The following is a 143730-nucleotide window of genomic DNA, read 5'->3' as shown; positions in this document are numbered from 1 at the left end:
GTGGAGCCATGTGAGTTAAGAGATGAGCGCCTCTGAGCAGCTTAAAGCTAAACTGCCGCCTTAAAGCCCTCACACCTCGGGACACCTCGGGGCACCTGAGGTCTTAACACACACACGATAGGAAGTGCTCAATATCCACGCAGCCCAAGGGGTCCTCTTTTTTCTGGCCTTGTCACTCAAAATTGTGCAGGTGTACTGTGTACACAAACAAAGGTGTTTGAGGTCAACGACTAAAAGATCTCAGGGGATTTAGACACAAGCAGCATAGGCACAATATATTTTTAGTTATCGTTTTTGGCTTTCTGTTTATTCCTCCATGGAACCAGAAGTATTTCAAATCTTCCATTGATAAAAAACAAGTTTAAGGTGAAGTAAGCGATTTATTTATGTTAATATAAGAGTTAAATCGCTCTTTATCCATACAGTGATCACTTACATAATGTGCGCGTTTCATAAAGCGGATCTCTTAGTCAGCTGCTCTGCATGTAATCGGCAATTAAACTTTTCGGGGATCCCGAAATTAATATCCAATCACAAGAGAGAACAGTACAAACCGACACCCGTCTCACTCATGGTCTCACTGCCGCTGCACACCAGAGGACAGATAGGTGAATGTTTATGCGCCTACAATGGCGGAGCAGGTAAAATTCCTTCCCTATGTCTGTTTTGATGGTTTTTATCATGTTTTATCACAATTACTTATCTGAGATGGTGCTAGATAACTCGCTGTTTGAAAACCGCAGTGCATTAATGTGGTGACGTAGGGACGAGCGAGGGGACCGCTAACTGCAGTAACTGACAGGAAGTTAGCTAAAAGAACCATTCCGCTTACAGCACCATTAAAAGGTGCTATGAGGAACTTTTAAATATTTCTGAAACAGTCTTATTTTTCCAGAGATTATCATAAATTACGTAACAGCAAACGAGACCATCAGTGTAAAGAATTCTATTTTTATATAGTTTTTTTTAATGCCTTTGTACACTCACCCAGGAACTACAGCTGGTGTAGTAGAAACACGACCACATTTATCCAAAGGGGGTGCAAGATTGAACACAAACTGAAAGTTCCACGGAGCACGTTTAAGTGTAGTAAAACATAAAAAAAGAAAAATGTCTGGGCTTGAACAGCTGTATTTCTGCAGCTGTATGACTAGACTCTGGTCTCAGTTGTGGTGGTTCATTTTCTAATAAACACACTGGTCCAGTATATAAGCCTACACATATCGATTGTCGCCTTCTGAGCTCACGTTTATTCTTGATGGTCTGTATCTCCCTAAAGTACCTAAAAGCAGAGAGACAGACATACCTCAGAGCCAGCGTGTACGTGGCCCGCTGTCTCTGACTCTCCCTGATGAGGTAGCTGCCTTCCGCCTGGCTCATTAACTGGTCGGCCTCTTCTCTGGAGATCATTCCGTGGTACCTGGACATTGAAAGCAGCAAAATACTGAGTCAAGACATGATTTAGTGTAAGTATTCCTTATATGGATCACAGATAAAAAGGAAACCAACTTACTCTCTTCCATAGTATTTGGGTCGGTTGTCCACCTGCAAGGAAGAGAAAAATACAGTAAGTCTGAAAAACACAAAAAAGGCCACAGAGAGTAGCGGAATGACTCGTGTACAAGATTACAAGTTTACAACCACCTTAAGACGATAAAGTGCAGCTAAATAAAAAGCGTGTTCTTGCTGCTTGCTGAATGTTTTTCCCGGACTTTGGCCCATTTTCGGGACTTAAGTGTAAGCCCTGCCGGGTAAGTGTGCACCGGTTACCGGTGTTGTGGGCACAGAGATTATTGCACTACTGTGATAAAAAGCTGGACAAAACTGCTGTCGAGCCAATAAATCAGCAAGGACCTAACATCCAGCTCTGAATATTAATTAGAATTTTCTCTGCATGTGAGTGTGTATGAAAGACAGGAAAAGCAGGGCACCTATACATTCAGAAATAGAGGTACAACTGGGGAGGTACATCTTTTTGAATAATTAAGATTTATTTATGCATATTTTGCTTGTCTACATACACGTTTGTTTTATTAGGCCCATTTCAAATATTTTTAGATTTATACTACATTACATCACAATATCCGAATACAGGCCTATACAAAAAGGGATCAAGGTGAGATCTTCAAATTGCTATTACTAACTAACTGTCCAAAAACATTCAAGAAGAATAGAAAACAGAGAAAACGTTGAATAAGCCGCACAAAGCAGATGTTGGGCATTGTTGCTGTAAATCACATTCTTCCACTTGAAGGACAGTCTCCACTCGTGCAGCAGATTAAAAAGTACAAGCCATAGATAAGTGCTTATTGGTGCATCATTAAATCACATATGGCTGAAGTCCCAACAGACAACACAGGGCTGCTGGTGCTTGCAGATGGGGGCTCCTCCTCCACCCCCATCTGTCTGCCAGTCTGCTGCTTGTATTGCTAAGTGGGTCAGCACCGACTACCTGACCAGGCCAGAGCACCAACAGCTGTTCATTCAGCATAACAGACATGTCCTCCCATTCATCCACCAGACCCCATTTGAAGATTAAAACACATGCAAATGCCAGACGCACTTTAATCCCACTTGGATTCCCCCAAACCTTGCTGCCCCACACACACACACATACACACACACACATCTGGTTGCATCATGCCCCGTGGGCAGACGTGTCTGGTGCATGGCATTTAGTGGACATCAGCAATGTGTGGCACCACCTGGGAGCCCTCGGCTGCAACAGAGCATCTACTTATCCATATAAACTACATTTACAAAACATAAAGGCGCTTACACTGGTGTTGATTTTTTGGATTAAAAGGCAAACACTTCACTGGGTGCTCGGTTAAAGGTCTTATTACTATATAAATAACGGATCTTTCTCTCCTTGTAATGTACCATGTGCTCTAAAGCCTGTATCTCTCCCCATTATTTCCTGTTAATACCTGCTAAAGGGAATATAACAGGAAGTGATCAGCCCTAAAAATAAAAGTACAAAAACACTGATACACTGCATTGGCTTTCCTTAAATAATACTAAAGGATGCCTTCCCTGAAGACAATGGATTGGCAAACTACAGCAAAAACATTCAGCCGTGCTAAAAGCCAAGTCAGCGGATAAGGTCTCAGAGGAGATGGAAAACACACAAACACACACACACACTAGGAAATGATCATGTTTACCTGCTGAGCAAAAATCGTGTGTGATGTATGCCTAAGTGAAGATAAAGTTAATAGTCTATAATTTAAAAAAAGTCAGTGCTGACCTCCTTAGGATGCTTTGGCTCCAATTCAAATGAAACATCCATAACAAATCTAACCTACATAACTATGACTAAGTGCAGTTGTTTGAGGAATGAGGCCGTTTAAATTCTCATCAGGATATAATTGGAAGAGAGACAGGTTTTAGAGCACATGCTGTACTACACAGAGCGATAGAAAGACCTCCTTAAAAATGAGATGAGTTCATCTTAAGCTCTTATTCCCTATAAAGAAATGTCATTTAATTTCAGATACCTGATTTGAACAATGTTGATTTTTTAGCCTTTTCTGAGACATGACAGATTGATTAAACATTGGCCATCTGACAATAAGGAAGTGTGTTCTCACCTCACTGGTGCAGGTGAGTCTGCGTGGGTGAGGTGCCTCCTGTTGGAGCTGGTACACTTAGGGAGAAAAACACGTGACATCATCGACAAACAAATTGAATATAGAATCACATAATACATCGATTCAATTTCCATCAATACTTACAGTAAGACTTCCACACCGGTGGCCTGTATTCATCATGATCTGAGGACACAAAAAGGTACTACAACATCTTGACCGGCTGCAGAAGCACAAACTTAATTTGCTTTGGTGGAGCACCACCAAGTGGACAAACATGACTATATTCAGTGCTGATACATTTCAAAGTGAATCACCAATCGAAATGGATGAGCATTGTCTCATTTGACAGGCAATCAAACATGCTCAAATTCTGGTTTATTGGATGTGAGGGATTTTGGGGGCAATTAATTACTGGAAGTAATTTAGCAGTTTTACTAATGACATACTACTGTAGTCAAATAAGTAAGTGAAATAAACAGTTTGTCTAAAAAAAAGTTTCGCACACCAACGGCATAACATAAGAAGTTAAGGCTTTCAGCTATTTTAAATTTCTTCAGTTTAAATGTATTCACCTCGGGGTGTCTGATAGACAATGTTATATTCCACAAAAAAATCTATCTGAGTCAAATGTGACTAAAAGTGACTTAATTAATAAATAATCTCTGTGAAGAATATAAAAGCTGTGACGGATTCACTTCTATTGCTTTGAAGAGATGTGCTGTCGTGTAAATGAGCTCTCTCCCTGCGATGTTTATCTTTCTCACACTCAGACAAACTTCTGCTGTCAACCCCCACTCAGGCCGACGCGTGTAAAAGGGTATGAAAGTGATATCCGTGTTTCGGGCGACGCTCCCCTCGTCTGCTTATTCAGCTGTTGCAGACCATAAACAACGCAGACATCATTAATATTAGACTACGCGTGACTTGATGCAACATTAGACGCCAGGAAGAACAGGGAACACATTTCGGGGCCCAGAGCGCTCAGTTGGATTTTGGCTGAACTCTGCAGCAGTGTGATTACCGTGAAATCCTTTCAGGTTCAAATTCAGTGCGGTGTACATTTTACTCAGTAAGACTTATTGTGGCTCAGTGCAACTGTGCAAATGAACAGCAATGGTGCAGTAATCCCTTTGCAACCTGTAATAATCATTTATAAACTACTGACAGTTCTACTAGTAAAAACACTGTTATTATTTCTTCTTAAATATACAATACAAATGCAATGTTTCTTTCTTTCTTTAAAAAACAGAAAAGTGTTTTAATAAATTAAATGTAGATACTGAGTTTTTTTACAGAGTATTTTTTTAATACTCAGTAAAAAAAATAAGTCTGATCGTCTTAAGACTCTGCATCTTACAAAAAGAGCCATAGCTGTCGTCCATCCTCTCTTCATGGGTAAAACTAACAGTGTGTTTCCTGTCTCGGTGTACTCTGTGTTCACTCTACGAGCCTTATCTGTGCAGCACTCGTCGTCCCAGTATCCTGTCTTCAGAATAACTCCGAATCCTCCCTGGGCAATTGTCTCGCTCTCTTTTGTCAAGGCAAAGTACCCCTCACAGATAAAACACTCTCACAAGACATAACAAATCAACTTCAGACAACTCACAGTGTCCGTGGAAAGAAATACATTACAGAGGTCTGCTGCAACCCTCAGTTCTTTTAAATTGAGTCTGAAGACTTTTCTGTTTCCATTTTAACCTGTACTTTTTCATTGTAATGTGTTTTATGTATTTTAATCTTGCCCCTGTAAAGCACTTTGAATGGCCTTGTGTTTGAATTGTGCTATATAAATAAACTTGCCTTGCCTTGCCTTACAGTGCTTCTACTCAAGCGCTACAAGAGGAAACTGTAAGGCATCCATGCTGCAGTTTAGTTTTGAGGTTCTATTTTTTTAGGCTTTATATTTTTACCTCACTACTGAGGTCATAGCTGCAATTTCTAGTCTTTTTGCACATTAAGGTTTAACAGTGCTGCTTACCAAAATAAAAATGCCATGCTTTAGTAACATTTCCACAGGAATAAATGCCCCTATTGTTATACCTGCATTCGTAATGGTGCAAAGTAGTACAGAAAACTGTACTTTGTTTTAAAAGTATTTATTATGTAGAAGGAATAGCCCCGTCAGCTTTAATTTTATAATATGATGTAATGAATTATTATTGCTGATGCAATACAGTGTTAGCAGCCCTTTAATCTTGTAACCGGTCATGGAAAAGTTCAATTAACTTCAAACAGTGTAGCTGGATAGCTTTACTTAGAACCTTCGGATTTGTATGTAAAACATTAACCTGCAAAGTCACCAGCAGTGACTATAACAGTAAACTAAATCTAGTAGAATAAGAAATTCAATATTAGGCTCAGAAATCTAGTGGATAAGTGTAAGTACAGTAAGTTCAAAAGGGAATTTTCAGGTTGCCTCTCCTTATGTTACCAAAATACATCAATGCAGTAAAACACATTGGTCAGTAACACTATTACTCAGGGTTCTTAAAGCTTAAAGCAAAGCCAATCAAAAATAAATGAAAGACTTATTAAAAAAACGACATCTCTTACTTTGGTATGTCATTATTTTATTCCAGCTCATTTAAATGACAAAACTAAATGGCCAATAATGTTATGTCACTCATATCATATCATGCCATGCTGATCTGTGTGCCAGAGGCAACTTTAAATTAGGCTACTTAAAACATACATGCCTACCAATTATGTTTTTAAATTGCAACTACAGAAAAGATTGAAACTATCCTATTCCCCATGTCTCAGCATTTGAGTTCACAGATTGATTTAAAACATTTAAATAACAAATAAGTCCTTATTGTTTTAAAGCTTATTATAAGACGTTTTAGGGATATGGAGGAACCCTGATTAATGCACAAGCAACAATCAAGTATAATTAACAGCATAAATACACTCAGATCGAAGAAAAAAGGGACAGTATGAGACATGATGCTGCTTACCAAAGACATTTAGGGCCATCTTGATGTCGTGATATGATGATTAAGATGAACAATGTACTGGCAGATCCAACAATTTCCCAGCGAAAAGGCACCCACCTAGATCCTAAAGGAGAACAGATTAAAACAAATTACATAAAGGATAGGATTCCCTTATTAAGCTGCCCCTGGCTCAAATGAAGAACAGCTGCTGAGTAAAGATAAACGAAATAAATTATGAAGCAAAGATTGTAAAATAGGCTCACGAGAGCGGTTACTTTAGTCGGCGAGTTGAACCCAGGATAAGACACGAAGCTGACTCATGTTTTTCTTTTTTAAATTACAATGAAAAGAAAATCACGCGTTGTTTCATAGCTTAAGTGCACCAACGTTGGTTTGCATTACTGTAAAGTAAACACACAGTATATCTATTTTACGATTAGCTAATAACACAACCAAAATCCATTCTTACATTGTGGTCGCCATCTTGCTGCGTCACGTGACCAGTCCGTCTCTCTCTCCCTCTCTCCGGAGTAACTATGACAACGAGCATTGCCATTGCTGCTTCACGGCATGAAGTAGGCTTTCTCAGGGACGATCATCGAAAATTAAGAATAAAAAAATACATATATAATATATATAATAAAAACAAAAGATGTCTAAAAATTAAAATTATTATTATGTTTTTATTTTAAATTCGATCACAAAGAAATACTTGATCTGAAGTAGTTCACATGGGCAACGTACGCAAACACACACACACAGACACAATACACTTGGTTAAGACAATGTAATAAAAAAATATTTATTATTCTATTCTATTTAATTAATCTCTATGAAAAAATGATGAAGGAAAAATTAAAGATTATATTTATAAATTATATTATATTTATATTTGCCGGATGTTTAAGAACTGTTTATTGTCTATTTTCAGTGAGAGGAACTTGTTTCAATAAGACATAAATCTCTTGACGCATCTTTACTGCCTTAATGTGGCCACAATGAGGTACTACACCCATGGACATTTATGGAGCCAGTCCAACAGTCCTCAATCGTTCTCAAACAGTTAAATCCTATTCAGCGCGTGAGTGCAGGCGCCTTCCTGTGGCCATCACACTGGTCGCGAGCGAGGCATAATTACTTACAAGCAACATTTTTGGTTAAAAAAAATATTTGTGTTGCTGAACTCGCATTGTAAAAATGTATTTACAAATGTAAGAATAAGTAGACCCTACAATTTAATTTTATACATTTTTACATATGTTTTTTTTATCTTCATATTTCCTTAATGATCCTCCCTACAGTCAGAATGATCAAGGAATTTCGTGCACAATGTCCAAAGAGCACAAATTGCAGTAAATGCACGTTTACAAACTCTCTCTCTCACACACACACACACACACACACACACACACACACACACACACACACACACACACACACACACACACACACACACACACACACACACACACACACACACACACACACACACGTGTGTAGAGTCCCTAAAAGAGAAATTGGTTTAGTGTTTTTTTATTATTATTCTGAAAGGGCTACCTTGTGTTCAAAACTGTATTTATATCATAGATAGTATATAAAGATTGATATGTAAAACAGACAGTGACGTGCGGTGAGGTCAGTGAGTGGGTAGGCACTGAGTTCTGAGAGCCTCATTACTCTTTTAGATAGCATATAAAAGGTCAAGACATAAATCTCTTTATAATTACGCCTCAATATTGTCATCATGTGGTCACACTGAAGTACTGCAGCTAAAGGTAAACAGCAAAAGGGACGTTAAATCGGTTGAAGCCACGGACGGTGTCGCCCCCTGGTGACCACAATGAGGTACTACACCTGTACACAATGGCCTCATTACTCTAAACCCTATAATATTAATAATAACAATATTATAATCAATAATCAAAAACAATAATATTTAAAGCCTATTTAACACTCTGTGCTCTCTGAGGTGAATTTGAATAAGACCCCATGAGCTGAATCAGCTATTGTGTCACCATTCAAGACACACACACACACACACACACACACACACACACACACACACACACACACACACACACACACACACACACACACACACACACACACACACACACACACACACGAGTGGCAACAGCTGTTGGAGACACTACATTGAGAACTATAGATGTATCTTCGCGTTTTACTTAATTTTTTCTCTCTACCGGAACTAGTGCTTGTACGTAATGTGTCTAGCTTTATAGCGTTTTATTTTGAAAGGTTTAACCGGGAGTATTACTAGTATGTGATTGCGTCTGGCTTCTTACTGTCATAATGTATGGTTCAATGCGTACTGAAGTTTCGCTTGGGTGTTGTTTAAAGTAACTTTACTACAAGAGAGTAATCTTTCCTCATGTAGAAGTTTGTGGTAATAGTTCTTGCTTGACCTGATAAGCCAACTGCTTAACACAAACCGTTAGCTTAAGCGAGGGGAGCTAATAAATTGTAGCCTACCTTCCTCCTTCTAAAATTAAGTTCCTAACGTGTCCTTTGTTGAAATTAAGTTCTTCTTTTGTCCGTTTTAATTTACAGATATTAACTGGTTATATTAACTGGTTAGTATATTGAGACTTTCGAACGGCAAATACATTTTAAAAACGCGAATAAATGTTGCTTGTATGTAATTACGCCTAGCGGCCATTGCCATTGTAGTAACTACTTATGGCCACAGGAGGGCGCCAGGAGTCATGCCTTGGATTTACTAGGTGTAGTACCTCATTGTGGTCACCAGGGGGCGACACCGTCCGTGCCTTCAATACTACACCAATTTAACGTCCCTTTTGCATTTTACTTGTGTGTAGTACCTCAGTATGGCCACATGATGGCAGTATTGAGCAATACTTATAAAGAGATTTATGTCTTGACCTTTTATTTACTATCTATGGTCTTGACCATAGGTCTTGACACGTTCCCTTCACTGAAAATAGACAATAAATAGTTCTTGAACACCCGGCAAATATACGAAAATAAAAGTGCTTAGAATATGAAACAACCTTGAAGTGTTTGCGGTCAGTAATATATCGTATATATTATATAGATAAAGTCAGATGTTAAAGCTATACTGTACGATCTGAGAGAGCTAGCATGATTTGAAATTAGCTTGTCCTCGGAGTTCCGTTTAACTCCTCCCTCTCCCCTCGGGACTCCCTCCCCCACCCTTCGACACACAGCCGTGCACGAGCGCTGCTGGCTGCACTTCCCAATTGCACTGTTTACCAGTGATTGTTAACATTTAAAGGCATCATAGGAGATTATCTGCGATATGCACTTTTTAATATGTTGTGAAAAGTGCTTTTTACACCCCAACAGCAATAAATTACTTATGGGCAATGAAAAAGAAACGAAAAACCCCCAAATTCTGTACCTTCTATAAACCTGTTAAAATGCTGACCAATCGGAGACGATGGACCCGTATCTAAAGAACCAATCACAATCCTGCGCGTTCTCTCCCCTCTGTGTGCGAGCCTGAGCGCGTTCACGGAGGGCAGAGAAAGCGTTCGTGCCATATCGTAGTAGGCTACCTGGCAGTGGACTAGACCTAGTGGAAGTAGCATAACAAGCTTACACAATGGAACCTACACAGAAGTTACCAGAGGTGTGGACTCGAGTCACATGACTTGGACTCGAGTCAGACTCGAGTCATGAATTTGATGACTTGAGACTCGACTTGACAAAATGTAAAGAGACTTGCAACTTGACTTGGACTTTAACATCAATGACTCGTGACTTGAGCCTTTTGACTTGACAAGACTTGCTACTTTCCCCAAAACCCAAAGATTAAAAAGTAGGCTATATTTTTAAGTAGGCTACTGCTCTGTATCTTTCATCATGTAGCCTAGTGTAGCGGAGGAAACTGGTGGATGTCGCCTACCGGTACCGCGCTGATCTGCTTATCACTGGTTTCACTTCAGAGGTGTCGGCCAGAACACCACTTAAGGCCAAAAACGTCAGACTATAAGCATGAGAAGAGGAGTATGGTTTTTCCGTTCTTTATTTTCCTTCTTTCACAGGCACAGCAGCATAGATCGCAGGAAAAGAGACACAGGCTTACATTCCGCTCGTGAGGAGACGTTAGAACAGCTGTTGCGACCTGCGAATCGCGGCCGTCAATAACATCCATAAACTGTAACTTATAACAGCGATCGGGACTGCATGTACTTACTCACACACGGGTGATTCACATAAACACGTTTCAACTGTGTCGACTACTGCGGCAACATGCGCGCTCACACACCTGACCGAGAGAGAAGAGAAAAGGAAACTTACTAGACAGACCCTCCGGCCGACTGACGTCACGGCCACTAACTGACAGCTATACTGTCATCCACACTGAACAAAACTCATCTCAACACTCTATAAGAAATAACAACACTGTAACCTATAAACTTTGGGGCCTTTTCTGCATGTAGCCTATGTGTGAGTGTTTGTGTGTGTGAGTTAAAGCTATACTGTACGATCTGAGAGAGCTAGCATGATTTGAAATTAGCTTGTCCTCGGAGTTCCGTTTAACTCCTCCCTCTCCCCTCGGGACTCCCTCCCCCACCCTTCGACACACAGCCGTGCACGAGCGCTGCTGGCTGCACTTCCCAATTGCACTGTTTACCAGTGATTGTTAACATTTAACTCACACACACAAACACTCACACATAGGCTACATGCAGAAAAGGCCCCAAAGTTTATAGGTTACAGTGTTGTTATTTCTTATAGAGTGTTGAGATGAGTTTTGTTCAGTGTGGATGACAGTATAGCTGTCAGTTAGTGGCCGTGACGTCAGTCGGCCGGAGGGTCTGTCTAGTAAGTTTCCTTTTCTCTTCTCTCTCGGTCAGGTGTGTGAGCGCGCATGTTGCCGCAGTAGTCGACACAGTTGAAACGTGTTTATGTGAATCACCCGTGTGTGAGTAAGTACATGCAGTCCCGATCGCTGTTATAAGTTACAGTTTATGGATGTTATTGACGGCCGCGATTCGCAGGTCGCAACAGCTGTTCTAACGTCTCCTCACGAGCGGAATGTAAGCCTGTGTCTCTTTTCCTGCGATCTATGCTGCTGTGCCTGTGAAAGAAGGAAAATAAAGAGCGGAAAAACCATACTCCTCTTCTCATGCTTATAGTCTGACGTTTTTGGCCTTAAGTGGTGTTCTGGCCGACACCTCTGAAGTGAAACCAGTGATAAGCAGATCAGCGCGGTACCGGTAGGCGACATCCACCAGTTTCCTCCGCTACACTAGGCTACATGATGAAAGATACAGAGCAGTAGCCTACTTAAAAATATAGCCTACTTTTTAATCTTTGGGTTTTGGGGAAAGTAGCAAGTCTTGTCAAGTCAAAAGGCTCAAGTCACGAGTCATTGATGTTAAAGTCCAAGTCAAGTTGCAAGTCTCTTTACATTTTGTCAAGTCGAGTCTCAAGTCATCAAATTCATGACTCGAGTCTGACTCGAGTCCAAGTCATGTGACTCGAGTCCACACCTCTGGTAACTTCTGTGTAGGTTCCATTGTGTAAGCTTGTTATGCTACTTCCACTAGGTCTAGTCCACTGCCAGGTAGCCTACTACGATATGGCACGAACGCTTTCTCTGCCCTCCGTGAACGCGCTCAGGCTCGCACACAGAGGGGAGAGAACGCGCAGGATTGTGATTGGTTCTTTAGATACGGGTCCATCGTCTCCGATTGGTCAGCATTTTAACAGGTTTATAGAAGGTACAGAATTTGGGGGTTTTTCGTTTCTTTTTCATTGCCCATAAGTAATTTATTGCTGTTGGGGTGTAAAAAGCACTTTTCACAACATATTAAAAAGTGCATATCGCAGATAATCTCCTATGATGCCTTTAAGGAAATGGAAAGGAGGCTTCACTTCTGGACCTAAAAGACAATTGCTGTCAATATGGAACGCTGTTTATATTTCACAGTGAGACTGGCAGAGAGGTATTATTACCTAAGTATTACCTAGCCCTCTCAGGAACTTTTAAATATTTCTGAAACAGTCTAATTTTTCCATCCAGAGGAATGTTCTGTTTTGTCGACCGACCACAGCAAAGGTTTAATTTACCAGTTAACCCGCTGTTCGCTAATCGAACAGGGCTGAATACCTCATTGCTCTGATTTCTATGCAATATTATAATCAATAATCAAAAACAATACTATTTTTCATAACACACACACACACACACACACACACACACACACACACACACACACACACACACACACACACACACACACACACACACACACACACACGAGTGGCAACAGCTGTTTGAGACACTAAATTGAGAACTACAGATGTATCTTCGCGTTTTACTTAATTTTTTCTCTCTACCGGAACTAGTGCTTGTATGTAATGTGTCTAGCTTTATAGCGTTTTATTTTGAAAGGTTTAACCGGGAGTATTACTAGTATGTGATTGCGTCTGGCTTCTTACTGTCATAATGTATGGTTCAATGCGTACTGAAGTTTCGCTTGGGTGTTGTTTAAAGTAACTTTACTACAAGAGAGTAATCTTTGCTCATGTAGAAGTTTGTGGTAATAGTTCTTGTTTGACCTGATTAGCCAACTGCTTAACACAAACCGTTAGCTTAAGCGAGGGGAGCTAATAAATTGTAGCCTACCTTCCTCCTTCTAAAATTAAGTTTCTAACGTGTGCTTTGTTGAAATTAAGTTCTTCTTTTGTCCGTTTTAATTTACAGATATTAACTGGTTAGTATATTGAGACTTTCGAACGGCAAATACATTTTAAAAACGCGAATAAATGTTGCTTGTATGTAATTACGCCTAGCGGCCATTGCCATTGTAGTAACTACTTATGGCCACAGGAGGGCGCCAGGAGTCATGCCTTGGATTTACTAGGTGTAGTACCTCATTGTGGTCACCAGGGGGCGACTCCGTCCCTGCCTTCAATACTACACCAATTTAATGCCCTTTTGCATTTTACCTGTGTGTAGTACCTCAGTATGACCACATGATGGCAGTATTGAGCAATACTTATAAAGAGATTTATGTCTTGACCTTTTATTTACTATCTATGGTCTTGACCATAGGTCTTGACACGTTCCCTTCACTGAAAATAGACAAATAGTTCTTGAACACCCGGCAAATATACGAAAATAAAAGTGCTTAGAATATGAAACAACCTTGAAGTGTTTGCGGTCAGTAATATATCGTATATATTATATAGATAAAGTCAGATGTTAAGGAAATGGAAAGGAGGCTTCACTTCTGGACCTAAAAGACAACTGCTGTCAATATGGAACGCTGTTTATATTTCACAGTGAGACTGGCAGAGAGGTATTATTACCTAAGTATTACCTAGCCCTCTCAGGAACTTTTAAATATTTCTGAAACAGTCTAATTTTTCCATCCAGAGGAATGTTCCGTTTTGTCGACCGACCACAGCAAAGGTTTAATTTACCAGTTAACCCGCTGTTCGCTAATCGAACAGGGCTGAATACCTCATTGCTCTGATTGGTCATAGTCTCATAGTGCTTTCCAATTGCGTACAGTGGCATTTGCAATGCACACATAGTTGCCGCTCCATGAGATGGGAAGGTAATATTGAGCGTGGCCAGAACCTATATCGTTCTGGATGTGGGTCTGTATTTCCAGGCTAGTTTACTGGTCTTAATCAACATGAAGCAGAGAGGCAAAAGGAAATCTTTATTTCATCGTGTTTTATTGAAACTTTTTCACTCATTCAGTCCGTCATAGTAGCAAAAGTGTCAGGATGATGTGGAATGTAGTAACAGTAATTCAAAAACAAGTCACATATTGCAACAACAAACAAACAAACAGGTGCTACATTATGCTGTGAAATCTCCCAACAACTTCCAATTAAGTGATTTTCTGCCCACTGAAAATCCATCAAATCAAATGTAAAAGAAGTGTAAACATTAGTAAACAGAACATCAAAATATCTTAATTTATACAAAGTGCAAGAAGAAAAAAGTCCTTATTAGGTAGTTGAACAATTTTAAAGTGTTAATATGCGCAGTTGTGATGTCATGGTGAGACAATTTTGTAAACACATTCACACGTTTTCATTTTGGTCAAGATTCACATTTAAAATCATTAATATTGCATTAATATATATGTATATACGGACACTTAGTAGTTAGCTTTGTACACTAATACACACTTTAATGTCTTGCTTGTATATAAATTAGACCAAATGTGCCCAAACCAACAGGGACTGATTCAAGTTTAGCAGCATCATTGGCGCTTGTTGCCAGAGGGGGAAAACACCTGATTAGTCAAAATAAATATATATAGAAATAAATAAATAAATACAGTACCGTTAGGGTCATTTCATTTCATAAAACTGGCAACCCTCTTTTGCCGGTTAGTATCACTGTTAACCCAAAAGTGGGTGGTTTATTGCACAAGAGCAACAGTGAACATTGTCCCACTTGGCACGTACCAAACTCAACTTGTGAATGTCAAGCTAATCGGTAAAATGAGACCTTCCCCAAAGTGCATAGAATTGAAAGGATGTGTGTTATGCAGGTTGTCTGACTCAAAGTTACCTTAATCGAACCCATTCAAATGTCCCAAATAACATTTGTATATTGAGGTTTTAGTGAGTTACCCCAGCCAGCGGGGTGCCACTGAACTACAGCACCGGTTCAGTTATTCATCAGTAGCAGCCATCTCTCCAGTTGCTGTCACGAAGGGCACTGAGGGTGGACAAGCTCTTTGGAGGTGTCAGTAAACTGAGAAAAAAAGAGAAGTCAGATATAACGTCAGCTGGCACCCAGAGAGGACCAAACAAGCGTACCGAGACCTTGTTGAAGAGCTGGTCTCAGTTCACTTCAAAAACAAACCCTGGTCCGGTCCGTTTGTGGTGAGAACGTGACCGGACACGATCCGACCCAACGGCAGGAAACAAAGATTATTTTTGGACTAAACAAGCTCCCATGGCCAGCTACGCTTTGCATTATGGGATGAGGAAAACAACCTACTTGCTGTAGTTTTACAGAGTGGAAATTTTGACCAATTGCAAAGCAGTTTGGACACTATGTTATTGCTTCTTCTGACCCCGACACATCTGAGAAATTAGTAAAGAGACTGTTCTCACGTGGGTCATGCAGCTGCATTTTTGTTCACTTTGCCACTGATTGACAGGTTTAAAAGAACTGTACCTGGTATAAAAAAGGTACCAATGTAGCATTCACATCACCAAGGAAGCAGACCATCATGCTGATCAGCACAATTTTACTTTTTAGCACCAAAACAATAACCCCCAATTCCCTACATAGGGTACAAATCTGGAGAGTCCGATAACTATACGTTTTACCATACACCTTCTAGTGAAATCATACCTTACATTTCCATTTGAGTGTATTGGTTGAATGTTGAGCGTTACCTTCGTGCTGGTTGGGCCACCTTGCTGCGGGGGGTGGAGCTTGTGGTGCAGACAAAGGAGGCGGGGCGTGGCAGGCCGCTGCGGGGCGTGGACAGCAAGGTGGAAGTGGGCGACATTTTACTGAGCAGAGGGATCCCACTACTGCTGCTGCTGCTGCTGTTTAGACACTGGAGGCTGGCAGAGCTGGAGCCCTTTATGGTGGGACTGACGTAAGCGGTGGCCTTGAGCGGCTGGCGTGACAAAGAGGCAAAGTTCCCGACACTCTGGACCCTGTTCTGCAGCTGGCCTGGGGACGGGACTATTTTGGGGGAGCGTGGGGATTAACAAGAAAAGAAAAGATAGAACTAGTGAACTAATGTTTCTGCTGGTGTGAAGACAAGACACTGCAGGCAATTTTTTTTTAACCACTGGTCAATTTTGTGATTTTTGGCTGTTTTGCCCCCATGTCTTCTTTCACACTAGTATTAATAAAAAAGTAAAATTTTGAATGTAGGTTTTTTAAAATCTCAATTTCTTAAGCACTTACATCAACTAAACTTTCCACAATCATTCATAGCACTATTCCAAAGCTTATTACAGATTGTATGATCAGTGGTACCTTTCTTTTCTTTAAATGCAGAAAATAAATATATATTTTTAAAGGACCTGTGGATAGTAATTTATTTATTTATAAATTGACAAAAGGATGTAACCAAAATGTGTTTTGTAAAAACACTAATATGTTGTCAAAATTAAGTTAAGATTTTGACTTACATTTCTTAGGTTTTTAAAAGGAGATGCAAATGCACGCCTAATTAGTTACATATTGCCAAATATACATATTTCTTCAAACATTTCAGAAAAAAATGCATAACGGACAAATTGTTTTAATTTAAGTAATCAACTGGCAAAGCTAAATGATCATATCTATGAGTTAAAAACCTATTCACTTGCAGTGTCTAGTCATAAATTTGACTGTAATGATTGAATCTGTCTTACTGGAGGACTGCAGACGAGCCAGCCCACTGGACGAATCAAAACTCAAGCTGTTACGAAGCAAAGAAGGGAAAGCGCTAGGATTGGTTGGAATGGGCACACTGGGCATGCTGGGAGCTCGGACAAGGTTAGGCATACTCCTCCGCAGCTTATCTGAAAGAGATACAAAAAGTAAATATATCAAGCAGATCTGAACATAAAAATAGATCTTACTCTTACTGGCCTGAGTTGCATAAAAGAGTTATCATACAATAAATACCAGTGTGAACAGTAGGTCATGCCTGTTCTTTTATTACTACTCCAAACCTTAATAAAAAAAAAAGACACAGGAAGCTGGTTACCGTAACAGATCCCAGTTTCCCTCAATGGAGACATACACCTCTTACTCTAATCCCATCAAACTCTCTGGTCTCAGAACAGAAACACACGCCATGTCTAGAGCGCTTTAGGAGCAGCTGCACAGCAAGCTTAGGCAGAGTGATTAATAAGTGGTTAGCACATTAGTGTGAGTCAGTGTAGGGCTTTGACTCATAAGAAAGCTACAATTGGATGCATCTCAATATAAGAAAAAAAATAGTTGTTTTCATACTGTGTTTAAATACAGCAAAGTTGGATTCAAGCTAAATTAATAAGTTACATTTTTAAGTATTTAGTGGAAAACATTGTCGACTTACTCTCATATTCGGCTGGGCCCCGTTGTGAAGTTCCCCCAAAACAACATGTCCAACAGCAAAGACACATGTACAATACCCACAACAATATTTCACGTACACAAACATATACACAAAGGGATCAAATGATTAGTACTGTGGACAATTACTTAGCATAAGGCCGTTAAGTTTGTCCATTCTGTGCAACATGGCAGCGTGCCTCGGTCCTATGGGGTTAAAGACTCAAGGCTAAGGTAATTTTAAAAAACATTATTGTCAAGCATTTATACATTAATCAAAAACAAACTTTTGAATATGAAATTCCATTCATGTTCTTAATTTTTTTTCTTCAAAAGTACAGTGGAGGCTGTTTTCAAAGCCAGTTTGCCTTTCTAAAATTGGCAATAAAGGACCTCTTTGTGACACGAGGTCAGGTGGTGTATGGGAAATGTAGTCTTAATATTGTGACAAGTACAATCTGTTCTGCAGAATTCCAATTCAACACAATTCTACACATTGCAACTTTAAAGCACTTTTTGGGCGCATTGCAAGACCAGATTCCTTATTAATAGGAATAGGCAAAGAACCACATAAGAATCCTTTTTCTCTCACCTGATCCTGGTCTGAAGCACTGTTGGTCGGCCGCCTCGCAGAAGCTGCCCAGACCCAGGGCTTGGGACTGGGCTTGATAGGCGAACCCAGCGGAAGGGTAGTGCGGGGTGGAGGGAGTGGAAGGAGGGGTGGTGGATGTGCCCAGGAGTAGGGAACTGCTGCTGCTGCTGCTGTGTGTGCCTCTTGGCCAGTCGCGCGCGCTGCAGAAGGTGTGGGAGTGGGACAGGCGCGTGATGGGGGTGTGGGTGAGGCGTGGTTGAGGGGGGGGCAGGAGGCCGTAGTCTTCGTCTTCCTCCTCGTCTTCCTCCTCCAGGCCGCGAGAGCCGGACGCGCTGCTGTGGCGGCTGAGCTGGAAGCTGAAGCTCTGGCTGCGCCGGTTGGCCAGCGTCCCTGACCATGTGGACGTGCTGGCGTAGTCCTGCCTTAGACCTATATGGGGGGGGGGAGATATGAGGAGCAGCAAGCATAAAACACACACAGACACACACACACACACACACAGTCATCACCTCCTCGGGTTAATGAAGCTGAAGTAGCGGTGAGCTCTGAGATCTGTTGCCATGTGTTAAAATATTAAGAGAGCAAGGGGAACAATAGAGAAAGTGAATTGGCGCACAATGACAGATAACTGCAAAAAAAAAACTGGAACAACAAGCAAGAATATCAATTGTAGTCTTTAATAATGCACTCATTTTCAAAGTGAGAACTGTTCTGGGGAGAGTATACTGGAATTGTGCATGTGGGGACTTACTCTCCTCTTGCAGTCGGGCCATGACCTGGACATCAGTGAGGTCTTGCAGTTTGTATCCCAGCGCGATGGAGTCGTCCTCTGCCTCGCTGTCCACAGAGGACTGAGGACTTAAGCCCGAGCGCCGGAGACTGCGGCCTCAAAAACACAATTAAAAGTAGGTATAATTGGTTATTCATTCATAAATGTATTAGAGGATAAGCCCCTTGAGATGCAGCATCTCGTTTTAGAGGGGGGAAAATCCAGACCTGCTGCTGGCAAATAAAATTTGCTGCGCATGTTTGTCTGGACTCTCCATTGACGCTCATTAAATATCTCAGAATATTCTGAGCTACGTTTCAATTGGTTCTATCTGATATGGGCGGGCCAAGAGCCCTCTGTATGGTCCTCTGGGGTGGACGTAACCAGATGACGACAGTTCTGTGCTTACGCCGTCAAGGCCGTAATAGTAAACAAAACAGATGGATGCGGATATTTTGTTTGAGTTTGAGAAGACTTTGGCCTAGACACTTAAAGATCTCCCATTATACTACTTTTCTCTCCTATAGAGCAACCTGACATGAATCACAGCACAAAAAACCATGTAGATTTTCAGGAAACTCTTCCTCTCATCTGGGCGCGCTCAGCATTCTCTGTCCACACTTGGCTTTGTGCTTATCCGCCCCCCCGCCACCCTCCGGCAAACCCCACTCCGTTGTGATTGGTTACCTTCCTTCCGGAACACTTTCAGCGGCGCGCGGGCAGATTTGAGCAGGCAGGTGGGGGCATGGCCGGAGCACGTTGCAACATTACCATACATGGAAAAATCCAGATTCTCCACGTAACAAATCCCGGAAATTTTAACAAGTGAATCGAGACCGGCTGCCCTAGTGTTTAGCGCTCTGCACAGCCACCCCAGACTGTCAGCAGGGAATACGTCTAAATGCATACAAGTCATTACTTGACACTTTAGTATGGTTAAACATGACTATAAATTATTATAACAACGTTTATAGGTCATACAAGTTGAAAAAGTATAATAGGTCCTCTTTAACGATTTGGAAGACGACACTCAAATCTTTCATTAGCAAGTAAGAGGAATATTCTGTTTTGCTGACCGACCAGGGCAAAAGTTTAATTTACCAGTTAACCCCGCTGTTCACTAAACAAATGGGGCTTAATACTTCCCCTTGTTCATTGCTCTGATTGGTTGTAGTGCTATCCAATTGCGTGCAGTGGTATTTGAAATGCACGCGTAGGTGCCGCCCCTTGAGTTGGGAAGGTATATTGATCGTGGCCAGACCTATCGTTCTAGATATGGGTCTGGATTTCCAGGCTACAAAAAAAACGCAGCATAAATGCAAAAAGTCGCACAAACACAAAAAGATGCAAAAACTCAGCATAAATGCAGAGTCACATAAACATAAAAAAGCACTTTAACTTTTCCATGATATTCCAATTGTTTGAGAAGCACCTGTATAAACTGCCAGTGTAAGGAAGCCATCGACAAAGTATCTTATTGGTGAAACACAATTGGGTCAGAAAGATGAAAGTGAGTGTTATACAATTAAAACAAGAAAGGAAGTCTTGTCTTTTTGACGCCACATTGCCGTTTGGACTACAGCACCGACATGGAATTTAGCTTCGGGGGCCAAAAAACCAGTGAGGGCCCTGCGGCAGTCTACAGAAACATATCCCCCTTTTCCATCACGCATAATGCAGGAAAAGATTGTGACACAGTTCTATCTCATGCTACCGAATCTTGGCTTTGAAGCTGCAGTCAGAAATATATTCTCATACTCCTACGACGGTTTGAATAATGTGAAAGAAGTGCATAATAGTGTGTGGCTGACCCAGTTCTGTACCTGCATGTTAATGTTATGATGCCAGGAAAGAATGTTCTGATCTGTATAAAGCAGGAGAATGAGGAAGCAGGATGTGTTTGAAAGTCTTACTGCGTCTATGAGGGAAGAAGGTGGGAGTCCGCTCTGCTAAGGGGGAGAGATCCTTCCCTACAGGACTCGGGGTCCGATAGTGGAGTGGAGAGGAGAGGGATAGCGCTAAAAGGAAGGGAGAAATTCAGTTTAGAATATTTGCCAAAATAAGGGTTCAACCCTTCAAAAAGGGTTGAGAAAGATTCTATGCGGAGAAGTGTGCTTACGCACGATTCACCCGGGTTGATGCAAGGTTTTTGTGCGACGCAGCCTTTATAGACGAGGCCCCTGGAGTTAAAAAAAGGTGGAGTCAGCGTTTCTGGAGAATTATTGTGAATATCGCCTCACGATCCACTACCTGTCCTTACTGTGTGTGCACTGAATCCTGGCCGTCGCTGTGTATTATTTCACACACACACACACACGACAGGTAGCGGATCTAGGAGATATTCACAGATTTTGACAAAAAGGGATTTCGACAACAAGCATTCTCCAGAATTGCTGACTTGCACCACTTCAGGAACATGCGTGCTGTGTGGTTACCGTGTCGGTCAGAAGACTGGGGGGTGGAGCAGGGTTTGGACAAAGGGGATGAGGCACCAATGGGTGACAGTCCGGTCAGTCGACTTAGTGGGGGGCCGGGGGAGGACGAGGGAGAGGGACTGGAAAGGGAGCTACGCCACCTGGACACTGAGTAGGGCAAAAAAGAGAACAAAACATTTAATTTTTTTTTGTTCGTTTTGGGGTAACAACAAGTCAATGTAATCCTAAACAAACATAATACAAAAATTTAAAGGCCAACATGTTGCACCGCCATTTTTCTACAGTAGCACAGAATGAACAAACGTAACGGCCTTACTTGTTTTTATATATAGTGGGCATATATGGGGAAATGCACCTGTTGGAAGATGAAGAAGTACTATAGATTAAATAGCATTTTCATCTCATCACTTGATATTGTAGAAAGACTTGAGGCAGTGGGGGGTACTTAGGTACTAAACCATCTTTAGTACCTAAGTTCTTATCCTTGAAGGCCACTGTAGCTTCTGTCAAATCTCAGAACGGGAGGGGTTAGCAAGAGGATATTGCAATTTAAAATCTCACCACTAGATGTGTCAATACACAGATAGTACACACTGTATTTTAAGAGCAGAACAGCAGCCTCTTTGATCTTATTGATGAAGATTTCAAAGGGTGAAGTTGTAATTATGTTAGCATTCAACAATTGAAGCTTAAAACAGACCCTCTTAAACATAACGCATACATATTCACAGATGCAACTCATGTCTTAGAGGGCAGTGCTGTGCGATGGCGGTTACCTCACCAGCATTGTGACTGTCCCCCACTGCTCTGCTCGACAAGCTCCACAACAAAGCTGCATTCAACACAACAGAGATGCTCAAACACTGCAGCCGTACCTGGTGCCGAGTGTCTCTATAGCTCTCTCACACACAAACTGCTATTCATAGATTCAGGAGGAAAAAAAAAATGATGCAAATACAGAGGTAATATCTCGGTGAACAAAGATGAATAGAAATGTGCTGCATTGTGCATCTCTCATTGAAGAGTGTGTGTGTTATTGAAGCCTAGATCCTCCCAAAGATGCAGGAAGAGAAATGTACTTCCTCCTCTCCGTTACCTGTCAATGTGAATATAAGCCACTTAGCTACAGTTAAAGGGTTGCCACAGCAACGGCTCTCCACATTTCACTTTACATTGAACCTCATGGGGGGACATCTTTCATCCTTCTTGCAGTGGAGCCATTTGCACTACGAGGGGAAGATGCAACAAGCTGCACAGCTGTGACTGTGACCCACATACTGACGGAGAATATGAATGAACACTGGCCAAAAGTATGGACACCAGACAACAATGACAAAACACTGAACACCACTGAGATCTGGATTGTTCGCCATGATCCGCTTGTTCGATAAAGCTCAGGATTTGAAATCAATTCATTTAACTCTTTTCTAGAAACTAAATCAAAAGTAAGCATTTGATTTCTCAGATTATTGATGTAAAGAGGAGCAGATTTAGATTTTTTAAAGGAAGCTTCTTGCTTTACTTCCTCAAACATGTTGCTTTGTCCTTGAGTGCTTCATCAGCGGTGCATGACATAATTAAGTGCACGGTCAGGTGACCGCTGCCTGATCTGCTTAATGCTACAAAGTGTGGACAGATTATAGACAGCGAGGTCCACAGTCCCTGCTAAACCCTTATTCACACAGTGCAGTGGTTTGTGTGGACATGTTATCGTCCATTTTGCAATGAAAACAAACAACATTTTACAGAATTCTTGATTAATTAATCAAGAAAATACTAAAACAATCGAATGATTAATTAATATAATTGTAAGTGGCACCAATAAACTGAAGAAGCAAAAATGTATAAAATATACTCTAGTTACGTCTATGGGAAAAACTTCCCAGTCTCTGATTGAACTGGCAGTGATCAAATTGCATTGTAGGTAATCTAGGGACTTGTCATTGACAAAGAAGACAACTGTGGAATAATCTCTACAAAACAATCTCCGATTGTGTTGCATCAATGTCTGTATTTTTTTCTTTGAGCTGTGTGTGCAAAGTACTAGTACTCCTTCCAGCACTGCTATTCTGGGTGTAAGCAGTTGCAAAAAGCCTAAAAAAGAGTCACTATACTTACTGAATAATCTGTTTTAAACGATACAAAGACATTAGAATGGACAAGAAAAATGTAAATTAAAACTCTGGTTAATGACAATATTATTGGTGCCAGCTGCTTCTTTCGTAAAACAAGAGCATCAAGCTGTGAAGTCTAAACGAGTTGTTCCCAACAAGATTTGTGTGGAGTGAGTGACTGAGCTGCTGAGTGAAAGCCGCGCTCTTCAGTTTAAAATAGCCTGCAGGAGAACAGCACTGTGCAAACTAATATGCTAATTCAGTCTCAAGTGCAGGATCCAGGAAACAAAAAACTGTCACAGCGACATCTGAGGGTTTGCAAATACGGCTTTGAATGGTTAAGAAATTATAAAATACCAGTCCGCAAATCTAAAGCTATTGCCAAGGGTGATATAAGAATTAGTTGAGTCCAGAAACTATACATTCATAAAAAAAATATAGTATAATATTGGAGGATTTCACACAATCTAGTGGTGGGATTCTAGATTTCAACACTCCTTCTACTCTTCCCATTAGGAGAATCTATAAAAGCCATGGTGGCCTTTAAGGACAAGAAGCTTTGGTAATAAAAGATGGCATCACCCAGCACTGCCTCAAGTCTTTCCACAATATCAAGTGATGAGGGGAAGCTGTAATAAGTTGTTTATTCTATAGTACTCGTTCTTTGTCTTCCAACACAGATGACTGGTGTTTTGTTAAGACAAGCTATGTTTATTGCTCTAATTCCTAGGGTGTAGTTGGTACCTTGTTCCAGTCGGAGAGACAGTGAGCGCCTGGCGGCCTCCACCTCCGATTTAGGAGCGTCCAGAACCTGGCGGCACCACTGCAGAGGAGAGACCGGGTCGGCTTTGGGCTCTCTGGATTTCGACGAGACATACAACCTAAAAATAAACGTAATGGAAATAAAGGAACTCAAGCATGTGTATTAACTCCAAAAGCACAAGGTATTATTAAAGAAAGAGTTTGAGTCTGATGATGTCCCCAAGTAAAAATGCACAAAATGAATTGGCAGGTTCGAGATTTTTTAAATCTAATTAATTGAGTTAAATTAATTTAGTATATTCTAAAATCGCAGCGTTAGGAGTATTTTTTCCCCTGAAGTCCTTGACAGATCACGACCCAGTCTCAATCTTTCCTTTGTGCCACCACGACTCATCTTCTCCTGAGTGAAGAACAGAAATCCCTCCCGTTGGCTAAAAGGTGATGCTAAGCTTTGGAGATATGAGAGGAGCTGCTGGTTATTCACTGAGCTGCCCACTCCGCTCCGCACTGAAACATGAAGGGAGCTGAATTATAGATTAAAAGACAGTCAAGTGACATCAGGTGAGTGTGTGCACCTGAAGGACACACACCGCTATGGAGAAGACATGCCTGCAATGGGATTTACACCAAATAAAAGATGAATCGGAATTTGCTGCAGTCTCTTCAAAGATAGTTTTCATCTCTACAGCATAGTGTACCCACCGCGATATAAATCAGGTGGGCAAAATAGAAGAAACAACCTAGTAAATGTTGTTAAAGTTGCATCTAACCCTCTCTAAATGCATTAATAATAGTACTTAATTGACCGCTTTATCATTTGCTTTGTAATGAATTAGGAACAGTAGTGTAAAGCTCAGCACATAAACATCAATGTAGTCGTTAAATGGGTTTTTACAGCCGTGTTTGCAGTGATTAGTTGATTAATCAATTAGTCTATTGACATAAAAGTACTAGAAAAATGTGTTCCCATTAACTACTGTACTGGCCATCAAAGGGAGACACCGCATGGTCAATTTAGAGATCTAACGTGTTTTAATCTGTAGTAAATGGTCAATTTTGATTTGTTAAATGAAAAAAAAAATCTGTATCCAACATCTGTTCAGTAAAAGCTTTTGACACCAATATGTTGAAAATTCAACTAATATTTTAACTTTATCCAACATCTAGATGTTTTGTGATGCAAATGTACAGATAATTAGTAAGATATTGCCACATTTGCATATTTATTAATTTCAGAAAAGGTTGTAATACAAAACATAATTGTTTTAATGTAAGTAATCAACTGGCAGAGTTTCATGATGATATCTTTAGGCTACAAATGTTTTACCCTATTCACCTGCAGCGTCTCACCTTAATTGCACAATCAATTAGTAACTCATTGAAACAACTGTTAGCTGCAAGAACAAAACTGCCTAATATCAGGATTTAAGGTTAGAAAGTTAAGCAAAACACTCATAAAACATATGAAGTTTAAGGAACTGGGTAGGGAAAAGCTATGTAAAAGCAGCAATGCTGGTGTTGGCCCTAGGCCCCCAAAATGACAAGAACCGTCCTTGCTGTGTGTAGACGCAACAAATGGTTGAAAAAAATAGGAGGCTTGTAGCCTATATACTGTAAACTATATTACCATGTCTCATCAGACTCATCCGAGCAGGAGAGAGAATCCAAGTCCAGAAGTTCCAGCTCGTCCAGAACCGAAGGCTCGTAGCCATCATCCTCCTCTTCCTCCCCCGCAGCAGAGGCTCCATCCCCGGCGGTGTATGGGTGGAAATAGTCGAGCAGCTCCTCCGAATCTATGGAGGACGTCTGACAGTGCAGTGGGCTGGGTTTTTGGTGGTGGTTCTGGTACAAATGATGCGGGCTGCCCGGGCAGCCGCTCGCCCCGTGCATCCTCAACTGTTCATTTTGTCGCTCCAGCTTCCTCACCAATTCCTGAAGCTTCCTCACTTCCAGCTCCGCGTTCAGGCTGTTGCAGTCCACTAATGCGGCCGCCGGGTTGAGGCTGAGCTTGAGCAGTGCTGCCTCCATTTCCATCGTCGCCATCGGACGAGCGGTTCGTCCTATTCAGCATCCAGACAATAGCGCTGACTGAGAAGCTTCCAACGTGGATGAGAAATGGTGGACAGGTGTAGGCTAGTGAGCTGTCCCGGCTCACACACTGATTTGTGGATTCTGGTGGCTGTAGTAAGCCGTCTAGTACGCCTGTCTGGACTGTCACCCAATGGGGAGACGGTTTGACTCCACCCACACACACACACACAGCCTAGCCTCCTCCAACCCTGATTACTGACTGATTACAGGTGGAAGTCTCACCTGCTGTCATTCTTAACGGTGGGCTCATATCCAAAAAAAAAATATTCTAGACCCGACTTAAGCCAAGTTATGTTTCATATCACTCAGGCACATTAATGTCGTATGGTCGTAAATTAGAAGTCAACCAAGGTAAAACTTAGAAGAACATGTTGAAGTTAATGTAAGTAATCAACTGGAAAAGTTTAATTATGAAACTTTGCTTTCATAATATCAATACGTTATTAATGTTATCCTATTCACCTGCAGCATCTCGCCTTAAATAGAAAGCCGAATTTTGATAAATGCAAACTGGAACTTACATACATTTTTGTATTTACATTTTGGGGCGACTGTGGCTCAAGTGGTTAAGCGGGTTGGCCAACGATCCAAGGGTTGGCGGTTCAATCCCCGCCCGGCCACCTGTGTCATGGTTGTTGTGTCCTTGGGCAAGACACTTCACCCACCTTGCCCTGTGTGAATGTGTATGATTGCTGTATGTTTGAGGTGGTGGTCGGGGGGGCCGTTGGCGCTGAATGGCAGCCACGCTTCCGTCAGTCTGCCCCAGGGCAGCTGTGGCTACTCTCGTAGTTTACCACCACCGGTATGACTGAGTGTGAACGAATTGAACCAGGAAATGTAAAGCGTCTTTGAGTGCCTAGGCAATAAAGCGCTATATAAAACCTATCAATTAATTACATGCTCTAATAATCAGTATGCAACAAGAAACATGATGTTGCCACCTAGTGGTAGAATTTCAAATAGCTAATTTACATCTGAACCCTATTATGTGTAGAGTCCAACTCACACTCGACTCTTTCTGTTTAATATGAAGGAAGAAGAATTTGCTATACATCAAAAAAATAAGATAGAAAAACTGAAAAATATCTTTCTGATAATTATTCTCGAACTCTTAAAAACAAATTTTTTCACATGTGGGCTATATGGTAACATTGGTACGGATGTCACCTTAGGAACCAAACAGAAGTGCCATTTGGGTGTTGTAGTTCTGTATGTGCTCAGATGTAGTTTAATGTGGAAGTTCAAGGTGTACTTACATTCATAGAGCATGGGAGTGTGGATTGAGCCCATCCAACCTCTCAGAGTTACTGGCCCTATATGCTTTCGACATGCAGACAAGTGACAACATGAAGGAAAACCCTTAAATGAATAAGTGGAGAATCATATAGGTTAACTTCCACACAGGACTTTCATGCAGGATATTTTGAAAATGAGCATTAAATACAATTGCTCAATGCTTAAGCCATCCTTCAATTACTGTTGACATAGAAACCATTTTAGGAACATTATGATACAAATAAAGACTTTTGAAATAAATAGGGAGTGGAGGAAAATAACATAGAAGTGCACTTTATTTGTTCAGAGGTCAGCCAGAGGCTGAATAGACACACACACACATACATACCTAGCTTGACATAGGACTGCTTTGAGATCTATAGAGAATGTTTTTATTCATTCATATGCAAACATGCATACAAATTGCATACATTAATTTAATAATATGAAAAGGTTTGATGAAAACAACTTTCATCAGGGTCCATCGATTATTCTTGACACATTTTATTTAGACTATATTTTTCACAATGTCTGGCTAAATTCTAAAAACACAATGCAAGTGTGGTGAAGAAATGGTTTGCGGACAAACACATTAACATTTTACAGTGGCCCAGCCAGAGTCCTGACTTGAATCCAATTCAGAATCTGTGGAGGGAGCTAAAAATCAGGGTGATGGCAGTGAGACCCTCCAAACTGAAAGAGTTGGAGCTCATTGCTAAAGATGAAAGGGCAAAAACACCAGTGGAGACATGCAAAAAGCTGGCCAGCAATTATAGAAAGTGTTTGATTGCTGTAATAGCCAATAAGGGTTTTTCTATTGATTATTGAGAAGGGTATGAATGATTTTGGACGTGCCACTTTTTGTTCAAATGTAAATAAAAGCTCAAAAGTATTTTTTTCCACAATGATGCCTCTTGTACATCGTCTTATTATCTTCTGGGAGAAGCCTTTGTCATTTCCAATCAAGAAAAGAGTGTGTGTGTGTGTGTGTGTGTGTATGTGTGTGTGTATATATATGTGTGTGTGTGTGTGTGTGTGTATATATATATATATATATATATATATATATATATATATATATATAAAGGCAACCAGGGATCATGCAGACCCCAATGATGTAACAGTGTCTCCAGTCTTGCAAAAGATTATCGAGACAGAAAGATATCCCACTATGTGGATTTTTCCTGGCACGTAATGACCATCACGATCAAAGTCCTAATAAGCTAAGACGCCAAGTCATCTCCATCTCACATTTTAACTTGGTCTATAAAATAAAGATTGGCCCCCACAACACCAGATTTTCTAAAGTTGTATAAACTCATTAAAGCAGCAAATTATTACATTTTTATACTTATGCTTAATGACTGACACAATTACATTTCTTGTCTTATAAACTGATTGTTTCACTACATGTGCATACATTTGTATGTATTTCTGCACCAATACAATACCTACCGCCCGGTAAATTGTAAAATAAGATAATCTTAACACTTTGCGCTACAATATTGCATGAAATCTGTGTTTTCATTTGCCACTGCATGACACATCTCTCCACCATAAACGATCTTCGGCCACACACGCCCCAGCCTCAGCACCAGCGCATCCTTTCTCCACGGGGCTTTTCCCCTGTATGTGCGCACCAGCAGCATCGCAAGGAAACCATAAGAGGGATGATGAGGCCTTCGCGATAAGGACAAAACAACGTTGGACCTCCTTCTCCTCCTTCTCCGAGCTCGTCTTTCTCCGTCCGGTATGTCTTTGAGCCTGCGCCCCGTCTCGCCATGCTCGCTGCTGAACGCCACCTACACCTACACCCGCTGCCCCTGCTCTTTCTACGGTCGCTGCTTTTGATTTCGTGCCTGGATGGGGCGGCGAGAGCAGCGGAGGAGGGCGGCGGCCTGCCCTCCTCCTCGCCCGTGGACAATGGCTTCACCAATTCCACCGAGCCGAACGCCCCGGGGCCATCTCTCGGCCCGATAGCAGGTAAACAAAAGCAGTAAACGAGCTCTGCGCGAGTCGCTCATTGTTAGAGGAAATGGATTTTAGCCATAGATAGTATACACAAGGTATTAGCGTCAACGGAGGACACTGTGTGACTCATTAACTGAATCAGGTAGCCTATATATATGAGCTGTGCATCCCATGTTAGGCTGCTTGTGTGACATTCTGAAACCAATAGCCTAAGTGTGATGAAAATTTGCCTTGGCATTTTTTAGATTAGAGGCTTTATATGTATTGCGTTGTTCAGAATATATAGACCTTCATTCAATTGGACCGTTTTCTTTGATTGTTCTATGTAAATGCTGTGTATAAATACATTTTTAAATGAGTATGCTGCCCAAATATGAGCCACTTTTTTCATCATTAAACATATGAATAGCCTATTATAGGCCTACCTGCATTGCCTGTTTTTATTTAAACAAACACACTCACTCCACTCCCATTTTTCTGAATGATCGGCTATTTCTATTGATAAAATATTGAATGTAATTCCCAGGCAGTCTGACCAACAGGCTAATAGGATTAGGATGAATAATGTGGAGGTTTGAGGGATTAGGGTTTGTTATCTTTTGGCCCGGGCAGGTGATGTATTAATGGGAGCATCCTCATAATCCCGCGCTGCTCTGCTGATACAGTAGGTGAGCCTGCTCTGCTCATTGATGGCCTTTGTTTACATCCAGCAATAATGGTAGGTTTACATGTGCTACTGTAATCGCTAAACAAAAACAACATACAACATACTGTGTAAAAATTAAAAAACACTAAGAACAGACTTGAATGCTTGCTAGGAATTCCTGCAGCCAAGTATACACCACAACATTTTGTATATGAGCAGCTGGTATTGCAATTAAATGTTAAGTCTAAATGGTTTGAATGCATCTATAAAAGGCAGCGTTGGAATGGAAGAAACGTCACTCTGTTTTGATCCCACTGATGCAGCTGTGCGTGCCTCATCACTTTTTCATGGTGAGAGAAAGGTTACTGAGTACTGCTGCTGAGACTGAGAGTAGGGCTGGTCCTCATTAATATGGAGCACATGCAGGGACACATGTTCCAACTAATAAGTACTTGGATTTGTTGAAGCCTGCAGTTAATTGTTTTTTATTGTTACAACTGTAAGTAGACACTGGCAAATTTAAAAAAGGGACATTTTGAAAATCAAATGTAATTTTTTTCCCCAGAGTCTCAATTTACCCTGAAGGTCCTGGTGAGGGACATGGTGACCCGTCAGCCACTGGCAGGGGCTTCCGTGGACGTTTACGTGAACCACACCCTGAGCCTTTCTGTCCGCACAGGGACCAAAGGGGAGGTTCTGCTATCTGTAGCCTACAGTCCAGGCCTCAGTCTGACTCTGCTGGGCAACATGGAAGGCTACGTCCCCAGACCCCTGCCCTGGAGCACTACCAAGAGACCCAGTGAGTAACACAAGCTAGCAAGTGTTCATATTAAGGCCATGTCCACACGGATACGCGGGTATTTTCGTACCCTTATCCATATTCTGTGCGGTTTGGTGTTTTGTCCACGCGTCACAACCAGATACTAAAACTGGAGCATTCTGAAATCTTCGATTTTGGAAAACCCTGTATTTCTGTATTCCTGGGGTTCTAAGAGGAATTTTCTGCAAACTGAGGGGTGGGAGGGTAATTAATTTTTTTATTATCCGTGTATGTGTGGACATAAGCCTGAGTCAATCCATTGACATTATGGTGACTAGCTGGAGACATCCCCTCTGCTGGAGGCTAACCCGACCACCTCCAGGGTCACAGCTGACCCTGACCTCTCCTCAAAGTAAAGAGGATTTCAATTAAGATCGATCTGAGCATAAAGAACACACACAATAAATCATTAGGTAACAGTCTGCCTCTGGGAAACAGACTACTGAAAAAAGGGAGTGCCTTGCTCAAGGACATACTGCTCTTCAAAAAAGCTTTCATAAATATAAATATTGCTGAGGGATGCCAAGGTTGAATATTAGTGAAATACTACAGCTGAGGGTAAATAAAACAGGTTTGTGCTTCACTTATGGGCTCAGAGCTTCCATTTTAAGTAGTGCCAGGCACAGTGCTCACACAACTGTATTATTCATGCTCATTAAGAATTAATGAAGTGTCTACGACAACATACAACTTGTCACTGTCTGAATGTTTTGGTGATGATAAAGCAATTCATGTTCCCGGTGTAAAGTCAAGCGTAACCAGACCCTGTGTCTTATGGCATTGTATTGATTGCTCCTACAGCATAATGTAGAGAAACATATCCCTGCCTCAGCACACTGTCTTTGTCCTGCGACCAAATCAAATGCAGAGGGGGGTTGGGGCTGTTTAGCCACAGCCATCTCATGTCGGTATAAAAGGGGCCAGGGTCCTACTCTATTGTCTGCTGTCCCTCTTACTGGTCTGAATGAAACAGAGGCGACGCGAGGAGGTGGTGCTTTAAAGCCAACAGGGAGCAGGTGTTGTGACGGATGATAAGTCATCTGTGAAGAGCTGCTCTGCATTAACAGAGCCTCCCTTTTGTGCTGTTGAGCCAGACAGCTGAACCCTAAAATGAGGATTGAGGTAGCATCGCCACCTGCTGGTGGTTGCGCAGTTTTACAAGGGATCATAAACAGCTTCACACCAAATGCATCAGATGTGGCTGCTCAGGTCACTCCTAGGCCTTTCACACCAAAATGAACCAAGAGTCAGTTCCAGGCTGGTGTTGGGGTCAGTTCAAAACTGGTTACAGCCTTATCCCAGTTATGAACCGGTTGGTTTCACATCGACCGGAGACAGCCATGGAGCCGGCAAGAGAGCAACGTCATGACGTCACTGTAAACGTGTGTGTACGTCACCCGACGCCGCTGCTCTTGTGGCTAACGCTAAAGCTACCGCTAGCTTTAAGCACAACAACAGCGGCGAATACGTCTTATTTTTACACTTGTTGGCTCTCGCTTTGCTTTCTTAAGCAAACAGGACCCATACAGCGTATTCTCGCCGGTCAATTTGATCGCTACGTTCGGTAATTATGTTATGTTTACGTCTCGTAGTAGCGGTGTTTTTAAATATGGCGGGCATGAGGTTTGAGTTGCTCTGGTTGGTCAGGATAATCCCTCCCCCAACCGTTCGCGCAAGCAGTTCTTATCAAACCCTGCTCAATCCTGGGGTATGAGTTCTCCCGGTTTTTACGGCCCGGAGCAGGCTCTCTGGCGGTGTGAAACCAAAACACTGGCTCTAACTCCGAACAAGCCCAGAACTAGCTCCGATTTTGCGGCGGTGTGAAAGGCCTATCCTATCACACTGCCAGCCCTTCTTTCAGCCGCTAGCTGGGGGCGGGACGTTCAAGCAATGGTGCAGGTTTGTAAATACTGAATAGTCTATACATTTTGAAGCAGAAGCATACAGAACCAAAGATGATAAAATACCTGACCTTTAACGTTTCCACTGCATATTACTTAAGAAAAATATGCATACTCTATTTGTCTTTCATTTTATTTGATTCCATTTCATTAAAAAATAAAACTGAAAATTAGAAAAAAATGCTGAAATATAAGTTGTTATATTTGTGTTTTCTTTCTGACCTATTTGTTGTTGCCTTCCTACAGTTTTCTCGGCGGTGACGCTGCTGCTGCTCCCTCACAGTCAGGGGAACATCTGGCTGTTTGAAGACTCAGTACTCATCACCAGGAAGTTACCTGGTAAGTTAACACACACTAACCTCTAGTTAAACAAGTAGAAGGTTTGTTCTTGAATGAATTGAGATCAATGCGATAGCTTTCACAATTTGCACAGATTAAAGTAAAAAAGAGGAATGACACATTGACAGTCATATATCATCTTGTTTTTCGCAGACAGCTCATCCCAACCCAAGGTTAAGTTCCCCAAGAACCTCCTCACACTGTCTGATAAGAGCAACATCTCATCGGTGATGGCGTACCTGACTGTGCCACAGCACCACCTAGCTGACGACTGTTCCAACTGCACTCCAGGCATTATCAGCAGCAAATCAGGTGAGTGTTAAAGCTCCCATATTGTGCAAATGCACTTTTCCGATGTTTTTGAACATAATTATGGGTCTACGGTGCGCCTACAGACTGCCAAAGTATCAAAAAAAAGAAAGCTCTCTCCTTTTCTCACTCTCCCCTTTTCTGAAACCCTCCACCTCTCCACCCAATATACTCCAGTCAGAATTCTCCCCGTTTCTGACGTCAAAAACTGGAAAGCCAGAAGCTTCCACTGTGCAGTCCACCCCCCTATTTCTTATTGGTCCACGGCCCGGAGATCCTCTCGAAAAATATTCCTTCACCCCATATTGCTTGCTTGTTGCTAAGCGACAAGATGCCTGTAGTGCATGATGAATGTTGCATAATCCACTAATTTATCTTAACCACAGCAGCCTCGTTTTTAATAACACAACGGATAGGAAGCTACTTGTGCTTTTTTTCAACAGTGAAACTGAAATAAATTTTTTTATTGGTATTTTTGCCTGATTGGTGTATAGCTATGAGCTTTGGGACAAACATTCAGCTTTTGCTCATAAAAACATATTTATATTCCCCACACCAGTCTGGAAATGCCTCGTTTTTAACAGGACAAAGGATTGGAAGGTATACTGAAGAAGTCTGACTTTGAAGATAATTTTTTCACTGATTTTAGTGGTATTGTTAGCAGCTAGCTCCCGAGCTAGCTTCGCAGTAGCCACCATCTTTTGCAGCATTTTTATTGTGAACATGCCGTTTCCATTAGCGTGTGGCTGTCAGTGCATCTGTATGAACATAGTCTTTCATGTAGACAAGGATAGGTCATGTCAAACTGTTCAAAGTGCGTTACTAGCACTAGACTTGGTAGGCTAAACCTAACTGTGCTAACAGGCTATACGTCATCATTGTTTACAAACAGACAGAGGGCAAGGCGTATCTGGCTTCGCTTCCGGACAGGGGGCGGGGGGAGCTCAAAGATTGTATATTTACGAGGGGAGCTGCAGCTCTTTTTAAAAAATAGGCCATTGTGAGATTAGCTGAACATCAGCATAGTACAATAAATTATCTGAAAGTTTTTTTCAGCAAACAATTGAAGAAAAACGTATTAGGGACCACTAAGACCATATAATATGGTGTATAATAGAACTGAAAAGTGTATAATATGGGAGCTTTAAACCAGGTTTTTTCTTATACTTTGGGAGTCCCTAGCCATACCGGGGACCCATATGTCCATAATGTTGAAAAACCATTAAAAAAAGTGAATTTTGCACAAGAGGTGACCTTTAAAATACTAAAAAAGCACAACATTTACTTTACCATTTAAACATGAGATATTCATTCACTGGATTCCTCCTTGTGTCTGCAGTGTTCAGAAGCATCGAGCTGAAGGCGATTGCTGCCGTGGATGTCCTGCTGTACTCTGGTGGTGAGGAGCTGCAAGTTCGCGGGCCCATTCAAATCAGCCTGCCCCTGGGACACAGCACGCGCCTCAGAGCCGCTGACACTGTGCCAGCCTGGGCCTTTAACCTGCACACTGGTAAGAGTAACTATACATGACAGAGAAGCTACTGAATTAGATTACTAAATAAGGCATGCTTAATACTAGAAAATCATGTGCAAAATTAGAAAAATAAAGTAAGAGAGAGAGAGGTTTAAAATATTTCGCCTTTCTTTCTGACTAAAACCTATTAAACATAAAGTAGATGCAAATAAAATAATCCAACTTGTATCAATATTATAAGCAAAATGATGTATAGCAACGTAGATAAATGTAATTTGTATGCTGTCTGAAGGTGCCTGGGAGAATCAGGGTCTGGGAATAGTGAAAACTGTTGGTGATGAGTTGGTCTGGACCTACACCGCCTCTCATCTGGGCCACTGGATAGCTGCCCCGCTTCCCTCGTCAAACGGTACAAGACTAGTCCACCTTTATTAGCTTCTGTAAATGCAGCTTGTGTAGTGTTCACTGATATGTTTTATGTCTAACTATTACTCTGATCCTTTAGATTACCTGGAACAAGGAAGCTCTTTGGAATTACTATCACACAACCCATACCTGTTGATGGGAATACTTGGAGCAACTATGGCTGTAGTGATTGGATTTCTCTCCCTTTTGCTGTGTCACTGCGGGTAAGATATCCGCTCAGAAATGTTCAGTCAGATTAAAATTACCATATTCAAAACACATTTTTAATACTTTCTGCATAACTTAATTTCCTTTTTTTATTAATACTTTTTTCCAGAATTACTTCTCTACGTGTGGTATATAAAACATTTATTTTTACATTTATTGTTTATTTATTGTAGCTAAAAACAATCACAAATAGAATACATTTTCAAGCTTAGTGGAAACAGTTTCTTACTAGGAGCAATAAAGTTCTATATTAACACTCAGATTTGTACCAAAATTACAGCATTTTGGACATTTCCCATTATAAATCTTTTGACTCTTTCACTGATTTCAAGATGACATGCTGGAAAAACCATCAAAGCACATATTACAATAGTTAATTTTTTATTATTTAACTGTTCCAAATAATACTCTCGTCTGATCTTTAAATAAGCAACTTCTTGATTGTTGCTCATTTATAGACATAAATATTTAGTTATAGCAAAATTGAAGCAAAGTTTCCAAGGGCTATAAATAAGGTTCTATACCAGATAATACAACAATGGCTTTACAAAAGAAATACCGAAAAATACGCTGAATAGAAATAAATGTCTGTAAAACGTGCAGCTTAAAAGTGTCCCTTTAACTTGTCTGTAATTGGCCTAGCATGTTTTGAAAACAACCTTATCAAACTGCAGTCCATCCTGATTCAATTATGTTTTTCTTTTCATTTGCAGCAATTCTCATCGAGAGCCCAGGAGGAGGAGGGCGCGCTTTTCCAAACTGACGGTTGTGAAAAAAGACCAAACCACCTCCACCCACATGGAAGAGTGCTTATTGTTCCGCTCTGGCGAGAACAGCCTGGCTTCCTGCAGTGTCCAGTGTGAGCCCTCGACCACGCCGAGGCACAAGGCCAACTACAACATCTATGTGGAGGATCCAGGGAGTCGCCTGGCCGCTCCTTTCTATGAGAACATTGCTCTGGATCGGCTCAAAGGTCCCCAGCAGTCCTCTCACTACATCAACAGTGAAGAGGTGGCACGGCTTCGGGACAAGTCGGAGCAGAACCGTGCCAACATGGACTCTTCTGACAACTTCTTTCAAGATAAGCTGGTCCACATGTTCAACCAGCCCGTGGCTATTATTCAGGCGCCGGAGCTTTTCAGTGCTCAGGAGCAGCAGCAACTGTCGGGTTGCAAGTCTGCTACCTTCCCCCGCAATGGAGTTGAATATGACCCTCATTCAGAACCTGCAAGTAAAGACAGCTACACCCAGACGCTGGTCAAAGCCCCACACTGCCACTCCCAAGGTGGAAGCAGTCCACAGCAGAGCGGCCAAGATGAGCCCCAGCCTCTGGAGACTCCTCCCCCAGGCCAAGGCCCTAACGCCAGTGTGTGGGGACGCTACTGTAACCTCCTGGAATCCTCCATGTCTGTACCTGGGACTCTTAACGAGGCAGCTGGAATGCAGGCCTTCAGCGGAGGGCACGGCGGGCCCGGCGAACTGCAGGGGAATTCAGAGCGCACCTTGCTGGAGCTGACTCGAGGCAAGCCCAGGGCCTGGTTTGTATCGTTGGACGGTAAGCCGGCCGCCCACGTCCGCCACTCCATTATCGAGCTCCAGAGCCGCCACCGCCGCCCCACCAGCAGCAACGACACCAGCCTGGACTCGGGGGTGGACATGAACGAGCCTCAGCAGAGTATCCGTGAGGTGGATCGGCGGGTCAGGGCGTCCTCCTTGCCTCACCACAGTCAAAGGGGGCGTTACGGGGGGGAAGACCAGGACCTGAGCAGTAGCGAGAGTGGCACGACGACCACCTGCACGCCAGAGGACCCTTACCTGAGGAACATTTTGGACGGGAGCAGCGGGGCTATTCCCAACATTCCCGAAGAGCGCGACGGGATGGACACGTCCAGCGCTCAGGAGGACAGCGAGTCCAGAGAGACACCTCCTCCGCGACGCCTCAGGAAGGTGAGGGAGAAGGGGAAGACGGAAAAGAGGAGCGCCAAGCACGCCCGCGAGGGGAGACCGCTGACCAAACGAAGTTAGAGCGTGGCTCATTGCAAAACAGTACAACGAGAAATCTTTCATCAGTGCTTAAAGGTCACAAATTATGCTTAAATTAGGTTGGTACTGAGGGGGAGTGGCTTTTCCGCTTATGATGTCATAAAGGGATGAATATCTGACTGGGGTTTTTAGAAGAAAGAGAGAGAGTTGTTTTTTTCTCATACTTTGGGAGTCTCCAGATACACCCGCGACCAATATTGATGTTGAAAAACCCTAAAAAAGTACATTTTGCATAATAGGTGACCTTTAATTTAAATGTTCCGTTAACCACATTGAGCTACTTCCATCTCATGGTGTCATCACTGCTCAGTGGTCCAATTTAGTTTTTACCACTTGTGCTCACACAGGCATTGTTGTTTTTGAGTTATGTGATTGTACAACTTTGCCAAAGAATGCATAAGCTAGCTCAAATAATAAAGCAAGACACTAAACATCGTTGTCATGTTGAAGCGTCATGTAGCTGCTGTTAGACAAGTTTGTGCACCATCTTTTCCTACGCACCCAAATCTACAGATCACCAGCGAGATTCTTCACAGCAAAATGTCCTTGTGAACACAATATCCCATAGTCCCCAATGCTGGCATTAAAGAGGGTGCCTTCTTACTGCCTGTAATCCTTGACTGTGATTACAAAAAGGCACAGTATTTGTCTTTAGTTAGTCAAATCTGGTGAGTTTGCAGGATGGACACAGATACAGGTCTACGTGTAGTGCACTTATCCTCACCACAAATGCCTGCTGTAAATTAAATAAGAGATAGAAGCTTTCCCGGTTTGCAGTGCTTACATCTTGTTTTGATCATACTGCGTCATTTCACTTAAAAAAAAAGACTCTGGGGCTCATGAAAAAAGACTCACTCATGTCATTGTTGGAATTCAAGTTTTAAACTCATGACACAAAATACTCCTTTACATTGGAGTGAAACACATTATAAAGCTAAGCTGCCATTTTGAAGTTCTCAAACCTGATATTGAAGGTTTAAAGCGTACAGTTATTTTAGAATGCATGAAAATGAATGTTTCTTTGTGTGTATGAAAATATTTTGCGTTTTACTGTAGTGCTAACATTACGTAATTGTGGTGTTAAGATTACTTGGGGAATGAATGATTCAATTTATTGTCTTTTTAATGTTTTAAACGATGACTCCGTGTTGCGCTACTTATATAAATACAAAAATACACCCCAGGAGTTCTACACTATAATTATGGGTACTACAATGCAAGTATTGCACCCAAATATGTTGTAAATATATACAGGTATTTAAACCACTACTACCATGAGTACCACAAGAGTTGGCTTTGATGTGCCACTAAAGCCTGTAAAGGTTTGTTTAAGGGATTCATTTGTTTGAATGGAAAGCGTGGGACAATTCTGATTGCATGTCTGAAGCGACCAATGGTACAACCAGCTACTTTTGAGAAAGAGCGATTGCTGATTAACCCCTCCCCAAGTTCTGCATAATTATTTTTTTCTATTTCATATTTTATGATGCAGTGCCTTGGAATTTTAATTTCATAACATGTATTCTTTAACCTCTTAATACTTTTGAAATATATTCACTTCCTGATCAAAATGTCAATGGGATTATTAATTTGAATATTTTTTTTAATCTTTCTTTTGTATTGAGATATAAGACTGAAGAAAGGATGATTTTTTTTCTATTCTTTTTTGTGAAATGTTTCGCTGGAATTGGCTGGAATCTATGCCATTTGGTAAACACACTCATGCCCCACTCAGGATAAATTATAGTAACTTTAGTGATCCATCTATTTTTCATTCAGCACAATCGTCATATCAAATTAAATGTTTCTTATATTGATTGTATTGCAACCGAGCTACTAACGTAGGTGTATACATACTTTTGAACAAATATTTATTAAGAAGAATTTAATTTGGGTCAAATGTCAAACAGAAAAGTCACATCATATCTGTCCTCTTCTAATTGACATGGCAGGTTTTGTCTTGAGTCAAATAAAGCACACCACACTTTAATATGTGCCCATTTGTTTCAATGGCACTCTAAATGTCCAGTGTAAATACAACTACAATACAATACTGAACACTGATATCATTGGCCGTCCATGTTAAAGTCTGACAAAACACACAGAAAATACCAGAAAGTGGTTTTATAAGCAATATTTTCCATATATTTAAGATTAAAAACACTGCAGCACCAATTTTGCCATATTTAGTCTTCCGTAATGGTACTACTGTACATTTCTTCACTGATGATTGATTTTGTAATATATGCTTCGTTTCAGTAGCAACATTCATGTGTTTTTTTGTATAGAAAAGCAACATTGTATCTGTATTCTATGGCTGTGTGGTTTAACTTCCTTTGTGTTGTTTTTTCTTCCATCTAAAAGCAAAGGTGTGAGAGGTGCATCAGTGTGTTCCAGTGAATGGTTGAATGGCAAGGTTTTTTGAGCCAGTGTCATACCAGATGTTATGAGTATGACATTTTTTTAGCCTAAGGTTAGCCTAAAATAGTGTTGTTTCAAGGGAGTGTTCAACAAGCCCAGCTGGGCATTGTCATTTTAAATGTAGCAACAAGTCGAGCACTTAATCATTTGGTACGCTTATTACATGAAAATGCTTTCTTCTGCTTCTCATCAGCTTGAAATGACAGTATAAGTCAGTTTACACAGGAGTAGTTTATGAACACTTTGTGCTGATAAATCTTGACAAGCGAACCAAACCCACTGCCACTTTCCCTTTTTAAATTGATCTGGCTGAATGTATTTGTATTGATCCTCTTGTGTCCAGCCATTGAACCTCATGGGCTTTTTGTTTCTTCCAAAATGGGAACCTCTTGTGTTTACCTCTGTGATGATGGTAGTGTTATTAGTCTTGCCTTTTTGTGCACTAAATTAATAAACTTAGTTGATACCAATTATTGTACAGACACTTTTTTCATTCTTTTTCCAACTTTGATCTATTTGATCATTTAGAAATTTAATGTAAGCCACACATGAAATAAATATGCAAACAAGTACAATATTTCAGATTCACATCTTTTTAAATAAAGGGTAACACATTAAAATAATAGTAATATAAAACAAGTAATATAAGTTTAAACCTTGTAGGTGGAGTCAGTGACCCTGTCTGTATTGTGTGCCGCTGAAAATAAAATCTGGTGTTAATTGACAAACTAGACTCTGTAAACTTGTATGTAAACAAAGGGGGGCCACCGTAGCTAGTAACATGCCTGTTTACACAGCCTAGGCTGTGAATTAACATCAGATATTTTTTCAGCGCACACATTGAGCCGATTTTGACTAAAAGTGATTTTGACAACAAGCCGCCTCCAGAATCCCTGACTCCACCTTTAAATGTCAAACATTAAAAAGACACCTTTAAGTCTCTGTGTTCCTCTGATGCTGTGTGTTTATCAAGACACCGGTCATTATTAGCTCTGAGATGAGTCCATTATGTTTATCTTTCTTGGTTACCGTGCCTGTCCTTTTGGGTTGCAGTCTAGTCCTCCTGGCAGCAGCAGATGAGACTATAACTGGGCAGTCTGACTCAGGTCTCCATACCCCTACTGAAAGGTTCAGCTGTGGTTGCTCTCGGATTTTTGTACCTGCAGCACACATGTTAGGTGTAGCGTGGCTGTGATTTGTCACTGTCTTTCTTGATGAATTGGAAACTATGTCTTTACTAAGGTGATCAAAAGAGGAGGTGTTTTCAGGAATAAGAAGGGTTTGTTTTCTTTGCGACTTTCTTCTTCTTTCCTTGGACACAGTGTCTTCAAGAGGAGAACCCTTGCCAGTCATGCACAAGCCTTGAAAGCTTTCAGTTATTGAATTCTCCGGGGACTTTAAAGTTACTGAAGAGCCTGTAAGCACCTGTAAGTTAAGAGAGCCGCAAGAAGGAGTAGCTTTAGCGTTTCTGTCCTGCAGGCCCACTCCTGGAATAAACAGGTCCTGTAAGCTATTTTCTGGTTGTTTGGCATTGTCACCAGAGGACAACTGAGGGGAGGTCTTCTGATCACTGGTTCTCCATGTCAGGGGGTTATAAATGACATATCCATCCAAAGGGCAGCAGTTTGATTTCCTCAGAGTCCCGTCCACACAGTCTGTGTGGAACTGAAGTGTGTGAACATATAGTGTTGGGTTGGGGATTAAGAGAGGAGGGGATTGTGTAAAGTTTTTGCATTATATATTATACTGTATGATATTATGTTTTATTATATTTGTTTATATCTGAGTTCTGATTCTATCTACATAAAGAAACTTGGTAACCATGACAGATAAAAAAAGAAAAAAAAGTTGTTGGATTTGATTTAAGTGCAGGTAGTCATTGTACTATTTCCCTATTGTGTTGCATCTGATTTAGCATTCAGCTTTACACACTTTGGTCAAATTAAGGACTTTGTATAAACTGACTCTTTCTAAATAAAATTGTGTTTTACCATAATGCAAGCACACAGAGGAGAGTTGTACCTTGTGATGGCAGGGCAGAGTTCGGACGCGATGGCCCAGGCTGAAGTCCTGCAGACAGATCCGACACTGCTGTCCATCATCCAGGAGCCGGTTCCCCGTTCTCACCCTGACCGTAGGCAAACAACCCAACACAGCTTCTGGTAGAGGGTCGATGCTGAGTAAAAAAAAATTGGAAAAAAAGTTAATAAAATGTAGCATATTACCAGTAAATAATTTATTTTTATATTACAGCTCACCTGTCATTTTCTAGATGAGAGGTCGCACCCATTGGTTCATAACTCAGATCCTCTGCCACAAGGCGCCACTTTTCTCTCCTTTTCTGTTTGAGGTTGAATCAGTTTTTATTCACTTCAGGTGAGTTATTTAAAATGGTGGCAGTTTTCTCATTACACTCCTACATTTTTATACTCAGACTCATTTTGCAATGCTTGTAGCTTGAGGTGAGACATTAGCTGATGCAGTACAAGTCTATTTCCAAAGCTGAGTCCAATAGCTTACTGTGCGTGCAGCAAATGGATGGTGTGGGTGGCAGCCTTTTTTCCAACAGTCCTCACACAGATAGAAGTAAGGGCAGACTGTGCATCTGAAAATATGAGAACGGGGATTAAAGAAGACACTGCAATATGCTTATTAGAGTAGACTGCCAATTGCCATACTGTGGATACTGGGTTTGTATGTTAAAGGTGGAGTCTCAGTCAGTGATCCTGGAGAACGATCTCCCCATGTTCTGCTACCTAGGCGTACTGTGCATGTGCTGAAAAACAAATCTGGTGTTAATACACATTATTTTCTCTCATTGCACACACAGTACGGATATGTAGCGGATTGTGAGAAGATATTCACTGATTTTGACAAAAAGCAATTTTGACAACAAGCATGTTCCTTAATTGCTGGCTCCACCTTTAATTAAAAAAAACCTCAAATGCTTATGGTAAATACATCTCTCTACTTTTTAGCCCTAACTTAGATTTGACAGCCACTCCCTTACTTGAAACATTTGCCAGTAACAGGGCAGATTCTGCAGCTGTGACAGACCACTCCCAGGTGTCTGTCTGCCTTCTCTCTTTCAGCAGCAGTAAAAAGCCTGGCTGCATTTTTGGCCTGCTCCTGGAGTAACTTCAAGGAGCTGAATTGCTCCCTGCACAGAGGGCACTTCACTGTCTCTTCCCTGTCCGAGAGTTTCTGGTGATCCGCCCAGACCTTCACGCAAGAGATGTGGACGTTATTGCCGCAACCGAACCTGGGAGAGACAAGGAGAGCAAAGGGCAAAATGCTGAAAATAAACAATTTCCAAATCTTTTATTTTGCGTTTGAATGAGATGTCCTGTTCTGTAAATATCAGGAGATTTTAATCTTATAACATCCGAAAAATCTGTTGCTGCTTGTGGTTTCCTCCAAATGAGCTATAATGTCAACAGCTGGGTGTGCTGTATTGGGACTCATAATGGCGTATGAATGGGTTCATATCCTGGCCAGCAGTGCAGCAAAAGTTCACGAAGACTTACATCATCCTGAAACATGACTTGTTCTGATGGAAGATATAGATACATGGATGTTTAAATTGGTTTTTGAGTTTTTGGTAAAATACCGGTAGGTGCCTACTGCCTACTTTAAAAATGTCCTTCCATTGTTTAGGTTATAATGGTTGAATTTTGACCATGCCGTACGCCATTGTTTTGTTTTGTTTCATACACCATACCATGGTATTAAGGTATTAATGAAAAAAAGTAAGAAACAAATAACAGGGTAAACCCCGACCCCAGTCTGACCAAGGCCGCCTAGCCTACACACCTGCAATAAGACACAGGCTGTTTTTTCTCCAGCAGCTCCTCTTGACAGATGGGACACACATCCTGGGCTTGGATGACTTTCCGGCAGACACTTCCAGGCTCCTGGTCCGTGAGCGCTTGGCCCGGGGTCCCAGAAGCAGCAGCAGCCGGATCATTTTCCATCCGGTGGGCTTTGGTGTGGTGTAAACCATGGAGCACCTCCAAGATCTGTCTCTCCACAAGTCCGTGCTGGAAGGAATCTAGAGCAGAGTTATTTTTAACATCGCTTGTTTTACAATAGAAGAGCACGTACAAGGGTGGGTTGGTGCTTTCAAATTGCCTCCGAACATTACACACCACAACCGTTAACTGTATTTTTTCATTCTCTTTTTCAAATGTTTAACAATCCAACAGAAATGGAAGATACAGTACAGAATCTATGTTTTTTTAATTCATCAAAACAACTTACATTCATGTTCTCTGGGTAGTCTGAATTTCCGCAGTAACACCCTGTAATAATAATGAGAGATAAGAGCTTCAATCCCAGTTAATCCTGCAATATCAGCCTAATTTAAATTCAGTTTTAAAGCTTCTCATTCAACTTTAACATGCCACCCAGTCCTATTGATATACATACAACGGTTACCCTGACAATGCTTTACATACATATAGAAAAAAACATAAATAAAAGCCTGGGAAATAACCTATGGTGTTTTTTTGTGTGTGTTTTGTGATACCAGCAGATGTGTTTGCATGGCTCCTGCTCCCTGGTGAACACAGGGCAAGTGCATGTGTGTGGGTCACCCAGGAGAACCTGTCACAACAAGAGAACATGCTGGAATAAAGATGTGTTTGGAGTATCAAAGCATTAGCAATATGCGTCTTAATTCACAGAAGGGTTTACTTTGAAGTTTCTGGACCCCCCTTCCTCTCTGAGCAGAAATCCAGTCGGGCCGAAGGATTTCAGGAGTAATATGGTTGTGTTGAGGGCTTGGTCCTGGTGTGAACTCACTGCATCGCTGACTGTGTTCCTCCACACAGTTCTCCTAAACATCCTGTCACTCCAGAATAAACATATGAATAATATAGTATTAACGTGTAGCAATGAAAATTAGGACAGAGTAGAGGGGATCTATAACTAAGCTAAAACTGCCTTGGTCAAAGCAATTAAGACATTTTTTGTTTAGTTTCAAAAGCCCTCAAATGTCTGCTTTACAAATATATTCCAAAAAGATAGATAGATAGATAGATAGATAGATAGATAGATAGATAGATAGATAGATAGATAGATAGATAGATAGATAGATAGATAGATAGATAGATAGATACTTTATTTATCCCTGAAGGGAAATTGTGTTGTTGCTGTAGCATTAAAAAAAAATTATAAACACATTTACTTACTGTATTTACAAATACATGTAGGCCTATATTATATTTACATGCACTAGTCTACATGACCTATGTTCGTTGGTAATCTTAGTATAGCAATACAAATGAGCCATTCTGCTTAACAAGTACATTTACTTTTACATTTTAAGTTAACATTTTGCTGACTGACATTTGTAATGGGGCATGAATCATGATACACTGCACACCTAGTAGCCTAGAACGCCGTTTTCTGAAAGAAACCCTGGGACACACTTCACTATTGTCTTTGCAGCCAAGGGGAAAAACAACACGGTAGTTTAGGACGGTAACGCTAGCTAGTTAAGCCTGCTAGTCTAATTTAATACTTTCATTAACTGAACCGGGAAATAGCTCGGGAATTCATGTGTATTTTATTTAGCCTGTTAATGGTGTCTTCGGCTGTCACATTAGCCACACGTTATCATCACAAACAAAATGAGCTAGCATAACAGTAATTAGAATACACTTTTTCACTACTTCCAGTTAATGCACTCCATTAACATCTACTGGGAACAACCTGTACCTCCTTCACTTTATTCAACTTACCTCAGAAGTCGTATATATCTTTACCCGATAAATTCCAAAAATAAGAAACTTTGTTACATTAGCTTAACTTTGGAGAGCAGAGGGGTCTAGGAACGCCATAACCATGGTAACCTTACTGTTGCCATAGTGTTTTTTCTCCAGCAGAGGGCGTCGTTGTTAGGGAATAAACACCCTGTTTACAGTTATCAGAGCAGTTTTGTTATAGCCTACATTAATGCTTATTAACTGTATGTTTTGTATGATACATTTAACAGCGAGATATATGTTTTGGGACTGGGAATTAACTTGTCGACCTAACAGGATAATTAGTGGTCTCTGTACTGTCATAGGGACTAGCCTAGGCTACTAGTTATATTGTTGAATAATGACTATATTGTATTAATAAAATCTTATGTTTTTACTTCTGTCTATCTATCTGTCTGTCTATGATAGGCTACATGTTGACAGTGGTAGTAGCCTATAGCAGATAGATAGATGAATAGATAGGCTAGATAGATAGATAGATAGATAGATAGATTGATAGATAGATAGATAGATAGATAGATAGATAGATAGATAGATAGATAGATAGATAGATAGATAGATAGATAGATAGATAGATAGATAGATAGATAGATAGATAGATAGATAGATAGATAGATAGATAGATAGATAGATAGATAGATAGATAGATAGATAGATTAAAATTGTATGTTTATTTAAAATGATAGATTAAAAATGTGCAGTAAAACTTTAAATAACAAAAACCTACACAGGCACATTTAGGAAAAGGTTGCACTCCATTCAATAAATTATAACATAAATAACGTGTTGATGTTTATATTTGCTAATTTCTTCATTTATATAACGGCATATTATAGCTAAATTACACACAAAATTGATTCAATTGAATGGTTAGCAAGCAGCATATGTATGCTCAGTAATGTCCTATCCAGTATAGGGATGTTCCTCTGTCTGCCTCCACAAAAGGCAGGCAAGTGATGTCATCCACATCCTCAGTCAGTTTTTGGTCAGGACAGCTCAGTGTCGCCTCCGACTCTGTTGCGAAAACACACACACACACACACACACACAACACACAGACAGAAGGACTGGCCTACTCTTGAAGAAATCAGTAAAACAGTGTTGACATTGTTTGTCTCTCTTCTGTCCCTGCAAAGGCTAAACTCTCCGAGTAAAGGATTAGTGTTTTTCTGCCTGTATTTTCTGCTCCTGCAAAGGTAAGCTTCTCAAATAGTTGCATGTTGTCTGTGAATACTGTTTGAGCGCAGTGGTTACATTGATTTTTATATGAACATTGAACTACAAATGTTATACTTTTGGCTATATAATGTAAAACGCTGATGCCAACATGCACATACAGGTGTTAAGGAGACAAACAAATATATATATTTTTTAAATATCTTAACTTTGCTTCTTAAAGTTAAAAAAACATTGACATCCACCCAAGAAATATATTTATTTTCCAATAAACCCAATACTTTTATACTAGAAACTGTAAAATGTTCCAATGTAAGAATCAACACTTGCCTATGTATTTACTTTCCCAAGCACGTAAAATTATGGGAATTCAGTGCTTACTGTATCTATTGACTTTGGCCATACATACTGTATTTACAGATTTCTTTAGGCAGAAGAGGTTTTCCTTTAATAAGTAAGCTTAACCCACCTGCGTTTTTGTCATACTTAACAAGAAAAACTAGCTCACATGTCGGACGTAAATAGTAAAACTGGGTTTCCCAGACTAATGTGTTTCTAATAAAGGGTGCTTCACATGGTCAAGTGAGTGAATCCTTGTGTGTTGGTACAGATGGCCCACACATTAAGGGAGTAACTCCACTTTGAGGGTCTTTATAGGCCATGAGAGACATATTCTGTGTGTGTTTTTGGGTGTGTTAGAGAAGATATGAATCTAAAAAATTACAAAGATTTCCTGAATAAGCACTAGCAGGATTTGATAATAGATAAAGTTTATTGGTTTTGTTTATGGATTGGTATCTTTCTCTTCAGAGATTTTCTTGTTTCACTGTATTTAGGCTGTTGCGTTGTCCTGATGAGCTGTACTTGTTTTAAAGCCTAGGGACGGGTTGCAATGCACACTATAATTCATCTGGTTAATGATATAGGTCTGTGAAAAAAGAAATTAAATAAATACTATGTGCCGTATTTTATAGGAACATATGTCAATATTAAACCACCAGTTCCTTACCATACAGATTTACACACTTCGCACAGTGATCTGATGTACTGTTTTTTTTTTTTTTTTTTTTGTATTGATTGTATTTGCAGACTAGATTGTTAAACCTTTCAAGTTTCCAAAAGAGCTTATTTGTTTTTGCAATGAAACTTTCCATGTTAAAGCATCACAGTTCATCACAGCAATTGCACTTTTGTCATGACAATGTCTTGCAAGGATGTATCTCGTTTTTCTCAAAATAAAACTATAGATTGTGATTTTAAATCCTGTCACAAGGACTTCAAATCAAACACTATCACTGAAAATACAATGGGTGTTACTGCTTTTACTTCTTCTTTTTTTTAACCAGCTTTGCATTTACAAGGGGCCCTGATTTCCACTGCTCTTACAGTGACTGTCACACCTTTTTCTATAGTGTGGAAAGGATGACCTCAGAAATTGCAAAATAACTTTCTGCAAATCTATTCTGTTCTGTTATTAAAATGGGATCGGTTGGAATTGTTCAACTCAAAGTTTTACATACTTTTACACAGTGTTTCCTTTAAAATGTGGATTATTGAAATTGTATTTATTGCAACATTGGTGTCTCCTGGCTAAAACTTGGTTAAACTTGCTCAACATGCATAATAAGCATGCAGGAAGGAAGCCGAGGGAAACAGAGGAAGTAAAAAGGCCAAATCTGTAACCTTGACATCCAAAAAGGGGAGTCCTGCCATTGCAAATTGAAAACATGGGATTTCTTTGGGAGAAATAGCTTTGTTTACATGACTTTTGATCATGGTGAAAATTAAATGTGAGGTTTGCAACTCAGGAATTTTTTTTTATTATGGGGCTCTGGGGTACACTTTTTGGATGGTGCTAAAAGTTTAACCTTTTCCTCCAGGTTGTATAAAAAAGTCGGTGAACCCCAAATAGGCCCTGCTGTACTCCTTTGTATGACTTTCATATGTTAGACTTATAACAGTTGTCGACTTTCCTCAGAAAACCTGTGTCGATCAGAGGGCAGATGGATCTAAACTGCTGCATGTTCCTGCTGCTCCTGTGTGCCCTCAATAAGGTATAGCTGCTCTATCTGTTGTAACCGTGCTGTTTACGGAGCCTGATATGTGTTGCTTAAATGTGTTATGTATCATCCATTTGGCTTTGAGGCAAGTTCATGAGATCAAGAAAGTCCCTAAACAAAAGTGACAAGCATAAGAAGCTAAGATTGAAAGTCGGGAATGATCCCAGCTGTTGCTACAGGGAGTTAAAGGGGGCTCATCCCTACAGTTCAGGGGCTTCAGATTAAAAAAGAAATGGGCCAAAGCTGGGATAAGCTAACCTTTGTTGTTTTTGCACCACAGACTTGGTAGTTTGGTAGCATTGAACCATGTACTTGGTCTCACCTTGTATGTTTGTGTATCTTTGTTTGTTTACATGCTAAACCTCCCCAAAATGTCAGCAGCTGGTGTTGGCGACCCCTGAAGATGAACACCACGAGCCTGTGGATCACAGGGGCGAACATCCGGCGTCGAGGAACCAAATCACCACGGCGCAGTACCAGTGCTTCCAGCGGATTATGAAAGAGTCGCACCGCAAAACAAAGAGTTTAGGTGAGAACACTAAAAAATGGAGGTACACATATGTACCATTTTAATGCCAAGGGTACATAGTATAGTCTCAACGCAATGTGAAACATGAGACAAACATTTACCTGAACTGAAGGGTACACAGTTGTCTTTCAAAAGGGTACCTCTCCTGTGACAAGCATTTGTACCCTTTCACATGTGTAGTGTGTGTGGGTTTTTGTTGTGCAGGGACGGGGTGCAACACCACGTGGGATGGCTGGCTGTGCTGGGATGAAACTGAGGCCGGAGTAACAACAGAGCAGAGCTGTCCAGACTACTTCAAGGATTTTGACACTAATGGTAAAACTGATATGATTTCTGTCAATTCAGTGAGAATTTACCTTTATTAACTTCAGTAACCATTAAGGCTAGACTTGGTCAAATGTTCAACTTGTAGATTTCATCATGAAAGTTTGCTAGTTGATTACTTGCATTAAAACAGCTTAGTGAAAGGAGTATTATTCTATTAAAAGAAAGTGTTAATACACAGCCTAGGCTCTGTAAACTGGTATGTAAACAGATGGTGTGGGGCCCACCATAGCTGACACCATACCAGTTTAAAGAGCCTGGGCTGTGTATTAACAGTGGATTTTTTTGTCAATACACACAGTATGGATAGGTTGTGCATATTGAGGAGGAGATCTTTTTAAAGCATGTTTTACTTGTCTTAATACTTGATGCTTTATCTTAAACATGTTGACAGCGGTGGCCTCCAAAGTGTGCACGGCGACAGGCGAGTGGGGACGCCATCCGGAGAGCAACAGGACGTGGACCAACTTCACAAACTGCCAAGCCAACACCACTCACCACAGGACAGTAAGTAACAATGAAACATGTTTAGGAACCATCTAAAGCAGCTTTGACTATGAAGTTGGATTCATGTTGTTGTTGTCTTCTTGCAGGCGGCAATGACTCACTTCTACTTGGTTATGATCGGTCATGGTCTGTCGCTGGTATCATTGCTTATATCCTTAGGAATTTTCTTCCACTTTAAGTAAGTGTGCTTCCATTTTATATCTTGTCAATGAATTAAATTGTGGTCAATCTACTTTCAAAAGCTACTATAAATTGTCAAACTTCTAGTTATCCTTATAAAGTTACTACTGTATTAACAGTTCTTGTGTCTTTCACAGCCACACTTTTGTCATTATTTTAGAGTGTGAATTGAATTAATTATTCATTGCTTACTAGTGAATGATATGTCAGATTATGTGATGTTTCCTCTTCTCTTGCCCTCAGGAGCTTGAGCTGTCAGAGGATAACGCTCCACAAAAATCTCTTCTGCTCCTTCGTGCTCAACTCGGTCATCACTGTCGTCTGGCTCACCACTGTTGTGAAGAAAGAGGGACACACGTACAACGATTCTGTGAGTGGTTTCACTTTTTTTTTGTTTAGTTGGATATGCTTGGCTTTTATACTTATGGCCGTAGGTTTTGTTTCAACATTGGGGGGGAACACCTCAAGCGAGGCTATGAGCGTCAAACACTTAATTCCATGCATTCTGGTGAATTTTTATCCACCATTTTGTGGCTTTTCTGCATCAATTTATGGTGGACATGTCTTTATTTCTGTAAACACTGTAGGCGAGCTGCAAGCTGCTCATGTTCATCCACCTGTACCTGCTGAGCTGTAATTATTTCTGGATGCTCTGTGAGGGCATCTACCTGCACACGCTCATTGTGGTGGCGGTGTTTGCAGAAAAGCAGCATCTCATGTGGTATTATCTGCTTGGCTGGGGTAAAAAAGATTTATATAAATAGTATATGATGCACATTTCACTCTCTAACTTTCAAAAATGCCATAATGTAAATGTTCTGATTTAATTGGGCAGGTTTTCCACTTGTGCCGGCGGTGATTCATTCAATAGCACGCCACTGCTACTACAATGACAAGTGAGTCTTCTCCCTCGACACTTCACCATTTCTACACTGTAAACATGAAAAACTAACTAAAAACTGCAAACAAGGAGTAATCTCAAGTTGAGATAAGTTATCTTTCATATGTATAAAAACTTCAAATTTGGATTTACATACTAAGAATTTCACACAATAACAGTTGCGCCAACTAATTATCTTTAATACAGATGCCAAACAAAACCAAGTAGGTCAACATATTGATTCAGACATTAAACAGTGGGAAAACTGTCTGAAAAACATTCAGATCTAAAGAATAATAAATTGGCACAACTTTAACTTTTTGGATTTCTTAGTATGTAGAACTTAAGTTACATAAACATAGTATGTGTGATAAGTTATCCAAACAAAAGATACTCTGAATCTGAATCAGACAGTTGCCTTGAAAATTTGAGTTTTTCGTGGATTTTCATTTTTACAGTAGTACAGATGTCATTGAACCTTGATGTGATGATCTGACCCGTGTGTTCGTTCACAGATGCTGGGTCAGCGCAGACACATCTTTGCTGTACATCATCCATGGCCCCATCTGCGCTGCATTGGTGGTAAGCAGCGAAACCCCTCTGGGTCAAATCCACATCAATTTAAACACACACAATTTAAACACCTTTCTTTTTGCATGAAATATAATACCTTTTTTTGCGGTTCCCAGGTAAACCTCTTCTTCCTGCTAAACATTGTGCGGGTGCTAATCACCAAGCTGCGGGTGACCCACCAGGCCGAGTCCAGCCTGTACATGCGTGCGGTGAGAGCGACCCTCATCCTCATCCCCCTGCTGGGCATCCAGTTTGTCCTGCTCCCCTACAAGCCCCAGGAACACTGGGTCTCTGAGATCTACCTATACGTCATGGAGATCCTCATGCACTATCAGGTCAGAAGGACTTTAAAGAGACGCTGCCAATAAGAAAACAATTGTTCCATGCTACCAATTTGATTTCATGCTGGTGAAAATCAAATTCAAATTCAAAAGACTTTATTTGTCACATGCTCATACAGTATGTGCAGTTACATTCTGGTGTGGCAGCAGACTCCATCTTACTGTGCAAACAATAGAAAATATAGAATATAAAATAAATAAAATAACAGAATATATACACACGAGAAAGGTTAACTATTAAAGTTACTGCAAATATTTACATATGCACAAGTAGTTGAAATGAGGAATATTATAGATAAATACAATAAAGAAAATACATATTTAAAACTAGAAATAAGTTCGGTGATGATTGATGTCAGTGTTAAAGTTGTGTTGTGTAAGATGCCCAGAGTTGAAGTGCAATCCTTTTGAAAATCCCTTGTACATGATATTCAAAAGTTTACTGTATGTCTTCTTATTTTGCACGGGGTGTTTAGAATTACAAATATTTCTAGCCAAAGAGCATGCACATGTGTCATTGTAAACTGAATTCTTCACAGAGCCCTTGTGCAGCTGTTTAAGCTTAAAGGATTTCCTATCTTGTGTATTTCCTCAAGAAACTTCTCCTTTTTTCACACGCAGGGTCTCTTGGTTTCTACGATATTCTGCTTCTTCAACGGGGAGGTGAGTAACTGCTTTATTAAGCATATCATTTTTTGAATTCTCTCCTGAACCTGAACCCCCACTTTCCTGTCTTTACTGTGTATGCAAGCTGAAAAAGAATCTGGTGTGAGTACACGGCCTAAAGGCTCTATAAACAAAGGGTATCTAGTAAACACCCTAACTAGTAACAAGCCTCTTCTGCCACTTTTCAGCACACATACTGTTTGGACAGGTAGCTGATTGTGAGGAGATATTCACTGGTTTTGACAACACGCAATCTCCAGAATTACTGTTTCCACCTTTAAGTTGCAGTTTTAGTTAGATAAGCTAAAATGAGCTCTTTCTTTGGCATTGTCTTCTTGCAGGTGCAGAGTGTTCTGCGAAGACACTGGAACCAGCAGCGGATGCAGTTCGCCGGCACCTTTGCCAACGCAGACTTCTTCCGCTCTGCCTCCTACGTGGCATCTTCGCTCACTGAGGTGCACCGCTGCTACAGCATCGAGAGCCACACCGAGCAAATGAACGGCAAGAGCTACTCAGACATCTTCAGATCCGACAGCCCCTTTGTGTGAATGGTGACCACGTCCCACAAGCTCTGCACTGGAGGCTCAGCGCTCGCCATGTTCTTTTGAACTTCTCCATAAGATGCCTGGGAAGTTTAATGGCAACAACTGTGTACAAACCAATTTTTTTCTTTTGACTTTTTTTAAAACTTTTTTTCACCTTCCACTTTTTGGACTGTTTCACACTGATTTTACCCCCCACCCCCTCAAAAAAGGAGCTTGAGATCCAACACACTGTTTCCTTCACTGTTAAGAACATCCCACGATTACTCAAAGGAGTTGTCGCCGTACATAAGGAAGACCCCATGTACCACACAGCTTCGTTATATGTGGCTAACACAAGGAATAATGCCTTTTTTTGCATTGTGCGGAATAAACTTAAAGAGCCCTCCATGAACAAGAAGCTGTTCTGTTGAGCTGACTCTTACAATATTCATGGTTATTGGCGAGGATGAATGAAATGAAATCATTAAGAAATCTGGAAAAAAGCATTTGGGGCTTTGTGCTAGAAGTTCTTTAAGGTGGCAGAGCCAGAGCCACAGTTGCTGGTAGTTGGTTTGGTTTAAAGGTGGACAATTGGCCTCTTTGTGCATAGTGATGCTGACTTCATATCTTTAAGAAAGTAATGGTGTTTTTCACACCTAGAAGTCCGAACCAATGTTACTGGTTTTTCCACTTTTATTTTGCGCGCTAAAGAACTATCCATGACATTCCCAAGTCACCTACAAGGGCTGTGTGTCCTGGACATGGAATGGTTGTAGATGTGCGTTCGGTAGTAGCCTTCATCAGTTTGAATGAATGAATGAAGAACAATTCATGTACACATTAATTTCATTGCCATAATAATCTTATTATGGCATAACTACCAGCAGCACAAACTTCAAGCACAATACTCAAAACTAGAGTGTGCTACTGCTGCTCATTTTTCCTCTCTGCAAATGGGGTAAAAACTAAAGTAATTGGTTTCAAAAGTCCGAACAGTTTAAAAAAATGGTTTCACACTGAACACGAACCGAACCATAGTTTAGTTATATACAGTCCCAGACCACCTCATTTTGTCGGACCAAGGCCCTGGAGAGGTGTCACACCTGTATTTTGGTTCGGATCAAAAGTCCAAAAGTCCTTACCAAACACAGTAGATGCAGAAGCCCCATAAGGGAATAGAACACCCTAATATATATATATGGTTAGTATCATACAGAACTAGAAATGTGAATAGAAAAAAAAAGAAAAAAAAAAGAAGCAATAAACAGCTAGCTTTCCTGCTACTATGAATTAAAGCCACGCAACTTGCAATATAGGGTGGTGATATTGATGTATCATTTTCTTTGGCTAAGTTAAAAAATAAATAAATGTATGTAAGGAGGTTCACAAGTTATAATAGTATGCCAAGATCGGTCGTGCTTGTAATTATTTTTAAATGCCATTCTCTGGTGATAACCAGTTTATTATCTTGTGATGGTTAGAAAACAACAGTTGTTTACAATAATAACTTATAGTATTATCGCAAGTGAATTGCCAAGTTATCTCGAAAATCTTACCTCAAGATTTTTTTTGATTATTGTTTTTTAGTTAATTAACCCATTTTCAAAAGAAAATATAAATCGCAAGTACGACAGTTCTCGGCCTCCGTACGTTTCTTTAAGATGCATCGTTTTTGGTTTTGCGTCACATCCAATGATTCCAAACTGCTGGAGAGATGATTATGCGCTATACACAGAGGACAAGAGGACTAAAAAGTGCATGTGTTTGTACATATGTTTGATTGTGTATGATTATATAGCCTATATCAAGGCACCAAATTGTGTATTAAGACAGTACTAGTTTTGTATATTTTTCCACTCATCATTATTACTTAAGTCACATTTTCCCACTAACTACAGCCGGTTTTAATTAATTTAGAATGAAAGTGTCATGTTGGAAGTTTGTCTAGATAAATTCCCCAGAGATTTTCAGGGTCCGGGAAACACAATTCAGCAGGAACTGACTTATGTGGATTCACTGATTTTGACCTTTTTGCTTTTCGATCATCAATATCACACGCACCATTACTTTTAATTGTAATTTACATTCAGTACTATTTTTCGTCAGTCTGTCTCCCAGTTAGAAGTGAAGAGCTGCTGGTTTCAGCCTTCCAACACATAAGTTACAGATTCGTCTCTCACGCATAACAACTTACTGTAATGTTATAAATCACAGAAATAGTCAAATATATAATAAAACATTTACGTAATAGTTTGACATCTGGCTTTTTTTGACAAGAAACATGTCAGATATTTATTATTTTGTTACACTGGACGCTACAGATGTGCTACTTTGCTTGGACTCTAACTTAATAAGCATATTTCTTAAAATGTCAAACTATTCCTTTAAAGTAAATTCTTTACAGAGATTACTCTTGCTATGGTTTGCAAACATATTTTACTCTAAATTGATGAAAATAATACTTTGAATTGCTATAATAACCAGCCTACTTTCTTCTGCAAAAGGCATTGTATATAAGTGGTTTTACAGTAGCCTGTATGGGGAGGAGGAGTTGTGACAAAGTGATAAGTGAACCCTGAGTTTCGAATATCCTATCACAGAAATGTTTTCCTGAATGCACCGTGATGTTTAAAACACATAAAACACAGATGTGTGTTTTCCCACGTCGGGAAGCACATGGTTTGTGTGAATATTTTTGGTCACGGCCTGAGTCTCGTTTTCGTTTCAGTAACATGGATTTATTAAGAACTCCCTTACACTGCTCGTATTCATACTGAAGTGATAAATACTGTAAATAAAAACAAGCTGTTTGGAACTGAGATTCAGGGGGAAAAGAGTTGCCGTATTTGTGTCTTTCGCTTTCCCCCTTAAAGAGAAATTACAGAAAAATATGCAACTGTATTCTTCTTTCCCACACGTTTTAATTAAGGGTGGGATTTCCTTGGCTAACCTTAGAAAATGTCTCCCACCAAAATGAATATTGTTTCCAGACAAAGCAGGGCGTGTTGCGGTGTCTGTTCCTCTTCCAAACGCATATATAGTATGTGACTAGGTACAATTAGGAAGTCCCAAAGGAAAAGGAGCTATACCTATCCCCCCAGTGCATCATTTATCAAACTCAGAACAGAGAGGCTGCCACTTTCTTATTGTTTAATAAGTCCATCTGCACAAAGAACACAGGCACAATCACAAGCATGTGTGTGCACAACGCACATTATACCGTCTTATCGTTGCATGTAATATTTACGAGCTACTCGCATGCCTTTTTGTATAAGCCGTGACCTCAACCCACAAAGGATTGTGGCGTCTGCGTTTTTTTGGGATAGTGCATTATTGGGCCGTCCCCTCCCTGTGTTATTTTATGCACTTAAACATGTGACATTTTACAACGCATGCTAAACCGTGCTTTTTTAACTCGCATCCTGTTGCGGCTTGGATGTGAGAAATGCCACCTGTGTGCTGTCTGAATGCACACATGTCCCTTTTAAAGTATAAAGCCAAAAAAGTCAAAGCATTTAAAGATCCCAGTACAATACAGATGTTGTTGTTTATTTCACAACAGCAACCAAACTTGTCCCACCTTTCTTTATTTACCCCAGTGGAAATGAGAGCATGTGGATGTATCGCAGGGCTTCCTGTTTCTAAGAATACAATGCCATTGAACTCTTGTGTGCTGGGGAGCAAACACTTCCTCAGTCTTATATGACTAACACTTGTTTACTGCCTTAACTTCCGCATGCCTTCCACTTTGTGTCTTAAAGCATTTTGGCCGATGTGTTATGTGTACAGACAAGGTTTCTAACTAATGTGCCAGCGTCGGTAGCCTGGGACATTGGGACATTTCAAAAGGACATGACTGAAAAGGGACATATCCTACAGCAATATTGCAAGATTTGCCACATGGGCTCAAAATAATAATAATCAAAGTTGTATAAAAGAAGTACGTCCATCTGCTCTGCATTTCTATGGCAACATTTTGCTTCAGTTTGGCCCTTCCTTGAGTTGACGCACTAAAGTGGAGTAATGCCCCCCGGGAAGTGAGAAACAGACCACGATGAACTTATGTAACACACAGTGACTCAATCTTTTATACGACCTCAGTGCATTCCTGATGACACCATATTGTCCCGGGAGTCATCAATAGCATGCACAAATGCACAGCCTGAAGAGACATTACTTTGCTAAACGTTGGTTCAATACTGGTAGCTGCATAGCGGCATAATATACCTGCAAAGAATCTTGTTTTAGCTGAGGAATACTTGTGAGCTAGTGTGAAACATCTCCATTTTTTAAAGGGACTCTGCAATCCAAATGAATAGTGTTATTTTCTTTGAGCCCTGCTTCCTGAACAATTTTAGTGGCGGAAGAAGTATTCAGGCAGCTTTACTCAAGTACCGGTAAAAGTAGCAATTTGAAGGTTCAAATATTAGATTTTGATATATTACTGATACATACTTATATAAAGCATTCAATGGTATAGCAATTATTGGTGACCCTTTAATATAAGTCATAAATATATATGTAAAATGCACATTTGTCTGTATACTTTTAATGTACCTGCACAACAGTGGTAGACAAGGAAGCTCCCCCTTTACATTTTACGAGGAAAATAGAGTATCAAAATATAAAAATTAAATAGTAAATGGCTGAATTATACTATTACAATAATGTATAAAATATGTGTCTCTAGTTGTCAACTAGTGTAAAATTGCATGACACGGTTGTTTTCCTCCTCACTGATTTCCTGGGTCGCCATGGCCACCATTGCTGTGTGTCAACCACACAGGTGTTTTCACTTGTTGCCTAATTGCCTCTTGTCAGGACCATGCACCATTGGACCCCATTGTCCATAAAGTATGAAATATAATCATCTGAAAAGTAACTATAAAACTAAAGATGCAATGTTTGAGATGGGGTGGAGTAGAGGTCTGAAGTTGCGTACATTCGAATGTCCAAAAGTAGAGGAACGTAGGATTTTGACTGACTATACAATACAGTAATTCTAAAGCAACATGCTGCCATATCACAGCCCCGAAACCTAGGTCTTAATTGTTTCAAACTAAAGAGTTGTCTCAATCAGCTGACTTCCGTGCGTAGCTCCACCCTTTTGGGACTGCTTTGTACCCCACTGACAGATAGTATATTAAAATGGATGTAGCATCCGGGCAGACCTCAGTTATTCCAACTGCATCCAATTCTCCTGGCTGATGCTCGTCGCCATCTTGTGAGATTTTTACTCCGCCTCACTCCACTTGCCAAAAAAGGGCATTGATGTGACGTCGGGGGGATGGAGATATGCCCATCTAGCTGACGTATACCTCCGAGGTGAAGTGAGGGACAGCGGGCGGATAGCTGTCACTCAAGAGATCGCGCCCCTAATTATTCATACATTTTAACCTCCAAAAGAATAAAAACTAGCCTGCTAGAAAAAAGTTCACCCCCTCAGTGTTGTCATTGAGATATGACCTAAACATACAGAGTAGAATGTTTTTTTTGGACCAGGCCATAAATAGGTTTAATAAGACAGTGAAATCAGCCTGTTTAACAAGTGAGTCAATAAAAAATTGCTCACTTTTGGTACCACCTCGTAGTGGCCACTCGGTGCTACTGCAATGTTTGTCACTTCCGCATTGGATGCTGGGAAAACTTGCTGTGGTTGGGGCTTGACCCCACTGAAAGGGTGACCGAAATAGGCATGGTATGGTTATTTTGGTACTCTTCCCCAACCTTTTACATTAGAAACAAGGCTTACGTGTAACACTTTCTGGCTTCGAGAAAACATGATACAATGCCTCACCTGACACCTGACCAACATTTCCTTTCACAATGTCTATGTTCCCACTAAAATCAAACATAATTCAGATTTCAAACAGCACTTTTACACAACTTAGACAAAAATACATTTTAAACACAAAGAAACCAATGAAGGTACACACCAATACAAGGGTTTTTTGACAGGTTAAATAACTTCCTCTTCTCCTTTTGCACATACATGTATCTCAAATATTGCCATACACAAACAGTATAAGTCTACGGAAAAGCCCAAAACATGCAACGCGCCTGCTTTATCCCCCATAATTGCATTCACACATACTGTATATTCCTGTAATGTCCCAGAACTATGTGTTGGAGAAAGTTGAGCTCAGGCATACTATCAATTGATTTTGCTTTCGGTGTTTGTGGGCCATTCAGATGAAATTTCCCTTCCCCGAATAAAGGAAACTTCCCATTTGTGGAGAGTGCTTAGGCTTCCTTAAAAAAAAATAAAAAAATAAAAGAAAATTTGATCCAGCAGATATGATGCACGTTACCTTCCTGGCAACGGCAGAGGTGGTATGTGAGGAATGCAAAAACAACTATAAAACAAGGTAGAGCCTCCACAGCTGATTCCCAAACACCTCCACAATTATACTTTGACGACAGAAATGTCACTGTGACATTTGATTTACAAGTACATGTGTGGGTGAGGCAGAAACCTGGACAGGCTTATATGAAAACAACACCCAAAAAGCATTTGAATATTAGAATACACCACACAATAAAAAAAGAAATGTCTGGGTCAAAATGCCACGCTTAAACACACATCTGTCCTACACAAGCTCTGACCACTTGTGCATGCATAGGGAATGTCTTGCTCTTGAGAGAACAATAGAATGAGTTCTTGGCTGTATTAGAGTGGGGTGTGGAGGGCGTTCGAGCACATGGGGTTGGGGTGAGCAATGTGGCCTCAGTTGCGTATACGTGACCCGGGGCCTTGCCTTTGGGTGTGGACCGCAGGAAGTCTGCGCGGCCGATCGCCGCTAAACGCTTTTTTTCAGACTACTAGCGCGTATAGGTCATGAATTATCTGGGCAGCTCATCGTCAAAGTGATGTCAACACTCTGTTGTCTGGTAGCAACCTCGGCTATGGAGTTTCTTTAAGGGACGTCATGATAAAATGTGTGAATACATCATGTAAAGAGAGTTCACTTCAAGATTACTAGCCAGGGGCGTAGCGCTATCTTGTTTTTTTTCTGTGTGTGTGTGTGTGTGTGTGTGTGTGTGTGTATGTATGTATGTTCTGTTCAGCTGTGGGCCAACATAGGTGTCTTCAGCCTTCCAATGGAAAGAGATATTAAAGAAGGATCTGCCTTATTTCTACTAATTTCCCGAGATCAAAAAATTTGAGTAGTTTCGGAAAATGTTGATGTTAAAGATGAAAAGAAATTGCATTTAAAAGATAATAAAAACAAGCTAATGAAAAAAAATCAGCAGATCAGAAATTAACTTTGGCCCTAAACCATTCAGTGCTACATTAAACTTCTCAAACTCTCTCATTTTGAATGAAGAAAAACTATTTAAGTTATTAGAATTCATCCTGAGAGCAACACAAAGGCATGTACCAATTTCCATGACAATCCACAATAGTTGTGGACATTTTTTCTCAAAACCACAAATTTGGGTTTGTACATGATTGTCTTGAAACTACATTGCTGGGTTCCCAGATCTTTTCAACTACCTCTCGTAATAATGTTATTACTGTGTAGAACCAATTTAACCATCAGAGATACAAAACAAGTTTTCACAATATAATTCTAATTTATAGAGCTGATTAAAAGAGGTTTATTGGTATACAATATAGGGACACTTTTCCTTTACATGGTACCGTCTTTGCTTGGCTTGGCTTGGCTCGGCTCTACTGTACCTTCGGGTCCTTTTCTCAAGGTGGTTTTCCATTACAATATACCCATGGTAGTACCGTTCTTAAGGAAAGTTTAACACAAACTGGAGAGACAGCAAGCTCAAAAACAGTAGCTTGGCTTTTTGTTGTTCAGTTTTCTGTCCACTGATGACGCAATGGCGGTGACGATCTCTGACCAATCAAATTGTAGTATCTGGTACTTTCTTTATGGGAATCTCAACAGAATATATACCTAAAAGGTAGGTATAGCCTACCAGCTGCTTTTACTGAACGGAAACCCCCCAAAAATTGGAGTAGAGTAGAATAAAGCCAAGTCGTGTAGATTAGAGCCCGTACCATGTAATGGAAAAGAACCATCACTGACCTCACTGATCAGTGTGATCACCTTTAGGAAACAATGATGAAGTTTATTTGCTTTGCCAGCAGATCTGCTCAGCACATCTTAAAGACATCCCGTCTTTCAAATGTCAGACGATTTGGAATTAATACATCTTCCAACCATCTCGAACAATAAGCCTATTAGGTTTTTTAAAGAGCCCAGTTCCTTGGGCCCTGGGGCGGTGGTGGGCCCGGTGTGCGTCCACTTGTGAGAGGCACGTCTCTGCCGCCGCTCTCTCTCTCTCTCGTCTTCATCATCGTCCTGCCAACAGGAACTCCCTCGCTCCTCTCCCAACTTCCTGCAATTGTTATCCCAGCGCTGCCACCAGGCCCAGGCTCCGCCCAGGATCTGGGAAAAGGTGGGATGTTAAAGCCGCTCATTTCCCCTTCGATCAGCTTCTAACCTCAGCCTGGATGGAGGAGGGGTGTGTGTGTGTGTGTGTGTGTGTGTGCTGATGAGTTTCTGCGTGTTGATGGAGAGGCAGCGCCCACATGAAGAGCAAGAATTTTATGTGCTTGAATTTCTCTTTTTTTTAAAGGTGCAGTGTGTAATTGAAGTTGTCACATTTCAGAACAGACTTGGTAGAAGTGGAATATAATATTAATAAGTATGTTTTATCTTGTGTATAATCACTTAACAATTAATGTTTCTTTTATTACTTTTTATATCTACATAAGAGGCAGCTATGTTGCACTGCCATGTTTCTTCAGTAGCACAGAACTGATCGGCCTTATGCATTTTTATATATAGTGGGCATCCTGGGAAAATGCACTGTTGGAAGATGAAGAAGTGCTATAGTATAAATAACTAAAGATATCTTCACCTCATCATTTGATATTGTAGAAAGACTTGAGGCAGTGGTTGAAGATGTCATCTTTAGTAACTATAGCTTCTGGTCCTTGAAGGCAACCTAGCTTCTGTAAATTCTCCCAGAGGGAGGAGTTGTCAAGTGAGCATTGCAATCTAGAATCTCACCACTAGATGATGCCGAAAATACACCTTTATTACACATGGGAAATTCAGCAATGCCTGCCTATAGTATGTGTTTTGGGGATTTTTTCTTGCAGCCCTGCGTTTCCATGCCACTGACAATATGTTTGGGCCAATAGTTGGAGTCCTTTCTCATGATCCCTATGCCGGTGTTCTTTAAGTGTTTTGGAGGGGCCCGTCGCTGAGGTGGGGTCGTAGGGGGCACAGGAAGGAAAAGGAGTAGCTGGGAAATCTCATGGTGGCTCCTCGGCGAACAAGAAGACACCCCCATTTTCAGGATCTGGGCGTCGCTGCCAAGTCATCTCAGGGTCGCAGACTACAACGGCCCACGTTTTGGGTAGTATACCAGGCACCATTGAATCATGTGGACAAGCACTAAATGGTTTTTCGTCTAAACATGTATGCAAACTACATTGGGTTTACAGAGGCACATTGAAGTGTACATGCACACAAGAGGATAATCCACCTCAGGGCTCATTTATATCCTCAGGAAATGAAAAATTACTTTCTGAGATGAACATGAGGTTAGTTAGAGCTGACCAACTTGTTTCTGTCGATCAGACACATTCTGTGAACCAGCACACCCCTATATGTCCTTTTGCAATAATAACAATCGCAATATTAATTTGTGTTACTGGCATTGCTGTAATGAGGGCAATGTCAGTCTATTTGGTCCGAAAAATGCTTTGAGCCAGACTGCACTGTTCCTCTATGTTCCTATTTGTTCAGACGTTCACTGTCTCCAGAGGTTGAATACTAAACACAGTTTGGACCTTTTGGGGCCTGTGTATCAATCACTTTGAGCAGAATTTGACAAAAGTAAGGCTATTCTCTACAGGCATTGTTTTTTAAGGACTGGCTAGTTTTGAGACGTTTTGTCTACTTGCTTCCATAACAAGTCTTCTTTCATAAGAGTATAAATAAAAACATCTCTGCAGGACCATGCAACATCCACAAACATCAGATAGAACAGAACAAACACTTTACTTTTACTTAGATTGTTCAAGATCCAAGCTGATATAGTTACTCTGATTTAGGTTTTGAATGTAGGACTTTCTTCTTACTTGTTGTGGAGTATTTCACAGTGTTCTGTTGCTACTTTTTACTCATGTAAACAATCTGAATGTCTTTTCCACCACTGGATTCCTTCGCCCCGTACTTTTCCATGCCTGAATTGAAAATAGCAGCCCCCCCCCCAGGCTAAAAATGACCACCTGGACAGATGTGGAGCGAAGCCCCGGGCTGCAGGAAACGGTGAGAGTGTCACGTCTTTCAGCGAGCGCATGGAGGAGAGGTCGACCCGCCAAACATGTGCTGCCTGAACTTTGGCTCTTTTTCTTCCTGTAAGGACGCCTTCTCGCTCCCTCACTCTTTTTTTCATCTCGTCGGCTCACACACACACACACACACACACACGCGCGCGCGCGCGCACACACACACACACACACACACACACACACACACACACACACACACACACACACACACACACACACACACACACACACACACACACACACACACACACACACACACACACACACACACACACACACACAGTGCATACATTCTGAAATAGTGGGAAAAGTTTGCAGACTTTTTAAAGCTGAAATAAGGCTTTTGTGTTTGTTTTGTAAACCAGTACAACCATTTTAAGACATATGCACAGATGCAGTGTGGATACAGCTTAAACCCACATCTAGGTTTGGCTGTATATATCAGAAGACACTTGTTAAGTGTTTTTTAAACCCCAGAAACCTGCTGATTTTTAAGTCCACAGTCCACCTAATTAAAGGCATTTTCACCTGGAATGTCAGGTGAAAGCACTGTGATGGGATGACTGTAAGGAAAACCACTGGCTCCCTCTGGCGGTGAGACGGTTTAGTTGCAGCGATTTCTCATTTTCAAAGCAACATTTTTTTGTTCGTGTGTGTGTGTGTGTGTGTGTGTGTGTGTGTGTGTGTGTGTGTGTGTGTGTGTGTGTGTGTGTGTAATAATTCTATGAACTGTACAGATGTCATTTTTTCCCCTTTTATTGGGCTTATTGAGAACTTTTCTGGCTTTTGTTTTGTGGGGAAGAGCACAGTCATTTCCAAAGAAAAGACATTTTTATTCCACATCCATAGTCAACAATAAACAAATAATTTGCAATTTACAGTCATATGTTGCATTTACAGAAGGTTTTTCTAAAAGGAGATACAAAGGTTTTCCGTTGAAAGAGTAAATGAGCTCCTTCACAGAACTTAATAATTTAGGTTCAAGCATGATTTTCCTTGTTTATTTCATTAAAGTTAAGAACTACAGTCCTCGCTATAACAACTCTTACCCTACGAGTCGTGCATTTACTGGAAAGAAAGCCGAATTAAATGGTTTGAATGCTTTTATTCCCTATATAAACCTTCAGTTCTTATACAATCCACAATACATCTCTTTATACGTTTTAATATTAGTGGCTGTTTTTTCCAGTTTATGCACATTTACAATCCATCTGAACCCCACTTTGTTTTCTATTTTATGTTAGCACTTTAAGACATTTACCTTTCCACCCACATCCATGTATAGTACTTAGATTTTTACATTTTAAAATTGGTAAATAAATTATGTCAGTGTCCTACCAGTCAGTCAGCTCTCATTGGCTGGCAGACGCAGCGAGCACACCTTACTTCAACAGCTTGTGAGAAATGCGGCCACGTGTGAAGAATGGCGGCAGTGAAACATCTTAACTTGTACGCTCTCACAGAGGAGTCCATATACTCTAATTTCTGGTGATGATGTTACTCCTTTCAAAAGGGCTTTTTTTCATGTCCATCTAGTATTTGTGAAATGATTGTGTCTTTATGAGAAGCACACCGGTCCGATGTCCAGGCCAAACTCCTTATCGGGCTTTCCAATGTCCATCGGAGCCAAGTCAACGATGGGCAGCCTGGCCGCAGTTTGAGTCCTGTACTCGATCACGGTCTTTCCCCACTCTCCGTTTGATTTCTGAGGGAAAACAATCAGGAAATCAGTAACAGAACTAGCGTGTTTTAAATCATGATATAAACCTGAAGAAAAGGTGTCATTTTTGGCCGCCAAAACAATGCAAGACAACAATATTGACATCAAGAGTGTTAATTATTGTCGGAGAAGAACGCTCTGACGTAATGGCGCTTCTAACACTATTTGTGAAGGTTGTCGGTTTATTCAGAATATGCTGATTAAAATGTAAACAGGAATATGGTCACCGTCTACCAATTGCCTATCGTCAAATCTAGAGAGTTATGACTTACGGAGCAGCCGTCTTCAATGACGGTGTATCGGAGGCGGGCGTGTCCTTGCGCTCTCAGCTCCTGGCCATTGGAGCCTCTGAGGACCAAAGCTTTCTTGAGGTTGGTTGTCTTCTCGTCTTTGTAAGCCACGCTGTTCCTGCAGTGGTAGGTGATGTTCTGGTGTGACTCCTTGGACAAAAGCTGCAGCAGTCTAAGCTGAACTGCCACCACGTTTGGCTGATCCTCTGCATTTCCATAACGGAACTGAAATTAAAATCAGGACATGATTACAGGTTGCAAGCTTAAACTCATATTTTTCTTAATAAACACATTATGTTTGGAATAAACCAAACCCAGCAAAGATTTCAAAGCTTAATTTCCTACTTTAGTTCCACTGTTCATGTCTGCTTCAAACCAGACAGGTTTGTTGGCAATGGGAGTGGATTTCGTCCACCAGGCTTTGCGGGGAATGTTGGTAGGATTGGCAGAGATGCAGGTTTCGCCATTTTCCATATTACAGAAGACCTTGATGGCATCTCTTGGGCTTCCTTGATTTGGATCAATCCAGTACTCACCTGTATCAAAAATAGGTTTTGGTACAATAATAACTCAAAGGTCACATATTCTCATTTTCAGGTTCAAAATTGTAATTTTGGTTTCTATTAGAACTCTGTTCATGGTGTAGTGTTCAAAGAACCCTTGAGATTTAACACGGGGCCATTTCTAAATCACCTATTTCAGTCCCTGTCTGAAACACTCCATTTTAGAGCCCCCCTTCCAAAAAGCCTAGTCTGCTGATCATCACTGAATCTTACTGCCGGTTTGAGTCTAACTGCCAGTTGGATTCCCTGGGTTTTTGGGGGTGTGGCTTATCACAGGTGTAGGTAGTGCTAAGTTAGTGGCTGCGTCATAAGGGTCGAGAAATCTGACTGGGGTTTTTGAACACAAGTTTTGAGAAAGCCAGTGGTGGATTAGTAACAATTATATCTACAAAAAGCAGACAAAAGAGAAACTGGACCCTCACCACTCATTTTCTGAGGGTAGCACAGCTTGATGTCCTGGCAGGTTTTGGCGGGGTTCAACTTGCTGCCGTCAGGACTGCGCATGTTTTGCAGATGTCCGCTGAGGGTCTTCAGTGAGGCGTGGACACCAGTGTCGGCGCGCAGGGCGGCCTGCACCTTATTGGGAAGGGCTTCGTCTCCGTTGAACTCGGCAGCTGGGATAGGATCTGAGGGCACATCTTCCTCCACTAACTCCCCACCTTCTGGCGCATCGCCGTTCCCGTTATAATCGTACGAGGCACCAAAGAGGTCTTCCATACCTCTGGTGGGAGGTCCTGGGGGGCCGGGAGGGCCGGGCGGTCCAGCGTCACCGTGTGGACCCTGAGGAGAAAATAAAATTAACATTTATTTTAACAAATGTATTAATTAATTAATTAATTAATTAATTAATTAATTAATTAATTAATTAATTAATTAATTAATTAATTCAATCATTAATCATCATTGAGGGCAAGCTCTCATTTGCAATGACGTCGGGAAAATACATATACACAAGTTTAACAAAAGTTTGTGTCACCTGTGCCCCGAGCTCCCCGAGGGAACCTCTGCTTCCAGGAGCGCCCATTGGACCAGGATGACCCAGGTTTCCTTCCTTTCCTTGGGGACCAGAGACTCCTGGAGGACCCTACGTGGTGAAACAATAAGAGATAATACACTATCGTTGTATGTCTTCTATGCACCTTTGGCCAAAAGCTTCATAAAATGTATGATACACTTACCCTTTGCCCAGGTGGTCCAACAATACCTACGGATCCTGGTTCACCTGTTGCACCCTGAAACAATGTTGAAATAATACCATTTAGAAGTTTAAACACAGTTTTTAACAGTAGACATTTTTGTATTTCAAGTATCTAAATTAGATCTGCCCGTTCATTACAGAGAGACTATTTTGCTTTTGACATTTACAGTTTCAGTTCATCGGCGGTTCAGACAGATGATTCCAATCATTGACTTTCGGGGGGCAGCTTATATTATAAAAATCTTGCTTACAGTTGTTCCTGGCAAACCGTGGAGTCCAGTGAAACCTCTGTGTCCTTTCTGACCCCTTTCTCCTTGGTCCCCAGCGGCTCCTTTCTCTCCCTGAGATCCTGCAGGGCCCTAGAATTGGAAAAAGGGTGTACATTTAACACACCTTATTCGAAAAACACAATGATTGACACTAAAAACAACCACCAAATTATTTTAAACTGTTGTTTTATTGTCATTTCATATTTACCACTTTGCCCCGTACTCCGTTTGGTCCTTCTGGTCCAGGGGCTCCTTTGCCACCCTAAAATCCAGGGCAAAACAGGCAAAGACACATGACAAACCAGACGTTGCCATTACATTAGGATTGACAGAGGTATTAATAAGTGATTGACACGTTGTGTATTACATTTAAGTAAATTGTCGTTTGTGAAACTCACGTTATCGCCTCTTGGTCCTGGACCGCCCGTGAGTCCCACGGGACCCTCAGTTCCTGGAGACCCTGCAACACCTGCCAGACCCTCTTGACCGGGATTACCCCTTTCTCCCTGGATACACACCATGTACACACCAGTGGTTAGTGTTCAAAGCTATTTACACGGTACATTTAGCACATCCAGTCCGCCACCTTAAAATAAGAAACACACAACATTAATTTAAACTTACCCTTTGTCCTAAGAGACCGTCTTTACCCGGAGCCCCCTCTGCTCCAGCGACACCCTGGGCAAACAGATAGTGACATAGAAAATGTACCATTGTGAGATCAGAAGTCGGGAGAATAGAATTCTAAATTTGTGACATAAAAAGCTGAATCGTCTGCAAAGAAACATAGGTATTTTAGGCATTACAGAAGAAGTGGTTTATTTGGAGCAATTACATCTGTTACAAACATGTTAACAAAGTGCTGAGTAGATTTCTTTCTTAATTTGTTTTCATTCAAAACAAAGAAGGGACAAACCTCAGGCCCGGCTTCTCCTCTTGGCCCGGTGGCTCCTGGTAAACCGACTCCACCAGCGGGTCCCACTCCGCCCTGAACTCCGGGAGCTCCGTCTTTTCCTGGTTGACCCTTTGAAATTAATTAAGAAATTAAAAAAAATTGTAATTTTAAGTATAAGTCGCTGCCAGCACCAACATTGCAAAGCAACAACTGAGCTAGGGAGACGTAGAATGACATTTTGAGGCTGAAAAACAAACATTGAGAGAAGAATGTGTATATATAGACATACAGCAGACCCTGGCAGTCCATGTGGGCCAGCCTCTCCTCTCAGTCCAGGTGTACCGACGACTCCACGCTGTCCTGAGGTGCCGGCGGGTCCTGGAGGCCCATCAGGACCCTGGAAAAGAAATACAGCAGCAGACAAGAAAATCAAACATCTCAGGATTTATTTGCTTTGAATTCTGCTGTGAACTTCTCCTCCTTGCATCTTACCTTTGGGCCGTCTTCTCCAGAGTCTGCCTTCTCTCCGGGGGTTCCAGGTGTGCCGGCTGCTCCGCTCTCTCCTCTGCGCCCGACAGCTCCGTTCTCTCCTCTAATCCCAGGAGGGCCCTGCTTTCCTGGCTCACCTAAAGGCCCGTCTTTACCGGTAGCACCCTGAAATACATACGAGATCTCAAGCATATGAACTCAAAAAAAAAAGATTTGTTTTTCGTTTTTTCAATAATCAACTTCACTTTTCAAAATCAATCTTAACACTGTTCTGAAGGTCTTGACAGAAGTATTTGTTCATGTGTTGTTAATTGTCTGCCATATGATACATTTTATACATTGGATTTATAAAACAAAAAAGGCTGTACACAAAAGCTATTCTCTAAAAGCTTTGGACACTAAAATGTTGTAAAAATGAACTAAAGATGTTGACGCTTTATCCAACATCTACATATACAGTAAGTATGCACAGTTAGTTAGATAATTGAAAATGTGCATATTCCATCAAACACATAAAAATGCTACCTTATTCACTTGCAGTATGTCACCTTAAATAACATTAATGCTTAACCAAATTACTCACAAGAGCGCCATGTGGTCCAATTCCTCCAGGCAACCCAGGAAAACCAGGAGAGCCCTGTGGGAATAAAACACTTCTAGTAAAATGGTCTTCAAATGATTATTATGATAATCACACTTGCATGTTAAAGAAATCTAAAATATGACTGTAAACAAACAAACAAACTTTAGTTGTCAAAAAAGAAATTGACACTCAATTGTAAAGTTATATACCCCAATAGGCTTTAAACAAGATGTCATAATATGAAAAAGAACCCACCGATTGACCCTGTGTTCCTCTGGCACCTTTCAATCCAGTCACACCAACAGGTCCCTAGAAATACACACACACGCACGCACGCACGCACACACACACACACACACGCACGCACGCACGCACACACGCACGCACGCACGCGCACACACACACACACACACACACACACACGAGTGGCACTGTTAATTTAATTTTCGTGTACTAGCGTTAATAAAAAGCATCTTGCATCCATATATTAACATTATGTCTACAGTATATAAGTATAGCTGCTACGGTTTGACTTAAACTAATACAAACTTTGGTCAAAAATGAACCTTAATTAAAATCTGGTGCCAAAATTAGCACTGATGAGTAGACGAGATGATCTTGAATATCTTTATCTCTATGTGTTCCATATAAACAGTCTTTTTCCTTTACGAAGCCTCTAACCAAAATGCATTTGGATTATTCATCTGCTACTGGATTAAAACATCATGTTGTTTTGCTTGTGTACCTGTCCTCCTGATTTCCCAGCCTGCCCCTGTGGTCCCTGTGCTCCTCCTTCTCCCTTCAGACCAGGTTCACCTGTTTCACCTTTGACCCCAGGCTGACCCTCAGAACCCTGGGAATAGAAAGATGAAATAAGTTAGATTTTCGTCAATTTTTTGGGTGTATTTTTCGGTTTAACTGCCATGATTAAACTGTTTTTTTAAGTGTCCACTCACAGAAGTTCCAGGGAAGCCGGCAGCACCAATTGGACCGGCTGCTCCATTAGGGCCCTGATGATATCACCACAAATAAGGTCAAACACTCAACTGAGAGGATGTGGAAGTACAGGCATTCATAGAGAAATACATGTACACTAATTTCAAATGTGTAAATTTAAAGCTTCTACTTACAACAATTCCTCTTGTGCCTCTGCGTCCTGTAGGTCCAGGTGGCCCGGTTTCACCCTGATAAACAGGAGGAGCAATTAAATAAGTCAAATTCATTCATCCTGTCCTGTTGTTTTGCACCATTTTTCTGTCAGATTTTCTCATAAATGTATTTCTTATTGTTGGATTACTACATGAACATGACCAATCACATTTTGCAGGTTTAAAATACAGTCCATGCTTGTGAGCTCACCTTCTCTCCATTGGGTCCACCGGGGCCAACAGGTCCAACAGAACCAGCAAGTCCCTTTAAATAAAATTAAAGAAATATGGAATATCATATTAGACAAAAGGAAACTAGTTATTTAAAGGCAAGGTTTGTAATATCGTAGTATTTAGCGGCATCAAATTCTAGACTGGTCTCAACCACTTACTTTGAGATGATTTACAGACAAGAAGCTAATAACTAAAGATTGCATCCTCCACCACTGCCTCCACAATATAAAGTGATGAGTTGAAGTTTTAATTTGTTACTTCTTCTTAGTCTTCCAACAAGTGCATTTCCCCAGGACGCCCACTTTATATAAAAACGTGTAATGCCGTTAAGTTTGTCCATTCTGTGCTACTGTAGAAACATGGTGGTCTCAGCGCCCCGCTCCTACGTACATACAGTATAAAAGGCTCATTCTGTTCTGAAATATACCAAAACATTATTCACACTGTACCTTTAAAGATTCAATCTAAGTGCCATTGTTAAATATTCCGCAACAAGCTTCTGGCTTCCTCTCCTGAGAAACCTTCGGTGTTAATTGACCATCATATGGGACAACTCACCCGAGCACCGTCAGCTCCTGCTTTACCCTCTAGTCCTTTGTCTCCGATGGAGCCCTGTTTTAAAAGACATTGTTCTGATCAGTTTCAGATATCTTGCTTTAACGAAGATAGCTGTTTCTTTGCAGATCATTTAACTATATTCTTTAACTCACTGCATCTCCTTTGGGGCCTGATATTCCTGGAATGCCTCTCTCCCCTGGCATCCCCTGGAGTCCTGGACTTCCTGGCTCTCCGACAGCACCTCCTGGACCAGGGTTGCCCTAAAAAGGTACGGGAAAAAAGTACCACAGGTGCACAGCAAGGGTTATTGGAAAGAAGAGTTCACGTGCAACTTAAACTTTTATATAGGGCTCTTTAGTGTTTGGCTTTGGTGTGACAGTACCTTTAGCCCATCCAATCCTGGTCCACCTAGACTACCCTTGGGTCCCCCGAGTCCATTGGGCCCAACTTCACCTCTCTCTCCTGGTGAGCCCCTCTCTCCCTGCAAGGACAACCATGAGAGACTAAAAGGTGACTGATTGAAACACTTGAAAACATGTGGCCATTATAAACCAAATACATTCTTTAACCTTAATCAGAAAAAAGTCATGAATAGACAGAAATGTAACGTACCCTTGCACCTGTACCTCCGACAGCCCCAACCTCTCCAGCAAGACCCTGGAAAAACAAATGATGCGTTTTGTCATGTGATACTTTTCAGTATTCTGATAATTTTCTAGAAAAGTCTTAGATGTACAATTTTTTTTGTGATATGTTGTTTTACCTCGTGACCTGGTTTTCCGGACTCTCCAGGTGGGCCTGAAGTTCCAGGCAAACCCTAACAAACACCAAGCCAATTTTTATTCAATGCTTTTAAGACTAATTGAAAAAGAATATTCACATATTCCGTTAGTACCAATGAATGACTATAGAATATGGTAACTTGTGTTCAAACATATATTTTGGTAGTATTATGGGATGCAGTTCACCTGGAAGCCATTCACTCCCTGTGGTCCCTGCTCTCCTCTCTTTCCTGCGGTACCCTAGAGAAAAATAAGAATATAGTAATGAGAAATGAGCTATACATAATGTTGTGAAACCATTGATGATGAGATCTCAATAGATTTGGATGCTTACAGCTGGACCTGCTGGACCAGCGGCGCCTTCCTCTCCGTCTTTTCCATTCACCCCCTAGAAGACAGACACGGAATCTATCAGTTGATTTGTGTTGATTGTCAAATATTGATATGTGATTTATTATTAAGAATAAATTATGTTGGATCAATGGTGAAATGTACTTGCCCTGTGACCTGCAGACCCGGGGCTGCCAGCCTCTCCAATCTTTCCAGCATCCCCCTAACAAACAAAAGATGTTATCAACTGTTGTGTAGCTATCTTTTCACTACCAATTATTGAATATTTTTTGAAGCCAGAAACCATACATTATTGTCCTGACAAATGTGCATCAAACATAGGGAACTACATACAGTAGCCTATATATTTTATTTTAACTATTTTAACTTATTTTAAATCAGGCAACTAAGAAACACAGTAGATTACTTCTTCCACTTTTGCAAACCTCTCAATGTATCTGTTTGCATATATTAAAGTTTAACTTATAGATACAACAAGAGTCAAACTTACAGCAAAGCCTTTAGGACCTGGCAGGCCCATGTGTCCAGCCGGTCCTCTGCCTCCAGCAGAACCAGCTGGGCCTTGTTTGCCATCGTCTCCTATTGAGCCCTGCAAAGACCAAAACATATAAACGTTAATCCATGCAATCTAGCATACACACTGTACTATAATCTTTTGATTGAGTTGTTTTGTTAAGAAGTGGAAATAAGGGTTTTGCGTACCATTGGTCCTTGCTTTCCCTCTGATCCCTGGGCACCAATAAGTCCTGTCAGCCCCTGTGAAATAAGAGACAAAATAAGACAGAAGGTTGTAGGTTACAGGTTAACTGGAGAAGCAATGCGGAAAGTATGTGCTAGTAATGTACCTTAAGCCGTTTTATACCATACCATATGGGTTTTTTAAGTCAGGCAGAAAGTTACTCCTTCAAAGTAAATAAGGTGAATAAATATTAAAGTGCCTGATAAATGTTCTGATTAACATGAGATTATAAAAAATAAAAATAAATAAAGTGACTAGTAAACCCTGTGCAACTCCGCAGTTATGTTTGATGGACTTCGAAAGCACAGGCAACAACAGTGGAAGTAGATTATTTTTTACCCGGGCTCCTGTTAAACCGGACTCTCCATTACGTCCGGGGTCTCCATCTTCTCCTTTGGCACCGCCCGGGCCCTGCAGTCCCCTCTCACCCTGCGCTCCCTGTTCACACACACAGCAACCAATGTGCTCAAGTACAGTCCAGAGTAATCAGAATAAACCTTTATTGAATTCTGTCATCATTATACTGTATTGTGATGTGAACTCACCTTCTGGCCTGGTAAACCATCAGAACCCGGGAAACCTCTATTTCCTGGAGCTCCCTAAAACAAATGAACAATTTCAGTCTCTATGCTGTTCCCAAGATAAGAGTTTTGAGATTCCAATATACAGTATGTCCCCCTTAACCCTGAGATCATAAATCTCACTTAAGGCGAGACAATGCAGGTGAATAGTATTTAAAGAAATGTTAATAAGATAACAATGGTTGAAGATCATGGTTGAATAGGAGAAATGTACTCCAACTGACAAGGTTTAGTCAAATAAACAGCTAAATATACAGTACATGTTGGACCTTTTATTTACACTAGCATGAAATAAACCAATGTTTTTGCCTGCACTGTCTCGCCTCAAAAGGATTCTAAGGTTATTAATGAATGTGAAGTAAAAGTTGACTCACTGTCTCTCCTGTAGATCCTGGAGGCCCAATGTCTCCGGCGTCTCCTCGGGGTCCACGCTTCCCGTCCTCTCCCATTGGGCCCAATGGACCCGGAAGACCATGGTCACCCTAACACACCACAATCAGCCAATCAATCTCAATTAACCAAATAACATGATGTATTTCAATTAAAGGATGTTTTATTTCTTACTCTTTCTCCTTTTAATCCAGCTTCTCCTTTGAATCCATTCACTCCAAGCTCGCCCTTTAAAATAAGATGGAAGTCAAAACATTAAAGGTCACCTATTGTGCACAATGCACTTTTTCATGTTCTTTCAACATTATAATAGATCCCAGGTGTGTCAAGAGACTCACAAAGTATGAGAAAAAACAACCCTCTCTCTTTTTCTCCACCTCATCCTTTCTGAAAACCAATGTTCAGAGACCCCAGTCAGATGTATATCCCCTTATGAGGTCATAAGGGGAGAAGCCATGCACACAATTCTCAACATCATTTAGCACTACCTCCACCTGTGATAAGCCACAGCCCCAGATACCCAGCAGTTAGATTCAGGGCCAAACAGAGCAGACTAGTCTTTTTGGAAGGAGGGGCTTAAAGAGGCTCTAAAATGGAGCGGAACAGAGACTGAAAAGACGAGATTCAGCAATTTGGACAATAAACCATAAACACGTTTACTAATAGAAACCCAAATCACAATGTTGAACCGGAAAATTATCATAATATGTTACCTTTGAAAGATTAGACTACTTCACAAATATATGTCATAATTTAGCTTGTCAGTTATTAACTTAATGAAATTAGATGTAATTAGAGCTCGTACCAATTGGCCTTTTGGTCCTAGTGATCCTGTTGTTCCCTGAGGGCCGGGGGGTCCCTGTGGTCCCAACATCCCTGCTGGACCCTGGACACCTGTGTTACCCTGCGCAGGAAAAGAAGCATTTATACATTTAAGAAAAACATTAACAGGTTAAAAGAAATAAAACGCTAGTTTACATCAATCGCTCAATGTCCATAACTTGTGTAGCTCTACTTACTGTTGAGCCGCGTGCACCTGGACCTCCGTCAGTTCCAGCCGCACCCTTTTTAAAAACAAAATATGAACCAATAAGTCAAATATTTTGAATACACAGCTATTATGCAGTCCCAACACAATGTGCTCACTTTCCCAGTTCAAAGGTCACTTTCTATGCAAAAATGCCTTTACAAGACAGAAGGGTAGCACACCTGCTTTCCTGTGGGTCCAGTTAATCCTGCATGGCCTGCGTCCCCTCTGGGTCCCTGTTGTCCAGCACTTCCTCTGACCCCGGTCGGTCCTGCTTCCCCCTTCACCACATGGCAGATTCAGGTCAAATACAAAAACTCATTCAAAAATGTTGAAGGAATTTAAAAGTGCATTCTTGTGCTTTAAGTTTTGGTGTTAACCAGTGTCAAAGTATTAGTCAGTGTGTGTGTGTTATTACTCCTCAAATGTACTGCTAGATAATTATCTTTTGGTCGAGTTAAGTCAAGTCAATCAAATATCATCAATGTCTCTTTTACTTACAATTCAATATTTTACAGTCAGCTCAATTAAATATTATACAGTAAGCTAAATAAGATGCTTATTTTTGGAATTTATCGGGTAAAGATATATACGACTTCTGAGGTAAGTTGAATAAAGTGAAGGAGGTACAGGTTGTTCCCAGTAGATGTTAATGGAGTGCATTAACTGGAAGTAGTGAAAAAGTGTATTCTAATTACTGTTATGCTAGCTCATTTTGTTTGTGATGATAACGTGTGGCTAATGTGACAGCCGAAGACACCATTAACAGGCTAAATAAAATACACATGAATTCCCGAGCTATTTCCCGGTTCAGTTAATGAAAGTATTAAATTAGACTAGCAGGCTTAACTAGCTAGCGTTACCGTCCTAAACTACCGTGTTGTTTTTCCCCTTGGCTGCAAAGACAATAGTGAAGTGTGTCCCAGGGTTTCTTTCAGAAAACGGCGTTCTAGGCTACTAGGTGTGCAGTGTATCATGATTCATGCCCCATTACAAATGTCAGTCAGCAAAATGTTAACTTAAAATGTAAAAGTAAATGTACTTGTTAAGCAGAATGGCTCATTTGTATTGCTATACTAAGATTACCAACGAACATAGGTCATGTAGACTAGTGCATGTAAATATAATATAGGCCTACATGTATTTGTAAATACAGTAAGTAAATGTGTTTATAATTTTTTTTTTAATGCTACAGCAACAACACAATTTCCCTTCAGGGATAAATAAAGTATCTATCTATCTATCTATCTATCTATCTATCTATCTATCTATCTATCTATCTATCTATCTATCTATCTATCTATCTATCTATCTATCTATCTATCTATCTATCTATCTATCTATCTATCTATCTATCTATCTATCTATCTATCTATCTATCCATCCATCCATCCATCCATCCATCCATCCATCCATCCATCCATCCATCCATCCATCCATCCATCCATCCATCCATCCATCCATCCATCCATCCATCCATCCATCCATCCATCCATCTACTCACCTTCATTCCCGGACCACCGGGAAAACCTGGCTCTCCCGCGATTCCTATTGGCCCCTGGAGTGACAGGAAATAATTTGTTACATTTTCAAGAAAATATTTTTTTGTAAAACGTTTAAATTCAGAATCTGTGTATAATCTGGTAAAAAAAAACACAATGAACTCTTGGACTAGTATACATCTCGGCCCATTTCTAGCTGCTCCTTATGTTGTTGGCATTATCTAATTGTCCAGTATTGCATTAAAGCACATTTGTCTTGTAGATGTTTATACGCCTTACCAGAGGACCTGGCTTGCCAACGTGACCGTCTGCTCCGCGTTTTCCCTACAATAGGTAAAGAAAGAAAAAATAACAATCCAGCAACACAATTTGATATATTTGATTTTTAAAAACAAATTACGATTTTTATGTTTGTTCTTACCACAGGGCCAGTGGGTCCGGCTCTGCCTCGTTCTCCCTGCATGCCCGCCGGTCCCTGAAACAGAAGAATGGTTCAGTATCAGTTTGAATGATTCCTCATTGCCAGCTAAAGTATTCTGCTGTATATATTTTTTAATCGAATGAGCTGCCTACCTCAGGGCCTGGGGCACCCATTCCACCCGAAGTACCAGATTTACCCTGAAAAACACAAAGACCGGTTACATTATCTTACTATCATTCATGTAAAAGCAGGATTTTACTGTTGGAGGTTGTTGAGGTGGCGCTCATTTTGAACTTTTTTGTATAAGACTAATGATGTCATCTATTGATGCTTTTCTCCATCAATCAACCAATAAATAGTTTGCTCTGTTTGAGCCCAATTGAGAAAGTGAAACAATTTTAATTAATTTGTTCAGCAATGAAGATGGTTTTGCAGCCCAAACAATGGCACATGTTGACCATATTGTATATTCTGATAGCTCTCTTCAAAATCACTTTTTATCAAAATCAGTGAATCATGATCCAATACTGTCCGTACTTTTCCACTGTGTGAGCTGAATAAAATGATCCAGTGTCAATCAATACCCAGCCTAGGCTCTGTAAACAGGTAAGCATTCTCCAGAATCGTCCTGATGTATTAATTATAAAAAAAACCTGTTCACCTTAAAAACCCGCAAGATAAGACGACGCATTCATACCTTGGTTCCGACTGCTCCAGACTCGCCTCTCGACCCAAGTGGACCAGCGTGTCCCTGTTGGAGAAATTCACAAATTAAGTCAGTTTGTTGAACGGAAACATGAATAATAAAGTGAGAACTTGTTGTGGCATTGTGTGTCGTTTGATTTCTAGGTGTCAGTGGGACTGACCTTGTGACCTTTCAGTCCTGAGTGGCCTGGAAGTCCTGGGAATCCTCTTGCACCCTGCATTGGAATAAACAAATAAAATCCATACGAGTGTTTAGTTTTTATGCTATTTTTTCATGTTTGCCTGTAATTTCCACCTGACGCAATACATTTATTTTTTCAAGTCTAGTTTAGTGTGGAGGTTTCAGCTGCAGTATCAAATGAGATGTCACTGTCAACATGTGTTTCTGGTAACATATACTATATTAATTGTGATGTCAGAGTATATGGCAAATTAAGTGTGCAAAAATATGTGCATGTCCTCTCTGTGTTTTATGGGCTTGAATGTGCTTGATTACAATAAATAATTTTTAATTAATTCATATTTGATATGAATGCTGGCATTACCACAGATCCAGGGAATCCGGGTCCTCCTGTAGCTCCGGCAGGTCCAGCTTCTCCCTGAGCAGGAAAAAAATGACGTAATATATTTCTTCAAAAGATCATTACTGATAAAACTCAAAATTAAATATGGAATGAGGAATCAAGACATAATAACATGAAGCGAAAAATATTCACTCTTATAGTTCAGTGCAGTTATTAGTGGAGCTTAGAGGTTGTCTATTTACGGTAAAAATAAGGTTGTTGCAAAGAAACATAATTTGTGTTTTGTTAATTTTTTGCTTATGAGTAATTGATAAATGCTACTTTTCGAGCAATGGTGCCATAGTCATAATCAAATGTATACACTTTTAGAATTCCCAATCACATTATATTACAAACCTGAAAGATTGCAAGAAAAAAAGCAGTTAAAGTATATTATGCATCTTTTGGGGGATACATGGATGTTTAACTCACATCAGCTCCAGTTTTTCCCACAGGCCCATCTGGTCCTCTGTGACCTGGCTCACCCTGTCAACACACATAAGTAACCATCAAAATAGAATACACTTTCCCCTCAAAACTTAGTAAAGTTTAATCTAAAATCACAGATTTTTGGAGAAGATGTTGCTACCATTGTTCCTGGATCTCCGGCCTCTCCTGGAATCCCCTGACCACCACTTGGACCCTGAACAGAGAAAAAGAAAAATTATGTTAAAGTCACTTAAATATTTAAAAAAAAGTATTTAAATATTTTCCTGGAAGCCAAAACTTACAGGTTGTCCAGGCGTCCCTGGAGGTCCCCTGGGTCCTGCTTCCCCCTGAAATAGCAACGTTTCATACACAGGGGTTTAAATTCCATATCCTAACTTTGCATGTACTTTATGCAAAATATATTATTGTACTATTTCCTCCCCTACAGAACTGTGCACAGCTTACCCTTGTTCCTGAAACCATCCCAGCAAAACCGGACTTCTCACCAAAACCGGCAGCCATCTGTGACACCAGGTTTCCCTGAAATTATTTTAAATGTACATTTAGCAAAGAAAAGTCCAAAACCATTGTAGGGACTTGGTTTTATTTTTTTTGTCAAATGCTCACCCCGGGGAGTGTGGGTTGGCCTGGTGGTCCTGCCACTCCTGGATTTCCTGGAATTCCGGGCTCTCCGTCAAATCCGGGAGGCCCCTCAAATCCCTGTTGATAAAATATGATTGATAAAAATTCATCCGGTCATAATTTAGTGACTGATAAGAGATGGGATTATCCTAATGCTCCCATGTCTCAACTTTTTTTAGATTAATATGGCACTGAATGGTACGGTTTATTAACGTCATATTTGGTTTTGTTGATGAAATATTGTCAAAGCTAAAGGTGGTGGACCAATATTAGAGTGTGTGACTTTCATTTGGCCAGGCAGTGTACATGTTACATGCCATGCAATGAGCAGCTTGGGTGGGGGGCATCGTTGGCTGCTACCATTAGCATATTAGCTTTAGAGGATTTACAGGGTCAAAGGTTAACACCACAAACCACAATGTGTCAGTCGGTAAAGACTAATGGACCTACCTTTCTGCCTTTGAAACCTCTTGGTCCAGTGGGTCCCTGAGCTCCTGGAGGACCCTGAACCACAAACATATAAAGATCAATATTTTATGCATGTAGTATAGCTACATTTCCATTTATTTGGCCTTCCTCTCGAGCAGGCCTGTAACCAACACTGGCCTGGGCTCAACCTCCAACCAACATGCATTATGACACTTTACTTCCCTCTAGTGTTACAATTAGTGCATAGACATTATAATAAGGGAATTCAATGTAAAAGCCTTCTGTCAGCTAACCTTAACTCTCCATTATACTATACATCATCATGTATATTATACTTCATTCACAATGTCACAAAAACAATAGAAAGAGCAGGTCAAACCCACCGAGGGTCCGGTAGGTCCAGGATGCCCCACAACCTGAAAGCAAAAATAAAATAAAATTATACTGTAAAGTCCATAAACTGAATTTTTTGTGTATTAATATCTCTTTTTAATGCTCACACAATGAGATGACTTACATATGGGATATCACCTGGTTCACCTTTCTGTCCCTGTAAAGTAAAAATGTAAAATGTTAACATGTTGTTTACATTTAAATTTAAAATTACAAATACTTGACAAATTTGTTTAAAATTAATATGCATCCATGTCAGAACGAATCACAACTTACCTTGAAGGCCATAATTTCTTTGGAAAAACATGAAAAGAGAAAGTTAATAATAATATAATAATATGTTTTCAATTAAGAACTTAATCTGCATCTGTGGTATACCTTCCAATCTAAACAATTTATGTAATTTAGTATTTTTAATGGGTCACAATTATTGCATTCATCTTTTAGAATGAAAAATATTATACACTCACATATTAACCTCTATGAATAAATCGACAAATGTCAATCGTAAAGGTTGACACCCCCAGACAATCTCTACACTGGCACAGGAGCTCAAGAAACGCCCATGCACAAAATGTTTCAGCTGTTGATTATACTGCTAAGAAAAAGACCTGGACGTAGGCAACAGCATAAGGAATAAACTACAATAATAAGTCAATCCTAAACTTTTTTTAATCTAACAGGTTGTTCCCTCTCACCCATGGCCTTGCTTGCACTGGCAAAAGTGTCACACACGGGGCAGCACTCTCCCTCCAGGGTGACCACCTTCTCACAGTTGTTCACCAGTTCACACTGCACCTCGTCGCAGATTGCCACGCCGTTGTCGCAGACGCACACGCGACATGGCTCTGGCTTCCATATCTCATTGTGTTGGTGCACCTTCTCCTCCACAGTGCAGCTCTCTCCTTTGTTCTCATCTGCAGCTGCAATAAAAGGAAAAAGATACAGAAGTATATTTTTGAAAAGGAGAGAACACCAGAAGGGTAATGTAAATATAATTATTCTAATTCTGTAATTAAAGATGGAGTAAGTGATTCGAGAGAACGCTTGTTGTCAAAATGTAATCCCTTTTTGTCAAAATCAGTGAATATCTCCCACGATCTGCTACCTGTCTGTACTGTAAAACCTGGTGTTAATACACAGCCTATGCTCTGTAAACTGGTATGTAAACAAAGGGTATGTAAACAAATCTATTAACATGCCAGTTTACTGGCTGTGTATTACACTGGATCTATTTCTAGTGCACAAACATGACAGACCGGTAGTGGACCATGAGGAGACATTCACTGATTTTGACAAATAGTAATTTGACAACCAGCGTTCTGCACAATCGCTCCACCTTTATGTACAAGTTTGAGGCACTTGTACTTCACTTGGCTATTTAGGTGTCTCTACTCTCAAGTATGGTTTTCAGCTACTCTTTACACCACTGGTAGAACACATACTAAGCCCTCAACAATGTGACAGATGATCTCAACATTCACCTATAGAGGTATCTGCAGTGGGAGTAGATGCTGAGGCTGCAGTCAAGCACACAGGGCAGCACTCGCCCTCCGGGGTCACAGTTTTCTCACAGGCGCCGAGGTCCTCGCAAACCACCTCTTCGCACACGGCTTTCCCCATATCGCACACGCAGATCCGACAGGCCGTCGGGTTCCACATGTCGTTGTTGGCATAGACAATTCCATTTTCTGTGCAGGTATCTTTGGGAAATAGGAAAAAATAGAGGAATTAAATTAGTATTGAGGGATTGTTTTGGATTTATTTTTTACTTGAAATCTGGCAAAATATTAAAAACTCATTGGAAAAGTTCAACATTTGACACCTTTTTCACTGTTTGGGCATGAGTTATAAGAAGATGTGTAACACACAGACATCTATCTTCTGGCAGAGGCTAGCTGTTCCCCCTGTTTCAAGTCATTATGCTAAGCTAAGATTTCTTCACAAGTAGCATACAGATGTTGTGAGTGGTACTGATCTCGGCATCTAACTCTTGGAGAAAAAGAGGTGTGGCAGATTGACCAAAATGTTGAACCTTTTGAATTTTCTCTTAAATAGATTGAAACAACTTTAAATCTTACAGCATACTCTAACATGCTTACATTTCATGCAAGCAATTATTCAAAATGGTGAAAGTAGTTTTAAAGACCCTATGTGTAGATTTTCCAAATTATTCCGATAGCACACGTTTTTGTTTGTAGAAAGAATATATATTTTGTACGACCGCTTACAAATTTAGAAACAAATATACCGCACATGGGGCCTTTAAACAGATATTCAAGCCTTAACTGGTGTTGCACCTCACAATAAATGCAAAAAAACAAGACAACAACCATAGTCAAAAATGCAAATAAACACAACATTGAACATGACAAATGAGGTAGCCATTTCCCAGAGGAATACACGTTATTTGGTAAATAAATAACTTTCTCAACTTCCCTTTTTGTGGCATTAAAAGTGGTAGCAGCTCCACCAGTGTCCATTATTTCAATATATACCCATACTGAAAGGGCTGTTAGTTTGTTCTTTTCCTAAATTGAAGATGGAATTGCTACCAATAATTTTTTATGCCCCAAAAAACATTGATTGAGAAGTGATCTTATGTGGCAAAAAGTCAATGTATTCCTTTATACAGTCAAAAGGGAAACTCCAAACACAATAGTGTAGAAATTAAAAGGAACATTCAAAAAGTCATCAAACAAACACTGCAAGAGAATGACCAGGTTGCAACCATATAGTTTGGTCGACAAAAGTTGCGAGTCACATTCCGGATTTTACCAGTTTTTGTGTGCAGTGCCGCATACGAGCACACGGGGCAGCATTCGCCCTCAGGGATTTCTGTTGTACTGCAGTCACCTACATCCTCCTCACACACCACGTCCTCACAAAACACCGTCCCAAAGTCACACACACAAACTCGACATGGCTCTGGGTTCCATATCTCATTGTTAGAGTGGACTTTGCCATCCTCTGTGCACACTGTAAAATAATTCCAAAAATGTAGAAAAATTCACAATTTCAAGGCATCTGTCTCCACTAGTTTTTTTTGTTTTGTTTTTTTAAGAAAAGTTTTAAGGAAACCTGCTTACATTTGAGTCAACTATTAATCTGTTTTTGAGATAACTTTTCATTCATATGTAATGAAACATTACATTTTAATACGTATAACAGCTTGTACAAATCATGAGTTGAACAAACTATGAAATTGACAATAACAGTTGTGCCAACTAATCATCCGCCATACAGATAACAAACAAAACACAGTCTGTCAAAATGTTGATTCAAACCTTAAACAGTGTTAGAAAAACAAAAAAATAATAAGCTCAGCTGTCACAACATTTACTTTTTGTCTTAGTTTGTAAAATGCAAAACGTGAAGTTACTTTCGGCTACATATGAATGAGTTATCTCAACAAAGATAATAAATTGGATCAAATGTGGGCAGTTTCACTTAAAACTAAAGCGTTCTAGATGGACTTAAAAATCCAGTGAAGACAGTTGCCTTAAAAGTGTGAGTTTTCCTAACTTTTTCAATGTTATAGTACAGGAATATTTATGAAAAAGAACAGCACTGACAACAGTATATCCTTGTTTGCTTCTCAGAAATGTAATCACTTCATCTATGATGGAACTCCTTGGGTAAAATCTACTGAAATATGTGATAATGGTCCTTCAGAAAAGTGGGGATTGAACAGAGCGAGTTGGAGATGTGGAGAAATTTGAAAGATACAGATCATTTTTACAACATATTACATATTTTCCCATAGAATAATATAGGCTCTTTTATTTATTTATTTATTCAGCCAAAACGGAGCCAACCACAGAATAGGGTCATTGCTTCTTTCATCCTTGCGGCCAATCCCCGTGAATGTTGGAAAGATCTTCGGAAAACATGCAAAAAGATAATATATATAAAGTCTAGTTACAACAATAGCTATTCAGCTCAGTTATGGCCTAAACTTGTACTCTCCAGTGGAGCTAACCCAGACTTCTCCGCAGAAGTTTCAAACCAACAGAAAACAATCAGGATTCTTCTGAGCCTTTAATGGCTCAAAAACCTTTTTAACACGCTGAGGGGAAAAGTGGTGTCCTCTGCCTGGATTCAAGGAGCCTGTGGTGAGGAAAAACACACCAAAAGTAACATTTCAATCTCAGAAGTCTTGACAGTCTATGGTGGCCATGAGTCAACTGGTAGTTTCATGATTACAACACCCACTGTTTCCATATACAGAGGTGTTTCCTGCTTCAACACAGTTTGTTATGAACAAAAGTGTTTTTTTTTTGTAATTACTCAGAATTCCTCATTGGGGCAACAGAAGTAACACACAATGGTTTTAACTACTTTCCTTCTTCTTGCTGCCCTTCGGTCTGCTTTGGTAACAGAAAGAGTCTACTAGATCATACCAGATGTTTAATCTTGCAACATAAGCAACATTAGATCCAGTGTAAAATAACTTTATGCATGCATGCATAAAACCCCCATGCCTACTGCAGAGCCTGTCACAGTACAATTGCAAAAACCCATAAAGATGTGTTCCATCAACTGCAAGAACACACAGACTCTGGGTTCCATATCTGACTGTTGGAGCAGACATTTCTGTTCTCTGCACAGCTGAGTGTGTGAGTGGTACACGATCCCCTCTTTAAAGCACTCCAAAAGGTCATAAACATGAGAAGAGTAAAGAAACAAATTAAATGACACAGTCACCATCCGTTGACATGAGTTGGAAAGGCTGAATCAATAACACTAACACAACCTAAGAGAGGCCTTTTATAGTTGTGTTTGATCTTAAAAATAACACTTTGATATGAGACACGGCATTTTAAAAACACAAACAGTTTACATAAATATTACATACATCTAAAAATTACACCTAAATACTTCAATAACCAGGTGATGCAGCTGTACTTTCCACCTTTGGACACTAGGCTGCGCCCATCACCAAGCAATGCAATAAGTATCAGTTTGTCTTCAGTGCATGAAATGATTTATCCTTAATGATAAACACAGAAGAGAAAAATACACAAAATAGTTCACCTAAATTAAAAAGCTCAGCTCATGATTTGAAAATGATTTTTTCTGCAAAGTTACTGTGGACTAGATGTAGTGGAGTGAAGAGTTTTCTGTGACACTCCTAAAAAACTTCTAAAGACATGAAATTAAAAAGGCATAAATCACACTGAAGGCCCAATAAACTCAGACGCTGCTTATCATGAAGGGAAATTCCACATATTCTACACATTGGAGTAAGTTTTATAATGTAGTCTGTTGCTTTGGAGGGTGAAAATAACTGCTATGATGCAATCGGAGCTGCAGAAAATATATTTAAAAAGAAAGCCTGTGTTAAGCCTGTGTAAGTAATGCAGCAATGCATAGGCTAAAATGAAGGGCTGGAACTACAGATTATTATAATAATTAATCAATAAAATGTTGATGCAAATTCAAAGTATTTAAAGAAAAATCAGCAACAGTTCAAAGGAAGCACACATTCAAAGATAATAAACCAGCAAATATTCACACTAAAAAAGTCAAAATTAGCTACTTTTCAAACTCATACAAATGCAAGGAGCTCCATTATTTTTTTAAGATTGAAGGACAACATTGCAAATTAACAACCCACAGGTTTGTTAAAGTGCTTTATATGTAGGTTCACCAAATTTTTTCTGTAAATATGCTTCCCCCGCATTTCCAGATACCAGGCTGCACTTTTCAACCACGAAGGGACTCGTACACTCAATCTTCTTATCCGAAAGTCAGACGCCTTTGCCATTAGGCCACATGGTCATAAATGCTGTACCCTTTTCTCAAGATTTTTGAGGGAGAGACATAGCTTCAATTGTACTGCACTGGAGCTTCATTTAAGAAGTCCATGATTTGATAAAAATATACTAAACTAACGATGGAGGTTGAGCCCTTGGCCTTGGCTTTATTAGGACCACACCCTAACCATCAGAGCTAACCGGCCTGTTTATAAAGTAGTTGTTAATATAAAACTAAAAATCAAGAATGATAGAAAAATACTGAGGGTTAAGTCTGATAGCTACAGTACATTTGTATGGAATAGTTGAAAATGTGTTTCTGAACAGAAACACATGCATCCTTGTGACAATTAGATGTCAGACACTTTCAGGGCAAATTGCCACTGAGCAAGGCACTTTAATAAGACAGCAAGTGACTAGACGGAGGTTGAGCTTGTCAGCTCTTGGCTCTAAATGTGTCTATAAATGCATCTGAACGCCAACTATGTAATCATCACTTTCTCTGTGGCTCCAACCAGAACAAGACTAGACCTATAGTTTCATGTGAGCACATCACAACATCCATCCACATGTCATTTCATCAAGAGGAGTGCTTGAAAATGAAAGGAAAAGGTACCTATGGCATCCTATAATTTAGTTTGATCTGTACATTAAAGCAATTATATTAAGGAAAAAATGATTTATTATGAAAAGTAAGATTTTGACACTCGATACATTTTGTGACACTAATTATAGCAGGTTCTACATACTAATTAGGATAAAAGCAAATGGGAAAATCTACCAGCAGTGTGATAAACGTTAATTTAGCTTAAGAAAAACCTGGATCTCTGCAATGTATTGAAAAAAAAGCAGCATTTTTTCAATTTACTGCAGTTTATTAACATAATCTTTATATCTAAATTGTAAGAATTATTTGCTAATTTCCTGCGTGAAAAAGTGAGGTTTAAAGGCATCCAAAAATGAAGAATAGACGTTTGTTTAGTTTGCAGTGTAAGATGACTAGGTTCTATTTAGTCCAAATGTCTTTAAAAAAAAGAAGAAGAAATGCATCAGGAATAAATGCAGAACTAAAAAGAAAACGTGAAAAGGGCCAAATATGGCCACCTGCTACGATCCTTGCAAGCATATTTTAATCCAGCCAGTTTAACATTCCCTAAACACTAATTATGTGGTGGAGCCTCTCCCCGCGAGAGAGGGCACTTTTCAAAAGCTGGAGTTATTTCAGTGGTAACCACAGGGGCTGGATTATATGTTGGGCCTCGGCTAGAACTTGTGGCTTGGCTTTTTTTGAGGCGCCACACCCGGAGGAAACCATCCTCCTACAAGAACCTGCTTCACCCTGGGGAGCAGCTGGCAGACTACACCATGCACATGAATGAAGTTATGTAGAGAAATCAATGTGCTGGGGCTTTTATTCTGCAGGTTATTTGGTTTAAATTAGTATGAGACTATTGAAGAGTAATTAATTTATATAGGCTATATAGAAAATAATTATATTGTCAGTCATGTAATTCTCATTGCAGCCATTCTACATCGCTGTAAGGCACTTTGAATGGCCTTGTGTTTGAATTGTGCTATATAAATAAACTCGCCTTGCCTAGGCAACAGAAGTCTTGAGAGTTTTTCCAGCATCTCTTGGTTTCTCTTCCTTTCTACCGCTGCCATGTTTATGGAATATTGAACCTTTTATTCTATTTTTTTTCAACTGAAAAATAAAATTTTTATACCTACATTTTGCAGGATGTTCAGAAACGTTCAAACCTATAATCTCCTACAGTCAAAAACTATATATATTTGTCTGCATTTGAACGTGATTACAGACCTTCAGAGTGCAGTTATCATGACTATGTGCTCTTTTTTTAAAAAGTGGAAACTGTTCGTGGAGCTCTCTGACCTTGGTGTTTGCAGACGCCTCAACCCCCTCAACTCAGGTTTATTATCGAACTATATTCAGCCCACATTAAACTGTACTGTAGGCCAATGGTTCTCAACCTGGGGAATGAGTCTCCTATTTTTTTTATTGTGTCAGAAGAAAAGCTACAATTATAGATTATTTTGAACTGTTTATTGTAAAATATTTGATACTTTCACCTTGTAATAGGCCTCAGTCTTTCAAATGGAACTATTCAAGAGGGAACACACATTCATTCACAAATACTTGTATTAGAGCAAAGGTGAACATTTTCAAAATAATGGTACAGTATGGAGTATACTTGGCTTTTTTACGAGCAGACTTGGTAGAAATGAAATATAATATTAATTCATAAGTATTTCAACTAGTGTATAATCATTTGAAAATTAAAGTTGTTGCTTTTTTTATGTGAGGTTTTTATATCTGTAGCTCCTAGAATGGAAGGAGTACAGACATTGCAAGCTAGAACTTTCACCGCTATAGATTATGGCAAAATGCTCCTATATTACCTACTGCACTTTTGAGAGGGTTACAACTAAAAAGGCAGACATTAATTCCCCAATTAATAGCCCATTTTATTGATATATTGAGTCAAAAACAATAATTTGGCATGAAACATATGTGCAGAGAGATACAAACAAACTTCATACTGCTGATGTTGGTTCCTCCCATAAAGTCTGGGCTCTCACTGTAATTTTTTCCCTCACTCAAACAAAGAAATTCAAGCCAAGAATAGCAAACTAAAATCCAAAATGGCCATGCAGTCGGCGTTTTAACAAGCTGACAACATAAATCACAGTGCACGGTCCCTCCACAACAACAGCTGGATTCAGCTCAAAACAACATTGGATTTCTGAGTTCCTGAAGATGTATAACGTACATATAGCATTAATTTCCAGCATGGCTATAAAACCTTCTAATGCAAGATCTCGCCACAATTCATTAATCTCTCTGCATCAATCATCCTCATGCATGCTGCTTATTGGTGGCCAACCTGGGGATAGGGACCCCTACAAGTGGCCGTAAGATCACTCTCAGGAAGAAAAAATGCATATGCGCACACTTTGTCAGACTTCCTTATAACCTTTGCTTTTTGTATCGTGAACTTGGTGGCATGAAGGGAGGCTGCATTTAATGGGGTAACAAGGCAAAATGACAAACAATTATTTTGCCAGGTGGTTTTTACTCGCTCAAGCTTCACATTTGTTTCCCCTCCGCATATCAGTATAGCCTTCTTCCAATATCTGTGGGGAGGAGCCTGGCCCAATCTATTAGTGGAAGGCAGCCCCTGATTGGTTCTTGTAGTCGTTGACGTCAACATGGATCGACGACTAAACTCGGGAGCTATGGCTTGTCTCAGGAGGCTAGATTGACAACTACATGAACCAATTAGAAGCTGCCTTCCACTATAAGGGACACACATTAGGTCGGAACGCTATCTGATGACCGGGCTCCTCCCCACAGAGATTGGAGAGAGTCCTGACTAATCTCATTCATTCATTCATTCATCGGTATGGGGCACAGCATTCTAATAATAACAAAACAAAACAATGGTGCATGGCATGGGCGAAAACAAAAACACTACTTAAACAATGGTAGGAAATTTTTTTAGAAAGGCTCCTGTTTTACCAATAAGTTTTGGCTTATCTGACCTCAAAAGCAAAATCAGTTTAGATGGAAAATTACAACAATATTTCGGCAGGTACTTTTTTCTATGATACATTACATTTATATTCTTACACACAAACAGGACATGATATTCATCACCAAAACAATTATCATCACAGAGGTAGTAATGAAACAGCCACTGTCTCTGCCAGAGAGAAACAAAGTACCATGGCTTTCAATCAGTTTTCTGACTTTGTGCATATCAGTTTTGTTACATGTAGGGTAAAGAACCCTACAGCAAGAATTGTAAGGCAAGTTAAGGGAAGACCACAAGGGCACAGTTGACTCCTACCAGGTTAACCTGGTAGGAGTCAACCAATGTTAACCCTTTAATAAGATGACTGATTTATCTGTCCTACGCCTTACTGCATTGAAAGGTCACCGATCTACTCCCAGAAACAGCCATTGTCTGCACACTTCCCAACCTATAACTATTGGTGGGGCATCTGTGAGCACTCCACAGTGCTGCTCCAGTGGAGGTGAACTCTTTTCTTCATCCAGCATGCATTCTGTCATTCTGGGTGTGTCTTGTCTGCCTCTATAGCTGGCTCAAAGTCTGACCAAAATTAGTGGCCTGCTTTTGTCCGTCCCCATATGCGAGGCCACATCATTATAGCCGTGGCGCTCCAAACCCCGTCATTCAGACTCGACCTCGAACTGAAATAGCCACTCGGCCGGGCCCCGCGCAGCACGCTTTTTAGTTTTGCACTGAAGCCTGTAGAAGAGGGAGGTGTATTTTTGAACCCAGGATCACATCCACTCATTGGACATTTTGTTTTAGAAAAAAGCCACATCTCCATCTTTTAAGACATTGTCGTCATTTGGAGATAATCTCAATCTCAATCTGTAATGATTCCCTCACAAGAGATTTTATATCAAGAATGCACTCTTAATCATCCCATTGTGGCTTCTCAAACAGGAAAACTTTGTTTCATTAATGGTGGAGTCAGCGATTCTGAAGAATGCTTGTTGTCAAAAATCATTGAATATCTCCTCACGATCTGCTACCTGTCCGTACTGTGTGTGCACTGAAAATAAATCCAGTTTTTATACACAGCCTAGGCTCTGTAAACTGGTATGTAAACAAAGAGGGCCACAATAGCTAGCCGCATACTAGTTTACAGAGCCTAGTCTGTGTATTAACACTGGATTTCTTTTAGCTCACACACAGTACGTAGGCCTACAGGTAGCAGAGCTTGACGAGATATTCCCTGATTTTAACAAAAAAATTGACAAGAAGCATTCTCCAGAATCGCTCACTCCACCTTTAAGAAAAAATAAGCTATTAAGGTCTAGGTGGTGGGTGTGATTTTAACCTTCATTTACCCATAACCACAAGGCCAGCCAGCCATTGTGGTCTTGAAAGCTGGGAGGTAGGCAGAACAGCCCATAGTTTAACTTAGAAACTTTACACAGAGGAAGCAGGAAATCCACAAGAGAAACATCCCAAAATACTACCTAGATTTAGCAAAAGACAAACACAGGTCAAGGAAATTGTGGGAAAAAAGAGAAAGAACTGAAAAAAAACATGTTACTTTCACAAAATATGCAATGTTTTTTGTTCAATAGTTAATCATCCAGAGGCAACATTGTCGCCTAATGTCAACCATTAAAGGTGGAATCAGCGATGCTGTGGAATGCTTGTTGTCAAATCACTTTTTGCCAAAATAAGTGAATATTTCCCCACGGTCTGCTACCTGTCCATCTGGTGTGTACGCTGAAACAAAATCCGATGTTAATACACAGCCTAGGCTCTGTAAACTGGCATGTTGTCAGGTACGGTGGCCTCCCTTTGTTTACATTTAGAGAGTATGTTTTATATTACCACCATGTATTTAAATAAATACAAATTTTCAGAGCACAGACAGCACTGATTTTGACAGAAAGTGATTGTGACAACAAGCGGAATTGCTGACTACACCTTTAAACAAATATACAGCATATCCAGCATGTTTAGCTTTGCAAATGAAAATTTATGAGAAAAATAAACCATTTTTATCGTGTTTTACTTTTTCTTGCACAAACCTGTCGGTGGCATTAACCAATCAGAGGAGGAACTTCCACATCAGTTGTCACTCACCTTTCTTGGTGTCTTCTTGGCAGGTGACAGCGATCACCTGAGCCAATGTGGCGATGAGGCAGAGGGTAATCCTAGTGGGGCCCATGTCTGGATGCCAGACAAGCAGCGAGAGAGAGACAGACAGACAGACAGATCAACCCTTGAGCTACTGCATCCAGCCCTGAAGAAGAAAAATCCCAAATATCCCTGAGTGGAACAAGGCTCCCTGGATGAGTGATACTGCAACAAAAACTCGAAACGAGGCTCCCTCTTTACCCCACCACTCACTCTGCTCCTCCTCTATCATCATTTTTGCTTTCTTTATTGCAAGGCCAACCTTCTCCTCCTCCTCCACCTCCTAGGGGCACATTGCTAATTAGAAGCTGCGCAAAAATTTGTCCAACCTCCAGGAAAAGACTGATGAAAGATGAAAAAAAAAAGACTGTTGAGAGCTTGTGTTGAACTTTTTTTTTTTGGCTATTCATGTTGGATTTCAAACTTTCACCTTGACTGCTGTTAGCTTCAAGAATGATCTCTGCCCAACTTTAACAACCCAATGTCTTATGTCTCTGTGATTTAAGAGGTGACCCAATATGAGTTTCTTTCTGCTACACTGCTGGACGGCTTAGTTACATGCCAGCACCCCCCCCCCCCCCCCCCTCCTGCTTTTTCCACTATTTTGCTGTTCAATGTCATATACATCTGCTTTCTTCATGTCAGCAACATGGGTTGAGATAGGGTCGAGATTGGAGAGAGATGTTGAATATTTCCCTTGCCATGTCTGCTGCTGAAAAAGACCATTTCATCACCCTCTAAGTTTAGTTAAATTAGAGCTACCAACATGCGTAACTTTTACATAAACAATAAATTAATGTTGGTAACATTCAAGCCATCGCCAAACGAGTTGACACAAAGTTGATTAAGCCTATCAGCTCCACACAACTCTCTTTGTGTTTCTCAGTATGGCAGCTTTTCAAACTTGTGTCACCCCCTGACACTGGTGCAGGAGATCAGAAAAATCCCAAGAAGGGATCAAGAAATGTATCAGTTGTTGATTCTACTGCTAAGAAAAAACCTGGATATACAGCAGAATGTATGAGAACCATGCGCGATCACCGAATGCCTACCTCATGTAGATCCGCCGGCATTGTTGTTGTACTTACTCAGAATTACTCATGGGGGCAACAGAATTTACGCTATATAGCTTTAAAGTTGCAGTCAGCGATTCTGGAAAATGTTTTTTGTCAAAACCAGTGAATCTCTCCACACGATCCACTGCCTGACTGTGCGCTGAAAGAAAATCCAGTGTTTATAGACAGCCTAGGCTCTGTAAACAGGCATGTTGCTATCTACGGTGGGCCCCTCTGGGCGTGTCTGAAAAACATTCATGAACAATCTCAAATGCAGCCCTGAGAAGCTTAGGGACTTGATTAAGTCTAATGACTGTTTTAAGTCTATTTAGTCTATTTTTAGTTAAACGTGTTGAAAATAAAGCAACCTCCAGTTTATATATATTTATATCTACCTAAAACCTCCACTTGTTGACCTACATCTGTTGCACTCTTAGCTTGAGCGGTTTACAATGTGCATGTTACATTTCATCTGATGTGTTTTCCAGGGAGAAGCATTCGCTGAGATGGTTGCGTCGAGGACAGACCGTCAGTCCCTGGAGGTGATGTACCGGAGGAAGTGAACAACAAAACAAACTTCTCCAGTGTCTTCTCCATAGTGATTTCAAGACAGAACACATCTTCTTGTGATTTTCTATTAAATTAACTTAACAAAGCATTTTCCGAAGATGCATTTCCGTTATGGATTTGACTTGTTTCCTTTTAATTTATAACAGCTTGGGCCAGGAAGTGTTTAAGGTGCTTGTAAGAACAGACGGGTTTCCCATTAAGAAGGCAGAGAGCAGGGCAGACTCACTAGGGACACAAGCTGAGGCAGATGGGAAGACAGCGAAGAGAGAGAGCTTAGCTTGTGTACATGCATAGTTGTTTTATGCAGTGTGATGAACTGGAGATGAACATAGACTTCCTCCTGAGATAGTGAATATGTCGTTTTGAACATTTTGCAAGCATTAGGCGATGTCGTGCAGTTTAACCCAAAACGTTACCTCTTTGAAACTTCTGATGCTGACACAATACTAAGTTTTATTTACTAGTGTTAATAGGATAAATGTCTTTTTTCTACTGGCACAAAGCCTTGGATAAACACATTACGATGTATGGTAGGTATTCGATGATTTTTTTTATCCCTGAATCATGCGTTCAAGAAATTACAATCCTATTTTTGGCCAAAGAAGTTCAAATTACAGGGAGTATAATGTATAGAAAACTGACTCTGACTCCAGCTCTTGCGTGGTAAAGAAAGCTTCTTGCATGTGGCGTTTAAAAAATCCTAAAAACACACTAGGCTATTTCTGGATGTATGGACTGGACAGCAGCAGTGAAAAACCACAGCAGAGATCAAGCCCATGATCTCACACACACACACACACACACACACACACACACACACACACACACACACACACACACACACACACACACACACACACACACACACACACACACACACACACACACACACACACACACACACACACACACACACACTGTGAGCGGAGGCCACCAGTCAGGAAGGTGGACACTATCCAAAACTAAGGGAAACAAACTTTAGATCTTACAAAAACCATAGAGACATCCCTAAAAAAATAATCCAGCTTTGTAGAGAAGGGCTTGTGGCCAATGCAGATGTTCCGTGTATCACACATGTCAAAGCGGAACAGGTTGACTCTTCTTAGGACAGGATATACACTTTATAGTTATCAATCTTCAGTCAGCAGTTCTAGACGAGGCAGAAAAAAGTAATATGAGCTTGTAAAAATTGTAATACAATTCACCTATAATTAGCTTTTTTCCCACCTCATTTGTCACATGACAGGAAACTGCAGGGCCCACAATGGCCTATCAAGTTAACACACATCTAAATGCCATATTCCCTTACACACTACCTGCATTATTTAGCATTTCACAACTCTAAAAGAAGCACTCACTCAGTTGTCGCACCGTTGAGAAAGGCACTCGGGACACTGTATTCTTCATTGTAGGTGCTTTCTGGGTAGATTTATTTTATTATTAATCTGTTTTTGATACCAATGCGTCCCTGGAAATGTTTGCAGCAGCCACCAAGAACTTTGTGAAGCAGGTTGGAGATACGGGGAGGTTGATACCAGTCCCGGGCCTGAGCGAGGCAGATCGTTACCAGCCCCTCAGCCTTGTAACAAGGAAGAGGAAAAGGCATTTCTGGAAGAAGAAAAAAAACGCCTCAACCCCATTCTCACTCAAAGATATTCTGGTTGGGGAGAAAGAGATAACAGCAGGTGAGGTCAATGAAACAGACGCTAGAATAAAGGCACTTCAGTTGATATTTCTGGGGGGTTAAAGGTAGAGTCAGCATTTCTGGAGTATGCTTGTTTTTTTTTGGTCTAAATCAGTGAATATCTCCTCATGATCGGCTAAATTTCCATACGGTGTCTGCACTGAGCCTAGGCTCTGTAAACTGGTATGAAACAAAGGGTATGAAAACAAAGGGGCCCACTGTAGCTAACAATATGCCAGTTTAGGGAGCCTATGCTGTGTATTAACACCACTTTTATTTCAGAGCAGACACATGTAGCAGATCATAAGAAGACTCACTTTTTGACAACAAGGGATTTTGACAACAAGCGTTCTCCAGAATCAATGACTCCACCTTTAAATAAAGTAGTGGGGTTAAAAAGTAGAAGTATAGAGAAGAAAAAGGAAATACTTGTATTAGTAAGGTAGACAAGTAAATGTACTATGTTGGATACTACGACTGATTATTTCTTTTTTTCAGGAGTGTCTTCTTATCAACTGCTCAACTACGAGGACAAATCAGATGTGGCCCTCAACGGTCGCCTGGGAAACCACCTAATAAACGACGTGGGCTTCAACATCAGCGGCTCGGACAATGTGGCGGTCAAAGCCTCGTTTGGTATCGTGACCAAACATGAGCTGGAGGTTCCCACCTTACTGCGGGAACTCAACTCCAGGTAGGCCTATAGTAGCGCCTGACTGTGTGCAAGGTGTGTACTCTCATCTCTGACACCATCATCATCAAAGTATCACTCAACACTGATTAGAATGGATATCTGAAATGCTAATCACTAAGTTTCATCATACTGTTTGATTAATGAGTTATCGTTCTGAAAAGGCAGAACTTTTTTGGCCTGTAGTGTCTCGCCTTAAGCATATACTGTCAACTTTTTCCTAAATAAATGTTTCTCCTTGAAGATGTGATTTTTGGCCATTGATACCTGACCTAAGACCTCCTATGTGACGGATGGAATTTGAGACGATGCTTTATCTCTGTCAGTTTGAATAAATGATTGTGTTATTCTACACTTGCACGCATACAGGAGCTGACATATGGTGGACAATTCAAGACAGTGAATAAACCCTAAACGTGATGTCTTGTTTGACATGAACAGGTGTCAAACTTAAAGGTCTATTGTACCCTAAATGTCCTAAACTGTTTCCGTGATGACTGGACCCCCTTTTTTCCCTTTCAGGAAGGTGGACCTGGACCACTGCCTGGTGCGACAGTCCAAAGAGAGCGGACGCACCGTTCTGTGTGTGGTGGTGGAGAGTATTCGCACCACGCGACAGTGCTCTCTGACCGTCCACGCAGGGATGAGAGGGACCACCATGAGGGTAAACACACACACACACACACACGCACACGAACACAGTGTTAACGTGGGTCACTAATGGCACCATTAAAAAAAACTGTGCCTCATTTTACTATAAAATAAAAAAGTAAAGAAAACTCAAATTTGTCTACGCTGGATTTTTTAGTTTTGAGATTGAGACCAAATCAAATTCTTAAATTCGAAGGAAAAATGTCCTTAATCTGATTAAACTAATTATCTTTTGTTGAGATAGCTTATCATTCATATGTAATAGAAATGTATCTTTCATTCGTGTAAAAACTTAAAATGTTAAAGTTCTGCATACTAAGATACAGTAACACTTGTGCCAACTAATTCTCTGTCATACAGATGACAAACCAAATGGTCAAAATGTTGATTCAAACATTTAACAGTGTTTAAACTGTATGGAAAACTGAACAAAAAATAATAAGTTGGCACAACTTTTACTTTTTGGACGTCTTAGTAAGTAGAACTAAATAAATGCCTGTTTCATTACATAAGTAAATAAAATTAGGTGGTTCAGATGGGGGCAGTTTTCCTTCAAATTTAAGATTGAAATTTTGAGTTTTCCTAACTTTTTTATTTTTACAGTGTGGGTTCAAATTGGAGAAACTGATTCATCCCAATCTGATACATCTTTTTTTAACCTCCTTATTTCTTTATATACTTTATATACTATTTTAAATTTTTTCTCTTCATTATTACTTTTTTTCTTCCAAATGTTTTATATTTATTCAAGCAAAAACAAAAAAGACAACTAACACAACCTTCCTCTTAAAGATGAGTAGTGAATTAACAACCAATGACAGTTTCAGATTGACGAAGGCAGGAACCCCAAAGGTCGAGACAAGGCCATCGTCATCCCGGCTCACACCACCATCGCCTTCAGCATCTGTGAGCTGTTTGTTCGCCTGGACGGACGCCTGGGTAGGAAGGCTCTCCATGTCATGCCTCATTATTCACCTACTCCGACTTAGGAACATCGTACGCACACACATAGAACTAGCACCTTAGAATGAAATGAATCAGCAGTGCACAGCAAGCAACATGCTTGTTTATATAATCTAGGCCGTGTATTAACACCAAACAAAAAATCAGCACACCGCCAGTATGGACAGTTAGCAGATCAAAGCGAGATATTCACTGAATTTGACAAAAAGTGATCTCTCAACAAAGATCTCGAGAATCGCGGAGCCCACCTTTAATACTAAAATAGTCCCAAAGAAAGTATGTCTGTAAAGGTATAGTACATTCGGTTAATGGATGCTCGAATGCTGTCAGTGTAAAAGACTGTCAATATAGTGGACTCAACCTATCAATTAAACCATGGCACTACTAAGTTATACATTGTTGGCTAAAACTTGACCACGTGGCCTAATGGACAAGACGTCTGACTTTGAATCTGAAGATTGAGGGTTCAAGACCCTTCGTGGGTGTAAGATACATCCCCATAAAAGGAAACCACATCTTTGAGTAATTAGTTATTGCTCTGCACACATCAATGGAGCTAAAGGAGTAAATCAGGTTGCTCATATCCATCGTGTAGTTATAAGTGACAAAAAAAATCTAAATTGTATACATTTTTGTTGTAGTGTTCTTGATTGCTTTAGCACAATTATGGATACAACAAAAACTGAACAACAGGCTGGTTAACTCAGTTGGTTAGAGCATTGTGCTAATAATGCCAAGGTCATGGCTTCAACCCCCATTCTGGCCACACATTCTGTAGCATTGGTACAACGAAACAAATCAACGTCACTGCTGCCACTCATATAATGTATTTTATATGTTTAGCACTTAATTGGACCTGCCTTGAAATTGATGGAATTAACAAGCTTTCAAAGTTGATACTACAATGTTCATCCTCTGTGTTAGATCTTTGCGTGGCGCCCGAGTCTCAGGGTGGTTTTGAGCGGGAGCAGATCCGGGAGCAGCTGGATGGATTCATCGGCCACTTCTCCATGGGCCGACTACGACGCTTCCTGTCTGGGATCGTCTATGGAAACCCTTTCAGAGCAGGTATACAACACCAACACCTGCCACATCATATACACACCAGAACTTTTGTTATTCTTTTACCTAAGGATGCACTATATTGGATTTATGCCGATATCCAATATACCGATGTTGCAAAACTCATCCGGCCAATAACCGATGCCAATATCCGATATACTGATATTGCAAAATTCATTCGGATGATAACCAATATCGATACAGATATGTAGAATGTAATGTATATAAACATTTTGAGCTTCTCCCTCGCACTTCCATAATGAAGAAGCGGTATATTTTTGGGTTTGTTATACAATCGGCATATTTTCCAATATCCGATATGTAATTTTAAAGCCAATATCTGCCAATACCGATAATGTACCGATTATATCATAAGCATCCCTACTTTTTGCTTTGTAGAAAACCGAACGTTTGAGGAGCTCACCCACTCAGACAACTACATGGAAGACGTGGTGACCGACTACTACGAGAAATCAGCGAGCATGACGGACGTGTCCACCACCTACCTGAGAGAGAGCGCCCACACGCGGGTCAATCTCCTCAAACACAACATCCCCAAGGGTGCGTGTGCGCTCTGCGGCATGGGCAACCAGCGCCGTGAAACTGTCTACGGCTGTCTGGAGTGCTCCACAGGCGGACAGAAATATGTCCGCCTGCATGTGGTGCCCTGTTTCGACCTCTGGCACAAATCAAGGTGATTGTTCAACAATTAAAAACTGCAAGTGCAATATTCTGGAGAACGCTTGTTGTCAAAAATCCTTTTTTGTCGAAATCAGGGAATCAAGTCCTCGCGATCCGCTGCCAGTCCATAGGCTACTGTGTGTGTGCTTAATAAAATCTGGTGTTAATACAAAGCCTAGGTTTTGTAAACGGGTATGTAAACAAAAAGGGCGTACTGTAGCTTAAAACACACATTAGACCTATGTCTACAGGTGGCAGATCACAAGGAGATACTCACAGATTTTAACAACAAGTGATTTTGACAACATGTGTTCTACAGAATCGCTGTCCCCACCTCTAAAGTGCAGCTGTTTACCGAGATGATTTTGAGATGTAGTCCTTCAATTAAACAGTATACAAACTGGACACCGACTGGACTACAACAACTCGAGCCAACTGTTCCAATAAAAGTCCCAAATATGAACTCTTTTATCTCCCACTTGTACAGCATCGTTTTCAGTTTACCTTGGCACTGGCCCATTTCTACAGGTGTGTTGTGTGTGAATGTAGCCTACTGTAGCTGCCACGTGCTAAATTATGAAGCAGGGGTATTGGGTGACAATGGACGGGAGGGATCATGTTGAGGTCGGCAATGCCTGCCTTTGTTATGTTCCAAGTGTCACATTCATTTTAAAATTGACTTTTTTGTGTTTACTGTGTCTAATGTGTGTATATACAGTACAGAAGTGAGAGTAAATTGCTCTTTCCACTTTTATTTACTTTGTTTGAAGCTTGCTAGGGCTAGTTTAATAGGCTACTTGAAGATCCCTAAAAGCATCCTTTGAGACATATTCCCCTTCTTATAAAGCGCAAACATCCTTTTAGCTGCATGTTAATTTGGCTGGCAATACTAACAGTACATAGTCACCTTATATAAAGACACTGTAGAAAACGTGTGTTTGTGTTTTATATTTAATATTTGTGAACTTAACAGCCAAAATAAACCATAAAGCACACTAATTTTGAACTCACCACAATAACAGGAATACAAATAGTCGGCTATTCGTTTCCTCAATAGACTTATCAAATAGATATTCCATTTGCCTACATATTTCTTGGACTTTGTACTTTCCAAAATAGCTGTCTCATTTATGATTGATTTTTATTTTCTTATCGGCCTGGATTTTGTCTTGAATAAAGATTGATGTGCCAATGCTTTTAATTTGAAGTCGTCTTCCCTCCTTGCCGCTAGTGGGCGCCTTGTTGATTTTTTCCAGTTTAGCTGGAAACCCGGATGGGGCAAGTGTCAACAAAATGCAAACACGTGTGGAGTACATGGAGTAGAAGCGGTGTTTTAGCCGTTTATTCAAACTTCACCTGGGATTTATAAGGAATTAAAAAGAAGATACATGCTTTAAAAACAAGGAGTAATCACTAGAATGAAGTTTGCTTATAAGGTAAGTCTGTTTGCCTGCGTCGGAGGAAACGTCACACCAGACATCGTCCAAAAGTTATTAAAAAATAAGAATGTATTGCATTTTGATAAATGTAAAAGTTGTGTAGCATATTTAAGACTTTTTGCTTATAATTGTAAGTATAAACACTTCAGTTCGGCTCATTTATATGACACCAAACAGCATTGTATTATAGTATTTTATTGTTTTTAAAGTGGCTCCTCTCATTTTCAAGACTTTCGAAACAGTGAACACAGATCCCATTGAAAGACTATACACTGTTTTGGATTAACTGTGTTTAACTAAAGACAACTATTTATTTTCAATGTATATACATTATTTGGATTATCATGACTGATGCATATTTTTTAAACTCCTTTGCACGAATGTTCTATCAGTTATCAGTCCTTCTCCACTTATAGTGGATGACATGTGTGCTGCTTTTTGCAAGATTGTAACAAAGAGCATCGTTAGACGTGTTGTTTTTCTAGATTTACACCAACAATTTTCTTTTCATTCTTTTCTATTTATTGGAAAAATATATTGTCAGTACAAAAGCTGTGTTGTATGTCCTCATCTCGAAAGCCTACATACAAAAGCAAAATTGCATTGCATGGGAAAATGTCTCTTTAGAAAATATATATCGATATGACATTTTTAAAATAGTGTAAAAGTGCAGGTGCAGAATGGTCAAATATGTTCAAGCAACTGATAAAAAACTGTGAATTCCCACATTTTTTGGTGTTAATGAATGAATGAGTGTATGAGTGATTATTCCTTCTGCTCTTCCTTGCAGTTTTCCAACCTCCTTGGAGCGGTGTACCGACAGGGAAACTTGAGTTTCTCCAAAGATGGAAATGCTGTCATCAGTCCGGTCGGAAACAGAGTGTCTGTCTTCGACCTGAAAAAGTAAGTTATGGATAAAAACACACAATGTTAATTATTGCTGTCATATGTTGGACTGTAACAACATTTTAGCTAGTCAGAGGAAAATTAATAGATAACATGAAAGCTGAATAACAATAGTCCAAAGAGAAGTTATACTTATGTGACAAAGTGATGATTTATAAATTATTACAGTTACAATTATTAGATAAAAAGCTACAAAATTGACTTTTATATCTCATAATAAGTTTTCAGCTTAATTTTATGCAAGGTCTGGATGGATATACAGAATGAAGTACTGCTCTCTGCAAATACACTGAGGCTGTGATGCTGTTTAGCACAAAAGCAAGAATACATTTTTTTGTCCTTTCTGCCCTGTTTCCAGCAACACATCCGAGACGTTACCTTTCTCCACCACAAAAAACATCACGTGTGTAGGTCTCTCTCCTGATGGGAACTTAGCCATCGTGGTGGATGAAGGTGAGAGCTTCCTCTGAACTATTGGTGCTTTTCAATTACACATTACATGGTGCCTATTCTACTCTACTCTTTTTCGTTTTCCATAAGAATGTGAGTGTTGAGTTAACACGTGTGCGTGTGTGCGTGTGTGTGTGTGTGTGTGTGTGTGTGTGTGTGTGTGTGTGTGTGTGTGTGTGTGTGTGTGTGTGTGTGTGTGTGTGTGTGTGTGTGTGTGTGTGTGTGTGTGTGTGTGTGTGTGTGTGTGTGTGTGTGTGTGTGTGTGTGTGTGTGTGTGTGTGTGTGTGTGTGTGTGGTACAGACGGTGCGGCACTGTTGATCAGCCTTATCACCCGAGCCATCCTCCATCACTTCCACTTCCACAAGCCGGTCAGCAGCGTCCGCTTCTCACCTGATGGCAGGTAAAGATGTCAATGAACTTCTTTAGGAAATGTCAAAAATAGCCAAAAAGTAAACATCACAATAACCCAGACCTGCAAGGTAGGGGACAGGTTCATTCAGACATCTTATTGTGTCCAACCATTTGTCCAAAATCTAAATCTAAAATACTTTATATTTTCCTCTCATATTGTTTTTTGTTCTCCCTCCCAGGAAGTTTGTGGTGACCAAGGAGAACGTGGCCCTGATGTACCACGCTCCTGGAAGGCAGCGCGAGTACAACGCCTTTGTGCTGGACAAGAGCTACTACGGCCCCTACGACGAGACCACCTGCATCGACTGGACAGACGACTCCAAGTGAGTACAACACATTCAAATATTGTTACATTCAAAGGTCGGAGTCGGTGATTCTGGAGAACGCTTGCTTGTTGTGAAAATCCCTATTTGTCTAAATCAGTGAATTTCTCCTCACCATCCCGCTACCTGTGTGTGCACTGCTGAAAATAAATTTGGTGTTAATAGGCAGCCCAGGCTCTGTACACATAGGATATGTAAACATAAACAGGGCGGCATTAAATGTAATTTTTTTTGCATAGAGTTTGGCATTGTTATTTACAATACAATTGGCAAAATAAATCATTTATCTGACTTTTCCCCATCAGGTGCTTTGTGGTGGGCAGCAAAGACATGTCCACATGGGTGTTTGGTGCAGAGCGCTGGGCCAACCTCATCTACTACTCCCTGGGGGGACACAAGGACCTCATCGTGGGCTGCTTCTTCGAGAAGGACAGCCTGGATGTAAGTTCTTATTTTTGCTTCCCGTGACTTCACTTAAGCAATCAACCCCAAAGCAATTTGTCCATGTTGTGTTCAGCTTTACACAGTGAGCCAAGACGGGACGCTGTGTGTGTGGGAGAGTGACACGGAGCTGGACGGCCTGGTACTTAAGGAACGCGTGGACAAACCCAAGCCCTCTAGAGTGGGGGATGAAGAGGAGGAAGAGATAGAGGAGGGGGAGGGAGGGGAAGGCGAGGTCATCAGAGGGAAAGCCGACGCCCCCAAAGAGCAAACTGTCAAAAACGTCAGATACAAACACAAGAGCAAGTAAGACAAATCTCCCTTCTCTGTCCTTAAAGCCTTTGGTCTAAGATAGTAAAATAATCATCAATGTATGATATCAAAGTTGGGTGTCTCGCAAAGCTTTTCCAAAAATTTAAAAATTTGATTAAATATTATAACACTGTTTTTTAGACCGTTTGACAAGTGTGTGGGGTATCAAACCATCTCCATGGGAACAGTCATTGCTTTTATAGAACGTTGGGGGAATAGATCTGCCGTGATAGGTTCAAAATACTAACAGTGTCATAAGAACCAGAGCATAGCCAGCCTAGTCTAAACTGAATTTCTGGAAAGTTGATCAAACTTAAATCACAATATCTTAAATTTGGATTGATAAATATGCCTCACTCCTTTCAGATGCCACTATCATGCAACTAGTGCCCCAAATGACAGTAGTAGACAAGTATTTTCTTGATTTGGGTTCAAAGGGGCTGTATTAAGCACATCTGCAGCTAAAATTGGTTATTCACTGATTCTCTTTCTCTTGTAGACACTTCTTCAATAAAGAGGGCGATTTCAACAACTTGACGTCTGCCGCCTTCCACAAACCCACGCACATCCTGGTCACGGGCTTCGCCTCTGGCATCTTCCACCTGCACGAACTCCCAGAGTTTAACCTCATTCACTCCCTAAGGTGAGAGGAAAGTTAAGGTTTTTATATCCACAAAGTAAAAATTAGATGAGAAATTTGCATGTGCATAGTAGTAGTTAATGATGCTACCTTTTTCTTTCCAGTATTTCAGACCAGAGAATCTCCTCAGTGGCTCTAAACTGCACTGGAGACTGGATCGGCTTTGGCTGCTCGGGTAAGAAGAAGTCGTATTTTGTTGTGTTTCTTTTCTATTTTCTCTACTAAATAAGTAGCACGATGTATAGGTATGTTAAGTATATATTCAAGGTTTATAAGTAAGTGAGTGTATTTGTTTCAGGGATGGGTCAGCTGCTAGTGTGGGAGTGGCAGAGCGAGTCCTATGTCTTCAAGCAGCAGGGACACTTTAACAACATGGCCACGCTGGCATACTCCCCGGATGGACAGTACATTGCCACAGGAGGCGACGACGGCAAAGTAAGTCGCTACATACCTTCTAGTGTGGCATTTTATTCGCTCTGGAAAGCCCAGATAAAGTAATATTATATTTTGAAGGGCTTTAAAAGATCATATTTGTTTTTATTTTTTTTAGGTCAAAGTGTGGAACAGCAACAGTGGCCTCTGCTTTGTCACATTCACCGAACACACCAGCAGCGTTACCAAGGTAACCTTCACCTCCAGCGGCTTCGTCATCGTCAGTGCCTCATTGGACGGGACGGTCCGAGCCTTTGATCTGCACAGGTGAGTGACCCACAGTGAAGATATTAGTAAAATGATTTTGAGTATATGTACCGTATACATGATAGTGTGTATGTTTTTGTATAAACAGGTACAGAAACTTCCGTACGTTCACGTCTCCTCGCCCCGCGCAGTTCTCCTCCCTGGCAGTAGACGTTAGTGGAGAGCTGGTGAGCGCTGGAGCCCAGGACTCCTTTGAGATCTTCCTGTGGTCCATGCAGACAGGCAGACTGCTGGAGGTACGAGCAGAATGACTTGTAAAACAATTTACCCAAATGGCACTTTTCCATTACATGGTACCTACTCTATTCTACTTGGTATAATATAACAACTGTGGCTCCTCGCTGTGTTTGTCCAGGTCCTGGGGGGCCACGAGGGTCCGGTCAGCTGCCTGTGTTTCAGTCCTGTTCAGTCCATCCTGGCCAGCGCCTCGTGGGACCGCACCGTCCGGCTGTGGGACATGTTGGACAGCTGGCAGGTCAAAGAAACCATCCCTCTCAACTCTGATGGTAAATACCCATCCCCAAAAGTCTGAAACATATTACACATCTTCACACACCGAACTAGGCACCCCAGGCTGTTAACATACAAGTTTATTAATGTTCAGAATATTCCTGCATCATAATGTTTACTAAAAGAGAAATGTGTAGAAAGTGAGCATGTCTCTAAAAACCTTATTGAGCTGCTCACTTAGAAAGGACTGCTTTTATTTCAATTCTGTTTAGAATAATTCAATTATGTATTATTTCATATGTGCTATGTTGTTTAGAAATAAAAAGGATTCTTTTCAGCTGGAATTTTTATTCAGAATATCATACCGGCCCATACCTACACTGTACCATCTTTTGTTATGGATAGTTTTGTGTAACTGTGTTTTTTCCCCCGTCAGGTCTGGCAGTGACTTACAGGCCTGATGGTCAGGAGTTAGCGGTGGCTACGCTAAACGGCGAGGTTTCTTTCTGGAACCCCAGCACGGCCACACAGAGCGGATCGGTGGCAGGGCGCCATGACCTGGAGATGGGCCGCAAAGACACCGATAAAATCACAGCAAAGCAGTCTGCAAAGGGAAAGTGAGTGAGACAGCTGAACTTATTTCCCTTGGTCCAGACATTAGAGGGAAATGTTACATTTTTGCAAGTGTAACACATGGCCCAAGACAGATACAGTAAGAAGCCCATTAATAAGCCATATGATTGCGAATCAGGCCTGAATAAGGTTTTGGAAATTGGGTGAAAAGTCATGTAAAAGTTTTTAAAATATATTGGCAAAAAAATATGTGGGAACCCTGTATTTATGATATCGAATTTGTGTGCATTGAGGTCCTTCACGTCGCTGTGCTACTCGGCGGATGGAGCGGCCATTTTGGCGGGAGGCCAGTCCAAGTTTGTCTGCATCTACAACGTCAAGGAGCAGATGCTGATGAAGAAGTTTGAGATCTCCTGCAACTTGTCCTTCGACGCCATGGAGGTACGGCCTCACCTGCAGCTTCTAAATCAACGTTTGAGGATCTTGAACAGCTGTAAAACATAGTAAAATAATGCCACTGTGTTACTCATTATGTGTGTTCTCTTTTTTCTGCGTCCTGTTTAGGAGTTTCTGGACCGACGGAAGATGACGGAGTTCGGCAGCCTGGCTTTGGTGGACGAAGGAGCAGGAGACGGAGACACAGTCAACATCAGCCTCCCTGGAGTGAAGAGAGGTACAAGGCTCTATTCAACATAAAATAATAGTAATAGTATGTTACTCTGCTTGAAAAGCATTGATAATTTTTCATGATTTGCCTTCAGAATAGTGCTAAGAATGATTATGCAAAGTTTAGTTGATGGCTTTAAAAGTTAAGGTTTTTGGTTCAGAGTATTGTAAAAAACTTAACTTAATGATGAGACAATTGCTTTTAAAGATGTTTGTATAGGAGAAATGTACAGACGCAAACAGACAAGGTTTAGTCAAATGAACACCGAAATGTACATTGTGCACCTTTTATTTATACTGGTGTGAAATAAGCATACATGATGTTTACTATTTTTTTAATCTGTGTATATCTTTACAGGTGATATGAGTTCTCGACACTTCAAACCAGAGATCAGAGTGAGCTCGCTACGATTCTCCCCTACTGGTATGTGACTACATGTAGAAACAGTGGAAGTAGAACTAGAACTACAAGTTTGAGTCAAGTCCTGACAAAAGAAGACTATTTTTTGCTGTTCCATCTTTTCCTCAGGGCGTAGCTGGGCTGCTACCACCACAGAAGGCCTGCTGGTCTACTCTCTGGATGGCTCTCTGGTTTTCGACCCTTACGACTTAGACCTGGACGTGACACCTGCTAGCATACGCAAACAGCTGAGGCTACAAGAGTGGGCGTCAGCCATCGTCCTGGCCTTCAGACTCAACGAGAAAGCCCTCAAGCAGGAAGTGCTGGAAACGATACCGCATGATCAAAGTGAGCAAACACACCTCCACAACACAAAGAGATAGTTCAAAATGTTTTACCTGATACCTTTGCCCATTTATACATTACAAATGCATGCACAGATGCAGGAACGCTTTCTGTCGCCTTCTCTTGAGCTAGAGAGTGAATTTAAAATGTTGAACTATCCCTTTAAAACCGTTGTCTATGCTTTTGCATTTGGGTTAATGCTGTGTGTGTGTGTGTGTGTGTGTGTGTGTGTGTGTGTGTGTGTGTGTGTGTGTGTGTGTGTGTGTGTGTGTGTGTGTGTGTGTGTGTGTGTGTGTGTGTGTGTGTGTGTGTGTGTGTGTGCGCGCGCTTGTGTGTTCCAGTCCCTGTAGTTTGTGGCTCTCTCCCTGACATCTACGTGGAGAAGCTGCTGGGCTTTGTATCGGCGTGTCTGGAGAAGTCGGGTCACCTGCAGTTCTACATGACCTGGGCCCAGAGTCTGCTCATGCTGCACGGACAGAAGCTCAAGAACAGGTTCGCTTACACTACCATTTATTAACGTGTGTATTTAGTCAAATGATCATTCTATAATAAACTGATTAACTGAACCTGGTTTATGTTTTTTGGCGTGCAGGTCAGCTGCCATACTGCCCACAATCCAAGCGCTGCAGAAGAGCATCCAGAGACACTTTGACAACCTGTCCAAACTGTAAATCCTCATTATAAGATGAATTAATACAGACATAAATGGGATTATTCACAATAAATAAATGAGAAATTCTAATCAGTAATTGTTAATGTGTGCTTTTGTTTTGCACAGGTGTGACTTCAACATGTATAACATTCGCTACGCCGTGGCCCTGTCAAAGCAGAGGGGCATAAAGAGAACAGCGGAGGAGGATGAAGGAGAAGATAAAGAAGAGGAGGAGGAGGAGGAGGATGAAGAAGAAGAGGAGATGTCTGACCAGATGAGCCAGGCCTCAGTGGACGGTGCAGACATGATTCTGTAGACCTGAAAACAACAACCTCATCCCAACAACATGGCAGATTTCTTTGTATTTAGAAAACATTTTGATTATGAACTGTTTTTTTAATTAAATAATTATATGTAAATGTGCAAGTTTTGACTCATTGTGACTTTAGATACCCGCCAGCATACCTGATATATCAAATCATCTGTGTGGGTGTGCAGGACCTCCAAAGAAAAAACTAAATGTAGGTGTTGTAATAAGCTGTGTGGACTGTTTGTTCTGATCATAAAGCTGACAGAATCAGAAATACTTTATCATTGAACCTGCTGGGAAATTGTTTTGTAATGTAACAGTTGCTCCTATTTTAGAAAAGAAATGTGAAAATAGGAAATATCTAAAAATTCATAGAATGTGCCATATTGTATATAGCCACACACAATAAGATAATTAACATTATACAGCAATGTTTATGCAATATATACTAACCAGGAATATGCAATATGTAACAATAATGTAATGCAATAGTAATCAAATGACTTTTATATAATAAGTGATGCAGTCAGTGTCCACTTCCAAGTTGATGCCCATATGTTCATGTAGGCCAACTGGGAGATATAGTCAATCCAGCATTTAATACATCTACAAAATTACTTACCACATCAACATATACATTTAGTTACTTTTATGGCAAGAATTAAAAACCTTTAGTGCTTTTAAAGCCTTTCATTATTGAAGTGGACTAGATTTAATTTTTGAGGGCAGCAGTTAGGCATATTATAATATTTAATTACTTAGTTCAATCCTTCCTCTTATAGTACGAAATGTTGATAGTTACTCAGGCCAAAAGTAAAACGAATAATTAATACAGATAAGCAACTGTGACTAGATTAGGTAAATAGATAAAATTAAATGTATTCAGCTTGAATCGAACTACCCTACCCAGCATCCCTTGCAGCTGCAAAGCGGAAAAGGCAAGAGTTTGAGCCAAAATGAGGGAAAATAAGAACATGTCCGAGTCCCCTTCTCAAGCGGGAAAAGAAGTACCGGCGAAAAAACAAAAACTAAGCAGTGACGAGAACAGTAACCCCGATTTGTCAGGAGACGAGAATGTAAGCAGTTAAACTGTGTTGTTTGTTCGCCGATAGATTACAAATATATCGCTCCGGGCGAGATAGCATCGTGCTACAGTAGCCGGCCGGCTAAAGTATGGGGCTAGCAGCAGCTTTGTTCATATATTCCCGCTAGTGTAAATCAGCTGTGAGGATGCTAGCTGGTTATAATTGACAAAAATACATACACACTTCACACACACCTAGGTCCAAACTTTGACTTTGTATGTAGACACATAATCCATACTCCTTTACACTCAGACTACAGGCTTTCACGTGGAACCTCAGTTTAGCACGAGCAGCTAATTGGAGGAATTAATTAAAATTATAAAAACAATTTGGGTTGTTTAGGGATGTCCTGTTAATATTTATGATATATGTGTATATGATATGACCAATGTAGTTTAACCACTTTCAATAGCTATTCTGCGAAAGTAAGTGTGTTTGTACTGTAGGCTACAGTAAAATCCACATGTTCTACTCTATTTACATTTTTAAATCTTTACTGTTTCTATTTATTATTGCTTTAAGTTATGTATCAATGCACTGTCGGAATGCTACTTAAGTCCGTTGAACTATGTGAAATTACAATAAAGGGACGTAAATCATGACAGGCAAATAGTGTCAAGCCGTCTTGATTCCTTGCAAACATATTTACCTGCTGTCAGCACTTGTACAAAACAAAACTATTGTGCAAGAATAAAGTGCCTGACGATTAGTGTCCATCACACTAGACGTAAACAGTAAAATAGTGAAAGCTGTCACTGAAGTTTTTTGGTGAAACAGTTGCAGTTAAATACAAAAAACAAGATGCAAATTGTGTCAGTAATATATGTGAACACAGCTGACAGATGCTGTTAGAAAATTATTTTTGCAGCTGCTGAAGTGTTTGGTTCAATTGCCTACAGAGATATTAATTAACAAACACTGTCATATCTTAACATATCATCTTTTTCCTGTATTTGTAGGATGATGCGGTTAGCGTTGAGAGCGGGACCAATGCAGAGCGCCCAGACACGCCCAATAACACGGCCAATGCCCCGGGCAGAAAGAGCTGGGGCAAGGGCAAGTGGAAGTCCAAGAAGTGCAGATTTTCTTTTAAATGTGTCAACAGCCTGAGGGTGAGTAAAGAAGTCAGACGGCCCAGTGAAGCAAAATAAACCTACATAGCAGCAGCTTGTTTAATTTCTCTGTGTTCAGGTTGAAGTATCAAGGACGTGCATGAGAAACAACACCATCTAAATTTGACTTAGAAAGACTTAAGAACATGCTTAAATTGCCATCGTACCAAATGTGGCTCACTGTGTTCATTTCACCCATAAAATGTCTTCATGTTTTTTTCTTCAGGAGGACCACGGCCAGCCTCTGTTTGGAGTTCAGTTTAACTGGCACAGCAAGGAGGGAGACCCGCTGGTGTTTGCCACAGTCGGGAGTAACAGGGTAAGTGATGAGGAGGACGATGCATGTTATCTGTAAGAGATTAATGCAAGTGACTTTATTGATATACCTTGTCTACAGTGTTTGAATTATTTCTATTGCACCTTTATGGTGGGATTTTAAGACGGTAAGCCTTTCCACATCTAACCAGTGCTGTCTTTTCTTCTTCTCCTCCAGGTAACTCTGTATGAATGTCACTCTCAGGGAGAGATGAGACTCCTGCAGTCGTACGTCGACGCAGACGTATCCTTTCACTTGTATTGGAAACTTTTGAAATGTTTGCATAGGAATGTTGTTTACATGCTTGAGCAACAATCCAAACTCTTTAGTTGGTCCAGCAGAGCTGATCAATAGAAGAGTAAAAATGCTGAAACAAATATTGACCTTTTCTCACAAGAGGTTAGTTTGAAGAACGCTGGGAGAGGTTTTTTTAAATATTTTATTTCCTTGACTAAATGTGTTAAAAGGCAGATGAGAACTTCTATACGTGTGCCTGGACCTACGACACCAACACAAGCCACCCACTGTTGGCTGTAGCCGGGTCCCGAGGCATCATTCGGGTCATCAACCACATCACAATGCAGTGTATCAAGGTAACGTTAACGGTTACATTTATCATAAAACATACACAAAAATCAGTTCTTTATCAATTTGATCATTTTTACATGTCATCAATTACAACCTTCTTTCTGACTATTTTTAATTGCAGCATTATGTAGGTCATGGAAACGCCATCAATGAGCTCAAGTTTCATCCGAGGGATCCAAATCTCCTTTTGTCTGTCAGCAAAGGTACAAATCTGTAATAAAACTTTGAAGAAATATTGTGTAACCATGGTCATTTAAGTCGAGCTGTTGGTGTTTATGAATATATCGTTTTATATTCAAAATAATAAAATTTATTATTCAACTACGGCTGGGGCCATGAAAACATTTTTGTGGCACACACTGAAAAGTAGGTTATAGTCTCTGTGTTTACAGACTGTAACCCCACTCAGTTATCTATTGTATTCATGTGATCGTCAGGTGCTTCCTTAATAGAGTCATGGAGCAGGTAATAGCTGAGCGCATGGGCATGTTGACTACTCAGTTACAGGCAGTTTTTACAACATGTACAATTGACATTATACAAGCCACAAAACTTGGCAGAGACAAACAATATTTTTAACCATATGTAAACCAAATCATTTGATGCTTTTCTTTCTATCTTTATAGCTGTGTTTATTTTTTAACCCCAGTTAAATCAGGGCTTTGTCACGTATAATGTGAACATGGCGTCACTCTCACCAACAAAAGCTGCAACTAGTGATTTATTTATTAGACTGTAAAGTGGAAAAGTTTTAATTGAAATCACCTGTTTGCAAACTATATTGATTTAAGCTTCTTCAGCTATTTGCCAATTGTTATTCTATTTTCCATGTGTTTATTCCATGTATGCAATGTTATTAATCTGTGTCTCTTTCCTCAGATCATGCCCTGCGTCTATGGAACATTCAGACAGACACGTTAGTGGCGATATTCGGTGGAGTGGAGGGTCATCGAGATGAAGTCCTGAGTGCCGTGAGTGGCGTTAATTCTGCCCCATACACCTCTAACAGTAACCTGTATTTTACATATGTCTTTATAACTTCTTTATAATCCCCCTCTGCAGGATTTTGATCTTCTGGGTGAAAAGATTATGTCATGCGGGATGGACCACTCCCTAAAGCTTTGGCGAATCAACTCGGACAGAATGCAGACAGCTATTCGTGGCTCGTATGAGTACAACCCATCCAAGACCAACAGGTTAGAAAACAATGTCAAAATTTTCCCCTTTGTGGCCTGTCAAACCTTGATTTATTTTAACTGTTGTTGTTTTTTTCTTCAGGCCCTTTGTCTCACAGAAAATTCACTTCCCGGACTTTTCAACACGAGACATCCACAGAAACTACGTGGACTGTGTGCGGTGGCTCGGAGATCTTATTCTTTCCAAGGCAAGTTGAGTGAAATGATACTAACAGTGGCTTCTTAGCATCAATAAATAGATAAACAGTGAACCATAATGACAAAGTAATAGCACATTTTACTAAAGTAAAACAAATGAAATCTCCCCCTTTGTCACTGGGGGTTATTATTATGTTCAGATTAATGCCAAAATAGTAAATTCAATCCATTTGAAATAAACAAATTGTCCGAAAAGGTGTCCGAATCTTTTAAGGCTAACACACTCTTTTGTATATATTCCCTGCAGTCGTGTGAAAACGCCATTGTCTGCTGGAAACCAGGTAAGATGGAGGATGACATCGACCACATCAAACCCAATGACTCCAACGTGACCATCCTGGGACGCTTTGACTACAGCCAGTGTGACATCTGGTACATGCGCTTCTCCATGGACTTCTGGCAGAAGGTAAACTAATTTAATCTTATATTTGTAGCTGTATGCATCGTCATTTTACATGTCTTACTTGTATTATATATATATGACTACAATTATCACACAAACAAATATTAGATGTTACGATTTTGGCCCGGAAGTTTGTATAATTTGTTGCATTTATTGTGTATTTACAGCTAAAATCTAACTTTTAGTAGTGTTGTTAATAATGTGTGATTATTGATTTAGATGCTGGCTCTGGGAAACCAGGTGGGAAAGCTTTATGTGTGGGACCTCGAGGTGGAAGATCCACACAAAGCAAAGTAAGTGAGCAGCCTTTGAGGCCAGAGAGAGTCTTATCAATAACCAATACATCACATCTCTAATCCACTACAAGAGCCAGGATAACTCCTTATGTTGTGAACCAGGTTTAAACATTATCTGAAACCTGAATGAGACAACAGCAATGGGAAGTGATATCAATGTCATAAACTCAGCAGCAGTAAGTTAACAGCTTTTAACTTTGTGACAATAAACAGAATGGAAATGCTTAAACAATACAACATGCAGTAAATGCCCATGTGGTGACACTCAGGATTGTGGTGGCGGATTTTGCATATGATGTATGTCTGGACTCAAATGTTAGAATGCTTATTAATGAAATAGGAAACATTTGCTACAAACCTGTATAGACATATATTGAATGTGTTTTAGTGAAACTAACTGAAATGTAGTTTCAACCATCCCCCTCAATCTCCCGAGTGGAGCCAGCCTGACTATACATTTGAAAGAGGACAATGTTCCTGCAGACAGCCTCCTGCTGTTCTGGGGCAGCCTGCCCCACCCACGATTATAATATGAATGTATATCTCACGCCCTGTCTGTCTCCCAACCTGTCTTCCCCTCCTTCCCCCCACCCAGCCCTACCTGTCTGTCTCTCAATTACATGTCCTTAAATAGTTCATGACTTGAAGGACATATTGTCACTCTTTGCTGCACGTTACATGTGTTGGAACTAGTGACCTCTCCGCGGAGAATTCTTGCTATCTTGATTGAAAATAAACCTGATGCTATACACTATATCACCGTTTGCTTGACTTTTCTTACGACAGGATGTTTATCTATTTTGAGACTGTCAGCTGGAGATTTGATTCTTTAAACTTGCTGTAATTGAAGCAAATATACTGTTTACAGTCTGAACTGTTGGATTTTATGAAACTATAGGTTCCTGCTGCATTTCATAAACTCCTCTCAGCGTGTTTGATATTTACCCAGAATGCATTTGTGTAAACTGTTTCTTCTTCTTGTGCTGTCTGCAGGTGCGCCACACTGACGCTCCCCAAATGCACGTCAGCCATCCGTCAAACCAGCTTCAGCCGTGACAGTGGCATTCTGATCGCTGTGTGTGATGACGCTTCTATCTGGCGCTGGGATCGACAGCGCTGAACCCTCCATGTTTTCGCTCTTTGTCTGTTTCTGTTGTTACACACCCACACTGCAAGAAATGTCTGTTTGAACATTTTAGTCTCTGGTGCGGTCTAAAAATACCTTATTTTTTTTTAAGCGGGGAACTGTCCCAGGCTGATATTTTTCCAGTCGTTAAGCACGCCAAGGAGATTGTTTTTAATTTCCTGTTTATCTGCCAGCAGGAAAATCAATTTTTTAAGACTCAAAATAACAATACAAATTTTACCCAAAGAAGTAATAGTAAAGACATACTGTTTCAAATTATAAGTACAGTAAGTTTTTTTTTTTCTTTTTTATTGGAAAAGTCTCGGTTGAGGTTAAGTGCCTTTTTGCTCTCTATGCAGAGTCATTTATCAAAAGTTATTAGATCAATCAATAAATCCGTTTCTCTGCCATGTGGGAATAGTTTTTGAATGAGAGGAATTTTCTTAATTACCTCAGTTGACTGGTGGATACTGTATATTGTCACCTGTTTTTATGGAAAATAAGCTTTTAAGACATCGGATGAAGTGACCAAAGATGGACTTTTTTCTTTGCAGTGTGCTACAGTTTTAAATTTAATTTGTCTTTTTTTTTTTTTTTTTTTTCTCACCATTTCCAATTTTCTTTGCATCTTTTTCCATTCTTGTTGTCTGCTTCCTCCACAAAAACACGCTCAATAAAAATATTTTGTAAATATAAACCCATGAGCCACTTTTTATGCAGTTAATAATTGACAATGGAAAATATAACTTGTTTATTTATATATAAATGTTAAGTACATTTGGATAACTGGTTCTCTAAACCATGGAAAATATAGCTTTTATTTAGAAAAAAATAGGATTGGATTCCCTACAGTAAATGTCAGCTAAAGAGTTGTACTTGTGCCTTTTTATGGAGCACTTTTACTTTAAATAGTTTTGATTTTAATTAAGTAATTTTTCTACAGATATCATGGTTAAATATCAGTTTTTATGGAGAACACATGGAGAAGATGTTGCTGTTTCAGATCAAATGAACATTATTTTGGAGCTAAGTAGAAGGTTTTCTGCACTTTCCCCACCAACATGCAGACGTCATGTGATCTGGAGGCTTTGCCCACACACACCCTGTCCTGATAAAAACACTCCAACTCCACTGCTGAACGTCCCAAAAAAAATGACGTTTGCCTCCAAGTGCGCGCACAACACTGGCACTGCGCGCTTATCTCCAGGGACGGGACTGCGCGCTTGCACTGCGGACCTTTGCCCTCCGACTCTGACAGGTTGAAGATAACAAGCTAAATAACGGCGTGAAAGGCGAGAAAACCGAACATGTTTTCCCCAAAGTCGCCGAAAAGTCTCTCTAAGTATGTGTCTGGGTCTTCGCATGGCCAAGGCGCCCGAGAGCAGATCTCCATGGTTGAATGTGGGTGCAAGACGGACAGCACCTGTAGTGTCCACGCCGCCGGCTGCAACACGAGACACTGCGATTGCAAGGTACGTAGGCCTCCAGAGTATAGGCTACAGCAGCTAAAATCAGGAAAATCTCAAGTCGTTTTAACATGGAATAGAAAAAAAACTTTACATTTGAAAGTTTTTGTATTTGGATTAATTCAGCTGTCTGTTTAATGGAGATCTTTCCGATTGATGAGCCACTTTTAGATAAGTGTATGTGAAGACATGTAACAGGTCATGCTCAGGTACTTTAACCTAATGTACAAATACTTCTGCTCCTACATTTCAAAGGGAAATATTGTACCTTTTATTGACAGCTTTCATTAGCCAATAGAAGTATAATTACGTTTTGATGATTTTACATTTAAATTCCGCTAAATATGATAGATTTTTTAGGTTAAACTCACAACAAATATGTAAAACTGTAGTTTAAATCGGCTCCACCTCGACATACTGGAAACAGTGAAATGCTGCTGACACATACATCCATTAATATAGGCCTACTACCTATGCTTAATAACATAATTGGATTATAAGGATTTTGATGCATAATGTGTCATCAGCGTCAAGGTGAGGCCAACGTGATATGGCTGGATCTTATTTTGACTACTTTATTATTATTTTTAACTTTTTTAACAGTTTAATCTACAAAAAAGGAAACATATATTATGAAATAAAAGTGTTTTAAAGTAATAAAAAACTCTCTAGTAGGCTATAATACAGGTAGAAAACTCCAGGTTGAACTAGTTTGAACTACTTTACACTTAGCAGTCAAGGGGTTCCCAATGTAGAGGTTGGGCCCCTCCAAATGGTCCCCAGATATATTTTGAGGGGTCTGAAGATAATGACTTCTCCCTAATCTAGACAATCTTAATGAGTAAACTAAATGCAGTGCAGTGAAAAGTACAATATGTATGCTATTTAGGTACTTTGAACTACTGGAAAACACATAGGGGAGAACGGGGTAAGTAGGCACACTTTTTACTCTAGTGAGAATTGCTCATCACCAAAACATCTGTCAATAGCCATTCCTACATTAAATTGAAGCTTAAGGTGTTGGCTAGAAATGTGTGTCTCTCTTTTTTTCCAACTTATTGTAATGAAGAAGTAATTTACCATCAAAGACACTCTGACACATTGTGACAACCAACCCCATCAAGGGGTCGGTTGTCACACACTATGGGGTTGTTTGTCACAATGTTATCTTAATGGGAAAAATCTTAAAAAGAAGGCAAGGAGGCAGGACCAAATTTGAATGTTTAATTGCATTGTCAAGTTGACAAATAGGCCTATATAACGTTCTGTAGCCTTGGCAGCTGGTCTAGTTTGGGATGCACTGGGTTGTTTTGATTTTGTTGCCCTTTTTTCTTTTGCTTGCTAGCTGCCTTTTCCTGCTCTATTCTTTCCTTCTCTGGGGTGTCAGTGAGGATACAGCTTGACAATTTCTTTCGTTATTGGGTTCCTTTTCTGGCTGCAGCCTTGAGATAACATGTGACAACCAACCCCCCAAAAAATTTGACGACCAACCCCAACTTGAATTTCTTGCTAGCATCAAGGCCAACAACCATCTGACAACTAATTAGCTTGCTAACCACAATCTAAACTATAGTTTACCCTTCACACTTTCTGAGGGTAACAAGTGTTTTGTTATAAACCCATTGTGTAAAAGCCTAGAAGAAAAATACTGAGAAGCAAAATATTTGGAATTTGACATGAAAAACACAAAACATCCTCTCACCTGAAATGCAGCGATCGAACTCCAAGGAAGTCTATGTATGTGACCTCTGATCCCAATTCTGGACCTTTTTTATATCAACATTTCAGAGCTAGCACGCTCTGGTGGCGAGATATAACGAATGTGACATCCAGCCCATGTGACAAATTACCCCGTTCTCCCCTACAGTAGTTCTGCTTTACAATTTTTTTTTCTTGATTTTTTTCATTTTTACTTCTTATGAAAAACTTTTTTTCATAGTAAGGTCATTTTAAATTATTAAATTAATAGAAGCTCACTAAATCAATGTTTATCGATTTTTGCTGAACACATGCGACATGTCAAAACACATCCCACCCAGACATACACACACACACACACACACTGACACACATATTGCAACACCTGTCTACATCCCTGGAAAGTCCCAATTTTTTATTTCCAGTAAACCGATACACATTGTTTAATTTTTGTTGCAAATACAAACGTTTTATTGTGAAAGTGAAAGAAGTGAATGGAAACGCTCATGTATCCTCTTGCTCGTGTTGCTATGGAGGATGAATGCACTTATTGTACGTGCTTTGGACCAACGCCAAATTAATGTAATGTAACCAATGCAAGTCATTGCATCTCAGACGGTTTACGATTACAAAATAAGAGCAGGATTGGCATCACATTTACCTTTAGAGCAGTGTTTCGATCTTATGGTATTATTTTACATACATGATTTCCCCTTATATTTCCCCAGAAGTGTGAGACAGCGGACCTCTGCTGAGGAAATCCCACATATTGGGTTTTAATAATCAATAATAACAGAACACATGCAAGAAAAATATTAGCTAAAAGCAGATGTTGGGTGTGATGGCATGTATTCACAATGCAAGTAGAGAGAGGATTGGTGTTATTAGTTGTAAATTAAGTCATGGTCGTGATAAAATATTCCTTACTTTTGTCATATCATTCTTTAACTACCATCTGAATCAGGGTTAAAAGTTTGAGATGAGGTGTGTGTGTGTGTGTGTGTGTGTGTGTGTGTGTGTGTGTGTGTGTGTGTGTGTGTGAGAGAGAGAGAGAGAAAGTGATTTGTTGCACTTTGAACAGCTAAGCAGAACACATGAACCCAGAAGTCAACATTTCATTGTTTGCCTTCCTCACTTTAACTGAGAGGGGCCACACTGGGACATGTCTTGTCATTTGGATGCTTAAAAAGTTCTAGTTATTTTAATCCCCATGCAACCACTGCTCTTGGACATCAATCCCTATCTACGTTTATTCCAAAATCTTGCCATCCAGAAATTACGCAATGGATCAGAATCAGACATGCTTTATTTATCCACGGAGGGAAATTCTGTACATGGCAGATGCTCCAATCAAGAATAGAATACATATTTAAGTGTAAAAAAATATATGCTGTATGCCACGTTATAAACAGCCTATCCTTACAAATCTAACAATAGTTATAAGAACTAAATACACATGGACATACTACATTATGTACACAATGATTGCACAGTGTGGTGTGTACACATCGTTTTCGGGATGTTAAAAGGGTGTTGTGTAGCCCCAGTGGCCTAATTGATAAGGCCCTGGCCTCCTAAACCAGGGATTGTGGGTTTGAGTCCAATCTAGGGTGTCTCCTATTAGTATAGGCACAGTAAAAACATGATGGGTTCATACAATGGACATAGTATTTGGAACCTATCACAAACAATCCCCTATATCCGTCCCTTCTTAGGCCAATATTATATTGTGGTAACAAGCACACATACAGATACATTGCAATGTTTCTCACTTACTCTGTTACTTTTGATTACGATTGCATTGGTTTCTGTGTGCATGTTTGTCTTTTTCAAAGGAGTTACAGGCTGACATTTTTTTTCAGTAAAGCAGATTGCATAGTAGGTTCTAGCAGTACTAATTCATTGTCAGCTATATTGTGGATGCTGCCATACTACTATACAGTACTGGACATTTTGTTATTTCTGTGTGGAGATATTGTTTTTGGCATGTTAATTATGCATCAGGGATTGTGGGTTCGAGTCCCATCTGAGGTGTTATGTATTAGTGTCTGGGCACACTGAAAAAACAATAGGTTCATAAACCTTAGATAAAAATGCTTTAAACGGCTGTAGCATGTTTGAATTCCAAATAAAAGCTGACAAGTCACTGATAGGAACTGATAGGTATGTCTGTAAGCCACTTCATGGATATATCGAAATAAAACAAGAATGGCTTCATCTGAAATTGTGCGTGACTTTAGTGGTGTCCAGACCCTTAGTGATTTGTTGCAATGTTTTTTTCTTACAACGTCACACATTCACACCTTGACCACTTACTTACTATAAAAAGGCTATAGTTGCATTGTGATTTAATGCTCACACTTGGACAAATGCACTTAACGTGTTCATAAAGATTCCCTGTTTGTAGTACAGCTCATCGTTAGGGGTTTCCTCGCCCCTTTCAGTTCTGTGACTGTTGACTTTAAGCAGAGTCACGTTAGGAGGCTTATATCAAGGGCCAGTCATGGGGCTTTCAGGCCTCAAATAAGAAAACGCTGGACTTTTCTCTGCTTGGGTCAAATGGAAACTAGAAAGTGTCAAATGGGATTGAAATAGTACTGCTAGATTAGTGGGTGAGAACAGTTGGTGAATCCAACTATAAGTTAAAGTGGCACTGCTATGTTGATTCACAGGGTGATTAAAAACTCTTGGCATGGGAAACTTTGTTGCACCCCTCGCTGTCATTTACAAAGAATCATAAATGTCTCAAAAAGTATCCTATTTGTACAGTATGTAAAAGTTGCGAAAGATGCATGCACGGAAAGGTGGGTATAGGTATAGGTTGACCTATATGATACTTTGTACATTTTTATTTAAACAACAGATAACACTATTTTCTTGTCCAAACATAAGAGTAAAAAAGTGAACAATCTCAACTGGAGCAGTCACTGTGGGACATTTAAAAAAAAGAGTTGATTAAGATCCTGGCTATTTTCCACACCTGATTTCCATTAAAAATATAAATTTTACAAATCACAACAGGTTTCTAAATCTACCACCATGCCCTTCTTATCCTCAATGGTAACCAAATACCTGATCTGACTAACTTGTACACTTTGTTGAACAAAATTGTAACAGCCGCTAATGGCAAATTTAGCCCCTTCTGCTCCATGTTGTATTCTTGTAATAAAAAAAAGCAGAGATTTGAGGATGAAGTTTTTTTAAACAAGGCATTAAGGAACATACAGGATAACGTTTGAATGGGTTTAAGTAAATCCCATCCATGAGTTCCACTTGTATTTCTTGTACTCAGGAAATGAAAACAGGGTCGGCATGCCTAATGAGACAGGAAATTGAAAGTGTGTTTGAGGTCAATACAGCAATACTGTCTGTCACATAGAAAAACAGGATAGGCAAGTCTTCAGAAGTTTATAGATGTGAAAAATGCTTATTTTATTTAAAGTTATCCAATCCAAAATGCACTTTTTCATGCTTTATCAATATTATTTTGGGTCCCCAATGTGTCTAGAGACTCCCAAAGTATGAGGAAAAACAACCTTCTCTTTTTCTCCACCTTTCTGAAAACCTGTGTTCTAGAAACCGAGACAGATTTATCTCTCCCTATGACATCATAAAGGGATAAGCTGTGTCACCCCCCAACCCCCATTACCAACCTAACTCAGAACTACCTCCACAGCACTGAGACCGCTCTGGTTAAGGTCCTCAATTACATCCACTTAAACACAGACAGTGGCAAAAGTTCTGTCTTAGTTTTACTGGATCTCAGTGCTGCTTTCGACACAGTTGACCCCCAACATATTACTAGATCGACTTGCAAACTGGGTTGGACTTTCTGGAACTGTACTAAACTGGTTTTATATCCTTCTTAAAGGACAGAGACTACTATGTGTCAATAGGCAATTTCACATCTGAGTGAACACATATTGAATGCGGGGTCCTTCAAGGTTCCATTCTTGGGCCTCTTCTGTTTAACATCTACATGCTACCACTAGCTCAGATTATGAATAAGAACAAATTATGCTACCATAATTATGCAGATGACACACAAATTTACATAACCATATCACCAGGAGACTATAGTCCGATACAAGCACTGAGTAAGTGCATTGAATAAATCAATGATTGGATGTGCCAAAACTTTCTTCAATTAAACAACAACAGACGATCAGAGCCCTTAGGTCGTCTGCGACAGGTCTACTTACAGTCCCCAGAGTTAGGACTAAACAAGGAAAAGCAGCTTTCAGTTTTTCTGCTCCACATATCAGGAACAAACTCCCAGAAAACTTGAGGTCTGATGCAACTCTCAGCTCTTTTAAATCAAGTCTGAAGTAGTGTTGTTTTTGGCGGCCTGTTTTAAGTTTAGTTTTAGTCCAGTCTTTGTGTCAAACTGTCATTTTAGTTTTTATTAGTCTTAGTCACGTTTAAACTCTTTTTAGTCTAGTCAAGTTTCAGTTGACTAAAAGTCTTGAGCTTTTTAGTCTTCTCTTAGTCAGAATTATCTGGGACTATTTTGGTCTAGTCTTAGTCAACAAAAACTGATGACATTTAAGTCTAGTCTTAGTCAATGACATTTGTATTTTAGTCTTTTTAGTAATGCAATTATATTTAACCCAGTTAATATAGTACAAGTACCTAGTATAGTACAGCCAAAACCAAAATGTTCTTTAAGTCCCCCATTTCACAAGTCAAACAAGGTTATCTTATCTTATTATATTATTTTTACCTTATAGACTCAAGAATACATGCAATTCCAGACACGGAAGACTAGTGTTGTTTTTGGCGGCCTGTTTTAATTTTAGTTTTAGTCTAGTCTTTTTGTCAAACTTTAATTTTAGTTTTTATTAGTCTTAGTCACGTTTAAACTCTTTAAGTCTAGTCAAGTTTCTGTCGACTAAATGTCTTGAGAATTTTTCTCTTCTCATAGTCAATATTATCTGTGACTATTTTCGTCTAGTCTCGTCACTGTCACGTGAAAAAGGTTAGTTGACGACGATATTTAGTCATACATTTTGTTGACAAAAACAACACTAGTCTGAAGACTGTTTCTGTTTCCATTTTAACCTGCAATTTTATTGTATTTAAATGTTCTATTTCTATTCATTAGCTTTTAAATGTTTTATTTCTATTCATTCGCTTTTCTAATGTGTATTATGTATTTTAATCTTGCCCCTGTAAAGCATTTTGAATGGCCTTCTGTCTTAATTGTGCTATATAAATAAACCTGCCTTGCCTTGCCTTACAGTTTCTAGTAGAAACCCATAATATTATTATGAACCTGAAAACAAGCATAGTATGTGACCTTTAATTTCCTGTTTTCCAGAAGAACGGCCCGGACATTGGGAAACAACTTGGCCTCGACAACTTGGCCTACGAGTACGGCAGTCAGAGTGAGCTCTACCCTCCAGCCAGACTTGCCTCTAGGGCCACTTTCAAACTGCTGCTGGGACCCACTCCGGAGCACCAGGCCGGGGCCTTGGAAAGCAGAATATGCTGCCTGAACGGAGTGCTCGCCGCCAGCCTGTCTTTTACCGACGGCTGGGCCAAAGTGGACTACGATACCTCGGCTATCACAACCAAAGACATCGCCCTGGAGTTCCACACCATGGGCTTGAATGTGGAGTTGGCTTGTCGGATCAGGGTGGAGGGTATGCACTGCCAGTCCTGTGTGCAGACCATCCAGGGCCAGATCAGTCCACTCTCGGGGGTTTCACACATTCAGGTGTCCCTACAAGACTCCTTAGCGCTGGTTGTATATCGACCTCTCCTTGTAACGCCACAGCAGATCAGGGACAAAATAGAAGATATGGGTTTCAGTACCACTTTATCAGACGTAGACCCGTTGGGACAAGATATGGACTTCTGGCAAAGGGATGTAGTGAATTCCTCCATCTTAACAGTAATCGTTTGGATCGAAGGGATGACTTGCAACTCGTGCGTGCAGTCTATAGAAGGGAGGATCTCTCAGATGAAAGGAGTGCAGGGTATAGTTGTGTCGCTGGAAGAGCAAAAGGGAACGATAACCTTTGACCCAAGTGTGACCGAGCCGGAGCAGCTCAGGGCAGCCGTTGAGGACATGGGCTTTGAAGCATCACTTGAAGGTAAAGGCACACACACACACACACACACACACACACACACAGTCAATGAATGTTTGCCTATAACTAAATTGTTTAGTCAAGCGTCAAGATAATACACGTCAAGAAATGATTGTAGTGTGAGTGCAGAGTTTTTATTTTGAAAGGGTAAGAATTTCTTTGAGACAGCATGCTAGACAGGAAAGATAAAGGGCAAGCAACGTGTCAATGGTAGGGATTCCACAAATTAACTTTCATTATCAATTCACCAGCAGACTATTTTCTGCATTAAAGTTATAGCTCGTAACTTTTGTCGCCCCCATGAGGAATGCTGAGTAATTACAACAACACTGTCGACGCATCTACGTGGGGGGGGGATTTTAGATTTCAGATTTCAGACTTTATTGTCATTGTGCAAAACAGTACAACGAAATTAGGGTGGTGCTCAGTGCAAATTAGAGCAGTCGAGTGCAACATGCAAACACAGACAACAACATTAAGTTAATAAATATGCTAATAAAAATATGAGTCTCTTTAAAGAGAGGGGAGATGGGGGGGGGGGGGGGGGTCAGGCATTTAGTAGGCGAATAGCCCAGGGGTAAAAGGTATTCCTGAGCCTGTTTGTTCGGCTCCCAAGGGTCCTGTATCTCCTACCGGAAGGGAGGAGTTGGAAGTGGCTGTGGCCGGGGTGGGATGGGTTCCTTGCCCTATTTAGTCCACGGGAGGTTGCAATGTCCTCCAGGGAGGGCAGGGGGCAGCCGATAATTTTTCTTGCTGTCTTGATAACCCCCTGCAGGGTTTTCCTGTCCTTGGCTGCGCAGTTTGCGTACCACACTGTAATGCCATACACAAGTACGCTTTCAACGACAGAGTGGTAGAAGGTCTGCAGTAGCTTTGTCTCCACCTAGCATTTCCTCAGCACTTACACTGCACCTTCTGCTGTATGACCAGTTTTTTTCCTAGCTGTAATATCAAAAACTGAAAAATGTCTACAGTGTCAGAAAATAGCAAATAAATAGTCCCAATTTCTAGCAGCTGAAGCAATGACCTTCCTTAAAATTTCTTATTTTGTCAAACTATGAGATAAGTGCTCTGGGGTTGCCGAGCCAACCAGACACTTCACCTCGGCAGCCTCTGCCAGGTCACCGTGGCAACCAGACAAGTATGCTCTCCTGCATGGCATTGGAGGGCTCTTGACTCTGTTGGTTTTTTCTTTTGGGGATTTAATGACTACGACAATAGCTTGCCAAGATGTGGAATTAGCTCAGGAAGATTACTATGAGCGGATTCTTTTTCCATTTGAGCTGTCAAGGTCAATATAAGGTTATCAGCTTTAAAGCAACATCTTGATGTTGGATACAGCCAGAGTTAACATCTCTGCCTTTTTCTGGCATCTTCATAAGAACAACATGGATCAGAAATTGGACAATTCACAACATATGAACAAATCCTTCTGTAATTACCCTCAGAATAGTGCTGAGAATAATCATGGAAAGTTGTGTTGATGTAAGTGCTTATGTTTTTTGAAGATTATTAAAAAAAGGATTTGTTCATATTTTGTGAATTTGTTGGATTCATGATCCATTTTCTTCTTAGCAACATGCTGAAAATGCATTTCTAAGCTGTGCAACAGTATTTTTTTTAATTTATAAACTTAAAAAAGAGGCTGTATCCAATTCTTATTAAAGTTTGTAGAGATAAAAAGTCTTAGCAGCTGCAGTTTCTATTCTGCAGTTTGTCATTATATAAAAAATACCAACCTGCCATCGTCTTAATTCACCACTGAATTTGTTCCTTCTCCTCCACAGAACCTGTAAAAGGCACTAACAAGAGTCATGAAAAAAACTCCACACCTCTTAGCTCTGGGCTTTCTGCACTTTCTGACCCACAATCGCCGGAGAAAGCAAGTATCAGCAACGGTACCGGACCACAAACCACGACCAAAGTACAGAAATGCTTTATTTGTGTGACTGGAATGACGTGTGCCTCCTGTGTGGCCAACATAGAGAAGAACCTACTCAAAAACAAGGGTGAGTGAGTTCAAATGATAGGCCCTATATCCAGACCCGTCGCCAGACCTCAGTCTTAAGGGGGGCATATGAAATGCATAGGGGGGCACAATTATTATTAGCCTACAGTACGTATATTTTTAATAGTCCTATACTCTATTCGCGCAGCACGTAAGATTCATCACGTTAAATTAACCAACAGCGGTAGCCTATAGCCTACAACATCAGTCCTCATAATTCATAATTTAAAGCAATACATTACATAGAAGCAATGTTATGAATATCCATAAAACACTTGACTATTCAACATATTAGATGTAGCCTAACACCAGACGCATATCTCAAACATTGCATTTTAAAGCAGTCAACAGAGGGATAGGCCTACACACACACACACACACACACACACACACACACACACACACACACACACACACACACACACACACACACACACACACACACGGTAGCCTACTTTGAATGGAGGCAGGGCTGTGCTCTCTCCAGTCCCTTCTATCAGTACAGCGGGAGGCGGCGTTTCTCCGAGCTCAACCTCCTCATCAACATATCTTTCGGCCTCCGGGTTCAAAGCAGCCAGTGCGCCAATGAGCTCGCTACTGCGCTCTCCAAAACGCGCATCCATCTCTCCTTGCACAGCATCAATAACACTGTAAAATACTCTTGAACTCAGTCTTTTCGTCTATGTCACTTTCTGACGGACCAACTGTTTCCTCAACTGCAAATCCGCGTAGGTTCTTGTAAATTGTGGGTCTTCTCTTGCTTGGACCGGGTTCGGTCCGGGGTCGGTCTCCGGCACAGCCTCGATGGCCGTGGCTGGAGGAGCGCAGAGTTCCCACAGTGCAAAACTGTGGCTTCACGCAATCAGAAGTGTCACCGCGCTGAACAAGTCCATCATTTCGGATTGTAGTCTGTCATGCGGCTCGAAAAGTGACAACAGTTTGACGATCCGATTTGGCAGAGGAGACTGTTGGTGGGCTTTTCAACCGTTACCGAATATCGATTATGATGAACTAGAAATGGAATAGTAAGCCGGCGAAAACTCATCCAGCTTCACTTTCAAAAATGCGCGGTAACTGTTGAGCGGCTGCATTGACGTATTACGTAGGCCTACGTAGCCTTACTTTCTTTTCAGTAAGGCCGTGATAGGCTGTTGCAGTGTAGATAGACTCCCATCAATCAAACAAAATCACACCATTCTTTATTTATATTTTAAATGTTTTGATGATAAAGAATGCAACATTAGTATTTATCAACACAAAATTAGCTACTATGATAGTATAAAATAAAAATGAAAGTAATTTTTTTTGAGAGATCTGTGCCCCAAGTGGGGGGGCACAAGCATTTCTGGGGGCGGGCCCGGCCCCCTATGGCCCGCCCATAGCGACGGGTATGCCTATATCATATGTGTTGCATCTCATATGTGTTATAATGGCAGTGTATTGTTATGATGCTTTCTACACAGGAATCGTCTCAGTGTTGGTTTCGTTGATGGCGAGCAAGGCAGAGGTGAAATACGATTCAGAAGTTATGAACGCTGCGGCCATAAGTCAGCTCATAGAAGACTTAGGCTTCAGTGCCAAACTGATAGAGGACAACGCGACGACACATGGGAAACTGGACCTCACTGTAAGTCCTTCTCACGTCGTGGGACCATTTCAATGGAGGAAAATAATATCATGTGGAGATGTTTTTTCCCAAGCAGGCAAAGGAAAAAAACATTAAAAAAACAAGATATATTGATTGACAGACATAAAACAGTAATATTTCCGAACAATGAAAAGGCATAAAGCAAATGAAACTGGCCAGGGCTGAGAAGAATAAATTATTTTAAACCCACCCCTTCTTCCCTAAATCAGTAATCCATAATAATGAATAATTTAACAGCTTCCATGTTGATTTAAGTCTATACTTCAAATAATATTCCTTTTATATTTATCTAGATTCATTAGTAACATAGTTATCCTTTTCAAAAATATACATTTGTTGAGCTATATAGTGTTCCCCTTAAATTATAAAAATAAATGTACATACTACAATACATATTTTCGTCCAAAACAAGTATTGTGTTTTCACTTATTTCCCCCTTGTAGATAAAAGGGATGACTTGTGCATCCTGCGTCCACAACATTGAGTCCAAGCTCACCACAACCAAAGGGATCCTCGGGGCCTCCGTTGCCCTGGCAACCCAAAAGGCACAAGTCAAGTTTGACCCGGAAGTGATCGGAGCTCGTGATGTTATCAAGATCATTCAGGTAATGTGGGCTTCAAAAAAATCTTCTGTTATATGAGTCTGGTGAATATATGTATGTACTTTATGAATATATGTATGTATATTTCTCTGCTTTAGAACCTTGGATTCGAGGCGGCTCTGGTTAAGGAGGGCTTCAAAAACAACCTGGACCACACGGAGGAAATTCAGCAGCAAGTATCTGATTTAAAACTGTCCCCCCTTCATCAGAATGAGTGCGCCTTTAAAGGTGGAGTCAGCAATTCTGGAGAATGCTTGTTGTCAAAAAATATTTTTTTTGTCAAAATCAGTGAATATCTCCTCACGATCTGCTACCGTTATGTACTGTGTGTGTGCTGCAAAAAGTGGGGGCACACTGTAGCTAGTGACATGCCTGTTTACAGAGCCTCAGCTTCATATGTATGTTTTTTCAGTGCATAAACAGTACATACAGGTAGCGGATAGTGAGGAGGTATTTACTGATTTTGACAAGAAGTGATTGCACTATCCAGAATCGCTGACTGCACCTTTAAAAATAGCTTTTTCATCCTTAAGGCATGCTGACCTTCAGGCATGACAAATGTGTGTTAGGTTTCAGCATGACATTAACACACTAATACACTTACCTTGGCTAGTGCTGGGACTATATTAGATAAGTGCAGATTAAATGAGATAACTGTCCATTGAAGATAGATGATGATGTTGAGTTGATCAGTAAACCCTGAGGGGAATTGGGAACATTTTGTGGTGCCATGATTACATTTCTTTCTACATTTCTTTATTTCAATACATTGTGTATATAAATACATATAGAATTACATTAATACATGTTGAAATAAATAATTGGATAAATACATTTAAGACATCTAGTTAACTGTTCAAATACCAACTCTTTTTTATCCATGCATTTAATTATTTATTTCCACATATATTTATTTATTTCTTAATTAATGTATACTTGTATAATTTTTCATCCTCCATATTCCAGTAACAAGATGCATGAGGATTGATTTATCTTCTTTATTAAAGGTGGATGGCAAGGATACTCATTTATGTTCAAGGCTCTGGGCCCAGCATGGTTTCCCATTGCCTATAGTAATAGTTTACACCCCAGATGGGACTCGAACCCACAATCCCTGGCTTAGGAGGCCAGTGCCTTATCCATTAGGCCACTGGGGCTGTGTAACTGGCAGGTTTTGATTGATTTTTCATTTACGTGTACCATTCCATACTGAGATATACTCAGATACAAATACAAAATACATTTCATCTGTAGCTTCCAGTACAATATTGTCACAATATGGCAGTGTATCTTATAAACATCTCATACATAAAATATTGCTAGTACACACACACCCACACATAAAGAAAAATGGGAAATGTCATTTTCAGATAGAACATCATCGATAGGCTACAATGCTAGAGTATGGTGGTATACAAACAACACTATCTGGCGTACCTTACTGAAGGAAAATTAGTTGATCCTGCTCTCCTTTGAAAATATGAATTTACTTATAAATACCAATCAATTCAATACAAAGGCAGAAGTCTGAAAGAGAGTCTATTTTTGACATCCCGAAAACAATGTCCTAAAAAAGAAGGGGGAGAGAAATGCTACACTGTGTTAAAACAATAAAAGCAATATGACTAGATCAGTCAGAACAAATGTAAAAAGGTACCTGATTAATTTGAAAGGTTTCTATGGGGCTGGGATGTGAAAAAGGCAGCATAGTATGGAGGGGGGAAGCAGCCCAGGTTTTGTGGGGCTTCACACATGTCCATTGTATGGGTCTAGCACACCTACACTAATAGTTTACACCCCAGATGGGACTCGAACCCACAATCCCTGGCTTAGGAGGCCAGTGCCTTATCCATTAGGCCACTGGGGCTCATAACATATGGTCATTAAACAGTAAAAAAAAAAAAAAAACACACACGCGCACATGGAAATCAGTAGAAACCAGTGCAAAGGCAGGTTTACAATAGTTCTATGCTGTATTAATTTTCTTTATTTGAAACATGTGTGTTCCCTTCCCCAGATGGAAGAGCTCCTTCCTACTCAGCCTGGTGTTTGGTGTACCTGTCATGGGTCTGATGATCTACATGATGGTGATGGACAGTCAGCACCAGCAGCACGGAGGCTCCATGCCCCAAGAGCAGAACGTGCTGCCTGGACTCTCCCTCCTCAACCTGGCCTTCTTCCTGCTCTGTACACCTGTGCAGGTAAAATTAACCACAACCCTGCGTTCTAATACCCATACTTTCTGCTATTTAGTATAGTAGAAAAAAAGATTTAGGATGTCCCAATTCTTTTGGTCAGATTTAGCACGCTTAAAAATGTCCAGATGTCATCCAGACGAGATTTTTAGTGTTGAAATCAGCATGCTATTTTGTGTGATTCTGACCCACAATCCACTGCGCAATGGAAGTGACGTCACATAGACAGAGCCACCGTATGAAAACAACCGGGGATGCGACGTATATAAAAACAAGAAGCAAGATCAAGGCGCAATGTTATGATGAACAACAATAAGGATACAACCATGTACCGAACTCAATTACCACCAACCCTAGTTGGGTGGCAAATAAAATTCTATGCTATTCTATGAAATAGATAAGTAAAATTGTGTCTCAATTGTATGCCTACTGCATGCTAACTAGATTATTTTTATAGTCAGATTTAATATGTAAAATAAAAAAAAGAAAGAGTATGCGATTTGGAACGCAGCCCAACTCTTCCACTCTGGATAGCTCTTAAAGTGATAGTTAAGTATTTTTTGAAGTGTTGTACCTCATACAATCCCACTTAAATACTGAAATATCCCTTTATCTTATAATGTAATTCCTTTCTCAGATCTTCGGGGGCCGATACTTTTACATCCAGGCGTATCGCTCACTGAAACATGGCACCGCTAACATGGACGTGCTGATCGTGCTGGCCACCTCCATCGCCTACCTCTACTCCTGCGTGGTCCTGGTGGTAGCCATGGCCGAACGCGCTAGCCAGAGCCCCATCACCTTCTTCGACACTCCGCCCATGCTCTTTGTGTTCATCGCTCTGGGTCGATGGCTGGAGCATGTTGCAAAGGTAAAAATAATGGTTAACAAAACAAGTAATTTTAATGCGATGTAATGTTATGTAACTTTATTTGAACAGGGACAATGTTTTAAAGAGTTTTTAAAGAGATCCACATTTGCACATTTTATTCAAACAATGCTAAAAATAACAGTTTTAATGTAGGTAATCAACTGTTAAAGTTGCATGATGATATCTATTAGTTAAAAATGTTACCCCATTCACCTGCAGTTTCCCGTCCTTAAAATAAATCATGTTTTGAAAACGTATGATCTTCTTTTACATCTTTTTAGAATAAAACCTCTGAGGCTTTGGCCAAATTAATGTCACTTCAAGCCACCGATGCCACTGTGGTCACTCTGGGACCAGACTACTGCATCATCCGGTGAGACGTGCAAGATAGAAGAAAAGTGTAAATGTTTGCGATAAATAACAATATGGCGTTTGAACTGTAAATATAATAAATATGTGTGTGTTTGTCAGTGAGGAGCAAGTGATGGTGGAGCTGGTCCAGAGGGGCGATGTGGTAAAGGTTGTGCCCGGGGGTAAGTTCCCCGTCGACGGGAAAGTGATTGAAGGAAGCTCCATGGCCGATGAATCTTTGATCACAGGTAGGAGGGCCTTACTTTTATAAATGCAAAATAATTTAATACATACCCAGGACATAGTCAAATTTAATTTTATGTAAGACATTTATGGTCATTTATGTGAAATGTTAAATAGGCAAAAATGTCAAAATTGACCAGTGCTTGAAAACTGATGTTTTTGCCTGCAGTGTCTCCCTTAAAATAGGAATATACTGTACACATAAGACAGTGTTTTTTATTCATGCGCTTTGTGTTTCTTATTAAGCGCTAAGCCATTTACAACAAAAATACTTTACAAACTATAAACTGATGTCAAAATGAAACAGACCAAAAATATAATTCAAGCCTTTTGTTTGTTCCATACGTTTTGAATTGAACAGAGACATTTTGAACGCTTTCTTGCTGTGTTTTTTGTCCTGTGTCAGGTGAGCCCATGCCTGTCAGTAAGAAGGTGGGCAGTTTGGTGATCGCCGGCTCCATCAACGCTCACGGCGCTCTGCTGGTGGAGGCCACACACGTTGGTGCGGATACCACTCTGTCTCAAATAGTCAAACTGGTGGAGGAGGCCCAGACCTCCAAGGTAAGGAGTGGCACTTTGAACTTAAGGATCAACAAACTTGATTTGGTCCTGCACACTGGCAATCAATTTTTCCATCTCTATGAAAATGAGTAAAAGTGCAGAATGCCTTGTTTTTCACGCCAATGCAAGATTTCCACAAACAAAAACATAGAACTTGCTGCTGGACACATTCATGTTAGTTATTTAATATTAATTTTATTTTGCATTTAAACATTGTTCTTTAATGCAAAGGCAAAATTTTACTACTTTTTTCATTTCTAATCTACATAATGAGTGATGATGGGTCTTGCGCCTCCCATCACATCCTAAGGAGGTGTACACATATGCACTTGTGCATATTTTAAATTTTACATAAACGGTTGAAACACAGTGAAGACTTTTGCAACAACATGTATTTCCCTGTGTTTTTGCTCAGGCCCCCATCCAGCAGTTTGCAGACCGGCTCAGTGGCTACTTTGTGCCGTTCATTATGATCGTGTCTGTGCTCACACTGGTGGCGTGGCTGGCCATCGGCTTTGTCAACTTTGAAATTGTGAAGGAGAACTTCCCGGTGGGTGCACACACAAATGTTTCAAAGCGCAAATCAGAAAGCAGCTCTCATACAAATTGACCTTTTATTTATTTTCTCTTCCTCCCAGGGTTACAACCAGAACATCTCCAAGACCGAGGTCATTGTCCGCTTTGCCTTTCAGGCGTCCATCACCGTCCTATCCATCGCCTGCCCCTGCTCTCTGGGGCTGGCGACCCCGACAGCTGTCATGGTGGGCACTGGGGTCGGAGCTCAGAACGGGATCCTCATCAAAGGAGGCGAGCCGCTGGAGATGGCCCACAAGGCAATGCAATGTTTTTTCCTGCAGTGTCTCACCATACAGTTCTCAATCAAATATTATATTTATTGATCTACTTTAAAGATGAATAATCTCTCAATCTTGGTTAAGAAGTCAGTCTTCAGTCACCATTCGGGCTGAAATATTAGATTAGGCTTGCATTGGATATCTCTAACAGCTGTAGTGAAACATTGTCATTTTAAAATCTCATCTATTTATGTTCCAATTGACTAGTGACACCATGTAGCAGGCATGAGATATAAGTGCTTGATAAGTTGAACACTGCTTATTTCCTCCAACTTTTTTACAACATTTGTGACCTGGATCTATATATTTTGGTTGTTGCACTGCCCCCCTCAGATTGGCGTGGTGATGTTTGATAAGACCGGTACCATCACCAACGGCGTGCCGCGTGTCACTCGCGTGCTGGTCTTGTGGGAGATGGCCCGTATGCCCCTGAGGAAGATCCTGGCAGTGGTGGGCACAGCCGAGGCAAGCAGCGAGCACCCGCTCGGCATGGCCGTGGCTAAACACTGCAAACAGGTATACAAGCAAGAGGTGTAATGCAACTAAGTACATTTACTCAAGTACTGTGCTTAATTTGAGTATTTTCCATTTCATGCTACTTTTTACTTTTGCTCCACTACAACTCAGTGGGGTATGTTCTACTTTAGTTATAAGTTACTTTACCAATCAAGATTTTTGCATCAGAAACATATGAAAAGTTACAAAATATTTGTAAGCCTATATACGAACCGTATATAGGCTTACAAGCACATAAGAAGTCAAGTCTCTAGTGACTATTTTGGGTAATAGTCATTTTTAATGCAAATATTTCCCCAAAAATGTATGGTTCCAACTTCTCAAATTGAAAATCTGCTGCTATTTTCTTTTAATCATTTAAATTATAAGCAAACAATCAATTTATTTACAAAAATAAATACATAACATAATTATAGATAAATAAATACTTAAATCCACAATGAAAATAAAACATATATGCAGTTTAATTCCAGCTGCAAACCCTTCTTTTACATGAATGCATGAGTAATAATAATCTAATATAGAATAGTTGAACAGTCACTTTTACTTTTACTAGTACATTTTCCTGATTTCCTGATCAAAGCTTAATCAAGTGCTTTTGAATGCTGTCTTTCTACCTGAACCAACCATTGTATATACTGTATTCTGTGTGTGTGCACTAACAGGAGTTGGGCTGTGTCGCGTTGGGTAGTTGCCAGGACTTTCAGGCTGTGCCCGGTTGTGGGATCAGCTGTCGGGTGTCCAGTGTGGAACATCTGCTTCAGACCAAGGAGGAGTGTTTCCTGTTGCCGGGGGCGACCACCGACGAGAGCAGCCTTATTGCTACTGCCCAAGACACGCATCCAGGTCTGTGAGGTCACACTCACAATGATATGCTGCTTACCCTGATTAATGTTTGGAGACATTTGTTTGCAAGAGCTGTAATGTATAATTATAATCAATCTGTTCCTCTTTTGAATGTCCTCTCAGGTGTTCAGACAATCAACTGCCTATTGTGCATAACAGTCTAAGCAAAGTCATTTGAGTCACTTCTTACTAAACAATATACTAAGCTCAGTTAATAATTCCTAGGTCATGTGTTCAAATCCCATTTGGCTTACATCTATGCGAAAATGCGCTGGTTAATTATACCTCCTCCAAAAGCAATTGTTCTTGGCTTGCCAGAAATTGATCTGAAGCCCTAAATTGCTGCTGAAAAGTTTTTGTCTTCCTGAAAATGAATTGACAACATTTGTGAGGATTAAATTAAATAGATTCGGGAAAATCCAGTCTATTATAACAGCTGAAATACCATTTGATCTGAAGCCCTATCTTGTTCCTGAAATGATTTTAGCCTTATTGTTAACATTAATTTCATTATCAATGTACAGTGTTATTAAGGTTGAGATTTTTGTATTACTTGTCTTAAAACCCTCATGTGCATATGAAAGATTCAGGTATTGAAATTTTGTTTCTAGATTTGTGCACAATTAATGGATTGTAACCGCCACACATAACTCAGAATCACAGTTTTTTCCTCCTCCTGTTTCAATTAATTCTCAGTTCCATTACCTTAAAATGCCATTTTCGCCATTAAAAATGAGTCATTTTTGCTTCAAAGAGCCTTTGTCTTACTCGGTGCTGATCGGGAACAGAGAGTGGATGAGGAGGAACGGCCATCACATCCAGGCGGATGTAGACGCCGCCATGTCCAGCCACGAGACCAAAGGGCAGACTGCCATCCTGGTGGCTATAGATGGTAAGGAAAACAACAACAAAAAATCACCACTTACATAAGTTTTGGGGATGGTGAAAAAAAATCTAATTTTTAGCAACTTTTATAGACTCTTTTGCTGCGTTTTTCTCCACAGGCGTCCTATGTGCCATGCTAGCCATCGCAGACACAGTGAAGGCAGAGTCAGCGTTGGCGGTGCACACGCTCCAGAGCAGCGGCATCGAGGTGGTGATGATAACGGGAGATAACAGACGCACAGCCAAAGCCATAGCTGCACAGGTAAACAAATATACAACCTATTTGCAACACATCGTCTATGTTCATAAGGGGTAAGAAGAAGTTAAATACAAAAAAAACATGAACACAGCCCTCCAAATATAAGACACAAATCAGCGAAATGCATTGTTTTTGTGTGTGAGCACAGGTGGGCATCAGAAAGGTGTTTGCAGAGGTGCTGCCTTCACACAAAGTGGCCAAAGTGCAAGAGCTGCAGGAGCGCGGGCTGTGTGTTGCCATGGTAGGGGACGGCGTCAACGACTCGCCGGCTCTGGCCCGCGCTGACGTGGGCATCGCCATCGGCACAGGAACAGACGTGGCCATAGAGGCTGCAGATATAGTGCTGATAAGAGTAGGTGACGCTCGGTGTGACTGTGTGTAAAGTGATTCAATGATATTGTCTGTCTTATTGACCTATAGGTTTCTTACGGTTCACTCAGAATAACCTGCTGGACGTGGTGGCCAGCATCGAACTGTCTAAGAAGACGATGCATAGGATCAGGATCAACTTTGTCTTTGCTCTAATCTACAACCTTCTAGGAATACCCATCGCCGCAGGTCAGGACGCATTGCACCTGTGTGTGTGTGTGTGTGTGTGTGTGTGTGTGTGTGTGTGTGTGTGTGTGTGTGTGTGTGTGTGTGTGTATATTGTACTGTATTTTGCAGTGAGTGATGTGCTCTCCTCCTAATGGTTGCAGGTGTGTTTATGCCTCTGGGCCTGGTGCTCCAGCCCTGGATGGGCTCAGCTGCCATGGCGGCCTCCTCTGTTTCCGTGGTGCTGTCGTCTTTACTGCTGAGAATGTGAGTCCATGTAAAAAAAATTATCAATTTAAATTTGTTTTGGAAATTTTTGTGGTTTATTAACATTTTACTGATGTTATTGAGACCTGCGGTTAAATCTGTCGGTATCTTTCCAGCTCAACGCAGTCTTTAATTAATTTAGACATGGTTTTTTGTCTTTTTTTCTCATATAGTTATTTGCTTTGTCTTGTTAGGCCTAAATAAATCATATCATCATATATACATCATATTCACATTAAAGTGAATTATTTCCTCTTATTTTCCTCTCGGGATAAAAACAGTAAATCATAAATGCTTGCTATAATATGTTTATTATCCAACAACGTGTACTGTGAATACGCTCCATATTTGACATTCCCTTGTTTATCCTATCGCCTCACTTGTTCATAAGAAAATCTACTAGTTTTCACGATGTTTCTCATCATATTCCTGTTTGGTGGTGGACATATAACATATAATAATCTGTATCTCTTACTCAAAGGTATAAGAAAACCTCGGTGGAGATGTACGAGGTGCGTGCGCGGGGCCAAATGCGTAGCCTGCGCTCGTCTCAGATCAGCACACACCTGGGTCTGCCCGCCAGAAAGAGGGACCAGCCAGGCCTAAGCAGCGCAGCCCCACACGCCCTATCCACCAATCAGGGGCCATCAATCAACTCCACCCACGACCACTGCTCCCTCCTGGACCTCCAGACAGCAGAGGAGCTCCACTTGTAGTAAAGGGAAAAAAAAGGACTGCAGACGTCACACGTTTTTACTTTGTGTAATATTTCTATGTATTTATGTAAATAGACGAGATTCAAAGTGCTCTTATTTTTAAAATGGCACTTTCCGCTCTCTCTTCTTGTGGCTCTGAGGACATAACGGCTGTGTTACAAATTCTTTTTTCAATTCTACATACTAAAGCTGATCATAAAAATAATCTAGTTGGCATGCAGTAGAGGCCTACAATTGGGACATACTTTTACTTGTTTATTTCATCATAAACATTGCACCTTGATCCTGCCTCTAGCTTATACTGTACAGTATATCCTTTGCATCCCCGGTTGTTTTCATAGGGAGGCTCAGTGGATGTGTCGTCACTTCCAGTGCGCACTGGATTGTGGGTCAGAATCTACGGAGCCTCTGAGTGAAAACAATCAGCGATGCGACGGATATACAAGCAAGAGGCAAGTTCAAGGCGCAATGTTATCATTGCATACAATAAGTAAAAGTATGTCCCAATTGTATGCCTATGCTGCATGCTAACTACCTACGTTTTATGATCAGCTGTAGTATGTAGAATTGTAAAAAGAAAGAGTATGCAACTTGAAACGCAGGGCGACTTTAACTTTCTTTGGAAAAAGTCTAAAAAATCAAGCTGCTAACACGTGAAGTGAATGTTTGACTGAAGGATTCTGTCATTTTATACATCTGTCCCTTTTATCTATTTTCACACCAGACACATACATTAAAGTCACTACATGAAATAACTTTGTCAAATCCTGAGTCACTGCTGTGCAAAATTCTTTTTTACAATACACATACTAACTGAAAGTGATGCCACATGTCATCTATTTGGGTAGAACGTCTTATGCCTTATGAATAAGGCATAAGACGATAGAGAAGAAAGGGGGAAAAAAATCCAAACATTTTTGAACATGTCTTTGGGTCTGTTTCATCCAACCCCTCTGACTTTAATTGAAATTATGCATAACTGCAACTTCCAGGCGGACAGCAAAATATTGTTCTGTGTAGCTGTGTTTTGCATTCTAATTCTCAAGCTGGTCTAAATTGCTTTTGTCACATACAGAGAGAGATAAGGGAAAGACACTGCAGGGGAACTAGGTAAACATTTTAACTCATACATATCATCATGAATCCTTGCCAGTTGATTACTTACTTTAAAAAGTTATTTTCTTAAATACGTTTTCTTTTTCAATACCCAGCTAACTATGTGTACATTTGCATCTCTTTGAAAACCAAAAATCTAGTTGTTGTATAAAGCCAGAGTTCAGATCTTTATTTTGTTTGTACAACATATTATTGTCCAAAGCTATTATAGAACAGATTTTGGATACAGCCTTATTTTCATTTTATATAATACATATACTTGTAGAGGTTTTAAAAATGATTAATCAATTAACAATATATGAATCTGTTCATATGTTGTTAATTGTCTGTTTAAGACATTGTGTCAGAATAGTGTTGAGAATGACTAAGGAAAATTTAGCTGATGTAAGTGCTTTAGAAGTTATAGAGATATATGGCTCAGAGTATTGAAAAAAGAACAGCCAAAGTTGAGATAATGGCCGATTATGGTGGTCGTAAAGGAGAAATATACAGACGCAAATAGACTTTTCTTGCTGGTGTATTCTGAACTGTGCCAACCGAGGATAAATTATGGAGCAGATAAATCAAATGATTAATCCATGGAGTCTAAAGTTAACAACCAAGAATCAGTTTCACAGCGTTTTGTTGAGCTGAATCATAATTGAATAGATAGGCTGATGTCTTGTAATATACCTTTTCCACAGGTGTAATCACTTACAGTAACGATGGCATGCATGTTGGGTTCAGCTGTCGTTAGTGTGACTTGTAACACCTGTGCTATTAGTGCTAAGTCAAGCCAAAAGTAAATAATGTTTTTGTTTTCCACATAGACCCTATACTGCCCCTTTCCTCACACTTCATATCAAGGTAAGCATCACAAAATAATTTCACCCAAAGAAAAAGTGTTTATGTGGTATTCAAAGGTCCATCTATGCACAAGAACGCTTTTTGTCAAAATCACTTTTTTGCCAAAATAAGTAAATATCCCCTCACAATCCGCTACCTGTACTTTGTGTGCGCTTAAAAAAATACAGGCCCGGTAGGCCCTGTTAACGAGCATGTTGCTATAGCTACGGTGGGCCCCTGTTGTTTACATACCAGTTTACAGAGCCTAGTATGTGCATTTTCAAAAAATATACTTGTTGGATTTTTTAATTTTTAAAGTACAGAACAAACATCCAATTACATCATAAATTGCAGGCAAGGCGTTCCACATCTCTTAAAAAGGGGTCACTCTGTTTAAACAACACTGACCTCTTAAGCCCTCTATGTGCTGAGACAGCAGCTGCTTTGTCTCTGTATTGTGACGTTTTGACTAGCATTCCTTTTACACACTGTTCTTGTTATTATGGCTCAGAATGGATGTCGCTTGGACAAAGTGTCTCCATATTAATAAATGCACACAAAAGGCTTCACAAATGTAATCTGAACAAAATCTGAATTTTGTGTGTGTATAGTTGTGTGTATTTCTATTACTTTTATTCAAAACAAGTTTGTCAAAAATATATTTGTGAAACTTTTTTGTGTTGTATGTAAAAACATTTATATTAAATGATGATTGTGCAATGTAATTCATTTGTTTGAAAATAGTTTTTTTATATAAAAATCGCAAAAATGTGTGGACCGGTCTGCGTCTATTAATTATATTGAGACTGATCTGACCCCATATTAAGCTTCTACAGCAAAGCCTTAGAAAGTCAATGACTAGTTGACTGCAGACATGATCCTTCTCTTAGTTGCTACAATTATGTACATTTAATTCAAACAAATGATTGTTTATTATTTTTCCTCATGATTCTACATTTAAAATCATCCGCTTAAATAATGGATTGCATTACCTCTTTCACTGCTTTTATGTTGATTTTGCTGTGTTTTGACTGTGCAAACACATTCAATCTGCCGTCTAAGTGGGTGTCAAAATCTATTCAACAGCATTGTTATATTGGAACACAGCAGTATCCCTTTGGAGTGTTTTGCTTGCTCAGCTATGCATCTGGAACCGTGCCAAGATTACAAGCATTCAAGCTGGCGAGGCAAAATAAAACTACCCCGCAGACATAGTCAGATCTCCCGAGACATTTGGAAATGCCCTCTGACAGACAATGAGAAGGTGTTAGCTTCACTAATTTATTTATTTTTGTTTGAAGCATATTTTAGGATGGTGGAAAATCACACACTATTGTCAAAATCTTGTGGCAGTTGCCCTTGACTTTGAAATACCCCAGATGTTGTTTTTTTCATCTTCACATGAGCATGCAAATCCTGACAAGTCAATGAGGATCAAATGTAGTTTCCGTCAAAGCTGTTAGGATGTCCAATTAATTACAGCCAGTAGATAGCAGTAGCAGTACAGTCTCTCAGCAAACATAATAGCACACCTCTTTAAGGCCCTGTTCTCACGGCAACACAAAACGGTGCAAACGCGGAAAAATTCCTGCGGTTGCACTATATCATGTCCATGAAAACACGCAAACGCAGGCATGAAACCGCACATTTTTGAGATCTACTCCCAGGGAGGATTTTTAGGAAAACACAACGGTTTTGGTTTCATGGGAACACCGAAAACATTTCCCCTGGTAACGCTGACGTCACGGCTCCACCCTCACACATGCGCATTGCGTTTGGAGATAAATGGGCATGCGCCGTCTTTGTAGGTCCATGTGCGCCAGTTGGAAAACAACAACAACAATGGCGGATCACCGAGCTGTATTCGCTGTGCTGTTGCTGATTTTGTTATCGCGCCTACAATCGCTCCGACAACAAAATATGGAATGGCTGCACCAATGCTGTGAACAGCGGACACGGAATTCAATTCTTACAGCCGACACCGGATGCACCGGAAATGCTATTTACTACTACCTTGTACCGCCCACTGCTGGCCTGGCATGCTTACTACATCGATTTCGTCCCGTTTCCTCTGAAAACATGTGCACGGGTGAAGATGTCAGATAAATTGTGTCTGAACGGGGTTTTTTCTTAAACCAAAAACGGGAAAACTGTCACGTTTTCACCGTGAGAACAGGCCCTAAGACTTGCCTTTAATGGTTTCAAAATGCATCTATCGTAAATCAGACAATCAACATCAACATATCAACACATTCCTTTAATCCTGTAATGACCTTCAGAATTGTGCTAAAAAAATTATTATGGAAAGTTTAGTGGATATAAGTGCTTTAGAAGTTGAGATGTTTGGTTCAGACTGTTGAATACAACTAATGCTGAGATAATGTCAGTTGAAAGATGGTTGTATAGGAGAAATATACAGACACCAACAGACAAGGTTTAGTCAAATAAACACCCAAATATACATTTTGGACCTTTCATTTAAAGTCGTATGAGAAGAAGACAGAGGCACAGTCATGTCAGCTCATTTGGTGCCACCCTGCCTGGAGCTTAGGGAAATCCCGGAATGAAGATGTGCTCATTCTCCTGAACTCCTGTGTGATATTTTATAGAGAAGAGGATTACACAAATGTATTTTAAGGAAAGGACAAATTGACCAGTATAACTCTTTCTCTAGACAATTAAACTGTACTGTGGTGGATGCATGGGATTCAAATTGAACAGAAAGCAGCCCAGATGGGACTCGAACCCACAATCCCTGGCTTAGGAGGCCAGTTCCTTATCCATTAGGGGCTGGGGCTACATAGCTTCTAGATTTCAGGCTGAAAAATCAATGCTCTAGTAGAAAATGAATGTCATTAATCACCTGTAGGTGTCATGTTTGCAAGTCAACATACTTTTGGCCATGGTCCATCTCGTTATCACTTTCTCCATCTCTCCATAACATTGCTCTCCATGTGCAGCGGGCTGTGAGAAGAGAGCACAGGGCGACACCTTTGTGTGTGTGTGTGTGTGTGTTGGAACTACATCAAACTCCCACTTGTTCAATCTTTTTAAGAATCAAGTTACCTCAAAGGTCACACTGTACCCGAGCATGCGCTGAATATTTAAATGGTGATTATGTCTGTGTCTAACAGGTTCCAATTAAGGGAGACACATGACGTGAATCGAATCAGGTGTGTGAGAGCAGTGCTGTTAAAGTAACACTGTGAGGACCCCACTGGGAGGGACGCCACATTAGCCTAATGACTTTAATATAGGATATATGTATATATGCCCTAGATTGAAGTGGACAAAAAATAAAGAAAATGACTGTGAAAGGAACGTAACGGAATAAATATCCTTCTCATCCTGTGTGTTCTGCACGTGTTTGAACCTTGGACCGTGATCCGTGAATGTGGGAGTCTCACATCAGCTCTGATTGACAAAGGGTAACGTGTATTTGTGAGTATGGATGAGCATTGAAAGAGAGCATTTGTCTTTTTTTTGGGTGTTGGTGTCATTTTAGAGGGAAGTAGGCTTAGTGTCTATTGTCCAAACTAAGAAGTAATGTATAAGACTTCTCCACAGTGACATCTGTCCGCTCACTACTGAACAGATGTTCCAGTGTTTTAATCAGTGGACTCATCATGTTCTACACTGTATCTTTCTAAATTAAAAGTTTCAATATTAAACAAAAACATAGACCCAATTTAGGGATTTTTGTTCCATATCCAATCAGGGACAGAACAAATAACATTGAATGCCTCCTGGAGTCAGTTGAGAGAAAATGTCTTGAAAATTCACTTTGAATATGAACACCTTGATTTTCTTTAAGAATGATGGACCATTCACCTTGCATATGAGGATCAGCAGGACACTGCAGACTCATCGATTTCTTAATGTGCTCTCCAGTTTGGGGGAATAAACCCGTCTTTGTAGCAAAAAAAAAAAAAGTCCTCTACACAGCTGAAATGAGGTATGAGCTTTGACCACAAAGGAAACAAGTAAAATGCCTTCTCCATAATATACATGTGTTGTACAGATTATTTAAAAAAAAAGTTCTTATTGAAGTACTATTACTGGCCAGCATGGGGGTTGAACCTATGACC

At 40.3% G+C, this 143730-nt stretch overlaps 10 protein-coding genes across 10 annotated transcripts in view; 6 read left to right on the top strand and 4 right to left on the bottom strand.

Annotated features, from left to right (window-relative positions):
* Positions 1-6653, bottom strand: part of LOC307269955 (N-chimaerin-like) — an 18279-nt gene extending 11626 nt beyond the window's left edge. The window contains exons 1-5 of the mRNA XM_080053053.1: positions 6551-6653; positions 3738-3776; positions 3594-3649; positions 1514-1545; positions 1307-1420 (exon numbers count right to left, since the gene is read on the bottom strand). Coding sequence (XP_079909179.1) covers positions 1307-1420; positions 1514-1545; positions 3594-3649; positions 3738-3776; positions 6551-6569 — 260 coding nt within the window. The 5' untranslated portion in view covers positions 6570-6653. The remainder of the gene's footprint in view (positions 1-1306; positions 1421-1513; positions 1546-3593; positions 3650-3737; positions 3777-6550) is intronic.
* Positions 6654-15193: 8540 nt separating this feature from the next.
* On the bottom strand, positions 15194-26273 carry LOC307269890 (SLAIN motif-containing protein 1-like; the record flags this gene model as incomplete). Its single annotated transcript, XM_080052972.1, has 9 exons — positions 15194-15269; positions 15923-16220; positions 16901-17050; positions 18160-18588; positions 18911-19045; positions 20842-20946; positions 21364-21510; positions 24222-24358; positions 25867-26273. The coding sequence occupies 9 exons, from the start codon at positions 26271-26273 to the stop codon at positions 15194-15196; spliced, it is 1884 nt and encodes a 627-aa protein (XP_079909098.1).
* A 3054-nt stretch (positions 26274-29327) lies between these two features.
* Positions 29328-37723, top strand: fam171b (family with sequence similarity 171 member B; the record flags this gene model as incomplete). Its single annotated transcript, XM_080052830.1, has 8 exons — positions 29328-29588; positions 30788-31021; positions 33190-33282; positions 33436-33594; positions 34931-35101; positions 35358-35474; positions 35571-35694; positions 36412-37723. Exons 1-8 carry the CDS (start codon positions 29387-29389, stop codon positions 37721-37723), a joined length of 2412 nt encoding a protein of 803 aa, XP_079908956.1. The 5' UTR covers positions 29328-29386.
* Positions 37724-41292: 3569 nt separating this feature from the next.
* On the bottom strand, positions 41293-45007 carry zswim2 (zinc finger, SWIM-type containing 2; the record flags this gene model as incomplete). Its single annotated transcript, XM_080052971.1, has 10 exons — positions 41293-41322; positions 41588-41827; positions 42185-42338; positions 42421-42503; positions 42683-42767; positions 43173-43424; positions 43976-44213; positions 44423-44463; positions 44691-44767; positions 44858-45007. The coding sequence occupies 10 exons, from the start codon at positions 45005-45007 to the stop codon at positions 41293-41295; spliced, it is 1350 nt and encodes a 449-aa protein (XP_079909097.1).
* A 2019-nt stretch (positions 45008-47026) lies between these two features.
* LOC307269684 (calcitonin gene-related peptide type 1 receptor-like) lies at positions 47027-56490 on the top strand. The gene is made up of 13 exons (XM_080052689.1): positions 47027-47126; positions 49085-49160; positions 49545-49695; positions 49900-50010; positions 50414-50526; positions 50613-50704; positions 50950-51076; positions 51294-51447; positions 51542-51602; positions 52102-52168; positions 52276-52494; positions 53122-53163; positions 53508-56490. The coding sequence occupies exons 2-13, from the start codon at positions 49110-49112 to the stop codon at positions 53712-53714; spliced, it is 1395 nt and encodes a 464-aa protein (XP_079908815.1). The 5' UTR covers positions 47027-47126; positions 49085-49109; the 3' UTR covers positions 53715-56490.
* An 8265-nt stretch (positions 56491-64755) lies between these two features.
* col5a2b (collagen, type V, alpha 2b) lies at positions 64756-92594 on the bottom strand. Its single transcript, XM_080053172.1, has 55 exons — positions 92338-92594; positions 82403-82621; positions 81617-81841; positions 81195-81211; positions 81043-81075; positions 80909-80941; positions 80547-80600; positions 80082-80174; positions 79920-79994; positions 79757-79801; positions 79615-79668; positions 79458-79511; positions 79008-79061; positions 78624-78677; positions 78455-78508; positions 77910-77954; positions 77758-77811; positions 77616-77660; positions 77339-77392; positions 76017-76115; positions 75827-75871; positions 75613-75711; positions 74982-75035; positions 74792-74899; positions 74382-74435; positions 74176-74274; positions 73800-73853; positions 73588-73686; positions 73246-73299; positions 73081-73134; positions 72933-72986; positions 72728-72781; positions 72577-72621; positions 72347-72445; positions 72117-72224; positions 71965-72018; positions 71384-71437; positions 71155-71208; positions 70981-71034; positions 70770-70877; positions 70280-70333; positions 70025-70078; positions 69445-69606; positions 69242-69349; positions 68974-69081; positions 68682-68735; positions 68456-68563; positions 68266-68319; positions 68040-68147; positions 67769-67822; positions 67567-67674; positions 67013-67370; positions 66373-66563; positions 66010-66252; positions 64756-65722 (listed from the first exon to the last, which is right to left on the bottom strand). The coding sequence occupies exons 1-55, from the start codon at positions 92420-92422 to the stop codon at positions 65576-65578; spliced, it is 4761 nt and encodes a 1586-aa protein (XP_079909298.1). The 5' UTR covers positions 92423-92594; the 3' UTR covers positions 64756-65575.
* A 2896-nt stretch (positions 92595-95490) lies between these two features.
* pjvk (pejvakin) lies at positions 95491-99765 on the top strand (the record flags this gene model as incomplete). The annotated part of the gene is made up of 6 exons (XM_080052970.1): positions 95491-95701; positions 96199-96394; positions 96914-97055; positions 97864-97981; positions 98930-99073; positions 99467-99765. The coding sequence occupies 6 exons, from the start codon at positions 95491-95493 to the stop codon at positions 99763-99765; spliced, it is 1110 nt and encodes a 369-aa protein (XP_079909096.1).
* A 1257-nt stretch (positions 99766-101022) lies between these two features.
* Positions 101023-109100, top strand: pwp2h (PWP2 small subunit processome component). The gene is made up of 21 exons (XM_080053067.1): positions 101023-101184; positions 101978-102090; positions 102452-102546; positions 102845-102944; positions 103135-103278; positions 103584-103719; positions 103796-104025; positions 104531-104674; positions 104776-104846; positions 104970-105106; positions 105222-105370; positions 105459-105606; positions 105726-105876; positions 106257-106437; positions 106687-106834; positions 106958-107066; positions 107418-107483; positions 107589-107807; positions 108146-108296; positions 108397-108471; positions 108583-109100. Exons 1-21 carry the CDS (start codon positions 101167-101169, stop codon positions 108770-108772), a joined length of 2775 nt encoding a protein of 924 aa, XP_079909193.1. The 5' UTR covers positions 101023-101166; the 3' UTR covers positions 108773-109100.
* Positions 109101-109706: 606 nt separating this feature from the next.
* On the top strand, positions 109707-115773 carry eed (embryonic ectoderm development). The gene is made up of 12 exons (XM_080052792.1): positions 109707-109842; positions 110811-110963; positions 111190-111282; positions 111457-111522; positions 111747-111872; positions 111989-112070; positions 112747-112838; positions 112930-113063; positions 113146-113251; positions 113509-113667; positions 113884-113957; positions 114954-115773. Exons 1-12 carry the CDS (start codon positions 109723-109725, stop codon positions 115078-115080), a joined length of 1332 nt encoding a protein of 443 aa, XP_079908918.1. The 5' UTR covers positions 109707-109722; the 3' UTR covers positions 115081-115773.
* A 620-nt stretch (positions 115774-116393) lies between these two features.
* atp7b (ATPase copper transporting beta) lies at positions 116394-137701 on the top strand (the record flags this gene model as incomplete). Its single annotated transcript, XM_080052969.1, has 21 exons — positions 116394-116558; positions 123571-124348; positions 126133-126354; positions 127817-127980; positions 128445-128606; positions 128702-128796; positions 130621-130804; positions 131436-131669; positions 131951-132042; positions 132141-132268; positions 132670-132824; positions 133240-133374; positions 133463-133657; positions 134012-134194; positions 134860-135040; positions 135795-135932; positions 136045-136187; positions 136333-136536; positions 136625-136742; positions 136883-136985; positions 137467-137701. The coding sequence occupies 21 exons, from the start codon at positions 116394-116396 to the stop codon at positions 137699-137701; spliced, it is 4014 nt and encodes a 1337-aa protein (XP_079909095.1).
* Between the last annotated feature and the right edge of the window lie 6029 nt (positions 137702-143730).

This window comes from Ammodytes marinus, assembly GCF_949987685.1.
Source record: "Ammodytes marinus genome assembly, chromosome: 24".
Classification (NCBI taxonomy): Eukaryota; Metazoa; Chordata; class Actinopteri; order Uranoscopiformes; family Ammodytidae; genus Ammodytes; species Ammodytes marinus.
Note: the sequence above shows the minus strand (reverse complement) of the source record. Positions and strands in the feature narration are given on the sequence as shown.

Coding starts and splice junctions, on each gene's coding strand:
- LOC307269684 (XM_080052689.1), top strand. CDS start 49,110: ATGGATCTAAACTGCTGCATGTTCCTGCTGCTCCTGTGTGCCCTCAAT. Junction 50,527..50,612: donor ACACCACTCACCACAGGACA/GTAAGTAACAAT, acceptor GTCTTCTTGCAG/GCGGCAATGACTCACTTCTA. Junction 51,603..52,101: donor CACTGCTACTACAATGACAA/GTGAGTCTTCTC, acceptor GTTCGTTCACAG/ATGCTGGGTCAGCGCAGACA.
- eed (XM_080052792.1), top strand. CDS start 109,723: ATGAGGGAAAATAAGAACATGTCCGAGTCCCCTTCTCAAGCGGGAAAA. Junction 113,064..113,145: donor AACCCATCCAAGACCAACAG/GTTAGAAAACAA, acceptor TTTTTTCTTCAG/GCCCTTTGTCTCACAGAAAA. Junction 113,252..113,508: donor GAGATCTTATTCTTTCCAAG/GCAAGTTGAGTG, acceptor TATTCCCTGCAG/TCGTGTGAAAACGCCATTGT.
- col5a2b (XM_080053172.1), bottom strand. CDS start 92,422: ATGGGCCCCACTAGGATTACCCTCTGCCTCATCGCCACATTGGCTCAG. Junction 77,393..77,615: donor TTGGCAAGCCAGGTCCTCTG/GTAAGGCGTATA, acceptor CTGTCACTCCAG/GGGCCAATAGGAATCGCGGG. Junction 70,334..70,769: donor CTGGGAAATCAGGAGGACAG/GTACACAAGCAA, acceptor GTGTATTTCTAG/GGACCTGTTGGTGTGACTGG.
- pwp2h (XM_080053067.1), top strand. Junction 103,720..103,795: donor TCGAGAAGGACAGCCTGGAT/GTAAGTTCTTAT, acceptor TGTTGTGTTCAG/CTTTACACAGTGAGCCAAGA. Junction 104,026..104,530: donor AGATACAAACACAAGAGCAA/GTAAGACAAATC, acceptor TTTCTCTTGTAG/ACACTTCTTCAATAAAGAGG.